Genomic DNA, 139,616 nt, shown 5'->3' on the forward strand with positions numbered 1-139,616 from the left:
CCCCCCAATAGCTTTTATATTTAGATTTCTGTATGACCTTTCCATCCTGCTTAGCTTTTTAAAATTTGGGACCCAGGAATATTCATTTACATATATAAGCACTGATCTAATTTTTAACAATTTGAATAGAGCTCCTTTAAGAATTTTTGTTTGTTAATTTGATATTACCATCCTGAGGTATGAAAATATACACTGAGCAAATAGGCAGATGCAAATAGAGAGTTAGACACAGAAGCACATAGCTCACTAGTGTTACTTACAATTTTCATTCTTTTACAAGATAAATGTAACTATAAAATAGCATTATATTCAAAAGATCTCTTTGAAGGCTATTTCTGATTAATTTGCACTGTGCCCATTCAGTTTTCTACAAGAATTTCCTTCTTTTTAGTTACTGGCTTATGAGCAAATTGCTACCAATGTTTTAAAATACAATCTACAGGGCAGACAAGTTCAGAAATTGGGCATCCTATCAGTGGGCCTAACTTTGGAATTTATGCTCCCCAGTGTATCAGACTTAGGCTCATTTCTAGTTTCCCTACGCATGGCTCTTCTGCGCCTTTTATTTGAACCTATAGTTAGCACTATACTTGTTAAATGTACGTCCCAGAGACTTAAATCTTTGGTCTATTCATGTGCTGGTTGGGCCCTGAATCTCAGCAGAGTTGCAACTCCCACTCTCCAGTTCATTGCACTCACCCAGGACAACTAACAAGGAGATAATGATGGACAATGACCATCCCAAGGAACAGAGAGTGTCACAATTGCAGTCAAGATAGTTCCATCCATCTGCCACATGAAATCTAAGCCCCGATCATTTAGAAACAGAGTGGGCATCACCATCCCTAAATCCTTAAGATTGGGGAATGAACAATGGACTAAAGTAGACTTACTATTATTCTAGCAATGGAAGAAATTTTATCATTGATATAAAGGCAGTGGCCCCCAGAGGCTCAGGGGAGGGAGAGGGAAGAATAAGTACAACATGGAGGCATTTTTGGGACATTGGAATTGCCCTGCATGACATTGCAATGGCGGATACAGGCCGTATTACATTTTGTCATAACCTATAAGATATGCAGGGCAGAGTGTAAACTATAAGGCTAGCTATTGTCCACAGATAGTGGCAATGCTTCAATACATGTTCATCAATTTTAACAAATGTACCACACTAATGAAGGGTATTGTTAATGTGGGAAAATGTGGGAGGGGAAGGGGGTGGACATATGGGAATCCCCTATATTTTATGTAGCATTTATGTAATCTAAAGCTTCTTTAAAAATTAAAAAAAAATTTAAAAATACAATCTACAACATTTTCTTTTACTTTAGAGTTTTGCTTACTTCCCATTTCGGCTCTAACAGACCTTAGATAAGCAACCCGAATTGCAGCATACACTTAACCGAGGTTTATTGAAGTTTCAGGAAAAACTGGTTTTCCCCATAACCTGCTGCTTTTAGAATTCTTTAGGCTCGAGATGGGAGGCCCCCCACTTTCCAGTCTTGGAGATAACACGACTCTGGCAGCTGCTGGACTGAGAAAGTGGATGTCCAAACCGGAGGGTCAAGGATTTCATTAGGCACTGATTTCTCTTATATATATATAAACACACATTAAATCCAGTTGCAAGATAGTATTGAAATTTAAGGACTCATTTTAGGTTACCTTTCAATGTTCAGTTTGTAACAGGCGAACTTCAAATTTGATTTACAAATTCGGAGGCTTGAGCAGACTGACAAAATAAACCCAGATTAGAGCAGAAGTGCTAACACACTTGGTTAGCATAGGGAAAGGCCCAAGTTTAGAATCACTTTCACAAAGCCCCCAGTGAAACCTCCAGCTAAATTCCTCCAGGAAAATCCCTGGGCTAGGCAGGGAGCCAAGGGAACCAGGGAATCCCAACCCCTAATGGGACAGACACTGGGGCTGCTCCAGGGCATCTCCATTAGCTACCTTTCATTTCTCCAGGCTTAAAAAACCCGCAGGGCTTTTTTGCTGGAAGAATTGGAATGCTGCAGGAGGCCTTTAACTGCTTTCCGTGAGATAAGGCTAGATTTCTAGGCTGTCGCAGGAATTTCCCCGAGTTTACTATAATTGGCAGGTTGGGTAGTGAATTTCCTCATCCCTTTGAGAAGACTTGCGGCTACTTGGTCTTTGACCCTCAGATCTGCCTGCCCCCTTTTTCCCTAACTCAGGTTTAACTGGAATTCAGGGTCCCATGCAGAGGTCCCTTTTGGCTGTACTGCGGGACTGTGGTATGGCAGGAAAAGGTTAGCCTTTTTCCTTTTTCTTTTTTCACCCCAAGGGGATACTGGGTCGAGGCCATACCCATTGTTTCAGGGAAAATTTGTCCCAGACTCCACCTGACAAAACTCTGCCATTCTGGTTCCCGGCGTCTTGGGAATCACAGAGGCTGTGCTGCCTTCAAACTGAAGCCGCCTTCGCCACGTAGGGCTTGGGAGACTGACTGCTCTGGTTCTGGGTGTCCCGGGAACACAGAGCCCACGCTGCTGGGCGCCCCCGGGACACCCTGAGACTTAGGGAACATCTGGCACCAGCTGCCAGACCGAGGCGTCCAAGCTGAGACTCCCCCAAAAGGAGGGCAGACTCCCCGGCAGCTTCACCTTATTTAAATGGCTAGAGATTGGAACCTGGCTTATAAGGGAGCACAGCTCTCCTATCGACCCTTTCCCATGCTGCACTAGATCTTTATTTTATTTTTTTTAATATTTTGCCACATTTCCTGTATCATTTTTTCTTACTTTCTTTTTTTATTGTCTTTTTCTCTAAAGATAAATAGATCACACAAAACGTTACATTAAAAAACATAAGGGAAGTGGATTTGGCTCAACTGATAGAGCGTCCGCCTACCATAAGGGAGGTCCAGAGTTCAAACCCAGGGCCTCCTGACCCGTGTGATGAACTGGTCCACGTGCAGGGCTGATGCACACAAAGAGTGCCGTGCCACTCAGGGGTGTTCCCGTGTAGGGGAGCCCCATGCGCAAGGAGTGCACCCCACAAGGAGAGCTGCCCTGCCCAAAAATGTGCGTCCTGCGCAGAGGTGGTGCCACACACATGGAGAGCTGACACAGCAAGATGACGCAACAAAAAGAGACACAGATTCCAGGTGCCGCTGATAAGAATGCAAGCAGACACAGAACACACAGAGAATGGACACAGAGATCAGACAATGGGGGGAGGAGGTGCGGGGGGGGGGGCGGCAAGGGGAGAGAAATAAATAAAAAATAAATCTTAAAAAAAAAACATAAGAGTTTCCTATATACCCCACTCCCCTCCCCCACCCACTCATCCCTTTGCATCTGGTGACTACACCCTGGAGCACTGCCACACCGCATGGACCATAGTTTACATTGTAGGTCACACTCTCCCCCAGCCCATCCAGAGGGTTATGGCAGGATAAACAATGTCCTGCATCAGTCTCTGTAATATCATTCAGGACAACTCCAAGTCCCGAAAATGCCCCATATCACACTCTTCCTCCCTCTCCCTGCCCTCAGCAACTCCCATGGACACTCTCTCCACATCAGTGATACAACTTCTTCAATTGCTAGAGTCACAACAGTTCTATAGTAGAATACCAGCAAGTCCACTCCAATCCATATTATATTCCCCCATCTTGTGGACCCTGGGATGGTGATGTCCACTCCACCTCTAAACCAAGAGGGGACTTAGATCTCACATGGCTGATGGATATGATTCTCCTGCTTGCAGTTGTAGACATGGTCAGTTCCCTGGTGTGGTGGTTGACCATTCTCACCTCCCCATCAGCTGACCTGGGTACATCCAACAAACCGAGAATAGGTGCTGCAACTCTGCTGAGGCTCAAGGCCCAGCTGGCACACGTACAATCCAGAGGTTCAAGTCCCCTGAGCATACACAAACCCCAGTGCCAATCACAGGTTCAGTGAAAGTGACAAAAAAGGCAGAGAGGTAGAGAGGTCCCATCTGAGTCCAACTCCATGACAATCAGGAGCACAAATTCCAAAGTAGGGCCCACTGGCAAGGCAATAAACTCCAGAGCTATCTGTCATGACCATAGAACCTATGTGTTTCCATAGCCCTCAGGAGCACCAGTACCTGGGGTTGTATCTACTTCGGCTTTCTCTGGGATCCTGCTGAAACATGAGTAAGCACGACACCTCTGATGACTCCTGACTCATTTTGAAATCTCTTAGGCATATAAACTCATTTGTTTTTACTATTTCCCCCTTTTATTCATGGCCTTTTTCTAGTTGCATCACCAGCTGGTGATGGTAGTAATCCCTCAGCAGCAAAGAGGCTCATCCCCAGGAGTCATGTCCCACACTGGGGGGAAAGTAATGCATTTACATGCTGAGTTTGACTTAGAGAGTGGCCACATTTGAGCAACATGGAGGCTCTCAGGAGGTAACTCTTAGGTACCCAGCAGCTCTAGGCCTTGTTGAAATTTCAAGCACACAGGCTCATAAGCATAGTCATCAGTACCAAGGGCCCATCACTGGACCATCCTTCTTCACTAGTATTTGTCCTTGCACTTGGGGGATTGTTGCTGTTCCACTGGGGAATGTGACAGAACTCCCCAGGATGGGAACTCGGCATTCCCTCAGTGTCATGTGTAACTCTAGCCACTATGACAATACCCTGCATTAGATCTTTAAGATAATCAGGACATGAGTTATACATAGAGAAACGGGACCCAAAGCCAGAGGGGCAGTTAGGGAAGTAGTTTAAGATTGATTGTATGACTTCTTGGGAGACGGGTGTGTGTGAGCAGAATTAGAAAGCTGTTTAGGATGCGACAGATCTTCTGGACTCCCGTGCTTCCGTTGGACTCCTACTCGGCTCAGGGAATGTCCCCACTCAGGTTCCAAGGGCAGTGTCACTCGTCACCCAGAGCCTCTTGGATCTGCACAGCATAGGGGCTAGCCCAACCATCTCCGGAGAGGGAGGCTTTGGTTAGACACCAAAAACTTACCCTTATTGCCTTAACTCCCTCCTGGCTAGCTCGCCATGATTATATGTTACCAGAATCGGTGTACAGGTTCTTGGCTATGTCACATAAAAGAATTTAAGGACACGCAATAGAGTAGGCAATTGGAGTAAAGAGTTTATTAAGAAATTAGCAAAAAGATAGTTACACACCCAAGACTTGGTTGTGAGACGCATGCCCCCTCTCTAGGGGTTTCTGGATTTATGGGCTATCATTGGGGGTTAGGGTTTACGCTGATTGGAGTACTTAGGACCAAGAGGGGAAATTCACTGGGTGATTTGGTTTCTAGGGGTTTCTGTCCGGTGGTATTGGCTTCTGGCTACTGTCCTTGAGCCCTGAGCTGGTGTGAGGTGTTTAGGAAAGTATGCGGGTGGTCATGGAGGGCTCTTTCTGATTTTCTTTCTTTCTGCCCTGTGAGAAAGTTGCAAGTTACATCCTGAAAATGCAGCTGCTGGGTGGGAGCTGCTAGCTGCTGTTTTACTTGTTGGTGTTAGCTAGTCTTTGTGAGTTAGCAGGCTGGAGGCTGCACCTCAGGATTTCTTTTCCGGTGGTGTTTGTGTAACTCATCGGGTTTTCTGCCCCTCCTCCTTAGGGCCCTAATCCATCCCGCCTCACAGGTGCTGATGATCTAAGCCTCAAATGATCACAGCAACACAGTGGCGCTTGCCCTGTCCCTTCCCCTCACCCAAACCTCTTCCCCATTTTTTTCATTCTCAGGAAAGGAGTGTCAAAGACCCCTACCAGCCTGGAAGATTCCTGAAGTATGACTTGGGCACTAGTGTCACTCACCAGCTCTGTGATCTTGGGTAAATAACTTAACCTCTCTGAGCTTCAGATTCCTCATCTGTAAAACAGGAATACTTCTCCAGGTCACTGTGTGGCATAAATAAGACACTTAGCCCAGAATCTGGCACAATTTAGGTGCTCAGTGAATATCTGTGGCCTGCGTGGTGGGTTAAATATCTGACTAATGGCCATTGTTCTTTTGTTGGCAGGAGGGGGCAAACCCCATGGGGTCAGTATATGTTAAATGAGCACTCACTAACACGCTCGACCTCTTGGTAAATGTTTTCTGAATCCCTTAAACCTCTGTGCGGGAGGTAAAATGTTTATTCCCATTTTGCAGATGAAGAAGCGACAGGGCAAGGAACTTAAGTAACCTGAGGTCACTGAGCAAAGACGAGGTGTGGGGATGGCCGAGCCCAGGGCTGACCTGTTTGTGTCCAGGGGCGCCTTCTACTCCCTTGTTCCCCAACGGAAAGGGAGGCCTAGAGAAGGCAGGTCACTTGCCCAAGGTCACGCAGGAGGCAGAGACGGAGACTCCCAGACCTCCGAGGTTTTCAGCCGAGCACCTCCCGCCCAGCCCCTCCAATCCGCAGCTCTGCGTGCGGAGGCGCGCGCATTCCTCCCGCTGTCGGTCCGGCCGCCGGTCTATCTGGGTATCTAATCGGGCGGCGGTGCACCCCTCCCCAGCCTCGGGCGTTGCGCAGCCTGAGGCGGGGTGTTCGGATGCGCGGGAGCTCGCCCCGGCAAAGGCGCGGCGGCAGGCGGGCGGCACGAGCTCCTGCTCCCTCCCCGGCTCCCTGCGCCCGCCCGGGTAAGCGCAGCCGGGAGGACCCCGCCACCGGCCCTCCAAGATGAAGAAGCTCCAGGGCGCTAGTCTCGGCACGGTAGGCACGAGGGCGGGCGCGCACCTGCGGGAGGGGTGGAGAGGCGCGCCCCCAGCAAGGCCCCTGCGGAGGTCGAAGAGGGCACCCGAACCCGGCTCAGGGGTCTCGGGGAGGCAGGGCTGAACGGGATTGCGGGGAGGGGCGGGGGCAAGGCGCGCGCAGAACCCCTCCCCCACCCGGGGGTCGGGGTGTAGCGGATGCGCGCCCGGCTTCAGTGGGCCAGGCCCGTGAACAGGTGTCTGCGTTCCCAGGAGGACACAGGGGCTGGCAGGCGCTAGCCGCTCCCCCCACCCCTTCCAGTCCCTGGCCCGTTTCCCTCAGGGGCAGCTGGGGGTGGGGTGGGTGTTAGAATAGCAGAGCGCCACCCCTGAGCTGGACTAATTTCGGGTGGTGGGGAGGTATGGGGGTGTCGACCTGGCCCCATCGGTGCACTCGGCATTGAAGCAGCCTCCGCAGGCTTGCAGGGGACCCCTGTTCCTAGGGCACTCTCCCCTGCGGGCTCACCACCTGCTCCTCCCCACCCGCTTCCTTCTCTTGGCAGCTGTAGCTTCCCCTGCTGGGACCCCAGGCTGTCCCTCAGCAGGGCTGGGGAGGAGGCACATGCAGGGAGGGGGACGTGGGAGACCCAAGGGATATGGGAGGTGGGGTGGGGGTGGAAGCTAGGGGGACAGAGGCAGCCAAACCTGTGTTCCTGGAGCCCTTGGCCCAGACCTCAACCTCTTGTCCTGAGGAGGTTGGACCTCAGTGACCAAGTTGTGTTCCTGCACGGAGAGGGGGTGGGATCAAGGGAAGTTTCCTAGCTTTTGGTTTGAGTAACAGTCCTAACCAGGGAGTCAGAACTCCTGGGTACTATTTCTGCACCTGCCACGTACCCGTGACTTTGGGCAAGTCCATTCTCTAATCTGAATCTTCTCTGGCCCCTCCCTAGAATGGGGGCACCAAAGCAGGCCCCACTCCCCTGAGGGGACAGCAGGTGTAAAAGAATGGTCCCCTGGGGCTGGAGTTATCCACTGCCCCCCTTCCCCCCACCACCCGCTCCTTGAAGCTCTCTGCCCTTGAGCAGCGGGGCAGGGACCCAGTGTGACGAGTGGACAGGAGAGACTTCTTGGGGCCGTTGGGGGCAAATCTCTTGTGTCCTGTTCTGATTTGTTTCCACTTTCCCTCTCTTTCCCCTTTGCTCTCCACCAGAGCCCCTGCCTCTCATTGTCACAGGGCCAAACATGATGTGAATAGCCGGTTGAGAAGCACTTGCTGGATGCCAGACTAGCAACTTGGCAAGCCTCACGTCATTGAATCCTGTAACGATTCTGGGGGCTAGGCAGTCTCATCCCCATGTTATAGACTCTGAGGTGCAGAGGGGTGCTTTCCTGAGCTGAGCATCTGAGGACCTAGGGCAGGGGTGGGACGACCTTCCCTCAGAGACCCCTCCTGTGACCTTCAAGGAAGGGAGGAAAGAATGAGAAAATGTTAGGTATCAGCAAAAGATGAGCATTGTTCAGAGATAAGCCCTGGCCTGAGAGTCAGGGAATTTGGGTCCTGGTCTTGCTCTGTCTCCAACTTGCTCATTGATCTTGGGCTCATCCCTTCCCCTGCCTGAAACATTTTCCCATCTGCACAACGATGCAGTTGTACTCCAGATTCCTATTGTCTCTCGTCCTGAAAAAGGTACAGGAGCCTTGCCTTGGGCAGCTCCACTTCTCTCAGCACCTGGCACTGTGGGAGACCTACATCTGCTGGTCCCTAAAAGAGGGAGTGCAAGTCTGCCAAACTTGGGTGTGTGTTCCCGTGTGACTCTGTGATAAGGGCTAGGGAGATCTGGAGCAGGAGCCTCACACCCAGGAGGAAGTGTGAAGCCACGCATTAAGCTTCCAACCCTGCCCCATTTATTTGGTTGCTTCCATTTGTCTCCCTTCCAGTGGTCCTCACTTCCTGGGCTTTACTCTGTGGTGGAATTGGGGGGTCCCCAGGTGGGTTCCTGGCTGACTCAGCTTTGGGGGACCCCATTACCTTGACCCTGGAGCAGGAGCTGTCCTCCCTTTGATTAGGGGAGAAAGGGGATGAGCTGCCAGCCTCCTGCTCTTAGAACTCTTGTCACTATGGAAACAGAGAGCCGCAACGGCTCTGTGAGCATGGAAAGGGCAGCTTCTCTGGAGGGATCAGAGGAGCCTCATTACCAGGCCCTCCTGCCAGCTCAGGGTGACATGCATGCCTTATCCCCCAATGCCATGGACCAATGTCCACTGGCTGCTACCCCAACCCTACTGGAGCTCACCTGGGAGGGTGTGGTTCCAGGGGGCTGATGCTCACCCAGCTGGAGAGGAAGCTTTGGGGAAAAGGGGAACTGGAAGGAGAGTGGACCAGGTTCAGATAAGTGTAGGAGCTGCTGCTACCCTCACCCCAGAATGTACGGGATCACAGCTACAGAACAGCCAGGGGCATATTTGTTTCAACCCTTGGAGCTCAGGTACTTTAGAAAGCAGCTTTTCATGCCCATAATCATGTCAGGCTGTCCCTGTCACCACTGCCTGCTTCAGGTAAGGTCCCCACCACAGTCATCACCATTATCCAGTTGTGTTACCTGAGTCCATTGCCCCAACCCTGCCACTGCAGCCAGACACCTCCTACCCCGTAACACCTGTAGCATCCCTCCTCTCATTTCACCATCACCTGCATTGCTCGCATGATAGATGCCCAGGTAACCTTCTCTGCCACCTGACTGGTGTGCAGACGCGGACTTGGTCTGGTGCCAGGAAGGGCAACATTAGGGGAAAGACAGATCTGGTCAGTAGGTAGGTGCTAGGTTCTTATCTGGTCCTCAGCCATCTCTTGTGTTTCCAGTGAAGTCTATTTGGTGACTCCTGACTCACAGATCATTAGAGCTAGAAGGCTTATTAGAGAGTGTGTAGACTCGTGTTTCCCCAAGTACATCCCAGGATGGTGACTCCTTGAGGTCCTTTTCTTAAATAGAATTTAGGAATACTGCCTATTGCAGTCCTGATTTGTAGAGACCCAGTGCATATTAGTCCATGAAAGGATCTGACAAGTCCTGTAGTAAAGAACCCTGCTCCCCCTCCCCCCAAAGAACCCTGCCTGACTTTTTTTTTCCCTTCAGCAGGACATATAGCAACAAGGGCATCTAGAAACTGTGCTGGTTTCCAAGAGAAGGGTGCAGGCGCAGTGGAATAGATTGAATAGTAAAATCAGAGGCTGAAGAGGCCAGAGTGACAGTCTCAGCATGGCAGCTGGACAGCAGGCTTAGGTGACCAGGCCTGGTGAGCAGGTGCACAGGTGACCAGGCTGGATCAGCAGGTTCAGCAGGGCAGCTGGACAGCAGGCTTAGGTGACCAGGCCAGGTTAGCAGGTGCAAAGGTCACCAGGCTGGATCAGCAGGTTCAGCAGGGCAGCTGGACAGCAGGCTTAGGTGACCAGGCCTGGTTAGCAGGTAAAAAGGTGACCAGATTAGACCAGCAGGCTCGGGGGTGTCTAGGCTGCTCTGTTCCTCGGGTCCCCTAACATCTGGGGCTTGATCTTCCGCTGCTTCCTGACAGCCACCTTCATGGCTTCGAGCAGAAGCCAGGGGACCCGGTGGGCTGAGCAGTTCCTGCTGGAAGTCGGCCAGCTCCTCCTTCAGCAGGAACACCTTGGCTTTGAGCTTGTTCCACCCCTGAGGGTTCGGCTCTCGCTCCTCTCCACTGGAGCCGCGCTGCCTTATCTCCGGGGGGCGCCCTGGCTGCTGCCCAGGCTCTGCCGGGCCCTCCGGGGCTCCTGCCTCTCGCTTTGGCTCTGGCTCCAGCTGGGGTGCTCCTTCGGGGCGGCTGCTCCTTCGGGGGCCTCCTTCGTGCTCCAGCTCCCGCTCCCGCTCCTCTCGCGGCGCGGGTGCACGCGCGGCGGCCAGCTCGTGCCTTAGCTGCGCCTTCAACAGCAGGAGGCGCTGCAGCTGATCCGTAATGCCGCCGCCTCCTGTGCGCTGCAGCAGGTCCCGGTTGTGCGCTGGGAGTTTGTCCCGCTCTCGGCCAGTCATCTACTTGAGCTGCTGCAGCAGAACATGTTCCTTCCTCCTGTGGCTTGGAGCGCAAATCCCGGCGGAGTTGCTCGTTCTCTTTCCGCAGCTGCGGCAGCTCCAGTTCCACGTGCTGTGCCGGGACCTGCAGCAGGAGAGGCCTGGGTGTCAGGGCTAGGCCCCTGCTGGCCCCCAGCATGGCAAGGGGAGGGGGCCCTGAGTCCCCGAGTCGGGTGTGGGCGCCACTGCAGCCTTTTCCAGGAGGGCAGCGGGGCTGACCCAAAGCTGCACGCCAGCTCTTGCAGCTCAGCGCCCAGGGCCCCTGCGAGGTGGTACCCGAGCTCAGCAGCTGTCCCCCGCCTCGAGCGAGGCCGCACACCCCCAGCTATGCCACTGGGTTCCTCCTTCCTGGCTGCATGACTTTGTTTTAACCCAGCTTTACCCAAACTTCTTTGACCTTAGGACCTTTTTTCTCCTGAACACCTAGGAACATCTCAGGGGATATGCTTTTGAAAACCCGGATCTATCCAATCCCTCACTGTCAGAAGGGGAAACTGGGGCTCAGAATTTCAGAGGAGAGCAGGAAAGGTGGCTGCCCCTTTCTCTTGACCCATCCTTGGGGCCGCGTGCTGGGAACTACTCTGAACTCTAGCCGTCCTGGTATCTTTGGACTTGCCCGCAGACCTAGGCTTGGGTATCTCGTGGACAGGCCCCCTGGCATCCCTTGGGGCCAGAGGAGGCCTCCATTGCCCAGCCCCAGGCAACAGTGTCAGTGCCCAATGGACCTACCCACCCTCCTCAACTCATGGAAAGGGACCTTGGGGACAGCTGACTTCTCTTTCCCTCTATGCATTTATCTCTTCTCCAGTGACAGGAAGATTACGACTTTCTGGGGCAGACTGGGTTTAAGTAGCTTCTTCCTGCTCATGAGCCAACACTTGCACAGTCCTGGGAAGGTCCCCTTGAGCCACAGGGCTGCAGCCTCTTCCCCCGTCCTCCTGTAACCTGTTTTCCTGAACACCCTCTAGTGTGGCCACCTGCCCTTCGCACATGCTCTGAACAGTCTGTGTCTTTCTTAAAATACCGTGCCCAGAACCAAGGAACAAAACTCCAACACTGGTGGGCAAGGACATAGGCTTTTGCATCAAGGATATCTGAGCTCAAGACCCAGTTCTCCCACTAGCCAACCTTGTAAAAAACCTTGGGTGTGCCATAATACCCCCTTTTTTAAAAAAAGATTTATTTATTTATTTATTTCTCTCCCCTTCCCCCTCCCCCACTCTGGTTGTTCTCTGTGTCTAGTTGCTACGTCTTCTTTGTCCACTTCTGTTGTTGTCAGTGGCACGGGAATCTGTGTTTCTTTTTGTTGCATCATCTTGTTGTGTCAACTCTCCATGTGGGCAGCACCACTCCTGGGCAGGCTGCACTTCCTTTTGTGCTCGGTGGCTCTCCTTACAAGGCGCACTCCTTGCGCGTGGGGCTCCCCTATGCGGGGGACATCCCTGCATGGCACGGCCCTCCTTTTGCACATCAACACTGCACATGGGCCAGCTCCACACGGGTCAAGGAGGCCCGGGGTTTGAACCGTGGACCTCCCATGTGGTAGACGGACGCCCTAACCACTGGGCCAAGTCCGCTGCCCCATAATACCCCTTGAACCTCAGTTTTCCTCATAATTAAAATGGAGCTGAGAAGAGCACTTGGCTCAGAGCATTGTTTTGAGACTGAAACCAGGTCATGTGAGCAAAATTTTTAGTGATGTGAGCACATACTTGGTGCCCAATATGTGGTAACTGTTATTAAGAATGTCCTCATCATGACTGTCATTGTGTCATCATCCAAATTGGGTCATCTCTCAATTTGACCTCTGCATTTGCCAAACGATGGTCAAGGTGGCTCTTGCAGCAGGAGAAGGTACTGCCTATGACCAGGTCAGCCTGGATGAGCACAGTTGATTGTCTGAACCAATGGGTGTTCTCACGTTAGCCCTGTTCAATCCTGTACTCGTGTTTTGAGGTTACAGTGCCAGCCTGGTCTCACCCTTCTCCCTTACCCCTCTGATCTCTTTAACCAGCAGCCCGTCACCCCAGACCTACTGATGACCCCCAGTGACCAAGGCGATGTGGACCTGGATGGGGACTTTGCTGCAGACCGGGGGAACTGGACGGGCAAGCTGGACTTCCTGCTGTCCTGCATTGGCTACTGCGTGGGCCTGGGCAACGTCTGGCGTTTCCCCTATCGAGCCTATACCAACGGGGGAGGTAGGGGCCAGAGGCGCTGCTTGGCGGGTGGTCAGGGTGAAGGGCCGAGGACCTGGGCAGAGCGAGGTGTGAAGCGGCCTCGGCTACCATCTCCTAGGGGGCCTTGGGCAGAATTAGTTGAAATGGTTTATAATAACCTGGGCTGGGAGGAGGGCGCTCCCCCTGCCTTGTCCCTCCAGCCCTCCGCCCTCCCTCTCCTCCCCAGCTTCCTGCTGCAAGGCTGGGCACTGCCTGGGCTTGGAGGGAGGGGCAGAGGGGCCGTCTCTGCTTTGTGGTAAGGAGCTGGGGAGCAGCCACACCGCCTCCAGAACCCGGCTCCCGCAGTCATTCAGGCCCTCTTCAGTCCTCAATCTTTACTCCTCTCCTGGTTCCTTCCAATCAAACTACAAAAAGAAAGGCTTTCCCATCTTAAAAATCTTCTCCTTTACCCCTGCTTCTCCATCAAGCGGCTGTGCGAAGGAGTCTCAACAAGGGCTAAGGGTGAGCTGACCAGGTGCCAGGCCCTGGGCGTGGGGCTTTCTGGGCCACGACTGATTTAACCCTGACGACACCTGTCCTGGGTGGGGCCGGCCACAGTGAGGCAGCAGGGGCTTGGAGAGGCCACATTCCTGGCCCAAGATCACATGTTCTGAAATTCCAACCCAATCCGCTCTCACCAGTCTTCTCTCTTCTCCTGTCTCTACCAAACTCCTTCAAGAACTGCATATTGATAAGGTGACAGAAATCCAAATAAAACTAGATGACACAAATTAAAAATGCATTTATGGGGAGCAGAATGTAGCTCAAGTGGTTGCATACCTGCTTCTCCTGTACGAGGTCCCAGGTTCACTCCCTGCCTGGTACCTCCTAAAAAGAAAAATCAAACAAACGCAAAACAGGGGAGCTGGTGTAACACAGTGATTGAGTGCCGGCTTCCCACATACGAGGTCCTGGGTTCAATCCCTGGCCCTGGTATGTCAAAAAAACAACAACAAACATTTATATGACTAGAAATATAGTTACCAGAGCTGGTCTCTGAAACCTTGGGAACTCAGTGTCTCCCTTTCCTGACTCTCTCTCTGTAGTTAGACCAGGCTTCCTCCCTGCAGTGGGGAAGGGATATGGCCTCAGACAACTGTGGGATGACTTCATCCTCAGCCAGGTTTAGTAACCCCAGAGGAAAGCCAGCATGTCTCTGAAGGATCTGGAGAGAATTGCAGGGAAGGGCTCTGAGTGGCCCGGCTAGGGCTAAGTGCCTGCTGGCTGCTCAGTGATTGGCTGGCTGGTGTGACTGGCAGCCCTTCGCGAGCCCTGTAGAGTGCATGGAGGGCAGTTCTAGGAGACAGGGGCCTGCAGGAGAGCAAACGGGGAAGGGGAGTCTGGCATGCGAAGCACCGGATGGTGGCCGCAGCAGCATAAGGAGGGAGGGGACAGGTGTTGATTTCTATACCGAGGCATGCGCACTTTCTCCAGTAGGGAATTTGCTCATTCATTCACTCATTTCTCTTGGCCTGAACCCAACTTGTTCTGGGCGCTGGGCCTACAGAGGTGAGCAAATCCCCAGCCTGTCCCCCAGCCCTCTGTGATCTCCCGGTGTAAAAGGGAGGACACAGCTGCAGAGTCACCATCCCAGTGCCCATGAGGCGCGCTCCACCAGGTCTGCAGGAGGGAGGGCTGAGCCACCCGAGACCACCCGCCACAGCCTCAGCCCTCCTCGCAGGTGCCTTCCTCGTGCCCTACTTCCTCATGCTGGCCATCTGCGGCATCCCCATCTTCTTCCTGGAGCTCTCCCTGGGCCAGTTCTCCAGCCTGGGACCCCTGGCTGTCTGGAAGATCAGCCCTCTCTTCAAAGGTGAGGCCTCTGGGGGCCAGGCCTGGGGGAGGTCGGGCGGGTGTCCCCAGCTGTCCCTCTGGACGGAGAGGAAAGTGAAGGCCAGGGAGGCGTTGGCGTCGTGGAGATGGCACAGCTCGGAGGCGGGCCTGGGCTGGCCGCCTAGCAGCCTCCTCCCCCGCAGGTGCCGGCGTGGGCATGCTGCTCATCGTGGGCCTCGTGGCCATCTACTACAACATGATCATCGCCTACGTCCTCTTCTACCTCTTCGCCTCCCTCACCAGCACCCTGCCTTGGGAGCATTGTGGCAACTGGTGGAACACGGACCTCTGCCTGGAGCACCGCGGGGGCCAGGGCGGCAACGGGGCCCTGCCCCTCAACCTCACCGGCACCGTCAGCCCCAGTGAGGAGTACTGGAGGTCAGGCAGCCGCCCTCCCCCCACGGCGGGCTGGAAGGAGCCCCCACCTGCCGCTGAGGGCGGGGGCGAGGGGACGGGCTGCCCTGGAGACCCCAGGGCCTCCGCGTGGACCTCCGAGGCCACGGGCAGGGGCAGTGTGAGGAGGACTCAGGGTTCTAATCCCGGCTCCTCACCTGACCTGCTATGGGGTCGTGAACAATTTGGCTTCTGTGGCTTCATATTCAAAATGGGATGATAATAGTAGCTATTTCAGAGGCCTGTCATGAGAATTAAAGGAAAGAAGCCACATAAATTGTCCTGGGGGGCAGTAAGTGCTCAATAATGCTAAATGGTGATGATGATGATGATAACAGTAACATAAGCTTTTGGAGCTTCAATTTCCTTTTCTGTTAAAGGGTATAGTAGTACCAACTTCATAAGATGTTTTTCAGTCACTCATTCATTCTTTCAGTAAGTGTTTATTGAGCACCTACTATTTGAATAGGTAAAGCACTTAGTATAGGGCCTGGACCATATTTGGGTAAGATTATCTCAGATTTGTCTAATAGAAGACATCAGACTATAATATCGGGAGGGATTACTGTGAGAATTAAACAAGGTCATGCAGATGAAACTTTATCGGAGTGTCAAGCACATTGCGAGCCCCCGTGAATGGTGGCGGTCAGGAGGGCATCACTGATCATCAGCTCATCCTGTCATGCACTTTATAGACAAGAAAACAGGCCCATAGTCTTGCTCAGTAGTTAGTGGTAGAGCCAGGGCTCCTGATTCTTAATCATGTTCTGGAACAATCCAGATTAGCCTCATTCTTGGGTGGGGACCATTGCCTGGCTAGGGGACACAGACTTCCAACATTACACCTGCAAAAAAAGGCCACTGCAAAAGGCCATTCTTAGGAATACCATCCCCAAAATGGGTTCCATATCTTGAAATGTTTTTATCTCCAACCTGCATTTATTGCTTGGTTCATTCATTATCCGTTTAAAATCCATCCAAAGTGTCTGTACCAGCAGAAGAGTATGACTGGCCAGTAGGAAAAGACAGGGGCTTCAACTTAGTGCCATAAAACCTGAGGTGGACACTGGTAGCGGCCAGGCGTCACCATGGAAACACCATGGCCCCCTGCGTCAACCAGGGTGCTGGAAGGAGGCAGATGGAACTCCCGAAGCGTTTAACTGCAGCGAGTTTAGTGAAGGGACTTTACAGAGGTTAAGGAATCAACGAGGAACTGTGAGGCACCAGGGACTAGCAATAGGGAGAACCGTTTCCACCCCTAGACCAAAGTGGCAAGGGTAAGGGAATAGTGTTACTGGAACCAGGGGATAATTGGAGCCTTGGAAAGGGAGCTGCCAACAAGAGCTGTGTCTATAGAAGAATGCACCGGCGACCAGAACCTTGGATGATAGGCATGCTTTTTGTGTGCGTGCTTGCATAAATACCCCAGCCTCTCCTTCTTCCCACCCTCTAATCTTCTGCTGATGCCTTCCATTGGCCAAACCCCAATGGAAGCCAAAGAAGGAGGGAGCTCGGGCCATTCAGTCTAGAGAGGCCACCACCTGGGTACAGAGTAGTCAGAGAAGGTCAAAGAGGAATGGTGTGTGTGTGTGAATGTGCATGTGTGTCGAATGGAGAATAACCTGCGTGGAGCATAACAGGGTGGCCAGAGGGCATTCACCTTCCTCTCCCACAGCCGCTACGTCCTCCACATCCAAGGCAGTCAGGGCATCGGGAGCCCCGGGGGGATCCGCTGGAACCTGTGCCTCTGCCTGCTGCTCGCCTGGGTCATCGTGTTCCTCTGTATCCTCAAGGGCGTGAAGTCTTCAGGCAAGGTGAAGCCTGGGAGCCCCCGGAGTCCAGAGGCCCTGGCTGGGGTGGGGACTTCTGGAGGAAGAGGCGTGTGAACTGAGCTTGAGAGGATGAAAAGACTTCAACTGGGAAGAGAGGAGGGGAGAGGGCATGGAGATTTGGGAGGGGGAGAGGTAATTTGGAGGGTGGGTATATGAGTCAGTGCTCCTTGACAGGCAAGTAACTGGAACCCAATTGTCAGACTCGGTTGGAAGGTCCAGAGGTTGTGCTTCCTGCCCACCTCGACCCTTCACAAGATGTTACCAGGACTAGGCTCTCTTGGTCTTCCAGCAGTGCTTTCCTCTGGTTGCCTTCCTCCTCAAGCTTAATTTCTCCACGTGGTTGCCACTAGTTGCTCTAGGCTTACATCTTAGTCAATTAGTGAGACATTCTCTCCTCCCCCATAGTTTGTAAAATCCCATAATGGAGTCGCATTGGGTAAGCTGGGTCATGTACCTGTCCCTGAACCAATCACTGTGGCCTGCATCATGTGCCTTCCCCTGACCCATCACTGTCCAGGAGCGTGGCGAGCACTGATTGGGTCTGGGTCCCGTGCCACCCCTGAGCTGGGGATGGAGTCCTCCCCACCCAGGGAAAGTCTGATACTTGAATCTGAGGAAGGTGAACTAGCCGCTGGGAAGGCAGAGCCACAGCATTCACTTTAGGTTATGGAGGGGCTAGAAGGGCAATAAAGCCATTTGGGGAGGACTTGGAAACTTTCTCAATAGTTTACTCAGGCATCACTCTGCAGAGTAACACAAGGAACAGAGTCATTAAAGGAAAGGCTAGAAAGAGTAGAAGCTGTTAGCAAGAGAGGAGAGGTACCCGTGGCGGGAGCCCCGGCAGTGCAGGTGCTGAGACTTGCCTGAGGTTGCGGAGGGGAGCGGCTGGAGCCTGGGGGAGTGGGGGAGCGGAGCAGAGCTTGGCGAGGTGCGTGTCTGGGGTCTGCCTAGGGGTTTGCAGTGGGCAATACGGGGAGGCCCTTATCCTCCAGGCAGGGGGCACAGGAGGGCTGGAGGGGGGCTGCATCTGGGGTGGCCTTTGGAAGCAGAGACAGGACTTTGCTGATGGCTTGGTTGTGTGGAGGGAGGCAGGGCAAGAGAGGCATCACGGGTGACGGGCAGGTTCCCTGCTCGGGCTCCGTGGAGGGCGGGGAGGCGAGGGACCCCGGGGGGAGTTGAGGAAGGTCACACCTGCCCTTGGCCCCGTGCCCATCGCCCCTCAGGTGGTGTACTTCACGGCCACATTCCCCTACCTCGTCCTGTGCCTGCTGCTGATCCGCGGAGTCACCCTCCCAGGGGCCTGGAAGGGCATCCAGTTCTATCTCACCCCCCAGTTCCACCATCTGCTGTCTTCCAAGGTGAGGCCCTGGGGGCAGGGCTGGAGGAGAGGGGTCAAGCTTGGGTGGAGAGTAGGAAGAGGACGCCCGGGGCAAGCAGGCGCCAGGGGCGAGGGGCGGGAATCCTTTAAGTCCTGAGCACCCAGAGCCTGCGTGTCTTTTTCCTTGTTATTCTTAACAATCGGTAGAGTAGGCATTATTCTTTCCATTTTAAGGTGAAGAAACTGAGGCTCAAAAGAGTTAGTGATGAACTTAAGGCCACACGGTAGAGAGTGGCAGAGCTAGGATTCCAACTTAGACCTATCAGCCTTCAAACCCCAAGGAGGGCTTAGCAGTAATAATGAAATAACAATGGTAACGACAGCCAACATTGGCTGATGACTGTGTGCCTGACCCTGCTCTATTGCTTTGCATACATGTAATCGTTTAAACCTTACTTCTACCCTGTGGATTCCTCATTGCCCATGAGGGACCTGAGGCCCAGAGAGGTGCTGGGCTTGTCCAGCCTGTACAGCGAGGAAGGGGTAAAGGTGGGGGATTAAATCCAGGTCCCTCTGACTCCAGGGAAGTCCGATGGTCAGTTTGAATTTACTAAAAAATGTTCATAGGCGTTACTTCCTTCAGAACTAGACTGAGCTCAGAGATCGTCCTCTTGGCCCTGGAGGGGTAAACTGAGGCCCAGAGAGGGGAAGGGACTTGCCCAAGTCCCACAGTGCCTGTGTGGGGCCAGGGCTTGCCCCCCGCCCACGCGACTCGTGAGCCTGGCTCCTCCACGCACCCCCCCCCCCGGAGCGGCCCGCCGCCTCGCTCCCCCCCCTTCCTTCGCTGCCCGTGGCCCACCGTGCGCCAGCCCTTCCCGCTGCCCTTTGTGCTCCTTCCCTGCCCCAGGTGTGGATCGAGGCTGCCCTTCAGATTTTCTACTCCCTGGGTGTGGGCTTCGGGGGTCTCCTCACCTTTGCCTCCTACAACACGTTTCACCAGAACATCTACAGGTCAGTGTCCTGCCGCCCGCCAGGCCTGGGGACTGCAGCGGGGAGGGACCGGCGACCGGGGCAGGGCCTCACCCTGGCTTGCGCCTGGGCTCTCCCGGCAGAGACACCATCATCGTCACCCTGGGCAATGCCCTCACCAGCATCCTGGCTGGCTTCGCCATCTTCTCCGTGCTGGGCTACATGTCTCAGGAGCTGGGGCTGCCTGTGGACCAAGTAGCCAAAGCAGGTGGGCAGGCCGCCAGGCCCGGGAGGGGCGAGGGCGCCGGGCAGGGCAGCGTGCGCGCGGCCCGGCAGGGCGTGGGGGAGCGTGCTGCGTGTGTGCAAGCGCGCGGGTGCAGGCAAGTGTGCCTTAGCCGGTCTCGGGGTGTCCACGTGCAAAGGGATGGGTCTGTGTGACCCTGCGTCGAGAGGTGAACGAGTTTGTCTGTGAAGACTGTCGTATGCCTTGTGCGGTGTTTGTCTAAGTGAGTCACGTCCTGTGCTGAGGTGTCCTTGTGCAGTTGAATCGAGGGTGCGAAGGGTCTTGTCATGGCGTCTTGGATGGGTGTGCTCGTGGGTGTGTATTAGCGTGTATGTTAGCAGAATCGTTTGTACAAATGATTGTGAAAGCGTATACGAGTGAGGATGTATATGTGGGTCTTATGTTCATCCACCCTTATCAGTTGATTCTACCAGCCTCTGTTGACCGAGCGCTTAGTGTGCCGGCCTGTGTCCTAGAGGTTGAGAGTGTAGGAAGTGCGCGCTGAGTGTCCACCTCTGGGTTGGCTTGAACAGGTGCGTCCATGTGTGTAAGCCACAGTTTGTGTATTTGGGTGTGCAGCCCCAGGCGGCTGACGCCGTGCGCCCTGGCGCAGGCCCGGGCCTGGCCTTTGTTGTCTACCCGCAGGCCATGACCTTGCTGCCTCTGTCGTCCTTCTGGTCGTTCCTCTTCTTCTTCATGCTGCTGACTCTGGGCTTGGACAGCCAGGTGGGCCAGGTCCACGCGGGGGGCGTCCCGTGGGGGGAGGGGCAGAGTGCGGCCCGGCCGGCCCCCTTACCACCCCCCAAACCCCCAGTTTGCCTTCCTGGAAACCATCGTGACGGCTGTGACGGACGAATTCCCCTACTACCTGCGGCCCAAGAAGGCCGTGTTCTCGGGGCTCATCTGTGTGGCCATGTACCTGATGGGGCTGATCCTCACCACGGACGTGAGTGGCGCTGCGGGGAGGGGGAGCGGCCGGGCCAGGCGGGGGCCCACGCCTGCGGCCCTGTCCCTGCCAGGCTGAGCAGACACGGAGCCACCCACATCTCCCTCTTTGGGAGAAACCCGCCCCTCCCAGCCCCCGTCTCCCTGGAGGGTGCAGCCTCAACTGGTGAAGAAGAGGCCTGGCGTTGGAGGTGGAAAGGCCTGGGCTGGACGCCTCACTCCTGCACCTGCTACTTGAGCGGTCTCAGGGCAGGTGATGTAACCTCTTTGAGACCGTGTTTCCCCTTCTGTGAAATGGGGATTCTACATCCAGGCTTGCTGTGAGAAGCAAGGAGGATGATGCCTGGGAGACGCTTAGCTCGAACGCGTGCCCACTATCATCATCTTCCCTCCCCGCTGGCCTGGCTGCTCCCCGCTCACCTCCTGCCCGGAGAAGGGACTGGGCCTGAGAGCGAGGCTGGGTGAGGGGCCCCCAGAGCTGTGACTTTGTTTCCAGGGAGGCATGTACTGGCTGGTCCTCCTGGATGACTACAGCGCCAGCTTCGGGCTTATGGTGGTGGTGATCACCACGTGCCTCGCGGTCTCCCAGGTGTACGGTGAGCAGGGCAGGGGTGAGGCGGTCGAGGCTCCCCGCGGCCCGCAAGCGGGGCGCCACCCTGGAGGCCCCCGCGACCGCGTCCCTGGTCCCAGTGGCCCGGGTTTCCAGTGGGGGCAGTGGGGGCCGGGGAGGGAGGCCGGGCGGCTGTGGGGGCTGCGGCGGAGCCAGCCCCCCTGCTCTCCCCTCTGCAGGCATCCAGAGGTTCTGCCGAGACATCCACATGATGCTGGGCTTCAAGCCCGGCCTCTACTTCCGGGCCTGCTGGCTCTTCCTGTCCCCGGCCACGCTCCTGGTAACTGGGGCGGGAGGGAGGCTTGCTGGCGGGCTGAGGGCGGGGGTCCCCTCTGGGCGTTTGGTCTGGTAGGGCTGCCCTGGCCCGGAGTAGAACCCGTCAGGGCTGGGCCTGGGATGGTACGGGGATCCTGGTCCTCTCTCCTCCCCTCGATGCCCCCGGCTTTGGGAGCTGTGCTGGGCTGAGCCCTGTGTTTGGCTGGCGGAATGGGTGGGGCCTTCTCAGGCCTCAAGGCCTCAGGGCTGGGGCCTTGGGGTTGGAGCAGCTCAAGGATAGGCCATTTCAGGCATTAGGGGCCTTTGGAGCTGGGCTGCCTCAGGCCTCGGGAGTGTGCAGCTTGGAGCTGGGCTAGCTCAGGCCTAGCAGAGGCGCCAGGGCTAGACCATCTCAGGTTCTGGTGCAGCTTGGGACTGGGCCATCTCAGACACTGGGTGGCCCTTGGCTGGGCTCTCTTAGGCCTTGGGATGGCCCTGCGATGGCCTTAAAGTAGCTCAGACCAGGCCTGCCTCAAGCGCTGGGCCTGGCTGAGGCCCACTGTGACGCTGGGACTCCCCCGCCCCAACCCCGCAGGCTCTGCTGGTGTATAGCATCGTCAAGTACCAGCCCTCAGGGTACGGCAGCTACCGCTTCCCGGCCTGGGCGGAGCTGCTGGGCATCTTGATGGGCCTGCTGTCCTGCCTCGCCATCCCAGCTGGAATGCTGGTGGCTGTGCTGCGAGAGGAGGGCTCGCTCTGGGAGGTGAGTCTGCCCCCTAGTCTACCCCCAGCCTTGCCCACCTGTGGCCCTGGGCTGGGCTGGCCGCCTAGAACAGAACACATCTGCACCCGCGCCTTATCCAGGGCTTCGCGAGGGCCTTTCGGCCTGCAGACTGCCTTTTCCTAGCTCAGCCTGTCAGCAGCCGGCTCAGACCTGCTGGGGGTGAGGCACGGGGGCTGGAGTCCTGCCCTGTAGCCCCTTATACTTCATGGGGCATCAGGGGGTGCACAGTTCAAAGACCTCTGATGTCAGCCAATCTCCATGGGCCTTGGGAGAGCCGGAGAGGACAAGGGGCTTGTCCAAAGTCCCACTGAGTGAGGACTCGAAGCTCCTTGGTACACTCAACTGCCAGCTCCGGGAGAGGGGAATAGTGACCCTCCGTGGGCCAGCTGACAGGCCGTGTGACCATCCTGAGACCCCGCCCCTCTCTGAGCGCCTGAAGGTGGGAGGGGGCACCCTTTGTAGCTGAGCCCGCCACTTCTGCAGTCGTAAGTGTGTCGCCGTCTGGTGGTGAGAAGCCATCCTGGGGAGCCAGCCGGGGCCTGGAGAGAGCCCGGACACCCACCCACCAGCAGTACTGGAGCCAACGTAGACTGGTTCACGAGAAATAACTGTTAAATGGTCAGGAATGCTGCGGGCCAGTTCTTAAACCATCGATACCTTGCAATTGACTGCAGTGGGGATCTTTACACCAGGGTCCTCGACTGCGCCCACCCCCCCCCAGCTCCACTGCCACTCAGCCGCCCCTTCACGGCTCCGCTTGGAGAGAGGCTCAGAGCTCTTCCCTGGCTCTGGCAGACGTGGGCTGTGCCCACACACCCCAGACCACAGTGGACCCAGAGAGCAGCCACCACTCTGCTTTCTGGGGCCAAGTGACTTGGGAGCAAAGCTCTTCCCTTCCCCGAGCTTCTGGAGCCTCAGCTGTGCTACCTAAGGTGGGACTTGTCTCCTTGCTTGGGGTGTTGCTCAGGTTGGAAGTTTCCAGCTCCTGGGAGACTAACCTCAAGCCTTGCTCGTGTGCTGCTGGGAACTCAGGGTTCCCCCAGCAGCCACGGCCACCCACAGCCAGATGAAGGGGCCAGGCCGATGCGGGTGGGTGGATGGGGGTAGCGCTCACTGCCTGGCTCGGGAGCTGCCTTCAGAGCCCAGGGCGTCCAGCACTGACATAATAAGATCTAAAACCTGGCTCTGACATTTGCCAGCTGTGTGACCCTAGCCAAGTTACTATGCCTCTCTGAACCTTAATTTCTCCATTTTAAAATGGTAACCATGATACCTACCCATAGAGTTGCTGTGAGAAGAAAATGAGCTCATCGTTATAGTCAGCATGGAGGGAGACAGAAAAACAAGTTTTACAAAAGTTTAGGATGAAGTCAGACTGATGGGGTTCAAATCTCAGCACCACCACTTGCCACCTATGTGACCTTGGCCAACTTGGTTATCCTTTCTGAGCTTTAATTCCGGATAATATCTAGAATCTGGGGGAGAATAAATAAGCCAGAACATGATTAGTGCTCAATTCTAGGCAGTCGTTCTCACAGGGGTGATTTTGCCCCCAGGGGCCGTTTGGCAATGCCCAGAAACATTTTTGGCATCTAGTGGGTAAAGGCCAGAAAGGTGTTAGGCCTCCTGCAGTGCACAGGACAGCCCCCCACAGCCCCCCTTAAAGTGTCAGCAGGACTCACTCAAGTTGACAAGCCTCAGTCTGGCACTACTGTCCAACTGGAAACAAATGCAAACCCTTGCTCTCAAAGAGCTTAATGCAGGACACAGGCAATTATCAAGAAAACACCTAAAAGTCATGGTAAGGGAGATTCTGTGTGTGTATATCTGTATATTTTAAAGAAGCAGAGTACAGGAATAGAAAGTGACAGAAGATGCTATTTCAGCCAAGGCAGTCAGGGAAGGCCTCTCTGAGGAGGTGACGGAGACCTGACTCAATCGGCTGGGCAATCCCTGTGGATATCTAGGGGACAGCATTCCAGGCAGAAGGGCCAACCAGTGCAAAGGCCCTGAGGCAGGAGGGGCTGGCAAAATGGAATCCAGCAAAGAGGCCAGTGTGATGGAATAGTGAGCGGAAGGAGAGAGGTGGGAGCTGGAGCCAGGGAAGTAGGCAGGGCCGTGTGAGCCCCTGCACATGCATGGTGAGCACTTTGGATTTTATTCCAAGTTGGGTTTCTGAGCAGTGGGGTAAAATATTCTTAATATTTTTAGTAAATATCACCAGGCTGGTAATATCACATATCCCTCCTGGATCCTGCATCCAGCAGGGCTCCACTGCCGTTGGTTGGTTGCCTCCCTTTCTTTAAGGGTCTGGGGACTCTTCTCCCTGCAGGGCAGGCAGAGGGCTTTGGAAATGTGACTTGAGGAAGAAATCCTAGCATGTCCAGGCTTAGTCATCCTCTTAGTCAGCTTCCTCCTTCCGCGGAAACGGGCTCAGAGATCTTGTCAGAGTCAGACGGAGCACCAGGGCTGGAAGAGACCTAGGCCAGCTGCTGTCCCTGTCACCGTTCTCCCCGTCCAGGGCCCTTCTTTCAAAGCCCCCAGCTCCTTAGGATTCAGCATTTCGGGCAAGGGGCCCAGAGTTGGCTCCTGGATGGGTCTTCTGGCCCCAGAAGAGGAGCTTGCCTTGTAATCATAACAAAAGCCACCATTTCTTGGCTTCTTACCCTGTTCTTGGCACCAGGCTAAGCTGTCCTCACAACAACCCTAAGAGAGGGAACATTATTTCCAAGTTACAGACCATGAAGCAGACCCCAGAGGGCTTCTATGGCATGCCCAAGGGCCGCCCAGCACCAGGTGGCACCGCTGGACGCAAACCAGGCCTGGGCTCTAATTCCTCCCTTGAGAAGGGGTGGGGCCCCCCCCGGGGTAGTTGCAAGGTGAGGCCTTCGCCGGCTGCCTGGCCACAGCGAGCCCTCACGAGTGCCACCTGTTTTCACTGCTGCCGTTGCCCTGCCCGCAGCGGCTCCAGCAGGCCAGCCGGCCGGCCATGGACTGGGGCCCGTCGCTGGAGGAGAACCGGACGGGCATGTACGTGGCCACGCTGGTCGGGAGCCAGTCGCCCAAGCTGCTGATGGTGCACATGCGCAAGTACGGGGCCATCACCAGCTTCGAGAACGCGGCCATCGAGGTGGACCGGGAGATGGCGGAAGAGGAGGAGTCCAGGATGTGAGGCCGCAGGCGCGCTCCTCCAGGGGACAGGAGGGCCCGCCCGAGCCCGGCAGGCCTTTCCCGGGACCCGTGAGGGGCAGCCGCACCCTCTGAGGTTCTGAGAGGTGGGAAGCTGCGGGAGGCTGTGCTGTGATGTGGGTCCCCCCAGTGCACACCCCTCCTTGCGGCCTCGGCCTCTCCTGAAACCTCTGTCTACCCCTTACACACAAACACACTCAGACCCATTCAAAGCCGGGAGCTATCCAGCCCAAAGCTCACTTTGCAAGTGGACAAACTGAGGCCGGGAAGGGGGCTTCACCCGGGCCCCCCAAGCGGCTGGCTCTCTTCCCCGCGGCACCACCTCCCACCTCTGCCCAGGGCAGGGGCTCTGCTATTTTCTCTGGGGCTCCCCACACCCTCTAACACAAGCAGAATCTTGAGCCGGGGCAGGGGGTGTCAGGGCAGCAGAGGTGCCGGCATCAAGGGCTAATCAGTGGGGATGACGATCCTCGTGGGTCCCTGAGCACAGGCCAGGTGTCCTGAAGGAGGTGGGCCTGGCAGCGCCCTGGAGGATGGGAAAGGTTGGGAGAGGAGGGGGCGGGGAGGGAGGGCCCCAGCATCAGAACCATGGCCCAGCAAAGAAACCTGGGAGGGTAGCCTCCTCCTCAGGTCGGGAAGAGGCCTGGGGCGGAGAGCCGGGAGGGGGAGAATGGCTGGAGAAGTTGGGGTCAGCAGGTTCCTAGAGGCCCTTCAGCTGGAAGGAAGAATGGACGGGGGTGGGGGGTGGGGAGGAGGGAATTTGCATGGTCTGGTTGTGTTTTAGATAAAATATATCTCTGAAGTCGGTGGGCACAGGGCGCAGGCGGAGGCTCGGGGGTGGGGGGCTGACGGGGTGCTGGTGGCCTGAGCTGGGCAGTGTGGGGAGGGAGGGAGAGACCAAGGCCCTGCCGAGGCACTGCCGAGAAGGCCCCCAGCCGGCCTCTCTGGATCTGGAACCTGCGAAAGTGCAGGTGGCTGCAGCCGGGGCGTGGTTAGGAGAGGGGAAGGCGGCCTGCCCTGCCCTTGGAGATGGGAGCGAGGGGCTCACGCTCAGGACGCAAGGCCCCTCCCGCCCTTCTCCCTTACCCCGGGCCCTGGAGCTGGGAAGTGGCCTTGGCTGTGGATGACAAGGTGTGGGGCCCCCCCGGCTGGGTACGGGGGCGGGGACGGGGAAGACAGCTGACCTCCAAGCCTTGACCTTCAATCCCTGGACGTGCTTCTTGAGAGCTGAGGGTGCAGAAGCCTCGAGGCGCTCTCCTGTGGGGTGGGGCCCTCATTCTGCACCTGCCTTGGCGCCCTGCCCCTCCCGGTGTCCCCTCCCACCCGTGTGCTGGTGGTTCATTGTTAATAAACACCAAATGGCGTCGCCTCCCTCACCCTGTCTCCAGCACCTCACTGCCCAGACCCTGACCGATGAGGAAACTGGGGCCCTGCTACCCCTGCTCCCAGCTCTCCTGGCTTCTGCTGCTTGCCCTGCCATTTCTCAGGGGCAGCTGGAAGCAGCTGGATTATCCCTGTGGGTAAACCGAGGCCCAGCAAGGGGAAGAGGCGTAGCCCAGGGGGGCAGAGCCGGGGCAAACCCGGGCACGCCAGCGTTTCCCCATCCCCTGCCTGGCCCGCGGCTTTCCCTCCGGCCCTTCCCCAGCTCTTCCTGCAGGTGAAGCCTGGAGCTGGAAGACGGGATGGGAGGAGCCTCGAGTTTCCCAGGTCAAAGAATTTCCAGGTGCCACCCACCCCCTCCAGGCAGGGCCCTGTCATATAAAAGAGCCCAGGGCCTTTCAAATGCGAGGCCCAGGTGTTTGCAAAGGCTTTGATTGTGGTGGAAAGGAAGGGCCGCTGCATATCGGATATTAATAAATTTCCCCTAACAAAGGGCCAGACCACTCCTCCGGCCCCTCTTTGATTTGGATTTGCTAATTTGCAGAGGATGCGAGAATAGCCTTCACAATCAGGGTGCTTCTTCCCACGCCCCCAGGGCCAGCTCCAGCGCTGCCAAGCCCTCTCGGTGCCCTGCGAGGGGAGGAGGCCCCGGGGGCCCCCTGGCTCTCTGGGGCAGGCCCAGGCATCAGGCTGTGCTTCTCCAGCGCCCCTCACCCAGGCTTGCGGCTGCAGCCGGGCGTCCTGAGACTCAGGAATGGAGGCTCCCAGGAGGCCGAGGGTCTCCCCAGATTCCGAGTCTGAGATGGGAGGGTTCTAGGTGTCTGGATCCAGCTTCTCCACCCCCCGCCTCACCTCCCATCCTCTCCCCTTACCTACCCTGCCTTCTGGCTCCTGCCTCACCTCCCTGCCCGTCCCCACGCTTGCCTACCCCTGAGCCTGTAGTTCCTGGCCTCCTGGCCATCCTCCACTCTGTCATGCTCTTCCCATTTTCTCTGCTCCCAGGCAGTCCTTCCTGTCACACGGGCACACACATCCCCCCACCCCACCCCCACCCCGTTGTCACCTGCGCCATCTATCAGCTGCTCCCGTCCCGCTTCCTGGCTCAGAACAGACCCAGCCCGGGCCCAACGGCACTGGGAACTGCACAGGGACACCCGGCGAGGGGAACCCATGGCGGGGTGGTAGGCACCTCAGAAGAAACATCAACCCTGTCAGACCACGACCCCAGCCTGGAGTCCCAGACTGTGCTAAGGGGGTGGCAAAACCAAGTGCCTCAGGGCCAGGCAGGGACCTGGGTGAGCAAAGCCGGTGGTGTGAGTGGGAGAACAAGTGGCAACTGACCCATAGTGGGTGTTGGAGAGGCAAGAGGGAGTGCTGGAGACTGTGGTGAACTAGAGAAGAAGGCATACCTATCAAAAAGGAGCAGCTACCAGATCTCCCAGCTTTTTAGAAGAAGCTGGAAGCCTGGATTTTTATAAGAAGTTTCCCAGTTTTGAATGTAGGGAGATAGAGAACAGCATGGGGGTCAAACAGGGCCTCCTCCACCTCCTTGCAGCAAGTCTCCTAGGCCTGGTGAATGTGGCGGCCGAGGTCCCGGCATCAAGGGCTAATTAAGAGTTAGGGCTGGGCAGCGCCCTAACTGCTGTCGGTGTGCATGGACCCCTGAACTTGGGAGGCTGGTGGGGCTCCCTGGGGGTTAGCATATGTGCCAGCTGGGAGGCAGGGGGTCCTGGGGGTACCCTGGTGCCATCCATCCCAGTTCTTGGGCACCAAGAAGTGCTGAGATGGGATACTGGGCCACCTGCAGCTCTAGCCCATCATCTGTGACTTTGAGAACAGATTTTGGGGTGGGGGCTCCTCATCACACCATGAGCATCAGCTGTTTTCCTAAGGTCAAGCGAGAGCGAGCAGACCCCTCCGGGGGTCCCCGGTGCCTTGGCAGGCTGTCCTCAGTAGGCCCTGCCCGTCTTCCCCTCCACCACCTTGCCAAGGGCATCTCATACTACGCGGGAGCAGGTCCAGGCTGGCCTCGACCCCTGGTCAGGCCGTGCCCTCGCTGCTCAAGCGTCCCCCACCATCTGTTGCACTCCCGTCCCTCCGTGTCCGCCCCTCTCAACACCCACTCCTCCTGAACCCTGACTCCTCTCCACCCGGATGAGGAGTCCGAGGCTCTCACGGGTGGAAGGGCCCTCCTGGGGTCAGTCTCAGCCTGCCACTGGTGTGTGTCCTGACGCCCCAGCTCTGTCTGCATGGCCTTTTACTTCTGTACAGTTATAACGTCCTCCTCGGACTCCAGAGCGCTCCGGGGCAGCAGCGGGGCCTTGCAGAGGCCTCTCCTGCTCAGTCACTCACACTGAGCGCGATTCCCAGCTCTGTCCCTCCCTTGGGTGACTTGGGGAAGACATCTCTTTTAGTTTCTTTACCTGCAAAATGTGGATAAGGACATCTCCTACTTCATAGCACAGTCCCTGCTTCTTGGCAGCACGTGAGGAGCGTTTGTGGGCTAAAGGAATACTTTTGTGACCACGACCTCTCCCCCATCGCCGGCTCCTCAAGGGCAGAGACTGCACTAGCTCATCTGTGGGTCGCCCCTGCCCCCCTGGCCCCACAGCGCCAGCCCACAGCTTTGCACAAGCTGGGTGGTGGCTTTGGGGACAGCCAGCAAAGGGTTAAGACGGTCCCGAGCCCCTCCGCATTCCACGTGACCCTTGGTTGCTGAACCTCTGATTCTGCGGTGGATGCCTCTCCAGACTCATTTTTTGCTGGTGGCTCATGGAAAGTTTGGCTCCTGGAGCTGCAGACTGCTCCCTCGGGGGCCTGAGGCCTTGCTGACGCTGGTCGTGCTCTGGAAGGGCATCCAGGGCCGCCTGCCTGGGATCCTTGGCCTGCGTCCCCTACCGCTCCATCGCCCCCTGACTTCCCGTATCTGGGCCCCAGTCCCCCTGCCGGCCTCCTCCCGCCAAGACAGAGCCGCTGCTGCCCGCTCTGGCCACACAGAGGCCCCCTCAGCGCCTCCATCCAGGATCGTTTTTGTTTGGGGGAGAAAAAGGCCTTCTCCTTCTAACGCCCACAGCACTTGTGACCTGCAGCCCCTCGGGGACTGCAGCTAGTAGGAACCAAGGTGGGGCTGGCCTTGTGCTGGTCAGGACCCCGTGGCCGTGGTTTGAATCCTGGCTTCGCTGCTTACAGCTATGACCCAGCTGCATCTGCTGCTTCACCTCCCACGTTCCTCAAATACAAAATGGGGATCATAGTTTTTCCCTTGCAGGGTATTAAATGAGATATAGATGACCAAGGCATGTTTAAAAAATGGGTCAAAGTGCTTAGCACAAAACGTGGCATATAGATGCGCTCTACATGGGATGGTTACCATTAGCCAATTGTCCCTTGCACAGATGAAGAAACTGAGGCCCAGCTACCACCTCCAACCAGCCTAGGGAGAAGGAGGTCAGGGGCTGGCACGCTGGAGCAAGGCATGAGCCAAGACTGAGGCCAGGCTTGTCCGTGCCACCCAGTTCCATGGCAGGGGGCTCTGGAGGCTGGCGTCAGTGTCCCCATCTGTAAAGGGCATGGGCTGAACAGGCCAGGTTGCTGCTCAGGTAGAGAGCACCCCCACCTTCCCCATTCAGCTTCTCCTTGGTGCCATAACACGGACAACTGCAATCCTTCCTCTCAGATGGATCCGGGGATTCAGGAAAAAGCTCTGCCTGGTGGGAAGGAAGTTTTCACTCCTTCTGCAGGATGAAGTTAATGATTAGGAGACCTGATGATTTCTCCCGAGCTGGGATATCCTGCTGAAAATGCAGAGTGGGAGTGGGCATAGCCTTGAAATTCTACGGGCTGCAAGCCTGGCTCTGACCTTGACTCTGCTGGGTTGGGGTCTCAGGGAGAGTCAGGCAAGGGTGGCAGGAGTTACAGGAGAGGAGGGGCCGATGGTCAATATTGACCGAGCTGAGTCAGAGGAGGATGGGGAAGCGGGAAGGCTGGGTGAGGCTGGGCGATAACTCTATCTTTGGGTTTCCAGCCTGACTGTGGGAACTGAGGAAGGAGGGAGTTGCTTAATGCAGGATTCCCAAACTTGGGTGCTTATTAAAATCACAGCTGCTAAGTCTCTGAGGGTGGGACCTGGAACATTTGTATTTTTAGGCAACCCCCAGAGTGAGTCTATACCAGTTCGTAGTGTTTGGGGACCACAGATTTAACCCCATTGTTGTGATAATGACAAAACTGAGGCCCAGAGAGGGGAAGCACTGGGAGAGAAAGGTGATGACCTCCCTCTTCCTTGGGTAAGGGACGGGCCACCTCTAGGTGACTCCATTCACCCCCGGCCGTGGCCCTGGGCCGGGCTGCCCCAAGGGAAGTGGCCTCTGAAACTTGGCAGGCCCGGGTAGAAAAGAAGGAAGGTGGGGCTCATCTCAGCAGGAAGAGGGGGCCATTCCCACAGGACGGGACCCGCCCCACCTTGCCCTGTGCAAACACTCCCAGCACCTGCTGGGGGATGTTTCCTAAAAGCTTTTCAACAGCCAGGTCTGGGGAAGGCCATTTCCCACTGCTGGGGCAGCCACCTGTGGCAGACAGGGCCCACTGTTCCCTGCCACTTCATGGCAGGTCCACGGCACACCCAGCCTTCCGACTTTTCTGGCAACTTCCTCCTCTCCAGGCCCCCCACCCCCGGCCCCTGCGCGGGGTCCACAGCCTGCCTGCTTGCCTCCCTGTCAGCGCCTCCTCAGGGCCTCCCCAGCCACATTTCCTGCTCCGCCTCCTCCTTCTGCTCCTCCAGGTCTGACCCCTCCTGGCCTGCCCTGAGCTCAGGTTCTCTGCCTGTCCCTCCCTCCCTGGGATGCAGCCAGGAATTCCTGGTGGGAAAGGAGACAGGGGTTCCTGGGCAGAGCCCTTCACCCTTCTGCACCGCGGTCTCCCCAGTCACGGAGTGAAGAGAGTAATAGCGCCTCCCCGAGGGCTGTCGCGAGGACTCCGAGAGCACAAGCATGGGGTGGGCGGCGTGCCGGGTGCTTGGTCCACGCCGTGGTGGAGAGAGGTGCCCGCGCTCACGCCACACAGCGGCCTTTCCTCCTCCCCGCCGGCCACACACGCTCGCCCGGGGTGTGCTCTGTGAGAACACCTACACCCTCAAGAAGACGCCGACCTGCCTGCAGGGAGCGCTCGGTCTGGCAGATGCCCCAGACCAGAGCGGATGGTGTGGAAGCCCCGGGAAGGGGGCTCACCGGGTCGGAGGGGTGGGAGGGGGTCTCCTGGAGGGGGAGGTGCCGGGTCTAGGTCGTGAAGAGGCAGCTCTGCTGTGTACTGGTAAGAGAACGACGGGAGCCTGCAGCCGGTGGATGGTCAGTGAGGGGTGGGGACCGCAGGCGGAGACCCCGGGAGAGGAGGGGACAGGAGGACAAACGTACTCTTGGCTGGTCCTGCAGAGACAGGGACGGAGGGCCAGCCTTGCGACACCCCCCTCCCACCCAGACCGTGTTCCTAGGAGGGAACAGAGCACTGTGCTCCGCGTGGGAAGGCTCTGAGTCTCTCAAGAAGCCTCTTTGACTAAGTCCCAGTGTCCCCTGAATCAGGGCTCTTGAAAGGAGGAACAGGGACAAGGGGTGTGAAAACACTCTGGGAACTACAACGGGTCATGTGCCTGTGAGAAAACAGTGTTTTAAGTGCAATGATAGGTCCTGAGCGTTAGAGGACACCTGTTGAGGTCCGCTAGGCTCGCCCCGAGCTTGGTGGCCTCACCGGACCCAAGGGCTCCTGTAACTTGCTCCCGCGCTGCCACCTGCTGGCAGGTGTCTGCTATGGCAGCGGGCGGCCGGGTCGGGGAACCAATCCCAGTGAAGGCAGAACTGCAAGGAGCCTGGCGCCGACGCTTGTGGCACCAGGGCAAGGGTGAGATAGAAGCTCCCCAGGCCTCTCTGCAGCCCAGCCCCTTGCTCTGCCCAGCCTTGGCCCCTGCTCTCACTGCGGAGGTCCTCACGTGTGTGTGCTGGGGGCACTCCCCCCATCGACAACCCCCCCGGCCCTCATAACGGCAGCGAGGAGAGACTGGGGGAGTGGCTGGTGCAGGCCCCGGGCGAGCAGTCCTGGGGTCCTGGACAGGCAGAGCATGGTCCAGTGGGGTGTGGGCTCCAGCGGGCCCATCCTCTCGGCCCTGGGGAGGCCGGACCTCCTAGGCCCTGTTGTGGCCCAAGGAGCTCATTGCCCAGCACATCACCCTGGCTCGGCCTGGGCCCCCACGGGCCTCTAAAGCCACCTGGGCCCCCTCTCTCTGCCACCCTTCTCTCCACCCCAAGGCCCCTGGGCATTTGGGTCACACAAACTCTTTTGGGTAGAGATACTTCTGCCCTTTACCGCATGTTCAAAACCACCCTCCAGGGGCCCTGAGGCCTGGGGCCTTCTCTGCGGGGTTCAGTGGTGGAGGGAAGAGAATGGGGCAGGGCTCCTTGTATATGGGAACCAGAGACCTCGAGGAGAGCCTTGTTCCGAGACCCCTGAGGGAGACTGCAGCTGTTGACTGTTGGCAGCGACCAGAATCCATCCCCTCCTTCTTGTTGAGGGCGCCCCCGTGCCTAGGGGAGAGGCAGACCCCATTCCTGGCTCTAAGGGGGGGTGGTATCCAGGCGTCATCCCACGTGACTGGCTCAGCCTTGAGACGTGACCTAAGTGCTCACACACCACGACTTTCCATTGACAACTGGGAGATCCAAGCAGGGGAAAACCCTTCCGGTGCCCGAGCTCGACCCAGAGAGACACAGAAGTTTGCAGCTATTTATTGCACTGAAAACACCAAGAATAAAACAGACGCCCCCTTCTTCCCTCCCCCCCCTCCCCCCCATAGCAGAAAGTTTGAGCAGTGGTCATTCATATTCACAGCCACGTATTTTTAAAAAAAGAAAAAAAGAACTGAAACAAAACCCCAAACAAACAGTAACAAAGAAACCAGCACGGGGAGTCTGGCACACACATCCCCACAAAGGATCTCCCTTGAAGGGAGACAGGAGGCTACGGGTCAGGATGTGCCCTGCAGTGGGCACAAACCTGGCAGACTACCTTCCTGTAGACACTTTGCATGCTCGAACCTAGGTTTTTGCTTGGGTTTGGATTTTTTTTTTTGCATCTGAAGGGTGTTTTGGAGGAGCACGGAGTTTGTCTGTCTGGTAGGCTGGCCTCTGGTCAGCATTTTCTGCCAGTGTCACTTGCCTGCTGCCTCAGGCTCACCCCTGGTGCCCTGTGGTCTAAGCAGGTGGCTGCCCACCCCAGAAGTGGCCTTTGCAGGGGGGTCATCTCAGCCTGGAGTGACACCTGCCTCCACTTCTCTGGCACTTGGAGGTAAATGAGGAAGAGAAGAACAGAGTGGACAGGAAGTGTGCCAGCAAATGAAAGGCTTCTTGAGGCCCTCCAGCTCAATTTCCTCTGGTGGGGAAACTGAGGCCCAGACGGAGAAAAGGACTTGCCCAAGGTCACACAGTAAGTCTGGGTCAGAGCTGGAAATCGAAGCCTATTACTGCCCAAACCACTGCTTTTTCCTCTGCAGTCCACTGCCAAGAAGCAGTTGACAGGCACCAAAGAGGAGAATGAGGGGCTGCAGGGCGGGTGGGACTGGCCAGGTCCCGAGTTAAACAGGCGTCCAGCCAGCAGCTAAGCTGGGAGTTAGTGCTGCTCGGGCTGCACACCCGGGCTGCACACCCGCACGCCGCTTGAGCCCCCTCAGCCCTACAAGGTAGGCTGGTGGGAATTTTTAACCCTTTCAACCCATGGGAAAACTAAGGCTGAAGAAGGGGGCCCAGGCCTTGCCGTGGTCATTGCAGCATGCCCTGGCGAGGAGCACACCTCCCCTTCGGCGTGGGATGGCTGTGGGAGCTGGGTGCTCACGGGTGAGGCAGGTGGTTTTGTTGCTGGGATGCTGAGATTGCTGGGCCTTAGTGGGAAGCCCTCTGGGCCCAGGGCAGGCCAAGTGCCTAAACCCTGGGCCTGGGCAGCAGAGCCTCTGGCAGGCCAGAGGCCAGAGGCCGGTGATGGTCCAGCCTGGAAACCAGGAGGCCTGGGCAGCCTCCCTCCTGGTCTTCAGCCCCCACCAACCTGCCTGACCCGCCCCCTCGTCTCCTCAGCCGGGCAGCAGGAGTTGAGAAAGAACCCAGCAGACAGCTCATGCTCAGGGAAAACTCCAGAAGTCCAAGATCAAACATCCCCATCAGTCCTGCTCCAACCAACACCCAGGACTTCCCAGAGGGTTGGGGAGACCAGAGCCTCCTCCAAATCCCTGGGGATGTGGCTCTTTCTCCCCTAAAATCCTCCAGAGGGGATAGTATCTCATGCTGGCAAAACACGGCCACACAGAGGCCAAAAGCACAGAGAGGCAGCAACATAATTCCAAGTTGGACACTGAGAATACAACCTCTATCATTATTATTATTATATTATTATTATTTTGTCCAAAACATGTAGATTGGTTTTGTTGAGTGTTTTTTCTTCTTTTCATTTTTTTCCCCAACATACTGCATACAAAGTCATGCAAAGAAAACAGTGCAGACAGTAGATTGCAGTGGATGTGCTAAGGCATTCCACATCAGAGTCAGTCCCGGGGGGAAGAGGGAAAGAGAAAGCAAAAGAGAGAGAGAGAGAGCAGAGAGAGAGAGAGAGCGAGAGAGCGAGAGAGCGAGTGAGAGAGAGAGAGAGAGAGAGAGAGAGAGCGCGCGAGAGAGAGCGAGAGCGAGCACGAATGCTAAGCCAGGGCTGCAGAAGGAGGCATGAAGAGGGAGATTCCCAGCGCTCTGCGTTGGCCGTCAGTGCCGAGGGGAGAGAGGCAGTGAGGACTCCTGCTTCAGGGTCCCCCGAGGTGGGGGAATGGGAGGCAGACAGGTGTGGTGATGGGATGAAGCCCTGGGAAGCTTGGCAGTGAGGACCCTAGTGGGAAGCGAAGTCCAGATATTTCCAGCCTGACCTTGCTCTGTCCTGACTGGCTGTGAATCAGCACTGACATCGGGCACGTCCACAGGGCGCCTAGGAGTCCCCATGCCAGCTCACCTGGGAACCGACATGTCAGAGAGGCTCTTCCCCCCAGGATGAGCCCACCTCAGCCCCAGATATCCACAGGGGACAAAGTCCACCTCAGAGATGACAAAACAAAAACCAAAACAGATATCTAGAACAGAAAAAGAAAACTACCCCTCACCCCTCTTCCCACCCCCCTTCCCATCCCAACCCAACCCTCCTCACAATAATTTGAGAGGTCTAGATATTACATAAATATCCATTAACGCGAAATCCATTTACGAAATACACTGGAAGTTTGGCTATAAAAAGGCATGCGGTCCAAGTAGAAGTGATACCTAAACGTTGCTTTCTTTTGTCCCCCGAAAAACAGATTCCCCCACTCAGATATTAAGAAGCTGGAATTCTCCACGGATGATGGAAGGACGGGACCGGCGGGCTGAATGCTGGAGGTAAACATCGGCAGAAGGAAGGACGGAAACGGGGGCACCCTGAGAGGATCGCGCCCCCCTGCTAAGCGGGAAGGGTCAGGAAGGAAAAAGTTCCGGGGGGGAGGGGGGCAGGAGGCAGAAGACTTGGGGGGACATTTTGAGGCACGAAGCTCCTGGGCTCGGGCACGCTCTGCCCTCTCCGGCGGGGGGTCGGCTCGGGCCCGGGGGGTCGGCTCGGGCCCGGGGGTTCCCTTGCTGGCTCGGGGGCCGGGGGCCGGCAGATGCCCCAGGCCTCAAGACTGTGTCTCCTGCTCCCAGCCCGGCTGAGGCTGCTGCGGGGCAGCCCGGGCTGCAGCTCCAGGCCGGACCAGGCAAACGATCGATCGCGGGGGTAGGGGTCCCAGGCCTGAGGAAGCGGTGCCCGGGCAGGGGGAGGCGCAAGGAAATGTCCTGGAGGCGAGAGCGAGAGCGAGAGGCGGGGGCGGGCCAGCTGGGATGCTGCTGTGAACAGGTGGTGTTCTGGACGCAGGTGCGCAGGTGATGGTGGTCGTGAGGCCACGTGACGGGGGGACTTCCAGCAAAATCCAAGTGGGAGAACCAGCAGCCGCATTCCACCGAGAGTGTGGGTCTCCGTGCTTCGGCAACGCGGTGACCCCGGCCGGGCCCTTCAACTGTAAGAAGATGGGGGGCGGTGTGGGTGGTCCTGGGGGCCCCGTTGACCCGCTAGGGTGACCAGCGCACCCCACCTCTTTAGACGGAGTCCAAGCTGCGGCCCGCGAGTCCTGCCCAGCTCTCCCCCCGGCCGGGTTCCCCGACACGTGCCCGCCCCCCGCCCGGGCCGGCACCCCCACCCGGTTCCCTTCTGTCACCCCGTGGTGGAGGGAGGCAGGAGGAGGAGACAGAGGTGCTCACTGCGGCAGGACAGAGGGCGCCCCGGATCTGTGGAAGTGGACGATCTGCCATTTGCCGTCCCGGCGGTGCCAGATGCGGGTCTCCTCCGACTGGGCGGTGCGGGGGACGCCGCCCGCGTCCAGGTACTGCGTGATGCGGATGTAGGCGATGCAGGCCGCCTCGTCGCCCATCAGGTGGATGTGGGGGTTCAGGATGGTGGTGTGCACGGGCTTGCTGTTCCGAGACCACACTGGAGGCCGGGCGGGCAGGGCGGGCAAGAGGGCAGAGCAGATGCAGCCTGGGCCTCCCGCCTCGTGCCCCGGACGCTCCCCATCACCCAGCGAGCCCCTCGGCGGAGGCCCCTCTGCCCCCCTCATTTCCAGAGGAGGGCTCTCGGTGGCAGGGCCCAGCTGTCTGCACGTCAAGGCAGAGCTCCAGATGAGCTGGGTATCCCATCCCAGGTTAGCTACAGTGATTTCCAGATCCCCACAGGGGCCACATAAACAAGGGAGGTAGGCTGGGTGTAAGATGCTAAAGGACAACTGACCCCTTCTGTCTGGGTCGGGGGAGACATTTGGGAGTGGTGGGGGCTGTGGTAAACAGGGGACCCATGGTACAGAGTTTCCCTAACGGTTGCTAGGCAAATTAGGCCAGTGGGATCAGACTTTCTGATTTTCTAGAGAACCTGAAAATCTGGATTTTTATGTGAAATCTCAGGTCACATGAAATGAGTCTTTAGTACAGATATTGCCCCTGGGCACCCACTTGCCACCTCTACTGTAGACATTTAGAATCATGACACCTGAAGAATATCAGAATTGTCGAATCTTAGAACCTTGAAATTATAAGGATGATATTGGTGGCCATGGGCCAGGTCATGGAGCTTTCTAGAGTCAGGGGAAAATGCAATGCTCTTGCAGTGGGTGACAGAACTGACAAAAGTACCTGAGCCAGCTTCCTCCATGTGAAATAAGAGTCACCATTTTGTTGTTGCTGTTGCCCCTCTAGGAACTCTCAGTGTTTTCATCAAGATGGAGAACACAAACACTGAGACTAGGACCCAGCCCTCCCTGCGACACAGCGCTCACCAGGATCTCGGGCCTAAGGGCAACCCCCGTGCCTTCCTTTCATGTAGCCCAGACACAGGTCCAGGTCGCAGGGAGAACTGTATAGGTACAGATTCCCCAGCCCCACCGGAGAGATTCCAGTCCAGGAATCTACACCATTCAAAAGCTCCCTTCCCTGCCCTGCCCCCTGAGTCTAAGGCATGTTCAGGTTTGTGAGCCTCTGACTTCCTGAAAAATTTTAAATGTCTTTTTTTCAGGACTGCAGAAAGGATCAAGTAGCATCTGTCCCCTAATATTGTAATCATGCTGCACTCAGGGTTTGGATAAAGGACTCAAAACCACTGAGTCTTAGATATAAGGGAATAATAAACTCAGAATTGGGCTTTCAGACACACGGAATGTAGAGCTTTTGCATCATCGGTTTGGGTGTGACCTCAGAGGTCACCCAGAGGTCCTCCTAAAAATTGCAGGGAGGCATTCAGAAGCATTCCTGAGAGCATCTAGGGCTGCAGGTACTCAAGACCATCTATTTCAAGGCATCTACTTAGGTCCAGAGAAGTAATCTGACTTGTTCCAGACCAGACATAAAATCTGTACCCAAGAGGGGCCAGTTCCTGAAAGAAAAACATTTGGACTTAAAAGAAGTCAGTCTCCAAGTGGGACTGAATTAGGGCAATCTAAGGACCATACCAGAAGGGACCACCAGAGCCCAGCATTGTTGAGGAGACTGGGGGACCTGGGGAGTATTTGTAAAGAAACCACCACCCTAATGTCACTGTCCCTTGAGCAGATTGGCCAGGCTTCTGCCAGGTTCTCGTGGGTAGGGTGGCAGAAGGGGCCAGACCCTTAAGCAGGAAAACCTAGGAAGCTGGAGGATGGGACTTGAGTTACTCCGGCCCTTGCTCCCGTGGGTCCTGCCTTGGACGTGACCGGAGTCCAGGGGGCTGGTGCCAAGACGGGACCCAGTGCGTGGAAGCCGGCCGAGGGCTAGCCTGGCCTTCCCGCCTTATTTCTCTGCTCTCAACCCTGAGCCTGTCTCTGCTCTGCTCCGTGAGGATTGGTGAGTCCACAGAAGGCCACGGTATGAAAAGGGAGCCAGCGCCCCTAGAGGGCAAACCAGTATAACGGTGGCTGCCGTGATGGGTGGGGAGGCTCCAGTGTGACCCTTGGGGTCCAGTCACCTCTCCTTTGAAAACTTAATCCCCACTGCCAACCTTGAAGAATCAAAATCAGAGTTTGATTTACTAAAGGAAGTTGCCTCTTCCTTGCAGCTTTTTTTTGAGGTGTGCTTGAGTCCCTGTACTCTGGAAAAAATTCATCAGCGAGGGTGTAGGAGGGAGTCAGGTGCAACTTCTTCCACCAACTGCCCAGGAGCCTCTGGGCTAGTCCATCCCCCTCCCTGGGCCTCTGTTTCCCCTTCTGTGTGATGAAGAGCTGTACTAGATCAACTTGCCCCACTTCAGGCATTTTCATACCACGTTTATTATTTTTACCATATATAAATGCCACCTGTACCTATGTCATTAAATTATTTCCTTAAATTGACTCTACTGATTTATAGAAATTTATTTGAAAAGATAACTTCCTAGCACAATCATTAATGAACAACCAGTATCACAATAAAATTTTAATAAGTTCAGTTATGTAATCCCAGCTCCATGCTCTTGCCTGCAAGGGATGTGAGCCTGACACCTGTTCTCTTTGATAAACAGAGATTAGGAAGTATCTGAGAAGGGTTAAAGATGAACTAGTACCCAATTAAGCTTTTCCCTTGACATAGTCGAAAGTACTGAAGAAGGATTTCAAAGGGTACCACTTTCTGTCTGGGGAGCCTAAATACATCTGAAACATCTTGTGTGGCCTCAGTGATGGCCCGGCCTTCACTTTGGGGGCCCTTGGATCACTTGGGGGCCCTGGATAGACCACCCCGAAGGCCCGTCCGCCCAGCCCGGAGCATGATTCTAAGCTGCGTGGGCTTTGGCTCGTGCAGGCCTGACTCCCCGCCAAGGTGAGTCACAGCCAAAGGCAGACGGCACCCCAGCCCAGGCCCTGCCCAGCCCGACAGCCCCTGCTCGCCAAGCGGCCGAGGTCTGTCCTGCAGAAGAGAGCCCCAGGAGGTACAGACATACAGGACAGAGACCTAGACGAACAGGCAGGGGCACAGCAGCGTGAGCTCAGGGGCCTCTCCTTCTCCCCAAACCTCGCCTGCAGAGGGGACTGTGGCCTAGCAGCCCACCAGCCAGCTGGTGAGCAGCGCAGCTGAGATGGCCCAGGGTCAAGAGTGCCTGTCCCTGGGGAGCACGAGCCTGATGGGCAGGCCCCTTATCTGTAAAATGGAATGCCCCGGGTCATGGGCCGGAGAGGGCTCGGGGCCTTGGCGCACTGCTCCAGGCCCTGGGAGCCCCTTGGCCCCTCCTCAGCCGCAGGGAGGGGGCAGCTGGCGGTCTGACAGGCCTGGCTTCGGAGAGGGACCCAAGGTGGTACCGACCCCTGTCCACATGGGATCTTCTGCTTCGCCGGCTCCCCAGCCACCCCAGGGGCCCTGCCTGTCACTCTGCTGTGCCATCCGGCAGGACACGGAACGAGAGGAGACAACAGGCACCCCAGAGAGAAGGGATTGCTCACAGTTCTCAAAATAGAATCGATGGAAGTCCAGGCCCTCAACCAAGTTCCCCAGAGCCTCGGGTTCGAAAGCTGTCATCCCCGGGTCGCACATCTTCCTGGGGGAAGGAAGCCAGAGGAGAGAGGGGCTGAGGTTGCTTCTTGGGGCCGCCCTCTAATTCCAGGGGCCTGGATTGGAGCAGAGCTGGGCCATCCTGTGGGGAGCCTGTGAAGCAGGGGATAAAACCTACCTCACCGTGCCTGTAAGGCTGGAGGATGGGAAGGGGCTTGCAAACGGTAAAGTGCAGAGCATTGCTGACTGGAGGGTGCCGTTTAGTACCAGAAGGCCTGGGCTCAGGTCCTGGCTCTGTTACTTTCTGTTATGAGACCTCAGGCAAGGGGTTTAGCTACCCTAAAAGCCAGTGCATGACACAAGGGTGGGGGCGAAATCCAGCCCACATTCCACTTTCCAAATTGCAATCCCTGGCCCAGGGCTGCTGGATCCAGAGGGAGTTTTCCTAGTTTGTCTTCCCACACATAGAAGTGACTTCTGCTCACCAAGCCAGGTGTATGCCCAGAAGGGCCACCTTTTGCTAATTTGCACAAAGGTGCCCTGTGGTTAGCAGCAACCCTGAATGTGAGCCTCAGTTTCCTCTTCCGCAAGATGAGGAACATATGTTAAATTATGCAGGGGAGGGGCGAGCATAGGGTGTGGCAGGAGGAGGCATCAGTGAGTGGAGGCTGCGAATGGCCAGCTCTCTGGTCCCTGCCAAGGCTCAGTCTTCCGGGAGACCGTGACGGCCAGGCAGGGAAAGAGCACAAGCTGCCCCTCCCATCCTGAAGGGCACAAGATGGGCCTCTGCGACAATGGCAATGATGCCGGGGACGGGAAGGACCCCAGGGCAAGCAAAGATCCCAACCAGGTAGAGCTGGAGAGCCCAGAAGAGGGTGTCAGGCCCAGCATGGCCTGAGCCGGACATCGTGGCAGGTGCAGGACGAAGCCCCTTGCAGGGTGTGCTTAGAGGCTGTGAGCCCAGACAACTCGCTTCTCCACTCAGGACCTCACGTTCTCCAGATGGACTAAGCCAGGGGTGGGGGCTGTGGTCAGATGGTGGGAGTCTTGGGGCCCTGTTCTTGGGGGATCTGAGGCAGCCTGAGAGGCCTGAGTGCCTCGGAGACTGAGCACCCCCGCTGGAGAAGCCCACTTCCGGGGCTGTCTGGGTGTTCCTGCCTTCTAGGGTGAGCAGACTCAGACACCTTCTGCTCCAACTCCATTGTCCAGGTAGGGAAACTGAGGCCCGGAGAGACAGAGGGTTTTTTTCTAGGCTTACACAGGGCCAGACTTGGAGGTCTAGGCTTACACAGGCCCAGGGGTCATGCAAGAGGTCAGAAACCAGAGTAGATGGCAGATCCCAGAAGTAGTGACATCACAGAGGTGGGAGTGGTTTCCCAGGGCCCCCAGAAATGGCACTGGGAAGCTTGGGGTCCACAGGGGCCACCTCTCCCTGTCCCTCCCTCCCTGGTTTTCCCTCCTTGCAGAGCCTCTGGCACAATATGTCCCAACTTGACTCCAGGCTTGACTGCAAGACCCTTCTAATAGCCTGTTTCTGTGCTTTATGCCAGGCACACACATGCACACACAGCTGAGCATGCTCCTTGTGCACAGTCACAAACGTGCACACATGTGTACAAGCACATGCACACGTATGTACATGCAGGCCTCAGTTTCACACATGCATATTCCAAAGTCCTTGCTCCTTGGGACATAATCAGTGAGTTTCTGGGGTCTTTGCCCCCCACTGCTGCGGAACACCCTCCCCCTGATTAGACTGTGCCTGCCCTGCCAAGCTTTGGGGAAACACGTCAGCTCTGGGCACGGTGGCAACCAGAATCAGGCTACCCAAGGAGCAAACCCCAGCCAGGGTATTCCCACCTCGCTTTAACCCAACAGGCTAGAGTCACTTTGCCGTAGCCTGCTCCATCTCCAGACCCGGGTCTTGTCACCCAGTGAGAAGGGGAGCCTGGAATACTCCTCTCCCTGGGGCCAGCAGAGACCGGCTTCCTGGTCAGACCAGGAGGGTGTCGGTGACCGCCAGGGGACGCTCGCGCCCAGCCTTTGCACACCGCTGCTCCTCCACGGCTGCGCCTGGCCTAGGGGACCTCTCACACTACCCGTTTCAGCATCGTTATTTTCCTGCACTCTGCCTTATTCCCCCGAGGAGTTACGGCTCAGTTTTGAGGTGCTTTCGTTCACCCCTGCTCACCTCAAGAACACACCTTAGGGATTCTTGCCCACTTCCAGAGGGCCTGCCCTTCTGAGGGCAGAGGTCTGAGGAGGTCCAGGGCACCCCGGGCCCATGAGACAGACTGAGGAGGGGGCTGCCCCCCCGCCCCCCAGCTCGTCCCCTGCGGAGACCACACTGTCGTGGAGGCCACCCTCTCCTGGGGGAAAAGGAGTTTTGTTTGGAGTTCCTCCTGCTGAGCAGGACATGAGAAGAGGAGGGAGACGACGAAGAGAAGGAAAGGGCGAAGAGGAGGAGTTGCGGACAGAAAACTTTGAAAAAGCATAAAGGCCAAAGGCAGAAGAGAAACACGAGATGAGTCAGATTACGGCACAGTGCAGCGCGAGAACGAGTCAGGGTCACAGACGAGGGTCTCCAAGGAAACCTCAGCCCCCCTCGAGCCAAGGCCCAAGCAGGGGGACATGCAGAAAGAGCCCAGCAAACTCACGTGTAGGACTCGAAATCTCCATTGCTTATGGCTTCAATCAGCTGCTCTGTCACTTTTATAATCTCCTGTTTCCGCACTGCAAGGCAGGAGGGGACACGGGGAAATCGCAGTGACAGTGATAGAAGTGAAGCTCCAGCTACCGCCTCCTGAGTCCTCAGCACGTGCCGGGCCTGTGCTGGGCCCTGGGGACATCCCCTGGAGGGTCTCATTTATCTTTGCATAGTCCCTGGGAGCAGACAGCACTACCTTATTCCACAAAGGGAGAAACTGAGGCCCAGAAAGGTGAAAAGGTATGAAAGTTCCCTCAACTAGAAAGGGCGGACCCAGGGTCACTTGGCAGGCTTTGCCACCGAAAAGCAGACACGATGGACATTCTGACTCTCGGCCTCATTTGAACCCAGGTCTTGACTCTAAAATAGGTGCCTCCCATCTTGCTTTGCCCCGAGTAGGCTCAGCTGTGGCACTTGTCACTGACAGTCATGAGTCAGGGGCTCCCCGTGGCTAGGGGGTCCTTTCAGTCCAGGTGAGCACATTTGGGTGCCTGGAGGCATCAGGCACTGAGATATCTGGAACTTTCTAGGCATAATGGATCCCAATTTCCTGAGACCCGGCCTTCCCGTTTGCTACTGAAATGCCACAGGCAACAGGTCTTTTCTTTGGCAGGTAGACCTGGGCTCCTGTCTTCTTACAGTGTGTGACATTCTAAGCCCCAGTTTTCCTTCTGTGAAATGGGAACACCACCGCCTCTCCTTTGTTCGTGGTGAACATGTAGTGGAAAGAACCTGGGTACCGGAAGATCTTCAACTAAATTTCATTCCAGGGGCTTACAAGCCGGGCAGTGTCCCTCTCCCAGGGTGGCGGTGAGGCGAGGGTGAGACAGTGTGCATGAAGCATTTGGCCCAAAGACTGGCACATAGTAGGTGCCCGGTGAAAGCACCAAATCCCCTGCACCCTCCCACATAACTGCCTCGTCTGATCCTCACGAGCACCCTGGGAGGTGGGCAGGGCCAGTTTCCTCCCATTTTACACAGGAGGAGACTGAGTCTCAATGAGAAAGGAATTTGAAGGCGGGCCTCCTGACCCCCAGCCTTGCAGAAGCCTCACCTGGTCTCACAGGACAGGCCCCCTTCCCTCTAACCCAGCCTCGAGCCTGGATTTAAACCTGGTCAAGTACCTGGCCTGCTGCAGCAGCCTGAGGGGAGCTGGGGCCTACGCTGCGCAGCGGCGAGCGCGGCCTGGGCCCGGGCGGGAGACCCGGCCGGGCTGCGGTCCTGTACTTGCCCCTACAAGCTGCCCATGGCCACTCCCCACCCCGGGGGGCTCACCAGGGTCACAGAGCATTCAGGCTGGAAGACCCTTGGAGATCAGAGACCCCAGCCCCCTTGTGAGGCGGTGGGGAAACTGAGGCCCACTGAAGGGTTGTGACTTGCCCAAGGACACAGAACATACCAGGTGCTGAGCTTGCTACCCACTGGAGAGCCTTTTCCACGGGACCGTGGCACCCCCACACGCTGCCTGTCATTGCGCTTACCCAGCCGTTGTGTGGGCCCACACATGTTCTCTTTCTGTAACTTAAATATCGGCTCAAAGAGGCTGAGCGGGGTCTGCCCTTGACCCCCTCTATCCCTGGAGCCTAGCACAGGCCTGAATGGATGAGAGTACCAGGCATCGCGCTGGGTGCTGGAACCGACGTGCTCTTGAAGCCGCGCAGCAAAACTTCATTATGGTTTATCTCTTCCACATCACAGACCGCCAAACTGAGAGTTAAATCACTGGCTCAGGGGAGCTGGGACTCCAGCCAGCCCGTCACACTCTTCAACACACCATGTGACTCTCAGGGCGGGACCCCCACACTGGGCCCTTGTTTCTTAGTGGATGCAACAATTACCACCTGCAACGTTAGTCGCCTCAATGAATGACTAATTGCTTTCTTTCAGGGCTCCAATCAGCATCACGTGAGCTGGGAATGTCTGTCTAGCCCAGGAGTTCTTTCTTAACAAGGGGTCTTGGAGGTGGGAGCTTGAATTGAAATTCAAAAAAGCATTATTCTTGTGGGGACGATTGGTGTGGGTGTGATGTATTTATTAAATAACACACAATATAGTTTGGACTTAGTAAGGGGTCTGTGGTTTTCGCCTGACTGGCAAAGGGGTCCATGGAGCAAAAAAGGTTAAAAACCCCTGGGCTAGACCAGGAGCTCCAGCAGGTCACTAGTTCCTCTTCTACCTCTAGGGCTTTGCCTGGGGCAGGGGCAGAGGCGAAACTCCATCCACAAGTGTGCGGTGAATGAATAAATGAGCAGGTGGAGGGCTCATATCTGTTCCCCAGAACTGCCCAAGCGGCCTGGTAACTGCTGCCTCTAGGAGCTGCAGAAAACCTGGCCTTCTGGTCAACTACCTTCCTTCATGGGAACTGGACCCTGAGGAAGGGAACAAACCCATAAAAATAGTCTAGGGGCCACCTCTCCTCCCCATCCCCACCAGAAGCCACCGCATTCCAGCCATTTCCACACAGAGTCAGGGGTGCCGACCCAGAGCGAATCCAAGTGCCGGACTGGCCCTGGGACCTGTGCCACCTCCCTCGCCTTCTCTGAATGAACTTGAAGGACCTCGCTGCTTGGCATTCCTTGAGCCTGCGCTTCTTGTCCTCTCCCCTGAGAGCTGCCGGCTCTGAGAGGCTATGAAGGGATCGAGGGCATGAAGCTGCAGCGACACTCCCTGGTTTGGATCCTGGCTCTGCCACTTAATAGCTGTGTGGTCTTGGGCAAGGTAGTTCCTGTACCTCAGTTTCCCCTTATGTATAACGGAGATACTGATAGTACTTACCTCGTAGGGCTCTTCTGAGGATTAAGCGTGCTATGAGTATATCAATGGAAATAGCTAAAACATATCTGGTCCTCGCTGACTCATTTAGGTAAATGAAGATGCATCATGTAAAGTATTTAGAGCTACTCCATGAATGAGAGCTCTGATCCTTATCATTTGGAGATCTCCAAATTGGAAGTTCCTGCAGAGGGCTCCTGTGCAGCCTCTAGCCAGGGAAGGGCGCTTCCTAACAGCCTGACCTGGTGGTTTGGTCTTGGCCAGAACTCTGGGGCTTGCGGCCAGCCGGGCAGCCCGCTGCATTGTTGGGCAGCTCTTGCCTTTTGAGCCTCCCTTTTCCTTCAGGTTGAAATCTGTCCCCCTGAAAGTCCCAGTTCCAGTTCTGGTCCTCATTGTGCCATCTGGGGCCCGGAGGGGAGAGCCTGTTCCCCTAGGCAGCCGCCATGCCCTCCCCCCATTAGTCTTCTCTTCTCGAGGCTGAGGGCCCCGACTGGCTCCTCCAGAGGTTATTTCCAGACCCTGATCCAGGCCAGCCATCTACCCCTGGAAGGCCCTTGAGCTGTCTGGATGCGTCTGCCTGTGTGAGTGTGGGCGCACAATACCAGGTGTGGCCTGCATATTGCAGACTATCAGGGCAGGGGTGGCACGCAATCCCCTCCTCGACTCCAGACACTGTACCTCTATTGATGCAGCCTGAGACAGTGCCTGACTTGGCTCTGCCTCCAGCCACTCAGGAAACCAACTTTTCCAACACTTATAGCCTAATAGGCAGGAATCTCCTTAGCGCCATCCTTTAGAACAGAAGATCTGGGGGCCCGAGCTCCTCAGATCTAGAGGAAGCTGCTCTGGTCCCAGGGCCCTCCCCTGCCCTCAGCAGGCCCCTCACTGTATGAGGGTTTCTTCCAGCAGCTGCTCAGTACTGACCCCTGGCATTTCTCATCTGCCATGTACACTCCCCTACAGATAGGAAAGATGAAGCCCCAGAGAGGTTAAGGCACTCTCTCAAGGTCACACAGCATGCGGAGGCTGTGATGGGATCAGCATTCCTGGCTGATACTTTCCAGAATGTCTCTGCCCAGAATCTGAGGTAGCTGTTTGGTTTGGAGAGGAGATTAATTTTTCATGAGCTAACTAGGAGGAGGCACAGGCACTAGGAGGAAGTCAGCAGAGCCCTGTGCAGCTCAGAGGGTGAGCGCCCTGCGCGTTGAGCCTGAGGTGCTCTGAAATATTAATGTGCCTTTCTTTGCTGGAGGGAAAGTGTTCCCTGAAGGATGACATTTCTAATTAACTTTAATGTTAGGTCAGAGTCCATCCCAGCAGCTGCTACGCTCACTTAGTAAGAAGACTTAACAAATTAACACCAGAAAATGATTCTCTGGAAACTTTCTCTGAGGCCTGTAGAGCCTGGGAAGGTAAAGGGCTGCTCCCTCCTGCCAAATCCGGGGAGAAGGTCGCAGCTGAGTCAGCATCTCCTCTTCAGAGGTGGCTTCTGCGCCTTTGTCACTGGCAGGGCACCTGAGGCAGGGGACAGGGTCCTAGCTCTGTATCAATAGCCCGGACTCTCCCTTTCTGTCTCTCTGGGCCTCAGTTTCCTCTGTAGAAGGGGCATAGGGGAACAAAAATGCGAAACTTCACCAATTTTCCCATGCACGCTCTAAAGCAGAGGTTAACGATTACAAACGCTGGCTCTCGGGGAGACAGCCCCACACCATTCCCTAGAGGGGAAACGTCTTTGATGGCTCGTATTTTAAGCCAGTAACTCATATACAAATTTTGCATTCCATTTCCTAATATTTTCCTGCCTGTTTAACATTTAAATATTTGGCTTAAAATAACCTTCGAACAAAACGGCTGCTCTAAGAGGATATCGTAGACCTTCCTGTCATTCTACCACAACTCTGGTTTAAAAAAAGCAATTGACGCATTAAACAATTACCATGTGCCAGCACTGGGTGAGCACCATGTATACATCCTCTCGTTTCATCTGCACAGCAAACCTCCAAGGTTGGTGCAGTTACTACCACCTCTTTCCTGCTGAGGAAACAGGCTCAGAGAGGTTGAGCACCTTATCCAAGATCACCCAGCGAAAGGACTCAGCAGAGAAGCACAGTTCCAGATCATCTCCACAGTCCCTGTCTACTCAAAGATCAAGGTTCTTAGGCCATGCTGGGTCTCCTTAGAAGCCCAGCACCCAACTCCTACCACTGGGGCAGCGAACCTCAAATATGGGGGAGTATTTTCAAAACACACATCTCAGCCCACTGCAGATATATGAAATTGGACTTTGGGGAGTCAGGAATGAGGCTAGGACTTGGAATGCTGGCATGGCCCTAATGGGCCTGTGGGTAGCCCCTTATGCCATAATAAAAGAAGGGATGCTCTGGAGCCAGGCTGTGGTGGAGCTGGGAATGATCAGTGAAGTCAGGGCTGACCCACGCAAGGGACACACAGAGGAGGGGGCGTCCTGGGTGTGCCAGAACACCTTTAAAACCTGAACTGCAATTGTGTGAAACTATTGGTTACATAACAAAATGCTCTTTTTCCAATCATTGTATTCTTTTTGAGGTAAAAGATCTAAACTCCTGAAAATTGTCTAAACAGAAGCAGCTGAGCTCCCCAGATGGCCTTTGGCTGTCCTTCTAATGAGCTCCTGCATATCTCTGACACAGCTCAGGTGTGAGGACCCCCATGTCGGCTTGTCTCCCGTGCAGGAAGGTCCAGCAGGACGGTGCTCACTGAGCGGAGGACTCGGGCTCCCCTGAGAGAGGAAGACAGCGCTCCCCGCTCCCTGCGCATGCCCCACGCACACACCGCACACCGAGGCCGTCCAAAGGGGCGATTAAGAGCCAGGCATCACCATCCCAGGGTCCACAGGATGGAGGAATAAAATATGGGTTAGAGTGGACTTACTTTTATCCTACTATAGAACTGTTGTGACTAGGAATGGAGGAAACTACAGCACTGATCTGGAGAAAGTGGCCACGGTGTTGCTGAGGGCAGGGAGAGGGAAGAAGAGGTGTGATGTGGGGGCATTTTTGGGACTTGGAGTTGTCCTGAATGATATTGCAGGGACAGATGCTGGACATTATATATCCCACCATAACCCACTGAATGTGCTGGGGGAGAGTGTAAACTACAATGTAAACTATAATCCATGCGGTGCAGCAGTGCTCTAAATGTATTCATCAAACGCAATGAATGTGGCACAATGATGAAAGAGGTTGTCGATGTGGGAGGAGTGGGGTGGGGGATGTGTGGGGTATATGGGAACCTCCTATATTTTTTAATGTAACACTTTTTGTGATCTATGTTTCTTAAAAAAAATACAGTAAAAAATAAATAAATAAATGCTCAAAAAAAAAAAAAAAAAAAAAGAGTCAGGCACTGGGTTCAACTCCTGACGCCACCACCAGCTATGGGACCTTGGGACGGGTTGACCCGGCCGCTCTTGTTTTCTGTTTCCTCGGCTGTAGGGTGAGGTTGAGAATAGGGCCCGCCTCATAGGGCTGTTCTGAAGATTAAGTAAATCAATACGCATAAAGCACGTGGAGCAGTGCTGGTATACAGCAAGTGACCCATAAATGGCGGCCAGCTCTTCCTCCTGTCGTTGTTACCCCTCTCTTACCATTCGACGACAGGTATCTGGGTTCTTATCCCCCCACCCACCTGAGCCCTTGTGAGGGCTGCGGGCCACGGGCTGCATTTTCCCATGGGCCTTAGCAGTGTTTCCCACACTTCAGTCAATTCACCTTTCTGAATTTTTACTTTCCCATCACCTGCTATTATTACATCATTTAAAAAAAAATCAATTCATTTTAAAAAACTTCAAAAACATTTATTTTAAAAAGTAAAATGTATCCCATTATATAAATTGATGGCTTGGACACGTTAAATGTTTTCTAACGCATATGAAAACAAGCACATAACCTCTAAAGTAAGAAAGGCCCAGTGGTGTGCCAGCCCAAGGACCGCGTGCTGGGGAGCAGTGCCCCGCAGTGGCCCCCGTCTGGAGGAGTCAAAGCCACGGCTCTTGGCGGAGGAGCAGGAAACGCGGTTGGCACTGGGGCCCTTTCAAGGCCCCTCCCTACCTTTGGTGTCTTCATCCTCGATGGTGGTATTGGTGCTTTCTGAAGATTCCTGCCAAAAAAGAACACGGGCGGGGTGAGGCCTGCCTGGCATGGGGACGAGGCACGGCCGGCTGAGGGCTGCCCCGGAGGCCCCGTTCCCGCCAGCCCCGCGGGCTCTGCCGTCCAGGCGCTGTGCTGACACCCTGTGGTCCTTTCCAGCCTAGGGAGGCGGAGGCCAGCTGAGCAGGTGGCTGGTGGTGGGGACGGGGATGGAGGGATGGATGCAAGGAGAACCCTGGCCTCTCTGGAAGGAGCAGGAAAGGGTTCCTGGCCCCGTCTGCTCGAGGAAGCAAAGAGGGCGATGCGGGGGGCGGGCAGAAGGACATCATGGCGGCCGTAGAATGGGGCAGGAGAGCACACACTGGCGGGAGAGGAAGAGAGAGAGGAAGGACCAGCGGGAGAGGGCACAGGCTTTCCGGGGGGAAGAGAGACCACACAAAGGAGTGAGACAGCAATGGAATCAGAAGAAGGGGGACCTGGGCCACCGTGCCACCACTGGGGCCCCAGACAGAGGCAAGCTCCTCTGCCCCGGCGGGCCCTGGGTAGCCTTGCAGAAGCTCCAGAAGGGCCTCCGTGTCGCCCACCTCTGTAGCCAAACCAAGCCCCACCCTCACCAAACTGGCAAAAACCAAGCCTCGAGATGAGTTCTAGAGCAGAGGGGTGAGGAGAAGCAAGAAGCCAAGGGCTGGATGTGGGATCGGGCTCAGATCGACCTTCGTCCCAGAGGAAGCTCTCAGTTCTAGCGTCAGGCTGTTGGTGCGGGCCATGGAGTTGGAGGTGTTAACAGAAACACGCAAACAACACACACACGACACACACAGTGTCACACAACGCACACGTACCAAGCACGCCCTGAGCACCCTGTGCCCGCCCAGGTCCCCAGGGCAGCCTGCAGGAGGGAGGCAGGAGCGAGGGTTCGAGGCCCAGCATTTACCGGCGATTGGGAGACGGCAGACACTCACCATTAACTGAACGCTGGAACTGGACTTTCTTTTCTGGAAAAACAAGGAGAAGAGATGGGACAGGAAGAGACACAGCGTGAAAACGGCAGGGAGCAGTGGAACGACAGAGGAGGTTTGGAAGGAGGGTGGGCTCAGGGTCATCTTCCGTGGTCCTTGGCTGACTTAGCACCGGAGCAAGGAGTCAGGGCCAGCGGGAGCAGCTGCCCTGGAGGACCGGTCCTCCCTCAGCCTGAGGTTCTGGGCCTCGGGGATACCTGCCTGAGGCTCAGCGATCTGACCACCAAGCGCCAGGCCAAGGCTGCCTTGGCCCAGAGCCGCCTGCTCTCCAGCCTCTGATGGGGAAAGTAAATCCTGGGTCTTGGACGCCAATTGTCTAAGGCCTCCAGAATCCAATGCTTGTGAAGGACAAAAGGTCTCTCAGGTCTGGCGATGAGGCCCCTGGTATCCTCCTAGACTCCCCAAACTTCTCTGTCGAGAGGACCCCACTCCTGGTTGAGTGTGAGAGTCACTTAGGAAACTTGTCAAAAATATACAGAAACCAGGTCCCCGCTGAGAAGTTTGATTGAATAGGTCTGGGGTGCGGCCTGGGCTTCTCCATTCTGAACAATATCTCCAGGTGATCCTAAAGCAGGGTCTTGTGTAGGAACCAATCTTCCAAACGGCCTTGGACTCCTGCTTGCACTCACAACTTCCCAGAGACTAGCCTATTCAGCTCCGTGATGCTGATAGAGAAACTGAGGCACGGCCAGACATGAGGCTGAGCCTAGATCTTGGATTTATTTGCCTTGCCATTTAACCTGTTTTAGCTTTTTGGGCATTTGTATCTTCCCCTGGATTGGCTGTGGAACTAAGAGAATGAGAGAAGGAGAGAGAAGAGATGTAACTATCGTTTCCCTCTCGCAGCAATCTGTGCCAGGAGCCTTTAAGATTCATACTCATAGACTGTTGCAAGTAAAGACTGATACTTCCATCGCACAGATGAGAAACTGAGGCCCAGAGAGGGGAAGTGACCTGCCCAAGGTCTCTCAGCAAGCCACCAGCAGAGCCAAGGCTGGAACCCAGGCCCTGAGGACAGGGCTCTTCCCTCTGCCCAGGTCTCCAGGCACCTGCAACCTGATCCTTTCCAACGGCTGGTCCATGCTGGATGCACTCTCAACTCAGCGGCCGGGGGCCTCTCCCTGCTGCAGTCGGGAGAGCAGACTTGAGGTGCCCTCAAGGGTAGGCCTTTGCCAGGGTATTCCTGGATGGTCCTTGGGTCTAAATTCTGGGCTTCCTGACTTCAAGATCAGGGGCCTCTGTGTGCTAGGAGCCTAATATCCTACGCTCTCCACCCCGGGACTCCACGCATGTGGAAGGGGTGGTGCAATGGGTATGTCCAGCATACATGCTCATGGCCCCTGCACCTTCTCCAGCTGGGTCAGACAGTGTGACTTCCACAACCGGCAGCCTGCAGTCGGCTTTTTTTCTCCTCTCCTCTCCTAGCGTCGGCCTCCCTCCCTGGTGTAGCTCAGCCAGGCTCTCTGTGTGCGGGGAAGCGGGCAGGCCCACACAGCTCCGCTGTCAGCAGAAACCTGAGTTGCCGCTCGGGGCCAGGAGTTTCCAGGTGGGACACGAGGAGGGAACACAGAGCAGAGACCGCATCAGATCTGGACGCACAGTGACAGGATGGGACATGGGGGAGGGTCACGATGGCACGGATGGGACACCAACAAGGGGCAGTGAGTGGGCTGAGGGGGGCGGCAGCCCTTCATGGAAGGAGGGGCGTCAGGGGGCGTGAGGGGCGTTTCTTCCTGGAGACAGAAAGACTCAGTTTCTCTGAGTCACAAATGATGACACTGAAACAGTCTCACACTGACCAGCGCTCTAGAATTTACTTTACAAGGGACTTTCACAAAAAGAGTCACGTCTCTCAGAGCCATGCGAAGAAGTAGAGTTCCAAGTTAGCAAGGAGGGTAGAAATTGCTGGTCAACGTTTGCCCTGAGAAGCCCTTAAAAGCCCATAAATTACAGAGTAGCTCCCACTGGGCCAGCTTTCCTCCAGGGTGGGAACCAGTCATTAGTTCCTCATTTAAGCCCCAGATGAAATCGTGGTTTGTCTCCAGGGACCAAGGTGCAGGAAGAACATGCGTCCTCCACCGTGCTCACCCCCTCGGCCGCACTGGCGGGTAAAGGAGCAGACGCTGTGGCGTTCCCCAGGCCCACTCTGCGGCCAGCCTCTCACCCCCGCAAGCAGCTTCTGTTCCCCTTCCCCAGACGACGGAACCAGCTCCAGGTCTCCACGTCTCCACAGGAGGCAACCGTGGGGCTCCCACTCAAACCTACGGCTCCTTGGCTGGAGGTCCAGCTTCCCTCACCGTGAGAAGGCAGGGGGGCCTCGCCTGGCGGCTCTCCCCTCCGCTCCAGGGGAGTGGCATATGGCAGGCTGGGCTGCCCAGAGCCTGGGCAAGGGCACCCGGGTTACTCTCGGCTCTCAGCTGGGCTTCCTCCTTCCTCTAGCTCTAGGAAGGGAGGGAGGCTGAGCCAAAGAGATGAATGGGACACAGCCAGCTTTGAGTTTCTCCTCAACCACCCTGAGAAGTCACTCACGCGGGGCCCACTTGGGCGCCCCACAGAAACCAGCCACAGGCCCACCCTGCCCTCTGACCACCTCTGCCTCCTGGTCTCACTCCGAGAGGAGCTAAGCCAGAGCTTCCTTCCAAGTCCCAGCCAGGGAGAGGCCCCTCCTGACCTTGTGCCCGGTGCCTCTTCAGTTGGCCTTTGCCAGGGCCACATCCAAAATCCAGCAGACCAGGGGCAGCCTCTCCCTCTTCTGGTCCCTCTCCCCTTCTGCCCCCACTGATGCCTGTGGCCTCTGCCCACATACTCTCCAAACTGGGGCCAGGGAGGAAGCTTTCCCAGGGCGCCCAGCCCAGCATCTGCACACCAGGGGTCAGAGAGCTCCCCAGCCACCCCCATGGGGCACTTAGTGCTATGCAGCCTGCCTTCCTTCATTGTTTCAAATTGGGAGTGCAAGAGGGGTGACTCAAGTGTAATCCAAAATAGTACGTAAGCTAAAACTCAATTCTGGATTCCATTACAAGATTTGGGATGGGCACATGTTAACTTTATTAACTGAGTTGGCTCTATATCAGAGTTCCCAAATATTTTCTTAAACTGTTTTCAAGAGAATTCTCACCCAAAAGTCTAATATCCCCAAGAGAGAGAAGATAAATCTAATATGTAATGAGCACGTGTCACATGCCAGCACGCAGCTAAGCCCTGGGCATATACATCATCTTGGTTAATTATCTGGAGAAAAGACCCCCTTCTTGCACAAATGAGGAAACCAGAGGAAACTCCGGTGCCGCCGCTGGAAAGCCCCCCTGGCTCCCCTAAGCATCTTGTGCCGGCTGTGAATGCGGAGCAGTCCTATTTGAAGGGGGCGTGAGACGCTTACGACCGTTTCCTCTCAGCCTCCCCTTTCTCATCCCACCCCACCTCATCTGCTAATGGCAGGTGTCCCCCCCCCCCCCAAACGTTGGGCTGCTCTGAGTTCTCTGAGAAAGCCACTGACTTCAGCAAATAACCAAATAATTAGGTGTACTCCTCAAGATGAGAGAGGAGAGTGACTAGATCTGGTTTTGTTGCTTTTTGTTGGTCTGTTGTTAGAGCCAAAATCTTGAAAACCATTGAGTCTACACACCTCCTACCACCCCCCCCACCTTACAACTGTGGGGACACAGAGAGAGGGCTGCAAGCAGAGTGGAAATCCCGTGTCTGACCTCCAGCCAGACCCCCTCCCCTCGCCCCCCGCCCCCCCAGAGCGAAGCCAGCAGCCCGAGGCTGTGAACACCTGATGAATGTAGCCTGGGTGCCACCGGCACACGGGGAGCCTGTGTGCAGACTGCGCCCCACAGTGCCCCAGGCACAGCCCAGCCCCCGGACCCTGAGGCAGGGCTGCGAGCCCAAAAAAGGCAGGGTCTCAAGAGAGGAGAACCCGCAAGGCGATCCAGCGGCCGGGAGGGGCGGGGAGCTGCCAAGAGCGAGGGACCAGGTCCCAGAGAGCAGAGGGGGGAGAGAGAAAGACGGAGGAGAGGTCAGCAGAGGGTGGGAGGGAAGGAGCTCGGGCCTCGGGTGGAGACAGAGGGCAGGCCGGGGTCTCCCGCAACCACTGGGCTTGGCAGGGAGGTGGGGGCAGGCTTTGGATCCCATGGCCGAGGGCAGTGGCTGTCCATCTCCACAGCTCTGTGGGTGGACCCGGGTGTCGGGCAGGCCGGGGGCTCCTTCCTGCCCGCCTGCTCTTGGGAAGAAGGAGGCCATCCCTCACCACCACCTTTGCCCCCTCTGGCACCCTCTTGCTCGCCATTTCTCCAGCTCCCTCTGGCCTGCCCCTTTCCGGGAGCCCACCCAGCCCACCTTCCTTCGGTGCCCCCGCCCGCTCGGCTCAGGGGTCATGGGGAGCGAGGGCCCGGCCTCTGGGTCTGGCGACGACTCAGCCGCAGGTGTGGCCCCGTCTGCCCAGAACGCCGGGGCCTGCGGGGGGACGGCCAGGGCAGGCCCTGCCGGGCTCGCGGGGGCTTACCTTCACACCATCGTTCTTCTTGTTTCCTCCGCTCTTCCCTCCTGTGGAGGAGAGAAAGTAGAGGCTTAGCAACACCAGGCAGGGCACCAGGGCCCACAGAGCCAGGAAGAGCAACATCCGGGGTGGCCGGCGGGGCGGGAACTGGCCGGGCAGCGGTCAGGGACAGACTTCCTGCTCCTCAGCGGCCGGGGGACTCCAGGGGCCCGGGGTGGGGGGCCCGGGCTCCCCGGATTCTCAGCAAAACCCAAGCGTGCCCCTCGGGCCCCACGGGCTGAGGGAGGTGCCCGGCGCGTCCTAGGGCTGCAGGGTGGCTGCTTCAGCCTGGGGATTCCCTCTGGATCCTGGTCACCACCCAGCTGGGGGGGGGGGGCAGGCGGAGGCCCGACTGCCGGCCTGAGGCTGGATGCTCTCCCGCCCCGGCCTCTCTAATTTTAGCCCCACGCTGCTGCGGAGGAGGTCATGCTTTAGCCCTGCCCACTCACTCCGGACAGCTGCAGGCCGCGTTTTGCTGGTGACAAGAAGCAGATGCCCCCCTCGGGGGGCCCACCCCTGCCAGAGTGCCCACCCCCTGCCTTTGTCCTCAGGCTCTGGAGCCCCTCACTGGGGCTGGCTATTGTCCGTGGGGCAGCACAAAGGGAGGTCTCCACCTCTGTCATTTTCCTTTCCCTCCCTCCTCACCTCCTGGCCAGAGCCCAGGAAATGGCACGGAATGCCCAGCCCTGCCGAGCCTGGCATCCGGGTTTGCTTCCAACCTTAAGCAAATGTCTTAAGTGGAACGAGTCAGGGTATATATAAAGTGCTTAGCACAGCACTTGACCTCGACGCAGTAGATGCTCAGTAAATGGTGGCCATTATAGGTCCTTCTCTTGGTGGCCTGGGGAGGGTGAGCGGGGGAGCTGGGGTGGGGCGCAGGGCCCCGACGCGCCAGGGGCTCTGAGGAATGGTGCTCACGGCTGGACCAGCTTCCAGAGACCCTCACACTTCCACCTTTGACCCTTCTTCCCCGGCTTCAATCCAAAGTTCTCCTCCAGCAAAGCAAGGAGGGGGTTCTGCCTTTGGGCCTTTCCGCGCTCAAGGCGTTCTCCCCCCTGCCCGTCCGAGCCCACTTTGAATCTGCCCTCCCCATGTGCCCCCTCCGGCCTATGAAAGCTCCCAGTTCTGAGCTGCTGTTGAGGCTGAGCCTCTCCAGGGAACCCTCTCCACCCCCCCCACACCCCTCATAGCAGTGGTTCTTATCCAGGGGTCCGTGAGCTTGAATTGAAATTCAAAAAACATTATTCTTGTGGGGACATGTTGATACAGGTGTGATAATACACAGTACAGTGTGGACTTAGTGAGGGGTCCATGGTTCTCACCTGACTGGCAAAGGGGTTCCTGGAACAAAAAAGGTTAAGAACCCCCAGCTTAGAGCCGCAGCATGAAAAACACAAAAAGTGGGCTGACCTCAGAGCGGCCCCATACATCACAGCCGACAAAGTCCTGCCCCCAGCCAAAGTCTCAATGGGGCTTCGCTGGGATGAACAAGCCTCAGCAGCCCAGTTTGTCAGATAAAGAAACTGAGGCTCCAGGAGGGAACAGGTGCCAACCCCAGGCCAGGCGGGAGTCAGCATCTGTCTCCTGAGGCCCCACCCGGGGCTCTTCCCGTATTTCAAGGCTTACGGCACACAGCTCCTTGCTTTTCTAACTTGGTCCTTTCTGGGTCACACACGGCGGAGGGACTTCCAGGACCCTGCCCCTTAAGTCGGGGTGTAACTTATGGGGTGAGGGGCTCGACCACCAGGGCCAAGGCTGGAGGAGAAAGGCTGGCTCAGGCCATGGCTCTGTCAATACTTGGGCTGCTTCCTTCTCTGGGACTCAGTTCCCTCATCTGTAAAATGGGAAATTCGGAGGGATGAGAGGGGGGCGGACTAGAATGGGGATCTCAAACGTCAATCCTCGCAGTGGTCAGGTAGCTAATGTAAGTGAGAGAAGAGGGCCAGCCAAGGACAAGAACTTTATTTTTTCAAAAACAAAAACAAAAAAAACCACAAGTGACTACTAAGAGGTAGGGTTTTGTTTTTGTTTTTTGGAGTAAGGAAAATGCCCTGATATTGATCGCAGTGAGGGATGCAGAACTCTGTGATTATACCAAAAGCTATTGATTGTACACTTTAGATAGGCTGTGTGGTTTGTGAATATGTTTCACTAAATTGACAAAACACACACTCACAAAACATTGTTTTCCCCTTTTTCTTAAAGCACACAGTCCTCTTGGACTTTCATTTTCCCACTTGTGACAGACATGAATAAAAGAAATACGCCCATTCTCTCTTACCTGTGTTGACTATGCCAAGGTCAAGGGGAGCTAATACACCTTAGCATCCCAGGGACAGAGGGAGGTGTGGCCTGGGGGAAGGGCCCTGCTCCACCTCCCACCGCTGGCAGGATGCCTGTCTAGGAATGCCACGGATTCTGATTTTCAAGAGAAATCAGAATCTGGGTTCTTATATGAAATCTTCTGATTTTTAAATGCTGGAAACAAATTTAAAACATTTTAAAATGCCCTCGGGCCCCACAAAACACTTGTAGAGATGAGATCTGACCCACTGACAGGCATTTTGCGAGTTCCGGGCTAGAGCTCTTTTGGGGCCCTTCAGTAGTTAAAAAAAGACTGCGACTGGGTAGCTCATCTTTCACTTTAAGGAACCACAGGATCCCGGGCTAGGGAGAGGGTAGAGAGCAGTCCAATGTGCTGGGAAAGCCCAAGCCCCAAGTTCCGGCAGCTTCCCCACCCTGGGTCTCATCCTGCGCAGCTGGGTGAAGGTGGGCCCTCTCAGAGGACCCCGGGCTGTGGGTGCCTCAGGGCTGACCCCGTGCTGTGGGGCCGGCACATGCCCACTGCAGCCTTCTCCGCTGGCCCCGGTCAGAGGGTCCCTTAGGGGAGCTTTGCCATATCCACTTAGCCGCCCTGACAGCCCTCCCGGGCTCCCCAGAGCACAGCCGTTGGCGGGCGCTGGCCCCCACCGCTCTCCAGTGTGCCAAGGAGGGTTTCTAGCCAAGTCCTGACCTCTTCCCCTCTCTCTCCGGGCACTTCCTGCCTTCACCAGCCCGGCTTTGCCCAAGCGCCTGGGGGTCTCCTAGCCCCGCTCCCCGTCGAGCAGGGCCCTTGCTCTGGGACGGTCAAGCCTGCGCGGCCTGCAGGCTCTTTCTCTCTCTAGCGGTATGACCCGGGCAAGTCACAGCTCATTTCCTGAGCTTCATTTTCGCATCTGGAAACAGGGCTGGCACTTGCCCCTCGCTGCCTTGTCATCAAGGCCACCTGGGCGAGTGCGTGGGGACAGCTTAGCACAGGGCTCTGGTAATGGGGGAAACATTGTCACTTCCCAGTCCTGGTTCCATCCAGCCAGGCCTTGCCCCCAGCATTCAGGGAGCCACCCCTCTGGCTTGAAGTGCTGTGAAGTGGGGGAGCTAGATTAAACTTCTAACTTTTCCTGGTGGGTCCCTCGCTCGCTGACCTGTGACCTCTAGGTACAAGTGTGGGGCGACTGAGATAAGTCCTAAGCCATGGGGTCTTCTGCAGCCCCCATTCTCCCCAGGCCCCCTGGCCCGAGGTCACCCAAATATTCAACAGGGCAATGCCCCCCGGCAGACCAGTGCAGGGCATCTTGGGGACCTCGAGGTCCTACCACCTACCAGAGAAGTTCCTGGTGGCCAGCATAGTGGTGAGGATGGCTCCCTGCAACAGAGAAGGGGAGGGGGGAGGGAGGGCAGACGTGAGGGGGCAGGAGGTCAGGGGTCAGGGGAGAGAGAAAAGGGAGGGGCAGCGGAGAAGGAGAGGCAGGCACTTCATTCAGAGACAAAACCTTGTCCCCTGCCCCCTCCACTTGTCCCCACCCCTGCCCCCCAGCCGGCAGCCAGCTAGACCGTGGTGGGCACAGCTTCCAGCGCAGGGCTGTTCTAGCAGCAGATATTAATAGACCCTGCCGGCCACTGCAGGCTGATGGGTGGACTCCAGGGACATCTGCAGGGGGGACCCCAAAAGGCCGAGGAAGTGTCCTGCCTGAGCAAGGATGGTCGAGCCTATGCCCTCGGCAGGCCCTCCAACCCTCGTCCCTGGACTCAGAGCCCTGAAGAGTTCTTTCTTTTTTTTTTGAAATTTTTAACCTTTTAAATTAAAGTGCAACATACACACAGAGACATGCATAAATCATAAGCAAGCAGCTCAATAAATTTCGTAAACTAAGCACATCTTTGTAACAGCACGCAGATCAAGAAGCAACACTTAACAGGCCCCCCAGAGCCCCCTCTTGTGCCCCTTCAGGTCAGCCCCAGACCTGGCGCTGCACTCACCTGACTCCTAACAGCACAGACTTGGGAGTTTTAAAAAGTCTTAATCCACCACTTTTGTCTCTGCAGCCCAGTGACTACAGCAATATTTGGCAAATACTAGATGTCCAGTTAATGCTTGCATAAACTGATAAATTAATTATTATTTCCCTCCAATAATTTTTTAAGCACATCCTTTCTCTACTTTCAGGGCTCATTCTAAGTTTCGCTACTGGAGGGTTCCTCACGTGGAGAGCCCACTTCTGTCAAGTGGGGGGCTGGGCTCATGACCTTCTTTCTGGTCAGGCCTTCCAAGGTCCTGACACGGTCTGACTCTGACCTGATTTGGACGCTCTCCGACAGTCTATGGTTTTGAGAAGCCCTGGTTCCGACATTGTGAGCCCCTCTGGGATGCCGACGCTCCTCCCATCGGGGGGGTGGGGGTAGGCCTTGGTTCTCCTGCATCGTGCTAGCCCCCCACACCCACTGCAGGCCTGGGAGCAGTAGGCGAAGGAGCCAGGGCCTCAGCACCCACCACTCATCATTTCCCGTCATCCTGGTGGCGTCTCGCCCCGGCCGGCTGGGCCCCAAGTTTCTTCTCCCAGCTCGTGGGGTCCCTGGTGAGGCCTAGGCCAGGAGCTGTCATGGCCCTGAGAGCCCACAGGACCCGCTGAGAGGCCCGCCTGGTGGCTGCCTCGGGGTCCCGGCCCCTGCCCGACCTCTCGTGCCCACCCGAGCTCTCCTGCCAGGCACCTCACCCCCATGCCTCTCTGCAGCCACACTGACCCACCTGCAGGTGACACCTAAGGGGCTCACTCGTGCTTCCACACTTCTGCTGTCCCCTGCGTCTGGAGCACTCCCTCCACTCTGACCCCGCTTTGGGCCTAATACCTGCTTGTCGTCCAGGTGTCAGCTTAAGCCCTCCTTGCTCCGGTGGCTTCCCTGGATCCTGCCCAGTCCTGGAGCCCTGGTTCCTTGCCCAGCCCCGAGGTGTGCCCAGTCCCAGCAGTCACCACCGCCCTGTCCTCTCCCCTGGACTGAGACCTCAGGTGGGGCAGGATGGGGTCTCAGTCACCGCTCGCTCCCCGAGCCCAGCCTGCAGCCGGCAGCTAGCACGAGGTCAACAGACGCTTGTTGAGTGGATGAGCTAGTGCGGGAGTCTCTTGGTCTCTGGGGAGATGCAGGCTGAGCAACTCGCACCTCCAGGGCTACGTAAGTGAGGACCCGTTACCTTCAGTTTTCTCCTGGCGTTGAACTTCTTCAGGCAGTCCACGGTCTCCTGTCTGTGCATGCAGGAGGCCACGGTGGACCGGTGCTGGGGGCGGGGAGAGAGGCCTGTGAGCGAGAGGCGGGCTGGGAAGGGGCCCTCGCGGCACCTTAAGAGAGGGCTGGCCGGCACCAGGGGGGAGCGGTCCTGTGTTCTAGGGGTCGTAAATAAGCAGGAAGCTTCGCACCCCGACACCAGACACCGTGTGGCAACGGCATCCCCGGGCATCATGCCTACCCAGGACACACCCCATTTCCAGACCCCCCCGAGAACCACAGCAGAGTCATTGGAATAAGCCCCCCCTTGGCCCCGCAGCCCCTGGGGTCCCCGGGGGCTCCTGGGGGTGCCCTGCGGAGGATGGCTCACCGAGATCCAGGGGTGCTTGAGGGCCTCGGCGGCCGTGATGCGCTTGGACGGGTTGATGGTCAGCATCTTATTGATCAGGTCCTTGGCTTCTGGGGTGACGGTGTCCCATTCTGGTGACGGGAACTGGAAGGGGCAGAGAGGCCAGGTTTGCCCAGCCTGCCCCAGGCCACCCCTGCGATCCCCCAGCCCCTGACTGGCAGGGGAGCAGGCAGGGGTTCCGCTGCCGGCCCACTCGGGCGTCGGCCACCAAGGGGAGTCAGGGGTCGACGCAGGCCCTTGGGTCAGGGGGAGGGGGAGGGTCCCCTGACCCCAGCACCAATTGGAGCACGGGCAGAAGGGAAGGAGACCCCTCCGTTATTCTGAGATTGTGCCAGGCCGGTGGGTAGAGCCCAGGCTCCAGACCCAGAAGGCTGGGTTCAAGTCCCGGCTCTGCCTCTTCCTGGCTGTGTGACCTTGGGTGAGTCAGGTGACCCCTTGAGCTGCCCCTAGAGATATCATGAGGATTAAATACAGTATCAGACACACGGCACATATAGCTAGGTAGATGTCAACTACCCGGAACAGCAGTATGGCTTGGTAGTTAAAACATGGACTCTAGAGCCAGACTGCCTTGGTTCAAATCCAAGCTCTGCCATTTCTTAGCTGTGTGGTTTAGGCAATTACCCAATCTCTCTGTGCCTCAGGTTCCCTATCTGTAAAATGGGGGCAATAACAGTTCCTTTGTCACAAATTGCCATGAGGACTAACTATAATAGGATATGTAAAACATTTAGATGGGTGCTGAATAAGTGTTAGCTAGTATTATTATTTATATATATATATGTATAAAGAGAAATAAAAACTTGGTTCTGGGACTGCTCCCCAACTCCTCACTCCACTTTGGGGTTCTTTTTGCCTTCTGGGGCCTGCTGGGATAGATCCCATCACTTGGCACTCCCAATCATTAGGCATGCCATGTCCCTGTAGAGCGTGGGAGGGGGCTTGCGTGGGGGTGGGTGGGAGGGAGGTGTCCTCAGGTCTCTGATCTCAGGAGCACTGACTTTCATCGGGAGGGGACCGGGGTGAGACGGAAGGGGAGGGGGAGAGAGGGGCAACACTCACATCATAGGCACCAGCTTTGATCTGCTGGTACAGGCGGTGCTGGTCCTCATCCCAGAAAGGGGGGTACCCAACCAGCAGGATGTACAGGATGACCCCTGGGGAGAGGACCAGAGACCCTTCAGCCCCCTGCGGGAAGGAAAGACGAAGGGGATGGGGGGAGCAATAGAGAACCAGAGGTGGGGGCGGCCAGGGATAAAGGGGCCTCTGGCTCCCAGGATGGACTCACCACAGGCCCACAGGTCCACAGGCTTTCCATACGGGTCCTTCCGCAGCACCTCTGGGGAGAGGTATCCGGGCGTCCCTGCAAACCCTGCTCTCCAGACACACAGACAGGCAGACACACACACAGAGGGTGGCCCATAAGTAACCCAGAGCAAGATCCTGCTGGAATTGGGGGTGAAAGTTGCCTGGAGATGGGGGAGACACCCTCCAAAGTTTGGGGTTGCATTGTACAACCCCAGCAGACCAAGGTCAGGGAGGCCTGACCTGGGGAGACAGCAAAGCCTCTGGACCAGGGTCAATAAATACACATCACATGCCACCTCTCCCCACCTAGCTTCTATGGCAGACATCATTAATCAATTCAGAGCTCCTGCCCACTGGGCCCTGACTTAGCATCACCAGCTTCTCCTCACAACCCTCCCAGCAGTCCCTACCAATCAACTGAGAGGAAGTCAATCTGTTGTGGTAGCTCCAGGCTGGGAGCTGGGTCCTTGACCACTCCCCATTCCCTTCTAAGAGCTTGTCGTGGGGTGTCAGGATTCTTGTACCTGACTCTGGTTATGCCCCTGAGTCCCTTGGGTAGCCCTTTTTACTTTCTGGGCCACAGTTCCCTCATCTGTCAAATGGAGAATTAGGGAGTCCTAGCTTAAGTACCTCCCAGCATTGGTGGGAGGATTCACAGAAATAATGGACACTCTGAGTACTGTAACAATGATAAAAATAGCGACTACTAATTGAGCGTGTGGGCTAAGCATCGGGCTGAGCACTTGGCATTCATGACCTCATTTAATCCTCGCAACAGCTTTGAGGATCATATTATCTCCATTCGACAGATGAGGAAACAAAGGCTCAGAGAGGTGAAATTATTCACCCAAAGTCACTCACCTTGTAGGTGGCAGAGTTGGTATCTGAGCCCAGAGCTCTGGCTCTTTCCCAGTGATCCATATTGCCCACTAAATAGTTCCCCCAGAAAGCAGAAAGCAACCACATTCATTCCGAAATCTCCAAAAGCCCTGCATCATCCAAACTCAAATGCTGGCTCTACCCCTTTGGAGTTCCCTTGGCCTTTTTCAGGCTTCTTAGCCTCTGTGTCCTCGTCTGTAAACCCGGATAATAATTACCAGCACTCAGACAATTAGGGGAGCCCCATGCCAACAACGAAGTTGTGTGCCCATGTGGTGAAGCCGTGCTGCTGTTTTCATGATAACCATGGCCCCAAGCCTGGCCCTCAGGGAGACAAGCTCGGCCAAGGGGTGGGGAGTCCCTGCTGCGGAGGAGGTCCAGCAGCCACCTTCCACCCACCCTGCCCTGGCAGAGGGGTCCTAGAGGCAACGTGTCAAAGCAAAGACTGGTCCCAGCATCCCCACCCCCACTCACCAAACCACGCCTGCTGCTCCCCCTCCACCTCTATGGCCAGGCCAAAGTCTGCCAGCTTCACTGCAGCGCCCTTGAGCTTGGAGGCCAGCAACAGATTCTCCGGCTTCACAGGACCAGAGAGAAGAGGGAGAGAGGGGAGGAAGGGCCAAGAGGACAGTTGGCAGGTTGAGAATGTCGCCTCTGGGGGCTCCAGGCTTACAGGAAGAGCAGCTGGACAGTCCGGGGACTCCCTGCCACCACTTTCAGCCACAGGGCCCCAAGCATCAGTCCCCAGATGAGGGGCCACCAACAGCAAGGCCTCCATCTTCTGCAGCAGGATGACCCCTCCTTCACCAGCCAGCCCCTCCCTGCATTCCCCTCAAGTTCTGGAGCTGGGGCCGAGGGAGGGGAAAACAGCCTCCACCGCCACATGGGTTTTAGTACCTCCACGTGCCACAGCAGCCTTCTTACAGTCCCTGAAACGGTCACAGTCTTTCCCACCTCAGGGCCTTTGCACATCCTGTGCCCCCACCTGGATTGCTCTCCTTCCAAGCTTCAAAAGGCTGGCCCCTTCTCTTTATCCAGCTTTCACCCTCACAGCACCACCTCCAAGAGGCTCTCCTTGACTATGCTGTTGCAGTGAGGCCCCTCCAGCTGTCCTTTGTCTTAGCTATTTGTTGTTACCTTCATAGATCTCCATGTGATTTGTAACGACTTTCCCATCTGTCATGTGCTGGCTCATTATCTGTCACCCCCAGTAAAATGTGAGTTTCTTATCAGCACCATCCACCGCTGTATCACTGACATCTAGGACAGCACGGTGGCACATCAGTATTAGTCGTATATATAAGGATGATAAACTGAGGTTCAGAGAGGTTAAGTGACTTGACCAAAATCACCCAACTGTTAAGTGATAAAGCAGGAATGGAGGTAAAGGCTGATGCCAGAGCTATGCTCTGAACCTTTCTAGGCTGGGAGATGGTGGGGCTTGTGATGGGACCAGCAGCTGACCTGGAGAAGGGCCCACACCTGGCCTTTTGGTGTTGAGGCCACCACCCTTCTTCTGCAGGCTCAGGCCCCCAGAATTCCCCCACCCCCTGCTGGGTCTGGAGGACCCAAATTCCCCCTGCCTTGGGACCCCGGTCAGGGGGCAGCTAAGAATGTGGGCTCTGCAGTTGGATAGGCCCTACTTCTAATCCCAATACTGCCGCGTCTACGCTGTGAGCCTTGGGCAGATTATTTCAGAGCTCATGTTTCCTCCTCAGAAAAAATGGGGATAATGCCTGTCTCATGGGGTGGTGTCAGGACCCCCCAAGATAACCCACGTTCAGCATTCAGCAGTGGCCAGTGCTGGGCGCTGGGTGAACACGAGTAGTCGCATATTCTGCTTTGGGGAGGGGCTCAGCATCTCTGGAGATTGCAGTTTGCAGGCCTCTCTGACCCCTTTTCCCCTCTGAGGGGTCCCATGTCCAAGCTTTCACTGCCCAAACCTAGGAGGGACCCAGACAAATAGAGCTCCCGTCTGCCCGGCTCGTTAAGGCCTCTGTTGTCCTCTGGGGACTGCGTTCCCAATGTGACCTGGGTCTCGGTAGCCATCCTGCCCTGATTTGATGAATGTTCCACTAATTAATCTAACCAGAGTGGCCTAAATTTGGGCTGCCTCTCCTTCCTCCTTCCGGGCAGGGCTGTAGCTATAATGGGAACAGGCCCTCCGGGAGAGTGGCCCGTGCCAGGCCAGAGACCCTCCTGGAGCCACCCTTGCCTGTGGGGCTGTGCACAAGGAGCTCACTAAGGGCTCCAGTGACAAGCCATGGACTGCCCAGGATGGCCAGAGGTGGGCAGGGCTTCTATGCAGAGCACTGTGCCCCGAAGAGAGGCCCGGGCGACTGAGCATGCCCAGGGCAGGAGCCTGGGATGAGGAGCACCTGGAAGCCGTGTCCTGGCTGGGAACGGGGCGATGCAGCCCGTGGAGACACAGCAAAGCTGCCCCGAGTCCCTCAAGGGCTGCTCCGAGCTGGAGGCTTGAGCTCCGAGGCCCCAGAGGGTGGAACTGGAGCCCACTGGTGAAACCCCCCCAGGCGGAGCTGGAAGGAGCACTCCCCAGGGGTGCAGGGGCTGCCCCAAGGGAAATAAGTGCCTCATCACTGAAGGTAGAAAAGCAGAGGCTCCAAGGACAGCTGGTGGGGTCGCCCCAGAAGGGACTAGTGCAGAAGGGGGAGCTGGGTTTTTGAGCGGGTTTTTGGCGCAGCTCACGGAGGGCACAGGATCTGGGGTCAGAAGTCCAGGGCTGCGTCCTAGCTCAGGCACGAATGAACTGCACGCCCTTGGGCAAATCCCCCGCGCTCCTGAGGTCTTACTCTGCCACACGGGTGCAGTTGGTATAGGCTGCCAGCTGCTATGCCATGAGGCCCAGTGGAGGTAACCCAGGAAGCCTGTGCAGACGGGCCAGGCTGTGCGGCTGGTGCCAGCCCTGGACCCCACCCCTGCTGCGTCTCCTCCTTCGGGGAGAAAGGGGGGACTCTGAGAGCCCCAACTCCTGTTTCTCTCCCCCTCCCACCTGCCAGAGACCCCAGGCACAAGGGTGACAACGTGTCTGTGTACCAGACACTGTGCTATCTCACTTGACATCTTCACCAGCCTCCTGCAGAGGTTGCTTGGGCAACCCCCGTGTAAAGAAGCTGAGGCTCAGAGAGGTTAAGTCCCAGAAGGCATGTGGCTAGAAAGCAGCCTAGCTGCGATTCGAGCCCAGTCTCCCCCCACAACCCGCCTCGGCAGTCCACCTGCGTGCCCCCTGGCCTGGCACCCAGCATGTGGGCTCGGAGTCAGAAGACTCGGGTCCTGAGCCCAGATGCTCTGTGCCCCTGAGCTCAGTTTTCTCATCTGAACAGAGGGGAAAATATTCCCCACCCAGCCTAACTCCAGGAAATTAAAGGGTGCTGCAAATACCCCCATCTCCGCAGGAAGGGCAGGTGGGGGGCGGCTCTGGCTCACCTTCAAGTCGCGGTGCACCACGCCCATCTGGTGGCAGTGCAGCACAGCCTCCAGGATCTGCTGGATACAGTGGCTGGGGAGAGAGGCAGAGGGTCGCCGCATGCAGGCGGCCTCCTCGGAAGCCTGCAGGCAAGGGTGCCCCTGATCTGGGTGCCACTTGCCAGGCCGCACCTGGCACTCACCTGGCATCGGCCTCACTGTAATACTCCCGGGCCACAATGTCTTCAAACAGCTCCCCGCCAGTGACCCTGGGGAGACAGGCAAGGAATCATCCCTCCCAGCGAAGCCGCAGGTGCAGGAGTCTAAGGATTGGCCCCAGGGACCGCAGAGCCTCAGACCTGAAGGGAGGAGGCTAGGGCCAAAGCACCTGGGGAGGCGGCACTGGGGACGCCCCTGCTGCAACCCGCTTCCTAGCTCCAGCTCACCTTCCCTGACACCCCTCCGCCCCGTCCTTCCCCCACCAGGCTCTGTGCCCCAGCACAGTCAGGGCTGCATGGGACACTTGGAACTCATCCCTCTGGATCATAGCTCCCGGGAGGCTCCAGGCTGTTTTCCACAGAAGAGACCAGCGTCCTGAGTTGTGCTGCCGGTCCAGGAGCTGTGGAGGCCTAGCATTTCATTATTGCTGGCCTTAAAAGCTTAAACATATTCCAAAAGGAAACTTTATCTCGCCACTGCAAAAGGAAAACCAGATCACTGGCCATAAATAGAAAAGGAACAAAAATAAATACACAACCACGGAAGTTAAAAGTGTGTGCCGGGGTATCGTGAAGGCCAGCGTGCACTGCGTGGGCAGGCCCACCACGTCGTGGGACCCTCTAGGCCAGAAGAGGGAATTCAGTCCACCCTGGGGGCGTTGGGGATCCCTCAGCCCAACAGCTCTGGAGAGGTCATGCCCGCTCGGGCTGCCCCTGATGTCCCCGGCACATCCCAGGAGGGGCCAGACTCACAGGTCGAAGATCAGGTAGTGGTGTCCCTCCTCAGAGATGCTGTCGTGGAGCCGGACTGTGGGAGGGCCGAGGCGGTCAGCGACACCAGGGCAGAGCACTCCCACCCCGCGCCAGCTACTCAGACAGCCACAAAGCACAAGCGGGGTCCCAGACACATGGGCAAGCACGGGGAATGAGGGGTCACTGCACCAAGGCTCACCGGCCTGGGTTAAAGGCAAAAGGCCCCTGTCTGGGTCAGACCCTGGTCCCCTCTCCTCTCCAAGGCCCCAGCTTCCTTGCTGGGAAGGTTGGCATCATGGAAAGAGCCTGCAGCTCCATCAGAAAAGTAAAAAGACAACCTATTCAATGGGAGAAAATATTTGGAAACCACATGTTTTCATATCCAGAATATATAAAGAAATCCTACAATTCAAACACTAAAGGACAAAGAAGCCAAAAATGGGCAAAGGACTTGAATAGACATTTCTCCAAAGAAAATAAACAAATGGCCAAAAGGCACATGAAAACATGCTCACCATCATTAGCCATTAGGGAAACATAAATCAAAACCAAAATGAGATACTATTTCATACCTACTAGAGAGGCTACTATTTAAAAAAAAATAGAAACTTGCAAGTGTTGGAAAGGAGATGAAAAAAAATAGGAACACTGCTTCATTGTTGATGGCATTGTAAAACTCTAAAAGGTAAGTATAGAATTACCATATGACCCAGCAATCCCACTTCTGGATATATACACCAAAGAATTTTTTTTTACACTTTTTAAATTAAAGTTAATAGATCACAAAGAATGTTACATTAAGAAACATAAAAAAAATAAATAAATAAAAGGTTCCCATATACCCCGCTCCCCACCCCCTACCCCATCATTTTTGTAAATTGTATTTTTTGAAGTTATATACATCACACAAAAAATGTTACATTAAAAAATATAAGAGGTTCCCTTATATCCCCCGTCCCCACAACCCATTCCTGCCACACCAACAACCTCCCCATCATTGTGGCACACTCATTGCACTCAGTGAACACATTTTTGAGCACTGCTGCACCACATAGATAATAGTTTACCCTGTAGTTCGCACTCTCCCCCCGTACATTTAGTGGGTTATGGCAGGATATAAAAAGTCCAGCATCTGACGCTGCAATATCATTTAGGACAACTCAAGGCCCCAAAAATGCCCCCACATCACATCTCTTCTTCCCTCTCCCTTCCCTCAGCAACTACTGTGGTCATTTTCTCCACCTCAATGCTGTAATTTCTTCTATTACTGGTCACAATAGTTTTATCGTAGTATATCAGTAAGTCTACTCTAATCCATATTTTTTTCCTCCTTCTGTGGACCCTGGGATGGTGATGTCCTCTCCACCTCTAGATCAAGAGGGGGCTTAGATTCCACATGGATGATGCATGCAATTCCTCTGCTTGCAGTTGTAGGCACTCTTGATTCTCTGGTGTGGTGTTTGACCATCTTCACCTCCCTGCTAGCTGACCTGGGTAAGTCCAATGAACCAGAGAGGAGGAGTCGCAACTCTGCTGAGGCTCAGGACCCAGCTGGCATACGGACAGTCCAGAAATTCAAGTCCCCTTAGAATGCACCATCCCTAGCACCAACCACAGGTTCAGTAAAAGTGACAGAAGAGGCATGTGCAGAAAAGTCTCATCTGAGTCCAGCTCCATCACACTTAGGAGCACAAATTCCAAAGTAGGGCCCTCTGCCATGGCACAGAACTCCAAGTCCATCTGCCATGACCACATACCCTGTGGATCTCCATAGCCTTCAGGAGAACCAGCACCTAGGGCTATATCTACTTGGGCTCTCTCTGGGGTCCTACTGAGGTGTGCATAAGCGTGGCCCTTCTGATGACCTCCCGACTGTTTTTGGAGTTTGTGTTTGCCATTTCCCCCTTTTACTGAAGATCAAAAAGCAGTTTTTAACACTTGATCCAATATGTAGGCTGAGATATTCTGCTGGTTTGATATACCCCAAAGAATGGAAAGCAGGAATTCAAACAGATATTTACACACTGATGTTCATAATGGTATTAATCACAATTACCAAAAGAAGGAAGCAACCTAAGTGTTCTTTGGCCAATGACAGATTATGATATATACACACAATGGAATCTCATGCAGCCATGGAAATGAATGAAGTTCTGATGCATGCAACAATATGGATGAACTTTGAAGACATCATGTCGAGTGAAAAGCCAGACACAAAATGACAAATCCTATACAATCTCACCAGTATGAAATAATTAGAATAAGCAAATTCATAGGGTCAGAAATAGAATACAGCAAACCAGGGGCAGGGAAGGTGGTAGGGGATAGGAAGTTAATGCTTAATTGGTACAGAATTTCTATTTGGGGTGATATAAAAGTGTTGGTAGTGGATGGTGGTGATGGTCACACAACACTGTGAACATAATTAACAACACCAAATTATATATTTGAATGTGGTTAAAAGGAGAAATTTTAGGTTGCATATATATTGCCAGAAAAAAACTAAAACAAAAACAACAACATAGGATTGTACAATACAAAATAGTTAATAGTATAATAATAATAACATTCTTCCACCAGTTGTAACAAAGGTACCACACTAATGCAAGGTGTTAATAATGGGTATACGGGAATCCTGTATTTCCTGCATGATTTTTCTGAAAACCTGAAACTTCTCTAATTAAAAATTTTTTTAAAGTGTATTCTATAAAAAAGAGCTCCCGGCTCAGATCTCTGCCACCTACTAGCCCTGTGGCTCGGAGCAAGCTTCTCCGCCTTTCTGGGCCTCCATTTCCTTGCCTGGACTATGAGAATGAAGCTTCTGGACTGGCAGGGTTGATGTGAAAGTCCCAGGAGGTCATCGTTGGTGCCCGGCACACAGTAGGTGCTCAATCAGTGCCGGCCCTGAGCTAGCATCCCTGCTCTGCTTCCAGCTCTGAAGAGATACCAGAGCCGGGTGGAAGCGGGAGTGACAGCGGTCCCTGAGTTCTGGCGTGCTGAGAAACTGTCATCTCTTCACACCCCATTTCCCAGGAACAGAGGCAGGGCTTCAGGAGCCCAGAGCTCCCAAAGTTACCCCAGTGCCTCTGAAAGGAAGGGCCTGAGGCCCGGGCCTGACCCCGGGGGCTCTGCACACTGTCGGCCAAGGGCAAGCTCTGAGGACAGGGTGCACGTCCTTCCCTAAAAGTGACCCGGGGTGGAGGGGAGGCGGCTGGCTGGTGAGTGATGATGCAGCCGCACGACGGAAAATTGCACAGCTGCTAATATCCTGCAGCAGTTACATAGCCACTGGTTTGAAATCCTCTCTAAACTATGTTGTCTGGTGAAAAAGGAAAGTGCAAAACAGTGCGCGTGGTACTTTTTAAAAAAAGATGCATTTAAGCTTAGATATAGCCTAAGTCTCTCTGGGAGGATACAGAGAAGCTGGCACTGGGGGTGCCTCTGGGAAGGGGAATTGGAGGGGGTGGGTGAGACGTTTTTCACTATAAACCATAGTGCCATCTGAATTTTTGCCACGTGCATGTGTGATTCAACATCGAATTCCATGAATCGTTTATGGGCTTTCAAAACTGCACATAAAGTTTGGAGGGGGAACTAAGGGGCAGGTATCAGGTACCCCACAGCGGGTGCCTGCTGGGGAGGGAGATGAAGAGGATGAACAGGACACTCACCGAAATACATTTTTTAAAAATTCTTAAATGATGATGCACATTTATAAATAATGACCGAAATTTTCAAACCTACTTTAAAGCAAAAAAAGCAGGTTGCATAACATCACATATAATATAATCCTGCTTTAATTTTTAACTAACATTTTACTATAAAACTTTTTAAACACGCCCCCGTATATCCCCACCTAGATCCCATAATTACTATTTCCTATACTTGCATTACTGCATTTCTATCCATTTCTCTGTCTACCCATTAATCCATTTTAATCTTTTAAAGTATTTTGAAGTAAATTGCCTGCTTAATTTTGAAAATGTATATATGTTTATGTGTAGTAGATGCTATTGATATAGCATTTATTTAATACAGTTAACTTTGAATTCCAGATTAAAAATTTTTTAGTAGAACTATGCCCCAAATATTGCAGGCATGGCACATACTAAGATGATTTTTTGTTCATCTGAAATTCCCTTTTACCTGGACATCCCTTATATTTTTTGGTGCTCAATCGGGCAATCTTTTATCAGTGCCCTGCACAGATCCCTTTACCAGACCGGTGCATCCATCTCCCAGCTGCCGGGAGCTGCTGCCAGCTCACACTCGCCCCCTTTGCTGGAGAATCGCCCTTGGCTGATGGAGCCGCCTGGCCTATGGGGTTACCTGCAGCCCTCAGCCACCGGCTGACTAACGGTGGATGCGGTGGATGCGTGTGTCCAGGTGGGGGTTAAAGGGCTGGTCCTCCGGCCTCGGGTGAGGACATCACTGCCATGTGATTTACACTCTAGAGGCCTCCCTGCTCCCCCACCCGGGACCAGGTCAAAGTTAGTCTTCCCCTGAGACCACGTTTCCTCGGCTCCTCCCTTTTCTCCAGCCACCTTTACCCCATCCCTGACAGGTCTTCCCTGGGAGTCCACTCTCAATAAACCCTGAGCCCCTGATCCCTGAGATCGTCCAACTGATGTACCTTAGAATAATCTGAAGCATAGAGCATAAAATGGTGGCTTTCGATGGTGGGGTTAGAGGAGATATTTTTAAATGATCAATCTTCTTATACACTTGCGTTATTTGTGTATTGAGATGAAGTTTTGAAAAAGAACCTTTCCTTTCCCCACTTCTTCCAAGTGGGCTCTTGGACGGTGGACCCTTTTGTGCCTACTCTGCCCCAGGCAGGCGTGGGAGCCTTCAGTGTCCCTTCTCGAGGGGGAGCCACCCTGAGAAGCCAGCTGCGACCAGGAGCATCTCAGAAGGGACTTTTAGAAGCTGGCCAGAGGCCCTTTGGGAGGAGCCCCAGAAGACTGGGATCCCAGGTCCACCTTCTGATCAGGAGTATCAACCCTTTTGAGGGTTGGGATGGGGGTTCTCTCAAGGCTGTCACTAGCTCAGACGGTGCCTTTGTACTGATTATAAAAGGCTGCCCCACTGAGAAGGTGCAGCCCAGCTGGGTGAGGAGGACATGGCTGGATTTCAGCCCCCACACGAGCAGTGCACAACCTGTACAACTGTACAGGAGGCATGCTTCTGTCCCCAAGAAAAGTGTGTGGGGGTGATGACGAAGGGCTCATCTCCTAAGCCCGAGGAAGGACACCTCTGCAATGAAAAAGACCTTGGAGTCCAGGAACCAGGACTCGTTTCAATGCTGTTTTCACCTACAAAGCTTCCCCTCCCATCAATGGAAGCCACTTGGAGGAAGAGCTCCGCCCAGAGCCCCGGAGGAGAGGCAGGCTTGAAGGCCATCGGCTGGGGTACAGTAGCCCCACCTCCTGGTAGAGGGATTGGCACGTCCGTGTCCACTGAATTATGCTGCCTCTTTTTCGGCTTTCAAACTATCATGACAGAACAAACCAAACTGCAATATAGTTTTCACTTATGTAGATGGTTCCATGAATTCCTGGCATTCCTGCCGTATCTCCAGTTATGATTTTTGCCTTGGAAATTGAATGGCAGTGCTTGTTCCCCTAACAACACGAGCCCCTGTCTCCACACTCCCAAGGTCCACTTGGGAAGCCAAATAGAATGACCGAGAGTATGGACTCTGGAGTCAGACTTGCTGGGTTCACATCCCAGCTCCACCTTTTGCAAGCTGTGTGACTTTGGGCAAATGACTTCACCTCTCTAAGCCTCCATTCCTAACAATAGTATCCCACTGGACTGCCGAGACGATGCTAGCAAAGCCCTTAGCATAGTACCCGGCGCTAGGAAGAATTTAATCAATGAAGTCATCATCCTCTTCATCGTCAGCCACCCACACTTCCCTTCCCCACCCAAACCACCCACTAGACTCTCAGGCTGTCCCCAGCACAGGCCGAGTTTCCTGCTCCCTGGGGTGGCCTTCTGGGGTCAGCATCATCTGCAGGGGCTAGTGGTCCAGAGAGCAGCGTGCTGCTCACCCCCAAAGCAGGACAGGGGAGAGAGAGGTGCTTTGTTCATGGCATGTTGGACTGACCCGGGACTCGCTGACCTGGCCTCGTTGGGAGCGTCGCCCAGTGGTCCGGGCTGGCCTCGCTAAGCAGGTTGGATAGGACCCGGCCTGGGTTCTCCAGGAACAGACTCACCTCTCAGGGTCTGCGCTCCAGCTGCATCCCTTTGCACTTCCACAGGCAAAACAGAGCCTACGCTGCAGTGAGAGGCTGGGAAGCCCAGGAAGGGGCACCCTCTGGGGATCCTTCCAGCCCTCACAAAAGCTCATGATTCTTCCGAGAGTTTTCCCGTTCTGGGATGCTCAGCTCTGCTCCCCAGCTGCCTGTCCATCAGACACCCCTACCTCACTAGGCAACCCTTCCACACATCCTCCGTGATAAGCAGAAGCCTTGGCACATGGTGTGCTCTTGGAGGTACTTGATATCAGGTGAATGAATGAATGAATGACTTGGTGATGAAGAGGATAGCTACTATTTCTGAGCATTTACCATATGTCAGGCTTTTTCTGAGTGCTTTGCTGGCAATATCTCATTTAACCCTCCCAAAGATCCTGGAACATGGGTACCATGCTTATCCCCACATCAGGTGCAGAGAGGTCCACGGCCAGCCCAAGCTCAAACACCCAGGAAACGGCAGAGCTGGGATTTGAACCCGGGTATGGCTGACTCCAAAACCTATTCCCTTAAGCACCATGGGAGTGCCTCCACTGATAACCAAAGATCTTGAGGACGTCGGGGAATGATAACCTTATGGTGGAGCCTCAGGCAAGAGCAGAAGCCTGCAGGTAAGGCTCTTCTCTCGGAAGGTGCAGATTGGGGGATAGGGGGTCAGCGTAATGATAATGAAACACCTGGGAAATGGGGATGACACCCACCTCAAAGAACGATAATGCTTAAAGAAAGCACAAGCCACCATGTCATGCTTTCTTTGACCATTACAATCATTTGAGGAGGGTATCATTCCCATTTTCCAGATTAGAAAACTGAGCCTCAGAGTGGTTGAGAAACATGCCCAACGTCACACAAGCAATTAAGCTGCCAACCCAGCATGTGAGCTATGATTTGCCAGCCCCAGAACTGATAACGTAGTGCTCCTGTTAGAGCTGGGAAGGAGATGGGGAGAGGGTAGCGTTGACCTGTGACTGCTGCAGTTACGCCGCCACCCCCCCACACCTCTTCCTCCAGAGCCAGCAGCCCTTATAAGAACCACGGGTGGGTTTTATACTCAGAGAGCGCTCTCGCAAGCCCGCCATCAGACAGTGGGGGGGGGGGGGGGGGCTGGAGACCCGAGAGGGAAGGCACAGCCAAGGCCACCCAGGGAGGCGTCGGCAGGTCAGGGGTGGGGGCCGAGGCGGCCCTCCCTGCGAGCCCCCTCCTGCCTCCCCTCCGCTTCTGGCCCTGGCGCCTTTGGCTGCTGTTTGTGCGGCTCTGCTCCCCTACCCAGGCGCAGGGAAGGGGAGGTGCCTTCTGGGTATAAATAGCAGATGGAGATGCTTCTCTCCAGCAGGAGAGTTAACCCTTAGGGTCCTGGGCACAAAGGGATGCTTCTCTTCCTAGGCAGAGGGCGTGGTAGCCGTCAGAGTTGGAATAGCCCTTAGAGGGCACGTAGACCTTGAAAGTGAGGTCTATGAACCAGCCGCCTCCGCATCACCTGAGAGCGCATTAGAAAGGCCAAAATCTTGGGCGCCATCCCAGACCCCCTGAATCAGAATCTACCTTTTGACAAAATGCCCAAAAATGATTGAACAAGGAGGAGCAGTGGTCCAGACAGTCCTCTCGTAAAGATGGGCAAAGTGGCTCAGAGAGGGTAGCACTCCTGTCCAAGGTCACACAGCCATGTCCTGGCAGAACTAGATCTAAAATCTGTACTTCCTTCCCTGGTGACTCAGTATCCTGATGGGCAGGGGTGCAGGGCCCCCCCTCCCCCCTCCAGCCATATATTGCTGGGGTTGGGAGGGGAGGTTAGGCAGTGAAGTGTGGTTTCAGGGCCTGCCTCTCCCTGCACCCTCACTCGGCCCCCGGGGCAGGAGCGGCTCGGCTCTGAGAGGCCAGGGCCACCAGGCCAGGCTGACTCAGCATGGGGGTGATTCTGGGGGGTGGGCCCAGGCCAACCTTTCCCCTGCTGGCCTATTTTCGTCTCAGAGCTTCGGGAATCTTCCCGAAACAGCTTTTCTGAAGGAGGCTGCCGGCAGTGTGGGCTGAGAGGAAGGGCCCCTTTTCACCTTCCCCCCAACCAAGCTGGTGTCTGCAGAGTAGGGAAACCGTGAAAGAACCCGCTCCCCCTTCTCCACCTCCGCCATCCCCGGAGAAGGGCGCTGTGGCCCCTCGCCCCCAGCACCCGCAGCCCAGTCCCGCCGCGGCCCCCCAGCGCTCACCGATGTTGGGGTGCTTCAGCAGGCGGCAGATGCGGGCTTCGCGCTCCAGCTTCTGATGGTCTGAAACACAGAGGCCCGGGTGAGGGCGGGCAGGGGAGGGACGCCGCCCACCCACGGCTCCCTCCTCCAGCCTCTTCCGCTCTCACCTCCCGGGGGGCTGGGGCTGGACGGGCCGGGACGAGCACCACACAGGGGAGGCGGAGGCCGGTGCTGCCTCGGGCGCGTCCCCTCCCTCTGGGTCCAGTTTCTAGGGCTGCTCCCCTATGCGGTCCGAGCTCCTTCTGCAGCCTGTAGGACCCTCCAACGTCTGGCTCCCGCTGCCTCCTCCTCCGGCCCTGGCCCTCACGCCCTATACCCCAGCCAGCCTCGAAGCTGCAAAATTCATTTCTCCAAGCACACCCTGCTCAGCCTCTCACTTTGGGGCCTTCACACGCGTGGTTCTCTCCATCTGGAACATTTCCAGTCAACCTCTGCCTATTATCCCTGGCCACCTTGCCTTCTACCCATCCTTAGATGTCACCACCTCCTGGAAGCCTGCCCTGACGGCTGCGCAGGTAGGGGGCCCTTTCTCTGGGTGTTCACGCACCCCCAACAACCACATTCTACTCTGTCTCATGGAATCTGTACCCTTGAGGGTAGGGATTGGTCTCCGTTGAGCCCCTGGCTTCTCACTGAATGCCTGGCAGAACACAGGTACTTAAGAAATAGTGGAATGAAAGAACAAACGCTTGAACGATTGAATGAATGAAGATGTTTTTAAAGGAGAGGTTGTTCTCTCCAGAAGAAGAGCTCTGTCATAAGCAGCCACTTTCCTTTCAGAGGACTCAGGGACCAAGAATACAGCGCCCCAGAGAATTTCCAGGAAGGCCTCAGGGCGGCCCAGGGCTCCCACACCTGCCTTCCAGGGCTTCTGTTAAACCTCCTGGGCCTCCCTGCCCACCCCCGAGAGAGGCCTTGCTCAGGATTTGCCCTCTGGGCCTTGGACTCACAGGCTGCTGGGAACAGTAATATCCATGGCCCCATTTAGTCCCCGCAACAAACCTGGGCTGCAGATACCACTGACCCCATTTCACAGATGAGGAAACTGCCAGCTAAGCAAGCCGAGGCCTCAGTGGTGGTAAAGGTGGGACTCCCTCGCCACGGTTACAGCATTAATCGTGCTCTTCCCAGTAGTTAATGCCATAATTTAAAAAACAAAACAATAAAATAGGAATCATTAACAAATGTTGAATATTTACTGTGAGCCAGTCATTCCACAGAGCTCTTTACTTGCTTTTCTAGGCCTCACAACAACATTTTGAGGAGGTTCTACCATTATTCTGGCTCTACAGAAGAGGAACCAGAGGTTCAGAGTGGTTAAGTGATCCAGTCACACCTGTGGTGAGTGCAGCAGTTGTACTCAGGCAGTCAGGCTTCAGAAAGGGACTATAAAGCCCTTCTCTCTGCTCCTCGTCCCGACTCAGAACCACCATCTGCCCCTGTGCCCTTACTTCCCCAATGCGGGAATCAAGGCCCACAAAAGGGACAAGACTTACTCAAGCTCACACAGACACTCAGAGGGCTAACCACAGTCTCCTGGTGGCCCCTCCGGAGCAGGCAGGCCCCAAGGAGGGGGGAGGACAGTGGAGAAAGGGCCCCACCCCAGACCAGCCCCGGTCCCTGGGCAGCCAGCTTCCCTTTCCCTGCCGCCTCCATTACAGCAATCGCTGGCTGTCCTCCAAGGACTGCAGGAGCCAAGATCAATGCTGAAATGTGGCTTTTCCATCAGCAAAGCAATTAAGTCCCGTTCTGTTTCCATAGGCTCAATTCTCCAGCCAGGAGGCTGGGGAAGGGAAGGTGGGGCCAGCCTGTGGGGAGGCGTCCTGCCCTCTCCCCCTCTCTCCCTGGCCTCTTTCCACATGCCCCAGAGCAGGGGATGCCAAGTCCTGGGCAGGGGAGGGGGAGCCCCACCCAGGGCTGGCTGGAGGCCCTCCTGGGGCTGAGGGAGGCTACAACCCTGTCTCCCACCCCCCCAACCCAGCAGAACCAGAAATCAGGCAGGACAGGGCTAGGCCTACGAGATGGGGCGGGGGGCCCTCTAGCCAGGCTGCACCTTCAGGGGTCCCGATCTGGAATTCTGGTGCTTTCTCCGTGTGAGGTTATCCTCCCAGGAGTAGAGTTACAAGACAGGATCGAAAGAAGAAAACGTCGGACACGCAACTTTAATCTTGGGTTTGGTTCCCAGATCTCACTGCTGGAAATGCTAGGGATTGTTTTTATAAATCCTGTACTCATTTTGTGAATAGAACAATTATAATGTGTTTTATTTGAACTTCCAGCATTAAAAGGATTAACTGTTGAATGTAAGCATACGCATTATACAGCAGTTTTTGGAATGCTATGGAAAGGTCTTCATTTGCTAACATACGGAGAACCTCAAGCCATGATAAGGACTGTATTTCTCTTGACCTCTGAGGCCTTGCTCTGTAATACAGATGGGGAAACTGAGGCCCAGGGAGGAGCAGTGCTTTGACCAAAACCACTAATCAGGTGGTCAAGCCCTGATTAGAACCCAGAGCTCTGAGGACCCTCTCCTAGGTTCTCTCCCACATCTCCACAGTCAGTTGTCCACGGCAGCCAGGGAGCTCTTTTAAAAATATAAATTAGGTCATGCCACTACCTGGCTTCAAGCTCTCCAACGGTTTCCCAATATACTTACAATACAAGCCAAACTCCTCACTGTGGCTAACAAGGCCCTACAGCCTGGATCCTGCCACCCTCCTCTCAGCCGTGGTGCTCCAGCCTCACTGGCTGCCTTTTCTGGCACATGGAGCGCCCTCCTACCCCAGGGCCCTTGCACTTGCTCTGCCCTCTACCGGGAATGCCCTTGCCCTGGGACTTCTCAGGGCCGTCCTCTTCTCATCGGCTGGGTCTCAGCACAACAGCACCTCCTCAGACAGTCCTTCTCTGGCTGCATTACCTAAAAATGTCCCTCCAGCCCCTTCATTTTCCTATTGCCCTGTCTTATCTTCTCTTATTTTCTTTCTCGCAATCATCATCAGCTGAGATCACCCAGCTTATTTGTGTGTCTAATGTCCTTTTCTGTTTCGCTCTCTAGAAAACAGGCTCCGTACGAGCAAGCTCCTGTGTGCTGGTCTCTGCCCTGTTCCCAGGGCCTCGCACAGAGCTGCTAAGTAGCTTGTCCAGGGTCCCGTAGCTAATAAGTGGCACAACTTGGACTTGAATCCATGTTCATAATCACTGTGCTAGGCGGCCTCCCCTTCTAATAATCAACATATTGGTAAATCCATCCGCCCAGCCGGGTCGAGTCCCACGGGGGTGAGTGGGCTGAGGGAGCCAGGGGTCTCCAGCCTCCTCCTGGGCCCTAGCAGGCTGACCTCAGAGCTCACTGGAAGCCCTGTGAATCTGGAGGCAGCCTCAGGGCACGGGCAGGGAGGCCTGCGTGCCCAGGGCTCAGCAAGCGGGGGTGGTGGGGACTCTGCAGTCCCAGCAGATTGGGTGCGCTGAAGCAAGGAAGAGGCTGGCAGGGCTCTCTCTGCCTCCAGACAGGGTGGGCTCCAGCAGGCGGTGGGCAGCGGATCCCGGCAGGAGGTGCGGGAGCCGGGGAGAAAAGAGGGAACAGGGAATGCGCCCCTATTGCATGGGGCCTCAACAGGGCTCCTGGTCCTGGGAAGTCGCATAAATCATCCTAAGGGAGCCAGCAATGGGGGGGGGGGCGGGTCCCAGGATCCAGTGATATCCAGTGACGGTGCGTCTTACGGCCTGCTTAGAGGCGACCTGGCACGGAGCTCCTGAGGTCCAGGTGTGGCCCGAATGGGCTCATGCCCCCTTCCTCCCGGCTCTGGACCATGGGGCTGTGGAGGTCACAGCCAGGCCAGGTGGCCCCAGCTGCAGCAGCCTCGCCCTTGCACCCAGCATGCCCCAAAACGAACGCTTTCTGGGTTTGCCACGGCGAGGGAAAGACTCGGAGGCACCCAGCAACGCTGGCAGAGTCAACACTCCGTGTATGTTAGGTGTCTGGACCGATAGTGGGGTTTTAAAAATGCAGGCGCTGGAGCCCCACCTACTGAATCCATCCTGTGGGGCTGCAACGCTGGCGGGCTGCATTTTCTTAAGAGGCTCCCGAGGGGATTTGGAGGACTTCATTTCCTTATGATTTCTTTGAATTGTCTATACTTGTGAACCTTTTTTAAGAAGCAAGTTTTAAAAATGCTTAAAAACGATCTTCTGGGTTTGGGAACCACTTGCTAGAAGAGGCCGTGTAGGAAAGGGGCAGCCACAGCTCCCTGAGAGGGTGGATGGGTGCCTGGGGGCCCACAGCCCCAGCTGAGAGCTGCAGAAAGCCACCCAGGAGAGCCAGCAGGAGGAGCTTCGAGTGTGTTGCCAACTATTCAGCATCAAAACCGCCCTAGAGGCACCTTGAGTGGCAAACAAAGAAATCTGCTAAAAGAAGCTCCGCTCCTCCTCTCCCGCTGGGGAGAAAAGCGTCTGGCAGTTGGCAGACTTCGGGAAGGTTCCCCTGATAACCCCCACCCTCCACGCCCACCGAGGCGGGGCCGCCTTCCACCCAGGACGTCAAAGACTCAACCAATCACCAAAGAGAGGGGACTTGGAGGCTACTGCCCTGCAGAACCCAGAGTCTACACTGGCCCAGGAATGCCCCGGCAGGGTCCCGCAAAGGGCGACGGCCTCCCGCTCTCCCCCACGCTCCTCGGCCTCATTCTATGAACCGTGTGGAAGGAGCAGGGCACAGTGTGTGTGTGTGCCCTGAAAGTGTGGGGAACTGGTCCAAGATCCCCAGCACACAGGGAGGACCTCGGTTCCCGAACCCCTCGTCTAGGGGCGACATCCACCTGTCACCCCAGGTCGTGGCTCTAGTTCTTTCCCCATGGGGGTATCTCCCTTGATCACTAGACAGGAAGCCAGCCTGCCACTGTCACAGCACCTGGACAGCTGGGTGTGAGGCAGCACCCCTGCTGGACCCCCTGCTGCTCTTGGCTCCCTGTCCCTGGCCAGGGCTCTGGTCCCTCCACAAGTCTCACCCTTCGCTGCAGCCTTTCACTCACCCTCAGATGCTGACTGTGCTCCAGGCATGGTGCTGGGCCTTCAGAGATGCCCCTCCCCTCGCCGCTCCCCTCCCTCCCCTCTGCTGAGCCACTGGCTGTCGGGGGCGGCTCATTACCTAGGAGAAAGTGCTGGGCTCCCAGCAAGACCGAGCAGGGAGATGAAAAGCAGCAACAGGCCAGCCAGGGAGGGGCCTGCCGGGCGCCTTCGGGGACAGCGGGAACCCCCACGAGCCAGCGGCAGCACAGCCTCTGCAAGCCCCGCACCTGCTGGGCACCGGCCCAGGCACGGCCGCGGCTGCTGCCAGGAGGGCTCGGCACCGGGTGTCAGCCAGCCGGGCACTGTGCCAGCTCCTCACACGGCTCTCCTTCCTGTCCCCTCCTCATCCGACAGTTTCTTCCACCACCAGGTGGTCCCCAAAGACCACTTATCCACTCTTCGGAGTGGGGATTGGCATCTTTAAAGATGATCCTCTGCAGCATGCCACCGCCACCATTACCATCCTCACCACGTGAACGGCAGGAAGCACGTCTCCTGGGGAGGCTTCCCGAGCTTTAATACACGCACGAATCATCTGGGGAGCTTGTTAGAATGTAGATTCTGAGGCTTCAGTCTGAAGTAGGGCTCAAGAATTTGCATTTCTGACACATGCCCAATGGTTGCTGATGCTGCTGAGCCAGGAGCACGCTTTCAAGGCCCTAAGCAGTGATCCCACCCCAGGCCAATTAAATCTCAGTTTCTGGGGGAAGGGACCGAGGCATCCGTTTTCTAAGCTCCCCATAATTCCACTGTGCAAATAAGTTTGGAAACCATGGTTTCAGGGAGACGAGAGAGTGAACTGAGGTGGTTGAAGCAGAGCACGCCTGGAATCCTGGAGCCCTTGCCGAGCACTGGTATGTGTGCACAGCCCAGCATGCTGGGGACAGAGCAATGAGCGAGGCACGCCCCTACCCACCAGGAGCTCACAGTCAAGGTGGGAGGTGGATGTTAAACAGGCAACCAAACCGTTGAATGGGATAAGACTAGGCTGGGGGCAAGTCATAAAGGAAACAAACAGAAATGAGAGACAGTAAAGGGAAGGCCTCTGAGAGGGCGTTCCTGGGAGGCTGGAAGGTTGAGAAAGAGCCAGCCAGGTAAGAGACAGGTAAGGGCATTCCGGTAGAGGGGACAGCAAGGGCAGAGGTCTGGAGGTGAGAGGTGAAGACGCAGAAGATCAAGGACAGGAGGTCCCGCCTGGCGCCTGGGGCGGGGGAGAGCTGGGCCTGTCTGGGAGGAGCTGTGGCTCCAGCCTAGATCCCGTGAGAAAGGAAAGGGAGGGGCCTGTTCTCATACCACCCACAAGTTAAGACACCCTCCCCCCCCCACCCCCCCCAACCCCCCACCCCCCCCCCCTGCACCCTCCAGCCAGGTGCCGGTTCCCAGCCAGGGCCTAGAGGGCGGTGAGCAGACAGGGTGGGCGGGCCACCTACCTCTGGCCGAGAGCTTCTTGGTGTTGATGATCTTGGCAGCATACTCCTGGCCCGCCAGCACCTTCACACACCTGCGCACCACCGAGAAGGCGCCCCTAGGAGTCAGAGAAGGTGGAGAAGGTGAGGGAGGGCCCGAGGGCCGCACCTCTGGGGGAGTCGGGGTTCACGCAGCTGCACTCTGCCCCTTCTTCAGGGCTGCTCGTGCTCCTGGGGGCAGGAGAGCCCCTGGTCGTGGAATACTAGAAGCCTGGCCCCGTGTGAGATGAGCCTTGCAGAGTGATTTAAAGTTAGGCTCACCAAGTAGAGCATTACAATCATGCAGTGTTAGAACCACAGTCTAGGTTACTGAAAGCTTCTAGATTTTTACTCTTTGATTAAATAGCGCATCGATGTGGTTCAAAATTCAAAAGAGACGGAACTGCAACCCCAGCCTCCTGGTTCCCCTCTTCAGAGACAACCACTGTTACCAGGTCCTTGAGAAGATTTCTGCAGATATTCTCCCCTCCACACACACAAGGGGCACTGAACCTTGCATGCTGTTCTGCATCCTCTTTTCTTCCAGTGAACAATATATTCTGGAAATCCTCCTTCCATATCCTAACATAAAGATCTCCTCATTATAGAGTATTCAATGGCTGCCCCATAATTTACCTAGCCAGTCCCCTACTGATGGGTAATTAGGTTAGTTCTAATAACTATTCTATAATAGTTCTATGACTATTACAAACAGCACTGCAATGACGGACCTGACCCTCTACAAGAGTTATTTCCCATGCGTTCAAGGGTCTGTGGCGTTAATTTCTAGAACTTGGTTTATTTGGTCAATGGGTAGGTATTTGGTAATTTTGATAGATAATTAGAGATTGTCTATCTTAGAGTCTGTACCACCTTACTTTCCCACTAGTGTGTGAAAGGACTTATTTCTTCCACCCTTGTCAACACAGTGTGTTGTCAAACTTCTTATCTTTGCCATGAGACAGGGACAATGGCAAGTCAGTGTAGACTTAATTTGTAACACTCACTGTGATAGTTAACTTCATGTGTCACCTTGGATAGGTTATGGTGTCCAATATTTGGTCATGGAAGCACTAGCCTGATTGTTACTGTGAAGGTAATTCATAGATTAGAACCTATAGTCGTGTGACTGCATCTATAAACTGATTGCATCTACAATCAACAAAGGAGATATTGCCCTCAGCAATGAGAGGAGTCTCCCAGTCCAATTAGTGGGAGATCTTAAAAACCAGAACTGAGGATTTCAGAGGTCAGAAAGATGCTCTGCCTCTGCTGCAGCAAGCCAGCTTCTCTTGGGGATTTCAACTTCACCTTCCTCTGAGTTTCCTATTTGTGACCTGCCCTATGGATCTTGGACTTGCCAATCCCCATGGTCTCATGAGCCAATCCTATAATAAATCTATTTATATATGTGTCTGGTCAGTTCTGTTTCTCTGACTAATATGCTCATTTTAAGAGTGAGGCTCAGCATCTTTCTTTTTTAAAGATTTATTTTATTTATTTTTCCACCCCTCCCCACCCAGTTCCCCCCATTGTCTGCTCTCTGTGTCCATTCACTGTGTGTTCTTCTCTGTCTGCTTGTATTCATAGTAGGTGGCTCTGGGAACCGGTCCTGGGACCTTCTGCAGTGGGAAAGAGGCAATTACTCTCTTGCGCCACCTCAGCTCCCTGTTCTGCTACGTCTTCTTATTTCTCTCCTCTATGTCTCTTGTGTCATCTTGCTGCGCCAGCTCTTAGTGTCGGCCGGCACTCCTGTGCAGGATGGCTTTCCTGTGCTGGACAGCACCCCCACACAGAGGGGCACTCCTGTGCAGGGCGGCATTCCAGCATAGGCCAGCTCTCTGCATGGACCAGCTCATCACGTGCGCCAACTCGCCGTGTGGGCCAGCTTGCCCTCACCAGGAGGCCCTGGGCATCAACCCTGGACCTCCTATATGGTAGACGGGAACCCAATTGGTTGAGCCACATCCGTTTCCCTCAGCATCTTTTCATATGTATAAAAGGCTCCTGGAATTTTATCTTCGAAGTACTAGTGGTTGTAGAGGGAGGCCCCTGAGTTTCAATGCTCACAGGGAGAAACTGGTTGTTGCCGTGTGGAACATGGGCCCATTTGTCAGATCTCTTGGTTTTTCAAAAGAGACTAGAAGTCTGGATATTTTTTGCAAAATTTCCCAACTTTTAAACACTGACACTTAATTTTTTAAAAAAGTTTGAACATGGTATTGGGCCAAACAAAACAGGTCTGCAGGCCGATATGGTGTCTACGCACCACTTTGTACCCTTTACCGCTAAGGTCATCCGGTACAACCCCTTCCTGTCACAGACGAGGCCCCTGCAGGGTTGACTTGCACTGACCATTGCTGCTCTGACCACATGCCAATGACAAGAAGCAATCTCCAGGTGGGCCTCAAACTCTCATGTACATATGAGAAACCTAAGGGTCCCGTTCAATGCAGATTCTGATTCATTAAGTGTGGCCTGGGGCTCAAGCATTGGGGCACAGATTGCTCAAAGTTGCACCACAAGCTAAAACTAGGGTATTTCCACTCCCCAGTTTATGACTTTCCACACCAAGGAGCCGCTGTGTCCCCAGTCTCCCTGAGGAAGAAAGAGCTGGCATGGAGATCGGGAAACAGGGAAGGTGGAGGAGGCCAGACTTCTCCAGGCCGGAAGGGCCAACTACGGCCTCGAACAGAAACGGATCCTCCCCTGGGTGCACAGCCCCCAGCTGTTCTCCACCTGGGGGAGAACATCCAGCTCAGAGTCACCTTTCCTGGGCAGCCCCCGCCCCTGCGATGGGGGCCCTCTTCTGTGCTCCCAGAGCACCCGGTAGCGTTCCAGCCAGCCAGGTTTGTGGCTGCTTGCCCACCTGTTTTTCTCTCCCAATCTGACCGTGAACTCCTGAGGGCCAGGATTTAACCTTCTTCTCGGGCCCCCATTGCCCAGCACAATGCACAGTCCCAACAGGGCCTGATGGGCCTGTGGGAGCAGGAGGTAGAGTTAAGCTAGGTGGGAGAGGCTGAAGGGAGACAGGAGCAAGGAAGGGAGGGACCACTGGTCTCCCCAGGCAGGTGATGGACCTGAAGACCTCAGGTCCCTGCCCAGCTGGAGGCCTTGGTTCCAAAAAGCCCCAGGGGAGAAAACATTTAAAAGGGCCACTTCTGGGAAAGGATTTGAGAGCCCCATTGAGGGGAAAGGAGGGGAGGGGCGGGGCGGGGAGGGGAGGGCAGGAGGAAGGGTACAAGCCCCTGGGCACAGGGGCTGGGTCTTGTCCTGCTCACTAGTGTCTGGCCTCTGTGCAGTTCATACGTGTGGATGGGTGGTTGGAAGGAAGCATGGATGGATGCATGGATATAATTTCTCAAAGAGAAAAACAAAATCCCATTCCAGGTAAAGCCTGTAGGTCAGTGGTTATCAAACTGGTGCTTCACAAAACCTCTCCAAAAATAAAGTTTATTATATAAAAAAAGAGATCAAGAATACTTTGTTATTTTAACAGAAAGAAAGCAAATACTAGTATTGCATGAAGGCAGCCAACACCTACTCTTCCAGATCATCAGACTCACCCAGGACAACTAACAAAATGATGATGATGGACATTCCCCATCCCAAAAAACAGAGAGTATCTACAACTGCAAGCAAAACAGTTCCTTCCCTCTGTCCAAAAAGATCTAATCCCCTCTCAATCTGAGGCAGAGCAGGCATCACCATCCCCAAATCCTCAAGGCTGAGGAATGAACAAACATAAGGGGACAATGCAACCATGGGCAAAGTAAACTTATTAATATCGTAGTAATGGAAGAACATGTAACATTGGTATAAAGAGAGCGGTCACCAGAGGTCCTGAGGGGAGAGGGAGGGAATAATAGGTGGAACATAGGGCATTTTTAGGGCATTGGAATGAAATGTAAACCACAGTATAAACTATAGACCTTGGTTAGTAGCAATGCTTCAGTATTTATGCATCCACTGTAACAAATGTACACACAAATGTAATATGTTATTAATAGGGGAAGATGTGGGACGGGGAGGAGGTGGGTGTGTGGGAATCCCTTATACTTTTTTTTTTTAAAGATTTATTTATTTATTATTTCTCTCCCCTTCCCCTCCACCCGACCCCGGTTGTCTGTTCTCTGTGTCTATTTGCTGCGTCTTCTTTGTCCGCTTCTGTTGTTGTCAGCGGCAAGGGAATCTGTGTTTCTTTTGGTTACGTCATCTCGTTGTGTCAGCTCTCCGTGTGTGCGGCGCCATTCCTGGGCAGGCTGCACTTTCTTTCGCACTGGGCGGCTCTCCTTACGGGGGTGCACTCCTTGCGCGTGGGGGCTCCCCTACGCAGGGGACACCCCTGCGTGGCACAGCACTCTTTGCGCGCATCAGCAGTGCGCATGGGCCAGCTCCATAGGGGTCAAGGAGGCCCAGGATTTGAATCGCGGACCTCCCATGTGGTAGACGGACGCCCTAACCACTGGGCCAAGTCCACCGCCCCCTTTATACTTTTGATGTAGCTTTTTTCTGTAATCTAAAGCCTCTTTAAAAATAAAATTTATTGTATTAAAACAAACAAAAACTGGCTGCTTCATGATCCTCTGGGGATCTTCTAAGAATATAGATCCCCAGGCCCCACCCAGGCCTACTGAATCAAAACCTCTAGGTGTAGACCCAGGGAATCTGTATTTTCATGTTAACATCCTCCCCACCTCAGCTCTGTCCTATGTGCCTTCTGGGGAAGTCTTGCCAGCCTTCCTCCTCCCCTGGGAATCAGCACCGACGGAGGCCAGGGCACGGGGCTCTGTGCTGGGGAGGCTGGTCAAGCCCCAGAGACATGCGCCCTGTTTCCAGGGAGCTCAGAGCCTAAACAGGAGAAGTCACATTTGCAGCATTCCTCCTTTTTTTGTGTCAATCAGGGGCTGCAGGCCCCTGAACCACCCGCATGACATCCTGGACTTCTGAATGTAGGCACGTGCTCTCTTTTCTGGGGTGAGGATGCATAATGTCAGAGTCTCAGAGAGGGACGTTTATCAAAACCGCTTCAGAACCGCTGGTCCCAGAGGGCAACCCACGCCTCACATCCCCAGAACAGTCTCCTCCAAATACCTGTTCACCACAAGGTTCCTCCTTGACCCTCATATCAGCCCTGAGAAGCTGGAATTATCAGCTCCCATTTAACAGATTAGGAAACAGAGGCCTCAAGTGAGCAGGCAAGTAACTAGGGAGGCTGAGAAGAGAATCCAGGTCACCTGCATCCTTTTTTCTGACTCTTCCAGAGGCAGGGGAGTGTGGCCCTTCAAGAGCAGGGGGCTCTGGTGTCACTGCGAGCCTGAGGTCTAACCCTGGCTCAGCCCCTAACTAGCTGTGTGACACTGAACCAGGCACTCCACCGCTCTGAGCTTGTTTCCTCCCATGCTTAATGAGGGCAATAATTGCTTCTGCCTCTGAGTTTGCTGGGGAGATTAAATGAGATGACATGTGCAAACCCCTTGGCACAGGACCCGGCACATAGTTGAAGCGTCACGGGACCCAGTGGGGCTGGGTCAGCTGGGTCCAGGGAGCCCCTCCATCCACTGTTGCTGCAGCCCAGGTTAGCCCACTTCCCTCACTGGGCCACGCGTCTCCACCCATAAGTGGGAAGGCTCATCCCTGCCTGCCACGGTGGGAAAGCAGGGGAGATGAGGGGCAGAGGTGCCTGCAGCTCTGACTCCCTCTCTATTTTTATCTTTTGCTTTAAGAAGTCATATTACAGGAAGCAGATGTGGCTCAACAGAGAGAGCATCCACCTACCAAGGGTTCAATACCCAGGGCCTCCTGGCTTGTGTGATGAGCTGGGCCACGTGCAGTGCTGCTGCGTGCAAGGAGGTGAGGACCCGCATGGGGATGCCCCCGTGTAAGGTGCCCCCGCGCAAGGAGTGGCCCCCTGCGCAAGGAAAGCCGCCCTGTGTGAAACCGCAGCCCACCCGGGAGTGGTGCAACACATGCAGAGCTGATGCAGCAAGATGACACAAATCCCCAGTGCCACCTGATGAGAATACAAGCAGACACAGAAGAACACACAGAGAATGACTCTCAGAGAGCAGACAACCGGGGGGGGGCGGCGCGGAATAAATAAATCTAAAAAAAAAAAAAAAGACGGAGTCATATTTCTGTGTTCTCATCCTGCAGGAGTGAGCGGCCACTGGCCAAGGCGGAAGAGCCAGCCCACTCCTCCTGTGACCCTGAGCCAAGCAGGTGGCAGCAGGTGGGTGGGCGAGTGGAGCTGGGGAACGGGACAGGATGGAGGAGGTGAGGGGCCAAGGTGGGGGAAGGAGGCAGCAGCTGGGTGGGAGAGCCCTGTATGAGTCCTGGGACGGCCTCTGAAAGTGTCCCTGGGTGCCAGAGTGGGGCCGGGCAGTGGCTGGTGGTGGGGGCTGTTTCCTGCCATAGATGCAGCCCAGCAGCCAGCCAGCGCCCTGGAGGGTGGGTTGCTGTGTGATGGAGCTTGTTTGTACCAAGGGCGTGAAGTTTGTATCCACGAGAGCCGGAGGGGTCACAGACTGTGAACGTGTGTGAGAGGGGACAGAGTTGGAGGGCCCAAATCTGGGCTCTCGGCCCTCGTGGGAGGCCTTGGGCAGGGACATGCCCCAACGTGTGCCTCAGTTTCTTCATCTGCAACATGGAAGGTCGGGGATGTTGAGGCTAAATAGGATAGAGGCCTGTCCAGCTTTAATGTTTTACATCAGCACCATCCAATAGAACTTTCTATGGTGACGGAAATTATCTCTGTGTTGTCTGCTATGGGAGTCACTAATGGCAACAGAGCCTTGGAATGGGGCTGGTGCAGTGGAAGGATTGAATTTTTAATTTAATTTAATTTTAATTTTAATAGCTCTCTTTGGCTAGTGACTCCCATCCTGGACAGTGCATTTCTCTGAGAGCAGGTGCTTATCCTCAGGGAGCTTGTTTCCTCACTGGGAAGAGTGGATAATAATCGCACCTACTCTGTGCAGTGGTTTCAAGGATTCCGGGAGATCAGAAGGTATGCAGTAGGTTCAGCACAGTCCCTGGAGTACAGTAGATGCTCAAGAAACAGTGCCTTTTATAGGCATCACTATCTACAAAGCAACACATGCAGCTGGCCTTATCAGATGCAAAATGGACCTTGTTTGCCAAGCTCAGGAAAGAAGGCAGCCAAGGAGGACGGGGGTAGGGGCAGGTAAGGAGGGGAAGGGGCTGCTCCTTCAGGTTCAGCAGCCTGGCCCTGGGGTGAGGCGGGCGTGCATGTGTGCAAGCAGGCGGCACCTGCCCAGGACTCCTACAGCAGGAGAGGCCCGGAGAGAGCAGGCCCAGCATGGCTGAGGATGTGGGAACGTGCTAATGGGCCGTGAAAAGCAAGATTCACACTGGGAAATTGCTTTCTGCCTGCCTGGCAGTCTCGGTGTCTTGGCCTGGCATCCCCCCCCCCCCCCCCCAATGCTGATGTGACAGTTTAGTGCAGCACTAGGAACACTAGAAGGGGTTTCAGAAGACCTGGGTCCTCACCCTGCTTGCTTGTCCTTCTGAGCCTCAGTTTCTACATTTGAAAAATGGGGATGAGGAGCCCCAGCCCTCCTTCCTCCTGGGGCCGTCTGTGAAAGTCGCTGCTACCGGGATGGTTATCGCCTCCTGCCCTCCTTCCTCTAGAGGAAACCTCTCTACCCTCAGTGCCAGCCTCCAGGAGCCCGGGCGCACCTGTGAGGCACAGCAGGTAGGCACGCTGGGCTCTCTGGGGGTCAGATTCTCTCGGGTCCGCAATCTTTAGGGTCTGCCTGTCACCAGTTGCTTCCTCAAACACACTCAGTTCTCCCTCATTCTGGAAAAATACCCCCTCCCCCCCAAAAAACAAAACAAAACAAAAAACTCACAACAACTAAGAACTCTTCCCTCCACCCAGCAGCCTGGGCCACTTCCTTCCTCCCTCCTTCTCGGCTGCCAAACTTCCAGAACAAGTGTCCAACATCCGCTGCCTCCTCTTCCCACCTCCCACGCTCCATGAACCCACCACAATCTGGCTCCCGCCCTCAGGGGCTCCATGGAAATACTTGTGCCAGATCCGCCCATCCACCTCCGTGGGGCCCGATCCGCCTTGCTTGCCCCACACCGGGTGCTCTCCCCGTCTGAGGTCACGGCACTCTGCCTGGCACCCGCCTGGCTGGGGCCTCATGTTCCTCCCTGAGCTCCTACCAACCCTGTTCTCTCTGCAGCCAGTCTCTTGCCCCTTCCCTCCTCCTCCCTTCTCCCAGGGACCATTAACTGGGGTCTCAAGCAAGGCTCTGGGCATTCAGGAACCCAACGAAAAATGTATTAAAATTATTCTGTGTCTGGGCATTTTTCTGGGCCAAGAGTACATAGCTTTCATCGGTTTCACAAAGGAATCCATGACTCCCAAATAGTGAAAAGCCATGGACCAACACCCAACCGCACTGAAATCTGCATCTCTAGCCCCTCCTCTCTTCAGAACTCTAGACCCATACTTCTAACTACTCACTGACCATCTTGCCTGGATGCTATGTAGAGCATGTCTGCCCCTCATAACCAAAGCCCAGTCTCGTCTCCAATGCTATCCTCTCGGTTAGGATAGCAAAGCTTTTACCATTATCACCTCCAGGATGAGCCAGAGTGCTTTCGGAAAGCTTTCAGGTCAAATGCAGCATGTGTTACCTGCAAGAGGATTTGCAAAGCTTTTGGTGATCAATACTTCTTTAGCCCAGGCTAGCTGATCACATCACTGGGGGCTTGAGTTTGGACCATGTGTGGCTGCATCAGAAGCTGGTTTACCTAGTAATATCTCATGGTTGAGGTCCACTGCCCTCCCCATTCCAGAGATGGGAAAACTGAGGCCAAGAGAAGGAGATTGGTTCAAGACCTTAAACACAGGACTCCTGATTCACAGTCCATTGCTCTTTCCAATAGCCCACACTCTCAGATCAGACTGGGCCCTAACTTAGGTTTCCACAGATGGACTTCAAGGGAGGGGATTGGTGGGAAATAACACACAACGTTCTGTGTGTCTGCGTGGGTGTGCATTTTTTCTGAGGAGAGGGCCATAGCTTTCACGAGCTTCTCTGAGGGCTCCTAGATTCCCAAAACAGAATCTTAAACCAGAAGATTCTCTTTGGAAAGCTGGGCTCAGATTCATTCAGAAACAAAAGGAAAATCCCGCACAGGGTGTTTCTACTACACCCACTTCCAGGAACTTTAGGAAGTCCTTCTACCTTTTTGGGCCTGAGCTTTAACCATTTCTGAAATCAACTCTTGGACTAGATCGGTCATTTTTAAGCTCTTTCTCTCTTTTTATTCATGTTCTTTTAAAAGCAGTATTATAAAACAACAACAACAACAAAAACAAACAAACAAAACCCAGCGATGCAGATCTCCAAATGGCAAATGGATTATAAGAGACAGGGTTTGGGGTTTGGGAACCTCCTTTGCTTGGCTTTCCCCCCAGCCTCCAGGCTCACCAGAGCAGCTCGGCCAGGACTCCACAAACCATAAGGTTTTTGAGCCAGAAAATCCTAGGACCTATTCCTAAGACCACACCTCTCCCCTCTTCCCTTCCCTGGCTGCAGCCACCCACGCCCAGACTCCAGAAGATGCTGCGGGGACACCGTGTCTTCGCGCCGCCCTCCCCACCCCCCAGCAGGCCTGCCCCATGCCAACCCAGCAGAAGTCTCGTGGGGGACACAGAAGGCCCGGGAACCAGAAGATTCTGTTAGCTGCAGGGAACACTGAACCAACAGAAGTCCCAACATATTCCTTATTTTAGCTGCACGTGGATTTTCTTGACTTGGTTACAAAAAGAAAAAAAAGGAAAATATTCACGGCACTCGGAGGTGGGGCCAGAGCATGGCAAACAGGGAAGATGCCGCAGGGCTACACTTTCCCCAGCCTCTGGCGGCCCCTGGCCTGGCTCTGTCCACGGTGCCGGCCACAAAAGCTTTAAGAGGTCCCTGTGTCAGGGACAGAGGCTCCAAGGGGGAAAGGCAGGCAAGCGTCAGCTTGGAAAGAGGCTGGACAGCCCCGGCCTGGGTGTGCCACTGATCTGAGTGGGCCCCTGGCCTTAGCGCCCATCTGTAGAACAGTGGGGCAAATATTTTGAATGGAGCGAGGACGGCGGGGCCCTGAGACCGCCCCTGCCGCTTCGTTCTGGCAGCTCTGCATCTCCCTGGGCGAGGGCAGGGAGGCGGAGGGGGCAAGCCAGGAAGGCAAACGGGCGGGCCCTGTGGGGTGGCTCTCACAGCTCTGCTGCCTCAGAGCTCACGCTTTCCCCAGGCCAGGTCCACCGCTGCGGCAGGGCAGGAGTTCTCATATTTAGAAAGTTCTTCCTTGTGTTGAACTGAAATCTGCCTGCTGTACTCCATGTATTGGGGCCAGCCCTGTCTGCCAAGGCCACAAGAAAAGTCTGCTCTCTGCCCTCCAGCCCCACGAGTTCTCCCTGCTAAAGCCCCCCACTTCCTCAGCCTTCTCTCCATTGGTTGGCTTCCAGACTTCCCCCGCTCAGGCAGGCCCCTCTCCTCTAGACAAGCTACAGGTTTCCAGTGTTCCTTCTAGGCCCCAGGCATCTGGAAGTCAGGGTCAGCTGAGCAGGGCTGAAAAGAGTGGGACCCCAGAGCTCCTGGGGCTGACATGCTCCATCTGAACACACCTCTGAGCCTTTGCCTGTGCAGTTCCCACTCGGAGGAACACTCTTCCACACTCTTATTCAGGCTTCAGCTTCCTGAGTCACCTCTTGCTCCAATAAGTGAGGTCTCTTTGCAGTCCCTTCTCCATGTTTGTGGTCATAGCCCTTACCAGTTGCATTTAAATAATTTCTGAAGTTATTTAATTATTATCTGCTTTGCACCAGACCCTGAGCCCCATGAGCGCAGAGACCAACAAGACTTGCCTATGGCACCTGCTGGGCCCAGCCCAGAACTGGGAACAGAGCAAGTGCTCAGGAAATACTCAGCAAACAGATGCAAGAATCACAGACAAGCGTCTTCTATGTGACCCCAAGACACCGAGGCCCTCAACCTTCTCCAGCACAGAGAGCAGTTCTACAGTTTCACGAGCTCGAAAGAGTAGGTACCACAGGCAGAGGGCGTGCAGGAGGGCGTGGACTGTGGCAAAGGGCCTGCACGAGGAGAGAGAAGACGAGAGAGACAGAGACACAGAGAGCAGAGAGACACTGAGAGAGGAAAAGAGGGACGGGCACAGGGAGCCACATGACCCAGAGAGCAAGCCCTCAAGGCCAACCAGCCCCACGTGGCTGTCCCCGCACGGGAGGGTGGACTCGGGCCTCTGTGCTCCGTTGGAGGCAGTGTGTGTGGGTCTACTGCACGCGTGTGCCCTGGGAGCTGGGAGGAAGGCGCCCGGTGTGCGTGCACGTGTGTACATGTGCTTACGTGTGCGCAAGGACAGCAGCAGGACTCACACGTTGCATTCACAGGCTCTGTCCCCACCCCACTGAGAGGGCCGTGGGGGTGCTGGCCCAGGCTGCGGGGGGTGCTGGCAGCGGTGTCGGTGTCACCGTGTGCTTGTGGAGGGAGGCGGGGAAGGAGGGAGGCTCGGCAGAGTGTCAGCGCGTTTCAGCCCGCGTGGGGGCGGCTGGGTGGGGGCGGAGGGCTGCGGCATGCACCAGAACATGTGCGCGCCCGCAGTGGGAGGGAGGAAAGGCTGTCCCCTCTCCTGTCCTGCCACCCCCTCCCGGGGGACCTGCTCCGCTGACTTGCCACCCATTGGCCTCTGGCCCCTGCATGGCATCTGGTCCCCTAGCCCCGGCTTTGCGACTGACTGGCCCTGTGACCCCGAGCAAACTGTGTCTCTCTGGGTTTGGGCTCCAGCACCTGTGCAGTGGGTAGGCAGTCCCAGTGGTCCTTCTAGGGTGACCCACTGGGATCTGTAATTTCCCAAGTATGACTTCCACAGAGGGGGGCTGGAGACAGTGCCAACAGGAAGGGAAACATTTCAGGCCCATTTTACAGACGTTAAAGTTGAGGTATGCAAAGGACAAGTGACCCACCCAGGGTGGCCCAGTGAGGCAGAATCAGGACTGGAAAATAAGCTCCCGCTTAGCGTTCCCCCACCCACAAGGCCCCTGCCCCTCTCCCCTTGCTAGCGGGCAAGAGAAAGAAAGTTCCCCAGATACAGGGCCAGAAGCGTTCCCTCTCAGCAATGCCGCCCCCTCCCGCTGCGTGCCCAGATGCAAGTCTAAGTGCGGCCACGTCCCCCCGGGCCTCCCCAGCCTCCATCTCCTCATCCGTGAGGCGGATGAATCAGCCCCACCCGCCTCCCTCGGCGACACGCTGATGGGTGAAAGTGCCCTGCGGGCCCCAGGGTGCTACCCGGGTGTGCGAGGCCATCAGAAGGGGAAGACAAGCTCACCGCCCTGCCTTTGGGGGGTGCATTTATGCACAGGTGTCCTCCCCAGGATGTCACTGTCCTTGCCAGGGAGGGGTGGGACTGCTAAGCCCATTTAATGGATGTGAACGCTCAGGTCCCAGGAGGGTCCATGGACCTCCAGCTCAGGGAGCTGCTCTGGGCCCCCCAGCTCCAGCCTGCTTATGTACTGCAGAGGTGATGTGGGATGGAGGCTCAGGTCACCCTGATGAGAGTCAGCCCTCCTCCCTCCCCCTGCCAGCCGACCTCTGGCCCTGCACCCCTCCCCCCCCCCCCCCCCCCCCCCCCCCCCCCCCCGCCCCCAGCCCCTCACCGCCTGCGAGTCCATTTCAGATCCTGCTTCTGGAGAGAAAAGAGTGGGCTGCACTCTCTCCCCAGTCTCTCTTCCTCTCCCTCCCTCCCTCTCTCAAGTAAAATCTCCTTCTGAGGCTCTTCTGCACAGCGCCAGCAATTACACAGGCTGCAGGGTAATTCTCCGCTCCCTAACCTCTCCTGGGGGTGGATCAAAGCCCAGAGAAAGGCCGGAGAAGGCCTCCACCCTCTCCACTCCCTCGCCCCGACCCCCTCCCTGGGCTCTGGCGCTCCCCCCGCCCCCACCAGCAGGCCTTTTGCCTTTCTCTGAGATGCTGGTCTGCAGAGCGGGTGGGCTGTGGCCTGGGAGTGCTGGCCTCGATGCCCAAGCCCACCCTGACCCTGGGAGCTGGCGTCACTGCAGCCTGCCACTGCGCAAGGCTCTGCGCAGCCGGGGCCTGGCTTTCTTTTCTCTCCTTCCTGGGAGGAAGGAGGATTTGGGTCAAGGGAGGAGGCGTGAGCTAGTCTCTGGGTTCCAAGAGACAGCCCCGTCCTAACCCTCTAGGGGCCTGGAATCAAGTTCCCGGAGTAAGGGCATCATGTGCCTCGGTGGGGCCAGTAGTTCTTTCACCTTCAGTCCAGCAGCTTCAAGAGGTCCAGAAGCCCCCTTCCCCGGGGCCCCGACTCCAAGCCGGCTGCCCACCATGGGCAGAGAGGAATGCTCTCCTATGTCCACGGCCCGAACCCGGGCCAGGCCTCACTGGGCAGGATGCCAGGAAGGTCTCGAGAGTCAGTTCCCCTCCTCTCCGGCTGGGCAGCCCAGAGCCCTGCAGAAGGAGGCCCCAGGTTCCCCACGTCCCCGTAAGGGCCGGTCCCGCTGCCTCTGCCAGCCACCCTGGCAGTGATCTGAAGTGTGCTCCTGAAAGGGGGCTCGGCCTCTGGGTGGGCTCAGCAAGTGCAGTGTCCCTGTGGGCAGGGACTGGGATCGCTGATGGAAGGCTGGGGCCCTGCAGGCATCTTTGTCACAGCCCCCTATAGTGGAGGAGCCAGGGAGGCCGGGGATGGTCTGCCCGCTCCCCAAGTGGGGCAAACTCTAGACAAAAAGTACACACCTGGCAGCCCCACCCCCCACCCTCAGCCCTGCCCAGCAGGGACCCCTTACTGAAGGCCCTCTGTGCACCAGGCTGGAGGCGACGGCCTCTCACAACCATCTCATTTAATCCTTACGGCCCTCTGTAGGTGCACGTCACAGGTGCGGGGACACTGTGCTGGTCCAAGAGGTCCATAGCCTCCAGCATCACAGAGCTCATGGGTGGTGAAGACAACACAAAGCCTGGCTCCAGAGCCCGTGCCCCCAGCGGCCACGGGGGCCCTGACCCTAACTGCCCACCCTGACACTGCTGGACAGGGGGCACGGCCTCATCGGTGATGTGCCCGGCCATTGTAACCCAGGCATCAGCAGTGTGAGCCTGGCCAGTCGCCTCGCCCTTTCTCCGCACAGACGCCCTTAACCGCACATCCAGACGCAGCTGCCCAGCGTCCTGCAAGCTGCTGGCATTGCCCGCAGTGTTCTGTAGGCTCGTGCATTTTGCTGGGGAATGTGGACTTAGACTTCCATCCGATTCCTGGAGGAATATGTGACCTAAAAAAGGTGAAGAGCACTGATTGTTCCGGAAGGGAGAGTCTGAAATGGATTCGATGAGGCCTGGTCATGCCCGCCAGCCTTGGGTTTTCTGCCGTGGCCCACGTCAGGGCTCCCTCTCTCCTGAAACTCTGCACCAGGGAGGCAGTGGGGCAGAGAAGGCTCTGTCAGGTCGCCCCCACAGAACCCAGGCTCCAGTGATATCCATCTCCCATCGGGGTCAAACATCATTTTTATTTTCACTTGGGGCACCTGAGTCACATCTCAACTCCGTTTCACTGTACTCTGTGACGCAGTCCTGCCAGAACCAAGCCTTGGCTGCACCCTGAAAGGCAGCTCCTGCTTCCCAGGGACTTCCTGGGGTCCACGTGGGCATTGAACTTAGCTGGAGAGGGGTCCCTGGGCCACCCACATTCAGTCGCCCAAAACCATTGGTTCCTGCCCCCAACAAAGAAACACACCCAGAAAGCCAGGGAGTCTGAAGACCCGAGTGAACGCACATCGGCACATGGGAGAGTGTCCGTGTGAGGGAGCTGGCATGTAGGTGTCAGGATAGCACGGACATGTGTGTGTGTGTGAGTGTGTGTGCAGGCAGCCGACTCGTACACAGCTACAGGCCCACCTCCCACACATCTGCAGACACCCAGCATGAGCTCGCATATGCCCACAACACCCACACGAGCTCGTGTGCCCAGGCCTCACCCATGGACATGTTCACACACACACACACCTTGCTGTGTGCATGCACCCAGCCCTCACACACACGTACATACGGCCAGACCTGATGGAACACAGTTTTGCTCATCTCACATGTGCACAGACATGTACATCCTTGCACAGACATATGATTGCATTCTCATGAGCTTTACACTGATTTACCTACTGATGGGCACACAGCTCTGACCTGCACACACAGTGACACATATTCACACCCTTACTCCCATGCAGACTATTTAACGGCACCCTGTGACACTCACACTCATACACCTTGCAGGGCACACTTGGAATCCCAGGCCTCACTTGTGAAACATAGCCCAGCCCCTCCTCCCAGTGTATACATGTGAACACTTGCACGCCCTGCCAGTGCACACAGTGCACCCTCACACTCAGTCCTTATACAACAACACACATCAACCCCCACACACAAAACACACTCATGTGCACACATCCAGACCTACACCAGCACACACCCGCTCACAGGACACTGCTCCCTGCATTGCTACCGCTACACGGGAACCAAGCTTTGGTGCTCCCTGGTCCACAGGGCAAACTCTACCTCCAAACTGCACCCAACCCTTGATCCATCGCCGGATCCTCCGCAAACCTAATTGGGACAACCAGAAACACTTCCCCGCTTGCTCGATGCTCCACATCCTACTGGGCTACCCCAAGGGGTTCCCCTTTCGACTCATCCTCCCACCCTTATCTCCACTTGCCATTATCAGAGGCAGAAAATGAGCTCTGGGGCTAGGCAACTTTCCAAGGGCCCGGGGCTGTGTGCTCCCGTACTGCCAGTACTGCCGGACTCACAATAGTGGTAGCCCCCCCCCCCAACTGGCCTGATCGCCCCCTCCCTCCTCCCAGCACCAAGGAAGCCTCACCAGTCTCTCAGATATTAACCCTTGCTGTACCCACATCTTCACTCCTGACTGGAGCTGGCGGGGGAAGGCGGGGAAGGGGCGTGCTTACAGGGAGAAGCTGGCCAGTCTGCACAGTCAGCACAAGGGGCTCAAGTCCAGAAGCAAGGGCTGGGAGGTGGGAAACTCCCTGTCACCAAGGGCAGCCAAGCTGAGGCCAGATGGCCACCTCAAGTGAAACTGAGGACAGGATTCCAGCTCTGGACCCTGTTGACCGGCAAGAGCCCTTCTCAACCCCGAGTTTCTAAGAATCTGCCTGTGTCCAAGTCAAGTGTACTTGTGTGTGTGCACGCATGTCAACCCTTCATCCCTACATGCACACAACCCCCCAGCTGGCCTCGGCACATTTGTGCACCCCCAAACCTGCCTACGCCCGACTCTGGGCACCAGTAAGTGCCCCCGATCGCAGGTAGGCTGCCTGCATGCACGTGCGCAGGGATGCACGTGTGCGCCCCTCGCACCACAGGCAAACGCACCACCGTGACGCTGACCCCCCTGCGCCCTCCAGGACTCCCGGAGGCGCAACTCACTTTCCCAGTTCCTCAAAGAGCTGGTACTCTTCCGTGAAGCGGGTGCAGGTGATGGTCGCCATCCTGGCGCTGGGCGGGCAGGCGAGGCTTGGGGCTGGGGCACCGGCACTGGGGCGCTGCTGCTCTGCTCCCGGCACTAGGAGCCACTCGCCTGCCCGTGCCGCCCAGTGCCGACCGAGAGCTGGCTTGAGTGACGAGCCCGGGGCTTCTGAGCAGGGCACTGTGGCTGCTCGCAGCCTCGCGAGCCTTCGTCAGCATCCAGGTCCCCATGGCAACCACCTCCGAAACGCCCTGTTCTGGTTGCCCCGGTAACTGCCTCCCCAACACCTGCCTGCCTTCCCCTGCGAAACCTGCTCCCGGACGCCCTGGCCCTACCGCGCACAACACTGCAGGCCTGTGTGGGTCCGGGGGTGGCTGGACCCAGCGTCCCGGGGTAATTGGCCAGGGGAAGGGGGAGGGAGGGGGAGGAGAAAAAACTTAGTCCACAAGGAAGCGCCCCTCTTCCCATCTCCCTCACCCCAGACCGTGGGGCCCTTGCAGCAGCCTGGATGGGATGAAGGGGGGCAATAAAAATAAAAGCAGTTGCCATGGTATCGGCCAGTGGGTGCCACATTCCAGGATGGTCCTCGGGAAAGACAGGATGCAGTTACCCTGGCAACTTCATCTCCTCTGGAGAGACAGGTATTGCCCCGTTACCCTGGCAACAGCCGGGTTCTAAGATTTACAGGGAAATGATGGCTAATTCACTAGGATGTTCTCTCCCTCTGTGGATGACTGGAGCCTCCGCAGCCAGGAAGGCTGTTGCCTCTGTTTTGTTGCTTGGTGGTTTGTTTGTTTGCCTCTGTCGTTCTTATTTTGCTCTCCCTCTGCCCTCTCGCCACCTCGTCCATCTCACGGGCACGGGGCTGCTTGAGGAGAAGGGGTGAGGAGACTCAGGGATTCCGGGGAGGCTGCCCTGGATGCGGCTGCCCTGCCACCCGCAGCTGTGACGGCTGGTCCCCTCCTGAGATCTCTTCCTAACCTCTCCCCCACCCCTTGCCCCAGAGAACCATAGAAATCTGGCCTCCTGGGGCTCGTGTCCCAGTTTCTGCGTGTGCTTCAAGTCAAGGTAAAAGAGGTGGGAGGTTGTGGTGGGGAAGGGAGTCTGGCCTGGCTTAGCAGGGCTGGGCCAGCAGCCTTGGGCTTGTCCTGAAATCCTCATTCCCAGATTTTGTGGGAACCTTCCGTGCCGACTTCAACTCTTTGGGGCAGCAGCTGTACCTACGGCTGGGGGTTAAGACCTAGGGCATTAAGAAGGAAAAAACTTGATTTTAAGACCAAGACTCTGAATTCAGCTCTCCCATTTATTAGCTGTGTGACCCTGGGCAAGTCACTGGCCCTCTCTGAGCCTCCAGCTCCTTCCCTACAAAACAGGGGAACAAAGCTGTCCCTGCAGAGAAAGACTGTAAAAACAGAGTGGGCCAAGGGCTACAAATGCTCTTGGGAAGTATGTAAACATGAGGACTCTTTTTAGTTGCTGGAGGAGAAAAGGGAAGAGTGAAAGGGGGCCGTGACCACTCCCATCACACCAGCTTAGATTTAGAATCTCAGAGCCTTCAAACCCACCCCACTCCACTCGGGGAAAAGGGAGCCTCGGCTCATCTCGCAGCTGGCTGCCTGAAGCATCACGCCAGCATTAGCCCCGAGAGCGCAGGGCAGACGGAGGACTCGGGGATCACGGCTCTGGGTTTCCAGCCCACCTTTTCTGGACCTCCAACCCCCTTCCTGGCCATCTCCCTTGCTGGCCATCTGCTCGTTGGTATTTCCAGGCAGTAGCAGGTCTCTGGCTCACTACCCTCGGCCCTGGGGTCCCAGGAGACTTCTGGGTACCCCTGTTCTGCCCCTCTTCTTGGGAGGCAGGTGCAGGACGAGGTGGGCTTCTGAATTCGGCCACTTCTTCACAGGACAGAAAGGGGGAGGAGGGGAGGCAAGCAAAGGAGATGAGTGCGGAGGGAGGGGTAATGGTTCAGCCACTAATTGCACCATTACCACCTTCGGAAAAAGGAAAAACCACTCGGTTTTGTTTCTGCGCACAATGTGCATCCCGCTTCTGCCGCCAACGTGGCAATTCAGAGGCAGAGAGGAGAGGCCTGCGCCCGGGGGCCGCACAGCCGGGGCCCGCAGGCAGGCCAGGAACGCAGCGGGGCTTGAGCCACGTGCGGGCAGCGGGGACCCTGGCCTGAGCCCCTCGGCCTCAAGCCCGTCCCAAGAGGGAACGCCTTCCAAAGAGGAAAGCGCTTAAACACCTTCGGTGACCACCGAGGCCACCCCTGCCGTGGCCCAGGGGAGAGGCAGAGTAGTTCAGTGGCCAGAGCTCGGGTTTCAGGCCAGGGTGGGAACCTCAGCTCCACGACTTACAGGCTGTGTGATTTCAGAGGCATAGCCTAACTTCTCTGTGTCTCAGTTTTCCCATCTGCAAACGAGGGTGAGTAATACTCCCTACTCCAGGGCTCTTCCGTGGCTTAAATGAGATGAGCGCAGCAGCTGACACTGCAAATGCTCCAAATGGGAAGCTATGATTATTGAGGGACTCAAAAGTCCCTCCCCCTTCACACCCCTCCCTCTGCCTCCCGGAAGCGCACACCACGGGCACCAAGTCCTGGGACTTCAGAGCCCTGTTCCGTGGCCCGCCCGGGGATGGTCTGGATATCACCCTGCCTGGGCCTGGTTTGCAGCGATTCCTATAGAACAAAGAACTGGGCTGCAGAAAGAGGAGGGCACAAGGACCTCCAGCTCATCCGGTGCCGACAAAACAATAAGCCTGCTTAAAAAACAAAGGCGGGAAAGGCAAATGTGCTGCAAGGCTATCATAATGGAGGTACAGGGTTCAGAACAGCGGAGGTGATAGCCCTGCTTGGCTTGGCACTGGCCTGCCACCCGCACCGTGCCCCAGCGCCCACATGGGAGGGACACTCATAGAGTGGAGTCTGTTCAGAGAGAGCAGGGAACATAGCAGGTCGCTGAAGGAGCCAGCAGAGACTCGAGGGAATGGGAAGCGATGAGATGCCAATGGGCCAGTTCTCTTCCACGGCGGGGGCCTAGGTGGCAGAAGGGGACAGGGCCACCCCAGCCTCGCTCCACCTGTCACCTCTCTCCATCTGTCCTTCCCTCCCTCTACCTCTCTTCTCTTCCAACTCTCCTTTCTTTTCTCTCCTTTTTGGTCTGTTTTTTTCCTTTTCCTTCCCTCCCTCTATTGCATTCCTCCTTCACAGTTCTCCTATCCTGCCCATTCCTTTTCCCTTCATCCTGGTTTCTGTCTCTCTTCCTTTTCATCTCTCCACCTCTGCCACTCCCTCCCCATGGTGGCCGGGATCCTGTGCACACGTCGCTGGGGGCGGGTGGGCAGGACCCAGGCTGCAGGATCCCGACAGTGAGAAAAGGCTGGAGAGGCGGGGGAGGGAGGGGGCCTGGGGAGAAGCGGAAGAGCCTCCTTTTCAGCTCTCTCACATGCACGCAGGCACGCAGCCCTCGGGTCCTTCGAGGGCCGAGCTCCGGGGTGCAGGACCTGCTGGGGCTGTCGTGTGTCCATCACACCTCTGCTGCACCCGCCCACCCCGGGTGCCACTGCCTCTCTGCCAAGGAGGCCGTGCTGCTAATACCCTGCCTCCCCGGTGCCTCGGGGCTGGCAGTGGGGCCGGCAGTGGTGGGCAGCGAGGAGTCAGCCGCGTCTCCACGGTGCTGGGAGAACGAGCAGATGACAGCAACAGGGAGACTGTTTCTGCTAGGGTCCCCAATCCCCAGGGCCACGGCAAGCACGCGAGCCAACACGTGTGCCCCATCTAGAGCACGCATGTGGTACTCGCGTGCAGGCCTGCATGCCACTGGCCGGTGGCCAGGGGCAGGAGGCCTGGAGACTGCTGAGCACGGCTCTGACACGGCTCTGAGGACAGAGAAGGGCATGTGGGCACAACCTATACTCCATGGAGATGAACCAGAAGGCACCAGGACCGGGTCCCTGGGCCACAGCAGGGGTGGGCTGCTGATTGGAGCCCCAGTGCTGTTGGGACTGCGGGCACAAAGGCCACCTGGCCCAACTTGCAAACTTGCTCACATGCACATGCCCGAGTGCCTCGGGGTCCTTCAGGGCTGGGGCAGACACCCAGAAAATGTGCAATCCAAAGGGTGCCCGCAGGGCCCATCCCACTAAGGGCAGAAGGTACAGGGGGCAGAATTGGTGGAAAGTGGGCCAAGAGAGAACTGATGTGCAGAAGGTCCGGTGGAGGGGGTCTTGATAAATTAATTCCCGTAAGTACCACCAGGCTTGCACCCCCAAGGGAGGGAGGGAAGGCGGGGGTCAGGAGCAGCACTGTCCACGAGGTGCCCACGTTGGAGGCACACCTTTGCAGGGGAGGAGGAAGCAGGAGCCACGGGATAGAGACAGCGGCTCCTGGAGGCCAAGGCCTACACAGCATGACCTGGAGTGAGAAGACCCGAGTTCAAGACCCTGTCATTGACTGTGAAGCTTCTGGCAGGTCTTTTTTTTTTTTCCAAAAGACCACATATTATATGATTTAATTTACATGAAATGTCCAGATTAGGCAAATCTAGACAGATGGAAAGTAACTTAGTTGTTGCCTATTCTGGCAGGTCTTTTCCCATTAGAGCTTCCACGTCCTCCCGAGAAAGATGGGGACAAAATGTTGGGGCACTGACTCCAAACACATGAAAAATAGTCATGCCCCTTGTAGAGGCAGGCGCTGTGCTAAGCACTTACACCTGACAACTATTTAAACCCCACAGCAAACATCTGTTGAGATAGGTACAAGCATTGCTCACACCCGGCCAAGGCCCTCCAGCCGGGCTCACACGCAGGGCTCTGTACGTCAGCACCTCGGCCCTGTGGCCTCCGAGGGGGCTGGGAGGGCCTGCGCATGCCCACACCCCTTACGGACAGGGTGCCCGAGCCTGGTTGGGGAAGCTGTCTGGAACCTGACTCCTCTCCTCCCCCATCCTGCTCTGCCCTCCCTCTCCCTTGCCAGGCTCCTCACCCCTCCCCTGGGAGCCAGCAGCCCCCAAGAAAGAGGAGGGGACAGTGGCAAGGCCTAGGGTGGGGCTCAGAGCCCTGCCCCTCCAGACAAGTCGGGGGGCTCTCCTGGCTCCTGGGGGGCTGACCATCAGAGCCCAGGACTCCATGGGCAGGGTCCCACTTGGACCAGCAGCCCCTGTTCCAGCCCCTCTGTCTGGAAGATCTGCTGCCACCCGGGTCTGGTCCTACCATGGGGGTACGGGGGGCCTCACCAGCCATCCCCGGGCTCCGCTCCTCCTGGTCCGTGACCCGGGGGGCTGGGGCTGCCTCAGGCCTGCCCTCCCACCCCTCCCCACCACAGGGCCTCGAGGGGTAAAAGCATCTGCCGGAAAGTGCCCATCAGGGGCCTGGCATAGGGTGCAGACTGAGATGTCCTGGCCAAGGGATCTCAGGGAGCCCCAGGAGGCAGGAGGGAGGGATGGGAGCCACGTGGTTGCTCCGCGGAGCAGAAGCCACCACATGCTCAGCCTCATGTCACAGTGTCCCGAGTCTCGGTCTCTCCTCCTCCCAGACACCCGGCCACCCCAGGGCCCTCCTGGATGCCAGACTTGGCACTGCTGGGCTCTGGGCTGGGCCCCAGGCTGAGGCGTAAATGGGGCTCCTGGGCTAGTGCTGGGGTCTAGGTTAGGGAGGACTATGAACTGGGCAGGCACTGGGCTGGGCTTGAGATTGGCCTGAGACCTGGGCCCAGCCTCCTTCGCAGACACTAGGGACAGGTGACCTCATCCCCAGCTGGACTCACGGCCTGGGGCAAGGGTGGCTGCAGGCGGTGAGCTGGGGTGCCTGGGAGAGAGCACAAAGGGCCTCTTTACGGCCCTGCACTTATGCCCCGAAGAGCAGGGGTCCCAGGAAGGGCAGCTGGAGGCTGGGCCAGGGCCCCTTGACACAGCAGCCTCTGAGCAGGCACAGAAGAGGCCTCCACACAACTCAGGCCAGCCTGGAGCCACAGAGACCCTGGCCTGGTGCCCCCGCAGGAGGCCCAGCCCTCGGGACTGGGACAAGCATCCAGTAGGACTGGAGATCCTAGATAATGGGCAGACTGGGGACAACCTGGGAACAAGCCCCCCTGGGGTCGCCGGGCCCGGGGCATTGTCCCAATGGGCGCCTTCCTTGGAACTTTCCTCCTGAGCAGGGCAAGGGGCACCTTGGAGACTGAAGGCCTCAGCCCAGCCTGGCCGCGGCCGGGCACAGCCTGGGCATCAACATTCTGCAGGCAGAGAAAAGTTCCAGTTGGGGGAGGTGATGAGAGGTAAAGATCAGGGCCAGGGGGAAAGGGGGCAGGGCAAGGGCAATCACGGCCTGCAGCCCCAGCTAGACCAGCCCTCCGGGGCTGGGCCACCTGGGCCAAGGGGCTGCAGCTCAGTAACCCACAGGCGAACCCTTCCCCCCACAGCACCGCACCCAGCCCACCCCACCCATCCCGCTCATCCACAAGCTGACGAGTCCTAACAGGCCTCCTTTGCCAACGACAAAAATAACTATTTTCAAAATTCACAGCAGGGCCTTCGCCTACACACGCTGCACCGACTGGAACCTGAAGGGAGATATGCAGAACGCATTGTGCGGAGCGGAGGCACGCGCTGCCGCGAGCAGGATTCCAGCCCCCATGGCCCTCCTCCCCACGCTCAGTCGTGCCCCCACACATGCACACGCGTGCACACACATGCATGTGCATGCACACGCACATATGCACACGCACACATGCACAGCACCTACAGAAGGGCACCCAGAATGGCCTAGTAGGAAAGACTGTTAGATCATTCACTGGGCACAGGGGACACCGAGGCCCAGGGACGGTCCAGGATTAGCCTGAGGGCGCACAGTGGGCCCGTGGCAGGTCTCGACCGCACGTGCACGTCCTGCCTCCTGGCCAGGCTGCCCATCTGCGCTCGCATTCACACGGCCAAGTGGTGAGCTCACAGCTGCCCCGAGGATGCTCATGCACACACCCACGTGTGCGCAGACTGCACGCCCTTGCTTCTGCATTACAGCACTTTAATCGAGTCCACAGGCTTCTCTGCAACTATTATTACCCCACCGGTCCTCGCAGTCCTGTGAGGTAGGCAGGGCCAGGGCTGGCATCCCCTTTGCAGATGGGGAAATTGGGGCCCAAGGTCAAGGGAGAACGCAGGTTGACTGATGGATAGCTCTGGGGCTCTTTCCGTGGCGGCCGATTCCACCACCTTTGGTCCCACAGTGGCTAATGGCTGAGCCAATTCCTCTGGGTGATGGGGGGTTGGAAGGAAAGCTTTCTGCTACACCCCTCAAAGTCAGTCCGGCCCCTGGACTGGCCTCAGCCATGTGGAAACCCAAGAAGATCAACCCCAACCCCTGCACCTGCACCCTCAGCACGTAGGGGATGCCTTCAGAGAGTGGCCAGCCAGCCCACTCCTCTGCTGGGGTGTGTTCACGTCACCCCAGGCCTGGAGTTGGCAGCACCCGAGCAGCACCACAGAGACCTGGGGTTCAAGGGCAAGGCCTTAAATGAGCTGGGGGGTGGTGAGTACCTCACCACCCTGTTCAGCACTACAGAGTCCCAGCCATTACAGTTCATTCTGCAGAAGAGGAAAGTGAGGCCCAGAGAGCTCCCGCAGGCCACCCACGGTCCTGGCCAAGTTCCCCATTCTCTTCAACGGAGGGGCTCGACCTCCTCCATTTCCCTGGGCCAACGGGAACTGGCCTGCTGGCTCCTTCCTCCCTGGGGAGGAGCCGAGCCAGGCTTGGGTGGGGAAGTACAGCTGGGGGGAACAGAGAAACCCACCATCTTCTCCCCGTCAGATCCGGTGGGACATTAGCCTGGTGTTGAGTTTCCGGAAAAAGGAGCGCAGCTTGCAAATCTTGCATTTTTTCTTGAGGCGACCCCGGGAGAAGCCCCGAGGCCTGCCTTCCTCCTCCTCCTCTTCCTCCTCCTCGTCACTGGCCCAGGGCCCCCAAGCACCCCCGTTAAAGTCGGGATGGGCCCGGGGATTCTCCGCCGGGTAGCGCACCGGGATGGCTGTGCGGTTATAGTCGGCCAGGCGGGCCAGCAGGGCGCGGACCACGTCAGGCCGCTGCTCCGCCAGGTCCTCGCGCTCGTAGGGGTCAGCGCTGATGTTGAAGAGCCACACGGCCTGGCGCACGCTGGCCATCCGCTCCAGGTTCCACCAGCTGCCGGGGAAGGCCGCCAGCGTCTGCGGGGGGATCCAGTCGCCGTAGCCGGGGTCCCCCGTCAGCAGCTTCCACTCACCCACGCGGATGGCGGCCTGCACGGCCGTGTTCCAGATGCCGAAGCCGCCCTCCAGGGAGCCGTGCCGGGCATGGTTGTAGAGCGGGTCGATGTTGTGCAGGATCTCCGTGCGCGGCGAGGCCCGGCCCTCGCTGATAGCCGCCCACACGTCATGGCCGTCGAGCCCGTCGGCCGCCGAGGCAACGCCACCGGCCAGACCCACCAGGGTCGGGTACCAGTCCGTGATGTGCACCAGCGCGCGGCTGGTCCGTCGCTTCCGCCTGAGCAGGGGGCTGTGGACGAAGCCCAGGCCCCGCACGCCACCCTCCCAGTAAGTGCCCTTGCGGCCTCGGAGCGGCCAGTTGCTGCCCCCCGAGAAAGTCTGGCCGCCGTTGTCACTGGAGAAGATGATGACGCTGTTGTTGTAGAAACCGTAGCGCTTGAGGGCCCAGGTGATGTTGCGCACAGCCTCGTCCATGCAGGTCACCATGGCGGCGTACTTCCGCCGGGCCACGTTGCCCATCGTGCGGTAGCGGTACAGGTACTCACGGGGGGACTGCAGGGGCGTGTGGACTGCCTGGAAGGCCACGTAGAGGAAGAGGGGCTTCTGGGGACTGTGGCTGGCCAGGATGTGGGTGGCGCGCTGGGCATAGAGCATCGTGGAATACTGGCCGCTGAGCCCCCAGGCCACGCTCTCGCCCTCGTGCAGGTCGAAGCCACACACGCCCGGGCCGTCGCAGTTGTCATAGGTGTAGTAGTCCACGTTGCCCGTGAGCGAGCCGAGAAAGGTGTCGAAGCCCCTGCGGGTGGGAAGGCACTCCTTCCGGTAGAAGCCCAGGTGCCACTTGCCCACCATGTGGGTGGAGTAACCAGCCTCCTGCAGCTTCTGGGGCAGTGTCACCTGGTCCAGGGGCAGGCAGTTGGGCTGCCGGGGACGGATGATGGAGTGCTGGAGTCCTGTGTGGATCTGGTACCTGGCGGGTGGAGAGAAGGGCAGAGAAGCACAGGTGAGCTGCAGGCCACTGCTCCAGGCACCTCTCCATCCTCCAACATCTGCCCTGAAGGTGGGTTCTGGTGTGTCCCCGTGCTACTAGCAAAGACCGCAACAGTGACCACCATGTACAATCTAACATGCTAAGCACTTCACAGGTACTAGCTCACTGACTCCTCAAAAGCAGCTGAAGGAGACTGGGAGCAGATGTAGCTCAAGTGGTTGAGCATCTGCTTCCCATGGACAGGATTCCGGGTTCAATCCCCAGTACCTCCTAAAAACGAACAAACAAAAGAACCAGCTCTCATTGGGGAGCAATGTCACTCAGTGGTGGACTGTCCGTTTCCCATGTATGAGGTCCTGGGTTCAATCTCCAGCACCGCCTTTAAAAAAAAAACAAAAATAACAAAAGTGGAGATTATGATCATTTTTCAGATAAGGAGCCTGAACCTCAGCTACTTCCCCGGATCACTGGGGAGCATAAAGCTGAGCCCAGTAAACAATAGCAGCAAAAACAACAGCTACCACCAAGCACTTACTGTGTGCTGGGCATCATGCTAAGCCCCTTGTCTGAATCAGCTCACTAAATCTTCACCATGGCCTAGGAGTGTATACCACTATTCCCCAAATAAGGAAACTGAGGCTTGATAAGTTAAATCACTTGCTCAGTGACTTACATAGGTCATAGTTAGAGTTGGGATTTGTATCCCAGACAGTCTGGCTCCAGAACTTGGGGTTCCCAAACACTACACCACTAACTTGTTATGGGGCCTAGAGCAAACCCTCCTCTCCCATGCAAGCTCCTCATTCCTCTAAGTCCATCCCAAATGTTACCCCCACTGTAAATTCTCTCACAACTCTCCCAAGGAATGAACCACTTTTGCTCCTAGGTTCCCCCAGCATTTAGTATACACCATCATTGTGCTACTTGGCCGTAGGATTATACTCAGTTGTATATGATCCTGGGCCCAGTGATATGTAATGGGCACCCAACCCATGTTTAAAGGGCACTCAAGTCCTTATAGAAGAAATGAATGAATGAAGAATAACACTCAGAGGGTTGTAGAGCCTGAAGGAACCCAACTCATCTCCCATTTTTTTCCCTCATTCTATGAAAACTGAGGTCAGAGGAGGAGAAGAACTTTGCCCAAGGTCACTCAGTGGTCAGGGGCAGAGGCAGGCCTTGAACAGCAATCCAAGTGGAGTCCAACCAGAGACCTTCCAGCAAACTCGGCCCCTGCTCTCTCCTGTGGGGCCTTCAGCTGGCTCATCTGTGGACGTGAACTGGTTGGGAAGAGAAATCTCCAAAACCCTTCCAGTTCCCAAACAGTCTGAGCCCAACTTCCACGGGCCAGGGGGTGGGTTCATGCCCCTCAGTCCAGGAACAAATGGTTAAGAGAATCCTGCATTCCTCTTTTTTTTTCATTCATACCCATTCACCCTCCTGTGGTCAAGACTCCCAGGTGATTGGCTCAGGGTGCCTGGCCCTTCCTCAAGCCTTAGACATCTCAGAGTAAATAAGAAGCCTGGAACGGCACAAGCGTGCTCGAATCCCACACCTTTCATCTCACTCCCAAGCACCCAGTGAAGTGCAGACCTGATGCCTGACACCTTTAATGGGGGCACTGGGATGGGTTTCTCTGTTTTGGTTTCCTTATCTTAAAGCTTTGTTTATTAACTATTATTAGCTACTACTGCCATTTTTAACACTGTATGCCACACATACATTGCCTTATTTAATCCACATAAAACTCCTACAGAGAAGACTATTATTATCTCGTGAGGATGAAACTGAGGCTCCCCAAAATGCAGCGTTAGTCCAAGCAGTGGAGCTGAGACTTGACGGCAGGGCCACCCAGCTCTGCTCACAATCTGTGAACGATATGGCCTCTCCGGGCCTCCAGCAGGCTCATAAACAACTGGACTTGATGCAGTCGAGGGTCCTGAGCCCCAGCCGTGCCTCTCTTTGCAGGGCCTGGGTCCTGTGGAACACTGATCTGTAAGATTTGTAGAGCGAGGTGGGCCAGCTAACAGTCACAACGGTCTGCCTGCACGTGAGGCACATGAGAGACTTTGGCTCTCTCGGCTTCACCAAACCCCTCTGGATGCGTTAACAACCCTTATGGAGAGCAGTCAGCCTCCGTCAGTTGGAGCCGGCTGCAGGGAGCGGAGGGCAGAAGGCATGCTGCCCCACCACTCAGCTAACTTGCAGATCAGGGCGCTGGAGCGCTGCCCCGCTGGCTGCCGCTCCTTCCACTGCTGAAACCCAGTCACCTCTCTGGAGAGAAACGCGAACTTGTGCACAACTCTCCGGAAGGCAGATTCCTCCTCCCGCTTCTGGAGGTCAGCCAGCGCCCAGTCTTCCCCAGGGCCCTCTTCCCCACCCCATCCCGTCTCCTGCTTTCCCCTGTTCTCCCTGTTCCTGGATCTACACGCCCTGTGCCAGGTTGCAGGAAGGAAAGGCACCGTTTCACTCCCAGCTCCAGGACTGCTGCCAAGCACCTGGCCTCTCGGCCCCCTCTCCCAGAGACCCTGAAATGGGCACAGGCACCAGCCTGGGTCCTCCCTGATTCTATGCCTCAGTTTCCCTCACCCAGGAAGCTGGGAGAATAAGGCTCTGGTTTCTGAGATCATACTAGTGGCTGTTGAGTGGAACTTGGCAGAAAGCCTGCCTTGGACCCCACCTAAGGAGGATTAGTTTCAGCCCTGCCAAAAGATTTTCTCCTAAGTGGCCAGAGTTTGCCTTCCACACCCCCACCTCCTGTTTCCCTGCTCTTTTAATCCGTTATACTGCCGCCTCGCCCGCCCGTGGACAACTCCTTACAGAGAAAGCAGCACGTCTCCTTAGAGCTCCCAGCCAATTTGGGAGGACTGTACAGATGAAAAAACAGCTCAGAGAAGTGAGGGAATCAGCTCAAGGCTACACAGGCCACGGCATCCTGTGTGTGTATGTTTCTCCTTCACCTCTCAGTTCTCTGGTTTCCTTCCAAAGAATCCTCAAACATTTTGGCACCCTTCTTCCCTCCAAAGGCATGGAGGCTGTCGAGTGTTGACAATCAAGCAAGCTACACATAACTCATCCATTCTCACCACTCCCCTTCCAGACAAAAACTGTTCTTCATCCCATTTTATAGACAAGAAAACTGAGGCTTCAAGTTAAGGGGCTTGCTCAGGGCCTCAGGGTCTGTAAACAAAAGTAGGAGCATTCAAAACCAAGGGTAGGACCTCAGCTATGTTCCTCTAACAAAGCGATGACCAAATGACTCATCCACACTGGGTGGAGTGTGTGTGTCCTAAACCATCAGAGCTAGAAGTCCTCAAAAATGACCCAGTCTAGTTGGTGTGCAAGGAGGAAAACTGAGGCCCAGGAAGGGCAAGGAACTTAACGAATGATCACCCAGCCAGTCGAACACTGTCCAGGTCCCAGCAACCAGGTTGTAGGTGCTGGGAAATCTATGGACTGAGTGTACTTGGTGCTTGGACACCCAGGTGCAGGACTCTGGGCCATGCCTACCTGCCGGTGAGGAGTTGGCTCCGAGAAGGCGTACAGATGGGCTGGATATAATAATTCTCCAATTTGACGCCCTCAGCGGCCAGCCGGTCCAATGTAGGGGTCTCGATATCGGAGCCATGGTAGCCCACATCGTGGTACCCCTGATCGTCGGTAAGAATGAAGATGATGTGGGGTGGCTGGGGTGGAGCTGCCGAGGGCTGCTCGCTGGCTTCCCGGGGTGCGTCGGCCACCAGGCTCGGCTTGGCCCAGTCCCAGGACAGGTAGCTGAAGCTGAGCAGGCTGACCAGGGAGAAGCCGGTGAGGGCGTGCAGAGCCATGCTGGCCCGCGCGTCAGGGCGCACAGGGCTCCCCGGGCCTCCCCGCCTCGCGCGCCCAGGGCGCACCGCCCGCCAGTTCGCGGGCTGGCGGGCCCGGACGCGGCGAGAGCACTCAGAGCCCCCGGGGACCAGCCAGTGGCTGATTCCGGACGCACGGTCGGATGGCGGGACCTGCGCGGCCGCTGCGGGGCGCTCTGGGGAAGTTAAGCCGGCACCAAGCTGCCTCCTGCCGCCTGAGCACCCGTCTTGGGTTACCCTGCGCCGCCCTCGCTCCTGCTGCCCCAGCTCAGCCCGGCCAGCCTGAGACGCGGCTTGGTGGCTTCCAAAAAGTGCTCTCCACCATCCTCTGACCCTCGTCTTCCTCCGCCCCGGATTTCTTCCGCCTCCTAATTTCTCTCGCCTCTGCTTTCCCTTTCTCCTCCCTCCACCTCGCCTCCACCCCTCTCCCCCACCTTCCAGCCCCCGGCCCAGCCTCCCGCCCCGCCCCGCCCGAAGTCCTCAGAACCGTCGGGCTCCCAGGAGGGTGGACAGGATCCCAGCGGGGAGGGGAAGGAGGCACGGGTTGGGCGGGCCTGGAGGGACACCGCGGGAGAGAATGCGAAAAAGTTGTAACATCTGCCGGGCGGAGCCCCAGGTGGAGGGCGGGACGCAGAGTGGCGGCTCCTCCTCCGGGCGCAAAGCCCGGGCGCGCTGGCTCCAGCCACCCCCCACCTCGCCCTGGCCGGGACCGAAGAAAGGAGAGAGGGGGCGTGCCGGAATTCCGTGATGGCCCGGGCCAGACATTCCTCGATCTTGGAGTCTTAGCATCTTCGAGTGCCAGCCCTGGAAGGGACCAGCAGGTAATTTTCTTGTCCAACAGGGTCATTCTATTGATGGAGAAACTGAGGCCTGAGGTGGGTGAGAACTTGTGCAAGTTACAAAGCAAGGCGGTGACTGATACATCTTGTATCCACAGGGTCCAGCACACAGGAGGCTCTCAATCAGTATTTGTTGCATGAATGAATGAATGGGTGAGTGGCCTGGGGAGTCATCCAGACCAACTCCCACACAAGGAAATTCCAGGCCAGAGAAGGCAATCTTGGGGGCCCCCCAGGCCAAGCAGATATCACAGATGAGTAAAGCAGGGGGCAGCTGCATTGCTTTAGGGAGGCACAGGGCCTTGTTTCCAACTAATCGTTACTGTGCAAGAACATGGGCCAGTGTTTCCAGATCTGATTTTTCAAGAAGAACCTCCCAATCCAGATTGTTATGAGAAACAGTCCAAACTCTGTATAAATCAGTAACTAATTTAAAATGAAGTTTCAACTCTGTGCAGGCCAAATCAAGCCCATCTGAGAAATATATTAGGCTCTTGGATGCTAGTTTGCAATCTCTACCTCTGCATCATTGTTTTTCAAAATTTTACTAGGCTACATTTTCAAATGAGAAAAACAACACTGCGTTCAACAAAATCAGTTAGGCTTCTTTACAACCTAGGACTTCTTTGGATGTTTAACATGCACACTGCTGATCCCCAGGAAGGGGGTTGGTGATGCTGTATTTTTCAAGTTTAGGTGGCTGAGGAGCCCCTTTTTCCCTGAGCTTCTGAAGGGGCCAGTGTTTGGGAACCTCTGGCAAACCTTTCTGCATCTATCACGCTACCAGGTGCGTCTTCTCTCCTAGCACCTTTCTCCTGCCAGGGTTCTGTCCTGATCCCATACCTCGGACTTAAAGCCACTGCGTGGGGAAAGGAAACAGACCTCTAAAATAGCAGCTCCCACGAGACTGCATTTCAAAACGAGGGCTGTGTGGGGCCTGCCACGCTTGTTTGCTCAAAGCCCCATATTTAGGGTGACCAGATTTATCATAAGGGAAAACTGAGCCTGTGTTTCTGGCAAAAGACATGTCGAGGAAGGACAGGAAAAATACTGCCTCCTGAGGGGAATGCTGCTGAAAAGGTGCTTTCCAGAGGCTTCGGTCCGAGGCTGTCCTGGTGGTCAAAGTGGGACAAGTCACTCAGAGATCAGGTGGACTTGGGCTTTGGTCAGGAGGCACTGGGCAGGGCTGCCTTCCCCAGCTCCACGCCCAAGAGCCCGTATCACGGGGAGAAAGCAGGAGGAATGGGGTGGAGATTCAGCCTGGAAAGAAAAAAGGCCCATGGAGGCAGAAACTTAGGCTGCAGGTCTCCGGGGGGCTGTCATGGGAACAAGACAAGAAGGATTTCTGAGAGGTCAAGATTGTGGGCTCTACTGTCCGGCTGCTTGTGTTCAAATCCTGCCACTTATCTATGGTCTGGCCTTGGTCAGGTATTTCACTTCTCTCAGCCTCAATATCTTCATCTGTAAAATGGGATAATAATGTAAATGAGGCACAATACTGTGCTTGGCATATTATGAGCACCCAGTGAATGGGAACTGTTATTATGACTATTCTCTGTGGTTCTGAGAGAAAGAACTAAAATTTGTGGGTGAAAGTTGCTGCAAGACAGATTTCAGGCCAGTTTAAGGGATTACTTTTGTAGGAAATCTGGCAGCTTGCTTAATGAGACGATGTCAGTGATGGGTGAATCACCAGATGGAGAGGAGTGGGTGGATCTCTTAGGTCCAACTTTTGTTCCCCAATATTCACATTTCTTTTAAGAGCCTTTTTAATCACCAAAACCATGCCCATAGGGGTCTCGGGGAATACCATTCCCCTGCTAATGTTCTTGGGAAATAAGCACTGACCCTTGGGTCTCCTTTTGATACCATTACACAACTGGGCCAGGCTGGAATATTTAAACCAGACATTTCCAGAGGATTGCAGGATGACAAAGGGGAAATAAACTCAAAGAGTAATGTGAACCGGGTCATATAGCGTTCAAGATGTGGCTTACTCATCTTGCCTTGTGATCGCTACAAGACGCTTGCCTGCTTGCTTCTCTGTGACAATGTCCATTGAACGTATCCCCTCCCAGATAGGCTCTCGAGAACTAGATATCTCAAATTCAGCCCCAAGAATAAGGTTCCAAGAAGCAGAAGATCCCCCTCCAGGCAAGCTAAACCAGTCTGCAATTTCTATCTCAGGACCCACCTGTTTCCACGATGGTTGACATCAGGGGTGGCCACCCCAAACAGGGGAGATCTGATCCCCCAAAGGAGGTGTGCTCTTGCCATCGCCAACAAAGGCCAGCCATACTAAAACACTACAAGAACTCTCGCGGCTGCACATGAAATCCAAGCCAGATTTGACAAGGGTGATGGTTACTTCCTAACAGTCAAAGATTTCCATTGACGAATTTAGACTTCAAAAAGTTCTGAGCTCCCCATTACTGAAACTATGCAAGAAGGTGATAAAGTGTCCATCTGTCCAGGAGGTAATGGGAGAGATTCCTGACTAAAATGGGAAGAACTAAGGGACTTTGGGAAGGTTCCTACCACTGAAAAATATTATGTCCTCATTATGTATCCCCAAGATGCTTTTTAAGATGTGGACTTATAAAAAGTGAAAAACTGGGTGAGTCTGTTTTGTGGCTTTGTTTTTCCCTGCTACGCTTGTATGTGTGGAGGCATATGAGTGAGTAGATAGGTATGTACATTTGGCCATCTTTGAACTAAACTTACCTTGGTACAGATGTTATTTCCTTCTGACTTGTTGCCCTTGGCAAATTACTTGTGCACAAACTATGCCTGCTGTCATCCTCTCTCTGGAGGGCAATTTGTCTAAGTCGGGCCAAATCAAGGACCCAAAAGAAAACATATAAGGCCTCTGAACAGTCAAAAAATGTCACAAAGTTCAGGCTATTAACTCAATAGAGAACTCCTCAGGACTTCCTCACTCTAAGCCTACTGACTCTTACTTCACACGTAATTCTTACAAAGCTTGTGGTTTGGCTCTTGGTTCACAACCCAAGAATATTAGAAGCGACCCAGGAAAAAGGGGGGGAGCTCAAGTCAATCCTGTTTTATAGTAATACAGTTTCACAGTGAAACACTGGGGAGATACAAAAGAATAAACATAAAAATCAGACTGATCAATTCCAAAAGCCTGGGGTCTGGGGGCCATTCAGTGCAGGAGCAAAGAGCCATATCCACCTGAACAGAGCCGAGGACACCACCAAACCACAGCCCAGCACAGGAGTGAGTGGAGAGTTTAAATTCTGTTTAGGACCTCTTTTTAAGAGAGCAGGGAAAGGCATCCTTTACTTTTAAAGCTTTCCAACCGAAGTTCATATGAAAAGTCTTCATGGAAGCTTAGCTTCGGCTGAGGAGCATCTCCCCTGTGGAATGAGGGCTGAAGGACACGCTGACGTGTGCAGTGGGCTCTGGCGGTGGTGGTGGGACCCTGCAGGACTGCAAGCAGCAGTGGGCCCATCTCACAACCCAGCAAGAGCATGCCCCAGGGACAGGCCTGTCCTAGTCTCCTCCTGCCTCCTCTTCCAGCCCACAGGTGCCAACATTGTGCAGCCTACGCCTCGAGCCCCGTACGTCCTCTGTGGCTGGAGAGGGCCATGTGGCTCTCAGGAAAGAAGCTCTCTGAGTGGGAGCACAGAGTTCCAGTTCCGGCTCCTCTTGGAACAGTTAGGCTGTATCCTCCTAATAAGCAGGACTTCTACTTGAAAAGAAACCTCCACACGAGAAAATGTCACAGGTTCCCTTGGTCATCTGGTCTCATGGTCACTCGTTCTCACTCTGCCACGCTCTCCGCTCATGCCCCATGAATTATTGTCAGTTCACGGGTCATGGAAAGGTCAGAGGTGTTTAAGAAAGTCATGTGTGGAGGCAGGAGTACAGGGGCCTGGGTTAAGGGGCTGCGAGGGAAGTCCAGGTAGAATCATGTCTGCCCAGATGAATTCTTCCCGTGGGCAGGATGAGGGGACGTCTGAGCCCCAGATCCTGCTGGGTAGTACCTGGGAAAAATGGTTCTGAGGAGAAAGGGGCTTTCCTTCTCGGTGCTGTGACATGCCATTTCTATCATTTCCAGGGGAGCCCCACGGCCCCCTCTGACCCTTGCTTCCGGCCCTCTCGGTGGTCTCGCTGAGTGCCCTGGCCTTAGTTGTCAGAATCCCATATCAGGCATCTGAGCCGGGAGCGGGGAGAGCCTGGGCAACGCACCCCCTTGCCTTTAACCCTTCGTGGGGCCCCGCCCTGGGCATTTCAATGGCTCCTTTCTCTGGCGCTCAATGAAACATTCTTCCGCGCAGATTATTGAAAGCAGAGCTCCGGGTGCACAATGGATGCTCTGTGCTCACAGCCGCGGCTCAATCTGTTTGCCCAGGCCGACGGCAGCCTTGCCTCTCCACACGCTCCCCACCCTCCACCCACCCGACCCCGGCACCACCCGGAGGCCAGCTCAAAGGGAGGCCGTATGAAAGGACTTGTTCTCGCCGGTCTCAGAAGTTCCCGCTGTGGCCTCGGCCAGCCCGGGGAGGAATGAGCGTAACAGATCACAGGCCGGCTTCCAGCCCATCCATCCGGGGCTCTGCTGTTGCCTGCTCTGACGGCCGGAGGCTTCCGTCCTCACTGGTCACACCATCACAAATCCCTTTTAAAGAAAGAGGCGAAGTCCCAGGGAATGATAAAGAGAGTGGGGCAGCTGAGATCTAGACAAACGGAGGGGCTCCCAAAAATAAGGATGGCAGGGAAGTGGACTTGGCCCAGTGGTTAGGGCGTCCGTCTACCACATGGGAGGTCCACGGTTCAAACCCCGGGCCTCCTTGACCCGTGTGGAGCTGGCCCATGCACAGTGCTGATGCGCGCAAGGAGTGCCCTGCCACGCAGGGTGTCCCCCACGTAGGGGAGCCCCACATTCAAGGAGTGCGCCCGTGAGGAGAGCCGCCCAGCGCGAAAGCAAGTGCAGCCTGCCCAGGAATGGTGCGGCACACACGGAGAGCTGACACAACAAGATGACACAAGAAAAAGAAACACAGATTCCCGTGCCACTGATGAGGATAGAAACAGTCACAAAAGAACACACAGCAGATGGACACAGAGAGCAGACAACTGGGGGGCGGGGGAAGGGGAGAGAAATAAATAAAAAATAAATTTAAAAATAAATAAATAAATAAGGATGGCAGACTGAGAGTCCCAAGTGCCTTCCTGGGCCAGGGCAGGCAGACAAAAGTCCTGGTTAATTGTGAGACCCCAGGAGCCAGACTGTCTGGGTTCCAGCCCAACTCTGCCACTTGCTAGCTGTGTGACTTAGCTATGTGAGTTAAAACCTCTGTGCCTCAGTTTTCTTCTTTGTAAAATGGGAATAAGAATAGCACTCAACTCATGAAGTCGTCATGAAGATTCTAACAGGCAAGGCATGTGAAGCTCTTAGCTTAGTGCTGGTGCCTAATAAGCTCTCCCAGAATGATAGCAATTGTTGTCCTTGTTACTAAACTTAAATTCTATTCCTACAAGTGGATAGCCTCAGGGACAAAACTCTGCATTCTCCTGATTAAGTCATTTTCCATCTAAAACTTTCAATGGCTACCAGATGCCTGCAGTAAAAAGCTCCTTGGCATGGCACTCAAGGACAAAATTCTGCCTTCCCTGCCTCATGATAATAGTCACTGGAAACAGGGAAGGAAGATGGGTCCCCTCACCGCTGTTGCTGTTGTCATTATCATCATCTACTGTATCTGGAGAAAGTGGCTTTTAGCACAAACACTAAGGAGAAATTGCCTGGTGAAAAAAAATGTGAATCAATATCAAATGAAATTTGGAGGTAATACTCATAATAATTAATAATGATAGTATAATAGCTTGCATTCATTGAACATCTACTATGTGCCACGTACCAGGCTTGACTGTTTATATACATTATTTCACTTAATAGTCCTACAAAGCAGGTAAAATTATCATCCACATCTTACAGTTGGAGAAATCAAGACACACAGAAGGCTTAGAGATTTGCCCAAGGCCACACTGCCAGAAAGCCTCCAAGGCAGGATTTGAACCCAGGTCATGAATCCAATACCACCACTCACTCTCCTGTTAGAGATGCCCAGCCTGTCAGGGGGTCTTCATTTACACTTTCTCCCTCTCCACTTGAGCGATTAGATGCCAACTCTCCTGGTGCATTGGAGTGCCCCGGCAGCCCCAGGAGCCTGGGGAGGTCCGAGCGGACCTGGGGGTGACACTGATACCTGTGGCGGATGCTTCCCCCATAGCGCAGATGTCCCAGATGACGCTGCCTCCTCCCTGTCCCTCACATTCCCTCCCTGACGCCCCTCCCTGCCTGCTCTAGTAGCTCCTGGATACATCAAAGCTCTTTGAGCCAGAGGCTTCCCCCTGCCTTGCTGTCTCCTCAAACACAGGAGTCACCTGTCAGCTCTGCCAAGCTGTGACACGAGTCAGTCTCCCAGGCCAGCAATCTTGCAGGGCTTTTCTTCTAAGGGACAGCACTACCCAGCCCCCGCTGCCTCCTGGCCTTGGCTAGACAACTCCAAGCCAGCGATGCTCACTAATGACAGGGATGAGGCTTGCCTCTGTTTCCATGGCAACTTCTGTGCTCCACTTAGTCAATCACTTTTGAAGCTCCTGCTGGTGTGAAAGTTATTTTGCATAGAAGTGCTTAACTCTTATCCAGGAACTCTGCTCTGGAGCTCTTGATCCTTCCCTGTGCCTTATAAAACTGATTTCCTCTTTCCTCCCTTTTTTTAAAGTCCTTTAGTTCTTTAAAGCCCAGCTCAAACCCTACCCCTTCCAAGAGACCTTCCTGGATTCCCTCTCCCCTCCCCTCCCCACTGGGGTTAATCTCTTGGCCCTCCCCCTCCCCTGGGACGCATTTATGGTTCTACTAGATCACAGTCACCCTGTTTCACAGCTCTTTATGTGTCTGCTTCTGAGCCCCTGGTGAATGAGCGGCCCATAGGAGGTGCTAAACAAACATTTGTTAGAATTTATTTGAATTTCCCTTTTAGGGTTTTAAAAATTACTCTTTTTAACAGTACAGGCCATTACTAATGATCCCTTGCACTTGTAAAATTATTTACAGTTCATATATAGCTTCATGCTTGAGGGCACAGCTTTAAACCCCAGCTCCACCCTTCCTAGCTGTGACAGTGTTCAAGCCTTGTAACCTCTTGCCACCTGCTTCTCATCAGTAAATTGGATTGCTGTAAATATTAAAATAAATGTGTAAAGGGTTTTCGTAGCACAGGGCCAGATGCCTAGGGATACCTCCAGAAATGTGAGCTTTTTGTTATAACTCATTTGGGCCTCACGAAAGCTTTGTGATGTAAAGAAGGACGGGAATTTTGTTAGTGTTGTCATTGTCATCAATGATTTACAAAGATCTGGAGACTCCGAGAGGGGACAAAGATATCAATTTGTTCAGACTTTAGTCTGTGGCTGGCACCTCTTGTCTGCCTTGTAGCCATTTCCCCCTTTCCTGGGGGCAGAGCCTGGATTTTCTTTGCAGAACTGCCCCTCCCCACAGGAGCAGGCTCACACAATCAGCACGTCAACTGTCCCTGGTCCGGTCACGGTGATTAGTTCCTGGATGAGCACACCATCCACATCTACCCAATGAGATTCGATTCTAAGATGTTGGTTTGAATTTTTGAGAACAAGATGCTGTCTTTTCTGGTGGACTTAGAGCAAGAAGATTATAACCCTGAGTCTGCCTGGAACTAACTCTAATGGAGAGGAAAGCCAAGTGCTGAGGTGAAGACAGAGATTCCTAATGGTATCATTTGAGTGCCTAAATCCTTTCCAGTCATACCTGAAGCTAAAACTACCCCTGGACTTTAGTTATATAAACCAATGCATTCTTTCCTTGTTTTGCCAGTCTGTGTTGGTATCTGTCACTAGCAATGGAAAAAGCACCAACAACTGCAAATGTGCCGTGTCTTTCCCACAACAGCCCAGGGTCTCTTGATTTCATCCATTCCCTTAAAAAATACTTATTGAACACCTGCTATATGTCATCCACTCAATTGGGCTGAGGCTGCAAGGGTGGGCCAGAAAAACCGCTTGCCCTCTTGGAGTTTGTCCATTGTCATCCCACCTGACCTACCAAGAGACTGAGGTTCAGAAAAGAACACCCCAGAATGCATGGCCTTTTTAGGGCTGCAAGTGTCAATGACCTGAATGAGGGTAGGCAGGAGCTGAGGCAGGTACCTGGGATTGGCCGGTCACTGGCAGGCAGGACTGGCTTAGGGATTAGTGAGCTTCTGCTCGTCCCATGTTATAACAGGAAGGTTCCTGGCCAACGCCAGAGGTTGAACCTGGAGTCTGAAGCTCTGTTCCCTTGGATCAGAGGACTCCAGGCAATGGGTAGTTTCCCGGGAGCAGTGTGGCTCTGAGCTCTGATTTGGGGTGCTTACTCCTGAGCTCCTGGCTTATTTGAGGGACTCTCCCTGTGTGCTGGAACTCTGGTTGTTAAATTATCCTGGGAGTAACCTTCTTCCCACAAGAGCTTTCAATATACTTACCAAGGGGAAAGATCTCTGTTTCCAGCTTACTCCGAGGCTAGCTCTTTTCCCTTCATCCAATGACTCATCCTTGGGAGAGCCCAGGCTCACAGAGACGGCGATGTGTAGAGGCGGTTTCTGTACTCAGCTTCTTTGTCTCAACTTCTTTGGGACCTAGCATAAGGTCTGACATCCAGTAGGTGCCAGATACATTTTTCTCAAAGGAATCCTGTAGGATCTTTTGATAAGAGGCAAGACACCCATGCTGAGGCAGATTTACCATTGAACCAATAAGCTTCAGGACCCCTCACTAGCCCAGGCCCCTCTCTAAGCCCGGCAAGGGCCCTAGCCATGTGTTCCCATGGTGGTGAAATTTGTACAAGTCACTCCAGTCCCCGTCAGTTGAGATCACTGACTCTTTCCACTCTGACTTCTTCACTGTCCTATCTTCCCTCATGTAGGTTGACTTTAGAATGTCACAGCATTTCTGGGGTCTAAGGGGAAGTGAAATTGGGGATACGTTTAGTGTGGGTTTGGTGGAATTCCAGGTTCCACATATAGTTGACTGTCTTGGCACAGAGTCATCTTCCCAGATTCCCTTGCCACCCCTTGAACCAAGCCCCCGGCATAGTGACACAAAGGCGCAGTCCCAGAGCTGTGTGGTGATGTGAATGGTTCCTCCCCTACCTGGCAGCAGAAGTGCGTGGGCTGGAGGAGAGACGGTTTGAAATCTAGGGAGCCTGATGCAAAGCCATGGAAAATTCTTCCAGTTAGTAGTTCTGTGCTCAGGGTTGCTTAAACAAAATGGAATATAATACGGTGCATGCAATTATGAATGCAACACAACATTTTTATCCTTTTTTCATGGGAACCGTGTCGAGTAGAATTTATCAGAATGCCTGCGTCTGTAGAGCACACACCTGTAGCAGTACTACAAACAATGAGTAAGTCTTGTGTGAAGTCACATGTTTGATGCATCCCAACTATAAAAAATTAAAAGGAAAAATTTGATTAAGCATGCATGAAGGAAGCCTGGGTTATCGTTCTATTCCTTCTATAGAAAGTGATTACAAAATCATTTTCCTGTGAAGAAATGATCAAAGAACATAGCCAAGAACACAGCTGTGGCCAGCCCTTATCCTCCGAATGCCGCCAGCCCGGAGCTCTGCTCTTGCTTGCAGCCAGGACTCCCCTGCCTCCTCCTCATCTCGGCCCCTGGGTCTGCCCTCCAGATGCTATTATAAATAGACAACCAGTTGGTATATGATTCCATAGATGCAGATCTCCAATTTAGGATTCTAGGGAATGAAGGGCCTCAGCGCTGCCTGGACCTTATCTCCAAAACTACCCTTTCCCCACTCAGAGGATGAAACCGGAGTTATTTCTGCTCTGAACCTGAAGGAATGCCGCCTTCATGCTTGGCCATGGACAAGCTGTCGTAATTACCTTCCAAATTTGCCTCGACGAAAGGCCATCTAAACATTGGCAATTCAACTGGGTTTTTCTTTCCACCTCTTCCTCCTTTCCTGCCCCCTCCCAGGCCTGGCCTCTAGCCTCTCTTCCATTTCCCTTATTCCACAGCGTCCTCAGGGGAACCCCAGCCCTCTTCTCCCCCTAAACCCCACCTCCTGCCAGCCTTACCACCAACCTTCTTGCTGACTCTCTAATCAGATGACCAGCAGGGTGTCAAGATTTTTTGGGCTTCTGGGGCTCTTGGCCTCAGGACCTGGGGAGAAGCACAGGGTCCTGCTGGGATGTGGTGGCTGACAGTGTGGAGGGATCTCTCTAGAGCACACTTAAACTCAGCTTGAGCCAGAAAGATTCTGAGCTCAGCACTGAGAGGAAGAGATAGGTCAGGGCCTTGGGATGCAAGCAACAGAAACCCAATTTACCAGCTCAAGCAAGAAGGGGAATTTCCCTGACTCATGTAACCATAAGGAAAAAGACCACATAGCACCAACTTCAGGGGTGGCTTGATTTCTTTCCATATTTTTCCTTTATCTCTCTCTGGATGCCATTTTCATTCTTCCTGACAGGTAACCTTCAGGGTCACCAGAGGAGGATTAAAACCTATTCAATCCAGGTCCAAATCAAAAAGTCTCAGAGGGAAGTGGCTGTGGCTCAATTGATTGGGCTCCCATCTACCACATGGGAGACCCTGGGTTCACGTCCCAGGGCCTTCTTGTGAAGGAAGGCTGGCCCACGCCCACAGAGAGGTGACAGCCCATGCATCCGTGGAGAACTGGCACAGCAAGATGGCACAACAAAGACAAAGGAGACAAGCAAACACAGAAGAACATGCAGGGAACGGACATAGCAGACAGCAAAAAACAAGCTGCAAGACGGGGGGGAATAAATTTTTTTAAAAAGTCTCAGACGAGGGTACATAAAAATGTTTGGATATTTTCATAGTGGATACAATTAAAAACAACAACTGACAGAGTGCTGAGTTCCTAGCCAGGGGAGCTCTATCACAGTCCCTAACGGAACAGCAACAATCCCCAAGTGCAACGGCAAAGACCAAAAAAGAAGGAAGGTTCAACAATGAGCCCTTGATACTCATGACTATGCTTGTGAGCCTGTGCACCTGAAATAAGAACAAGGCCTAGAGCTGCAGGGTGCCTAAGAGTTACCTCCTGAGAGCTTCTGTGTTGCTCAAATGTGGCCAGTCTTGAAGCCAAACTCAGCATGTAAATGCGTTGCCTTCCCCCCGAGCGTGGGACATGACTCCCGGGGATGAACCTCCCTGGTGCCGAGGGATTACTACCAAGTACCAGCTGATGATGTCACTAGAAAATGACCTTGAATAAAAGGGTCAACTCGAACCAGGAGAATATTTCAGTCTACATATAATACCAGGAGTTTAAAATGCTTTTTGACCTGAATAAAAGACAGAAATGGAAAGGACAAATGAGTTTATATGGCTATGAGTCTCCAAAAAGAGCTGGGAGGTTATCAGAGGGATTGCCCTTATGCACACCTGAGCAGAGTTCCAGAGACAGATAAAGTAGATACCACCCCAGGTATTGGTTCTTCTGAGGGATACAGAGACCCACAGTTTCTATGGTCATGGCAGTTGGAGTTCAGTGCCATGTCAGTTGGCCCTACTTTGGAGTTTGTGTTTCTGTGTGATGGAGCTGGACTCAGATGTGATCTTTGTTCACAAGCCTCTCCTGTTACCTTTACCAGAACTGTAGTTGGTGCTGGGGTTTAATGTATACCCAGGGGACCTGAATCTCTGGACTGACCATGTGATAGCCAGGCCCTGAGTCTCAACAGACTTGTAGCTACTACACTCTGGTTTATTGGACTTACCCCACTCAGCTAACATGGAGGTGAAGAATGTCAACCACCACACCAGGAAGCCAAGAGTGCCTATAACTGAAAGCAGGAGGATTGCATCCAGCATCCATGTGGAATCTAAGCCCCCTCTTGATATAGATGTGGAGTGGACACAACCATTCTAAGGTCCACAGGATGGAGGAATAGAGTATGGATTAGAGTGGACTTACTGACATTCTATTCATGAACTATTGTGATTAGTAATTGAAGAAAATGTGGCATTGGTGTGGAGAAAGTGGCCTTGGTAGCTGCTGGGGGTAGGGAGGGGGAGGAAGAGATGAGATGTGGGGGCATTTTCAGGACTTGGAGTTGTCCTGGGTGGTGCTGCAGGGACAATTACCGGACATTGTATGTCCTCCCATGGCCCACTGGGTGGACTGTGGGAGAGTGTGGGCTATGGTGTGAACCACTGACCATGAGGTGCAGCGGTGCTCAGAGATATATTCACCAAATGCAATGAATGTCTCAGGATGATGGAAGAAATTGTTGTTATGCGGGGAGGAGTGGGGTGAGGTGGGTGGGGGGTATATGGGGACCTCATATTTTTTGAATGTAACATTAAAAAAATAAATAAAGACGAAAAAAAAAGTCTCAGAGAAGAGCTCTGATTGGCCTAGTGTGGGTCAGGGGCTCATCATGGCCAATCAGCAGAGTCACATTATTGCTGTCGGGGAAGTTACATTTCTAGAAGTGGGAGATGACTCTCTTCTGGGAAAATGAAATTTTGTTTACAAAGTTTATAAATAAATATTATAAATAAGATGTTTGTATTTAGATTTTAAAGTATGTATTTATAAATATAAAGCCATATTCATACTTATAAATAGAATTATAAATATTTATAAGTTTATAAATAACATGTGACCCAATCAGAGGACCATTAAACCTCAGCTCTAGGAGAGAATTTAGAACTATACCACCAATATAATGGCCACCAGCTACATGTAGCTATTTAGATTTAAATTAATTACATTCCTAAACTGGTCTAGCCACCCGTGAAGTGCTATTGGCTACCATACTGGATAACAAAAATATAGAACTTACCCATTATTGTAGAAAGTTCTAATGGAAAGAGCTATTTAGAGAGTGAAGAATCTGACCTCTTCATTTTATAAATAAAGAGAATGAGGCCTAGAGAGAGGAAATACCCAAAACAGTTTAGCATCAGAACCTACATCCAGGCCTCCCTCCTGCTTCCTACGCTACTGCTCTTTTCTCTATATTAGCATATTCTAAAAGATATTCTCTGTGCCACTGATTTAGCAAGATTTTCCATGAGGAAAGGACTCTGTGCTTTAAATAAGTCTGTGAAACAATGCCTACTCTATTCCCTACTTGGAGATGTTAGTGCCTGGTAAGCATATCAAAGATCCTGATAAGTCATGCATTACAGAAATCTGTTTACTTGGATTATCCCAATATCCAAAATCTGTTTGACCACAGAGTTTCCCCTTTTTTGTCTGTACATCATCTATTTTTTTTTAAATGTTACATTCAAAAAATATGAGGTCCCCATATACCCCCCCCACCCCCTCACCCTACTCTTCCCACATCAACAACCTCTTTCATCATCATGGCACATTTGTTGCATTTGGTGAATACATTTTGGAGCACTGCTGCACCACATGGGTAGGGTTTACATTGTAGTTTACATTCTCCCCCAGTCCACCCAGTGGGATTAATGATTTATTTATTTATTTCTCCCCATCCTCTCATTATTTGCACTGTGTGCTGTGTGTTTGGGAGGCGTCAGGAACTGAACCCAGGACCTCTGATGTGGGAGGGAGGTGCCTAATCACTTGAGCGACCTCCATTCCCTGCTTTGTTGTGTCTCTCATTATGTTTTTCTTCTTGTGTCTCTTGTTGCATCAGCTTGTCGTGCCTGCCCATCAAGCAAGCTCACTGTCTTCTTATAGAAGGCACCAGGAACTGAACCACAGGTGTCCCATGTGGTAGACAGGAGCTCAGTCTCCAGAGCCACATCCACTTCCCCTGTACACTGTCTACTGATATTGGTAGAACTGGGGTTCTAATGAATGTGGATTAGGAAATACAGCACCCTACACGGCCACCTTTCTTCAGAAAGTTTTCAGTCTCATGGGAGAAGAGACATGCCCACTAGCAGTGAAAGGGCAGCCCCTGAAATTCCATTCACACATATTATCCAGAGCCTGCCAGGCAAAGTGCTGTATGATATAGAAAGAGTGACTGAAAAAAGATTATAGAAGTTTAGGAGAAGTTGAGATTAAGTTTTTAATTGGGAAGAAGCTTTATTCTCTATCTGTTTATAAAAGCAGTGTGCCCATTATATACCTTTTAGAAAATCCAAAAAAAATTAAGAAAAAATAAGTTCACTATAGTTTTCATGACCCAGAGATTATCACAGTTAAGATTTTTGTATATATGTAGTAGGCCTTTTGCAATTTATACATCTATGCAAACATGCATGGATGAAAGTGCATTTTATGCATTTTTTTTCTGTCTCCTTTTTTTTTCTCTTCATCTAATATATTTGGGACATTTTCATGTCATCAAACATCATGTCACCATTTTAATATCCATGAGAGATTAATTTTCTATGGAAAATTCCAGAAAGCTCCTATAGTGAAGTGGCATTTGAACAGGGCCTTGAGTTAGGAGGCAGAGATCGTGCCAGGGCATTTTCAGGGAAGGGAGCAAGGTGACGAAAAGCCAGGTTGTGACAGTCCGCTCTGCGCATTAGAAGTTGACCTCTGATAGCTGAAGGAACGGTGCCCAGCAACGGTAGGTGATTTGATCAAGGTTGCAGAGGGAGTTTGGTGTAGAGGGTGGCACTTAAACCCAGGACTCCTAAGCCCCGGTCCAGGTCTTCGGCCACTGCAAAGCCCAGGCCAGATTCTTCACACTGGCATGCGAGGCCCTGCATCACCTGGTCCCCAGCCACTTTCATTATCTTAATCACAGGTGACAGCCCATCGGGATCATCCCCTGCATTTGCTTCACGGACAGACAGGGAAACTGAGGCCCGTTGCAGGACGGGCTGCCCACGGTCATTGAGCTAGACGAATCGCTGGCCTGGAGAGAGCCCCCGCGGCCTGTCAGGCCAGGTACTGAGGCCTGGCTGGCCTTCCTCCCTGAACCCCGCTCCTCCCCTCCCCAGGGCCATGTGCAGCCCCTGAGTCACCGTCTGCCCGCCGCCTGCTGTGAGTCAGCAGCATTCCTGGTGGCTGACAGCATGCAGCTCAGCCTCACGGCCCTTTCCATGAACCTTGGTGAACCTGGCGCATCCTCCCGCTAGGCTGGACAGAGGAGCGTCAGCCAGATGAGTGGCCGTGATCACAGGCAGCCTGGGAGCTGACCCGTGGGGGCCTTGGGGACCTGGGCGACTCAGAGAGCCCCCAGCTGCTTCTGTGCTATCCAGAAGCTGGATGCTGACCCCACGTGCTCTCTGTGAAGGAGCAAGGACAGAAGGCTCTAGCAACCGTCTGGGCTGGGAGAGGATGGTAGGGATCCATGAGAAAGTTCTCAAGTACTCCCTCTACTCCTCTTTGGGCAAGTCATTCCCCAGCTTTAGGAAGCAGAGAGTATGTTAAGTTGAATTAGGTATCCCAGAAAAAAAACCACAATATTAATCTTTTTTATACTATTATAAATATATATATTTGTGTGTGTGTGTATTTCTTTTAGGAGGTACTGGGGGTTGAACCTGGGACCCCTCATACATGGGAAGCTGGCACTCAACCACTGAGCAACATCTGCACCCCACAATCTTAATCTTAGTCCCATTCCTGTGAGTGTGAACCCATTGTAAATAGGACCTTTGAAGATGTGATTTTCAGTTTAGGCATGTTCGACTGAATCAGGATGGGTCTCAGTCCTCTTACTGGAAGCCTCATGAAAGAGAAAGCCATGGGGAGTTGCCCGAAGCCAGAAGGCGGCAGGAATCCAGAAGAGAAAGGAGAAGCCATCTCCGGGTGGCAGGAAAGCCAAGGAACCCCAAGCATTGCCAGCCTGCTGGAATGCTGCTGCCCCAGGGCCACAAGCCTTCCAGCCTCCTAGTCCCACTGTGTAAGCCAACCCCCTGTGCAGTGTTTGTCCTGGGAGCCAGGAAACTAAGACCCCCAGGACAGAGTTTGAGTCCCAGCCTTGCCGCTTACTCAGCGTGACTTTGGCAAGTTACGTAAACTCTCTGGACCTCTAAAAGTGGAAAACAAGCACCTCCCTCGCAGGGCTATTCCAGGACCAAACGAGGCAATGAATTGAATGCCCTTAGCCCAGTGGAGGGCACAGAGGAGTCGGTCAAAAATTAGTAGCTGTAATTATATAATTAAGGTAACAGTAAATATTACTCAGGGTCTCTGCTGACATTCTCCTTTCACTCCCTCAACCAGTCACTCATCCACTCATTTTACAAATCGTTATTGAGCGCCTGCTAGAGGGGCGAGAGCTTGAAACAAGCAGGCGTGGTCTCTGCCACCGTGGAACTTACGTTCTAGTGAGGAAAATGAGACAATCAAGGGGCAAACAAGTAAGAAGCAAGGAGAAGTCAGAGTCGGCTGAGAGTGAAAGGGGGCACGTAGATGGAACAGCCAGGGCTGGCTTCTCTTGGGAGGTGTTTACGCTGAGACACGGACCAGGACAGGAAGCCAAGCCTGCAAAGGGCCAGGAGGAAGGGTGCTTCAGGCCAGGGGAAGAGCGAGTGTGAGGCCCTGTGCCTGGAGAGGAACAGAAGGGGGGTGGAGGACTAGAGCAGGCTGGTGACTGCAGTTCAGAGGGCGCCAGAGGGGCGAGGGCAGGACTGGAGGGGAGGGGAGGGCAGGGCCTCCTGGGCCGTGTTTGAAGGTGTTTGTTTCTCTCTACATGCCATTCCACGCCTCTGTGGCTGGGATTCCAGAGCAAGACCTCCAAAGGTCCGACTCGAAACTCCACCGGCAAGGGCTGGTCCCGTGGGGGCTGCCGGGACCCTCGGGGCTCCCCGTGCCAGTGGGACCCTGGGCAGAGAGCCCCTTCCCAAGCAGGGAGGCCACAGCAACGCGGCCCTGCACGGGCTATTTCTGGAGGAGGGCCTGGCCCTGCAGCTGCATTCCAGGACCAGATCTGCCAGAATGGTTAACCCTAAGGCATGCAGAGCCCTCCCCTACCCCAGGCACAAGGAGCCTTTCTCGCCCAGGCCCCTGGGGTGGGGCTTTCTGGAAGCAGGCGTCACCCAATTTCTGCTGTTTATGGGTAAGGGCTTTGCCAAGAAGAGAAAGCACAGCTGTCAGCCCTACACCCAGCACAACACCTGCCAGGAGGACCCAGAAGCGGGGGAGCGGAGGGGGCTGATCAGGCCCACTGGGGTCCTTTCTCTGCCCCTGAAGTTCCTTCTAGATTCTCCACTCTGTTCATGCTGCCATTTGAGGAAGCTGCCTTTACTTTGACAATCCTAAGCAGGAATGACAGCTTGCCATAGCTGTGTGATTTTGGGCTAGTCACTAAACCTCTCTGGGCCTCAGTTTCCTCATCTATGAAAAGGAGCTAGCAATAGGATTACCTCATAGAGCTGTTGTGAGAATTCAGCATGTTAATGTACAACACTTAGAACAATCCAGGCACATGTAAGATACATATATATACAGGCATCATCAGTATTATCCCTGCTTGTTGAAATCCTGCCTACATTTTGCAACCCCACTTACGCGCCACCGTTTCCACGCAGCCTTCCGTGGTGCCCCAAATGGAAGCACACTGCCCAGGCCTGCGGCAGCCCTGCAGGGCACTGCCGTGCTCCACAGCCTGGAAGCTGCTGGTACATAGTGCCTCTCAGTCATCCGGATCTCCCCGCCTCCCACCAAGTCCCAGCAGCGGACAAGTACGACCAAGGAACGGTGGCTGGACTGAGTTAGCGCAGGCCAGCGTGGGGAGGGGCATCTTGGGCACCAGCGGGTCATGTGGGACGAGAAGGCTCAGGGCCTTGACCTTGCCTCTGTGGGGTCTCATCCCACCTGGGCATCGAGGGCCGGGGGCCTCCCCTTACTCCTGGGCGGTCCCCCTAGGAGCTAGAGTGGAAAGGTTGGATACCAGGGCTCAGAAGACCCCTTGCCTGCTGGCTTCCTCGTGGGGCGCTAGAGGCTGGGGGAGAGGGTAAGCAGGGCAGCTCTGGCCTGGGAACCAGGAGGGCTGCACTCTGCCCCCAGCGCCCAGCGTGACCGCGGGCACTCCCCTTCTCCTGGGCCTCCTTCTCCGTGGTAAGATGGGGAAAGCATTGCAGGACCAGGTTCTTGTGAGCGTCAGCGAGGCCGGGGGTGTGGAGGGACCGGTGTGCAGGGGAGAAGGTTTGCTCTGAGACTCACTGCTCCCCCACGTCTGTCCCCTGAGTTTGGGCAGAGTAACGGAAAGAGTAGTCTTCCACTTACTAGTAATCAGACCTGCCGCGCGGCTGTGCCCTCTGCCCTCCCGCCTTCCCCGGCACTCCAGGGCTCCTGTGAACTCACCGCCTCTGATTGCCCTCAGTGTGGTTACCGGGCTCCCCAAGTCTGGGTTTTCTTGTCTGTAAAGCAGGATGGAGTTGTCGTAAGGATGGAATTTGGAGGCGATGCAGTTAGACCGTGCAGCACCGGGCCCGAGCCATGGTGGGTGGGACCCACAAGCGGGCCTCATCTCCCTGGGGAAGCAGCCCACAGGCACAGGGGCAGGCGGGCATCGTGGCCCTCACGTCGCCCCGCCCGTGGGCCTGCGCTGGTGCACTCATCCTGCAGCCTTGCCCTCAGCCCCTCTCATGGCTTGCCCGGCTCCAGAGCAGACGCTCGGCTTGTTTGGAGAGCCCTCTGGTGCCGCTCGCAGCGGGGCTAGGGAGGCGGCCCTTCTCGCCCGTTCCTAGTCTTCTCAATTGCACAGCCAGGGCTTTCAGCCGGACGCTCTCCGAGAGGCCCCACCAGCCTTCTGGCTGCATGGTTCTAACCTGGGCTGGTCCTTTGGGCACCTCCGCCCTGTCCAAGGACAGATGGCGACCAGGAGGGATGGGGATGGCACAGCGGCAGGGGCTCTGGTTGGAGTGCTGGACTCTTGGTTCTCCTTCGCCGCTGAAGTGCAGTGCCTCCCCTCTTTGGGGCTTCTTCCTCCTTCCTCACAGGAGACGCTGGCCTGGATGAAAGCCCTGTCACTTTGCTTTTCTCTAGTTCCACAACCAGCCCTGCTTTGGAACGTCCTGGTGCTGCCCTTCCCACTCAGCCTTGTGTCCCCACCGGGATCGCCGTCCCCCGTGCCCACACGGTGCATTTCTCCGCTTCATTCATACCTTCAACAGTCAGCAACGCCCTCCTTTGCACCCTACCTAAATTAGCCTCATGCGTATATGCAGCCCTAAGGCCTCTTTTCTTTTACCCTAAAACATGTATCACTACCAGGTGTCATGCTACATGTTCATTTATAACTTACATTTTGCCAGGCTCTCCCTCTGGGCCCCTCTCTGTCTTGTTCAGCATGGCATCCCCAGAGCCTAATAAATGTTCTTGATATGTTCTGGAAGGAACAGAAGGAAAGAGAGAGGAAGAAAAGAAGGAAGGAAGGGAGTGAGAGAAAGAAAGAAACTTTGTATCTATGAATTTGGCCTAAGTTTACCTAAAATGCCTCTTCTTTCTCACCATTTTACCATCGCTATTCTATGGCCCTTTCGCTCGTATTTATCTGTTCAGCCACTCTTTACAGCCAGCCTGCCCATCCCCTGGCCCACATGGAGGTGAGCACACACCCAGGCCCTCTCCTCCCAGATCTGACGTCTTCTGAGAAAGAGGTGGTGCGATGGTTAGGCTGTGTCCCCTCGGCCAGGTGATGGTGCCCAGTTGTCTGGTCAAGCAAGCGCTGGGCTAACTGTAATACAAGGGCATTTCAGGGACTTCAGTCATCAGTGAGGTGACTGCAGAGAGGGCTGATTACAACTACAGCTAACCAAGGAAATTGCCATCAGCAATTGTGTCTTATCCAATCAGTTGAAGGCCTTCAAAGGGGAAGTGATGTCAACATTCAGAGAGAGAACTCCCACCTCTCCTACAGACAGCCAACCTCTCCTGGGAACTCATCAAGGACCTTCCTGGGAGCCCTGGCTTGCCGACTGTCCTGTGGAATTTGGCCTTGTGCACCCCCACGGTTGCATGAGAGGTTTTATAAAATCTCGTACTATTTACAGATATCTCCTGTCACTTCTGCTTCCCTAGAGAACCCTGACTAATACAGAGGGTAAGCCAATTAACTTTTTTTTTTTAAAGATTTATTTTTTATTTATTTCTCTCCCCCCACCCCCACCCCTCCAGCCCCATCTGCTGTCTGGGTCCATTTGCTGTGTGTTCCTCTGTGTCCACTTGCATTCTTGGCAGTGGCACCGGGAATCTGTGTCTCATTTTGTTGCGTCATCTTGCTGCATCAGCTCTCCGTGCGTGTGGCATCACTTGAGGGCAGGCTATGCTTTTTCTGCGTGGGGCGGCTCTCCTGGCAGGCGCACTCCTTGCACATGGGGCTTTCCTACGCGGGGGACACCCATGCGTGGCACGGCACTCCTTGCATACATCAGCATGGTGCACAGCTCACCACACGTGTCAGGAGGCCCTGGGTTTGAACCCTGGACCTCCCATGTGGTAGGCGGATGCTCTGTCAGTTGAGCCAAATCCAGTTCCCCCAGTTAACATTGAACCCAAATAGGAAACAAGGAGGGTTGTGCAGTGGAGGAGAAGGACAGGGCACTATGTGACGACAAGACCAAAGAAAGACTGCCACAGGGGAATCACGGGAGGGCTTCTCGGAGGAAGTGGCAGGGGACTTGAGTGGCAGTGGGGGAACTGGGGAGGTGGATGGGCTGGTACTGGAGGGGCTGGCTCCCACACGTGGACCTGCTTCCCTGCAAGCCTTTCTCCCTTGCTCTGCCCCTCAGAAGCCCTGCCAAGCCAGGGCCCCTTGCCATTCTCCTAGACACTGAGGGTGCCAGGTCCTGTCTCTCTGAGCTGTGACTCCCCGTGGCCTTCCGGCTGCCTCACCCCTCCGTACACCCGGGGCCGGGCCCTGGGGGACCCTCTCTGAACCCTGCTCAGCTCCCGCTTCCAGACCGGGCTCCTTCCTCCCCAGCCTTACCTCTGGTGTGAGTCTCTGACTTTCTCCACTCTTTTCCCTCCTCGCTCCTATGTTCTCTTGAGGCTGGGACACAGCCCCAGGCTTCTGCCCCTAGTCAGGCCCTGGCCGATTCCGAGGTGGTGGTTTTCAGCCTCCGCGGCGCCAGGCCCTGTGCGAGCCCCACGGCATCTCACGGCAACTCCATCGTCAGTCCCAGCTAACAGGTGAGGGCCTCTAATGCTTGCCTGAGTAATGGTTCAGCAGGGGCTGCAGCCAGGGCAGCCGCGGCCAGAGCCTTGTGTGCCACCTCTCCACTCCAGCCTCGCCCCAAAGAGCAGAAGCCTCAGAGCCCACGCAAGAGCACGTGCAGGCCGAGCCCCGACGGCGGGCTGACGGAGGCCCCCCAGAGCGCGAGGGCCTGCTCCCTTCCAGGGATTCCTGCTGTTTTCCCCAGTGAGGGAGTGGGGAAGGGCTGGGAGGAGATCAGAATCCTAGGACTTCTCCAGCTTGGAGTAGGGAATCAGATCAGGATTCTGGCCTCTGGTGTGGCTAATCATAATTACAACAGCGAACAGGACGTGGTCCTTACTATGTGCGAGGCCCACATGCCTTACCTGGCTTGATCTTCACGGTCACTGTTATCCCCACTTTACAGATGAGGAAACCGAGGCATGAAATGGGTGTGTTCACCCAGCTACGAAGGGACTGGGCTGGGAATGAACCCAGGCGGGCTCCGGCGTCAGGGCCCTGGGCGCCGATGAAGCATTTCTCAGGCAAGCACAAAAGTGGCCCTTGTCTACAGACTCCTCCAGGCTGGCCCCCGCCCTCACGTGGAGCACACGAGGACAACGGGACGCGTCCTCACCTCCCACACGCCCCCAGCCCTGGGTCCCGACCTTCCGACCTTCCCAACGTTTGTCCTGCAGACCAGAGGCCATTTCCACAGAGATGTGTCTGGATCCCTTTTAGAAGAAAAATACAATTTTCTTTTCCACTCAACAAGCCCATGTTTCTCTCCCCTACCTCCAGCCCCAGTGTTTATTTCGGCAAGGAAATGGCCTTTGAAGGTTCTCACTTCTTGAAAGCCGCGAGGGAGTGGGAGGCACTAAAAACATTTAAACGCATGTCCGCGTTTGGGTTGGAACATGGAAATTTTTAAGGATTAATAACAGTCTTTGGAACCCATGGACCCCACTGCCCTTTCAAGGTGAAATATAACCCCTTGAACACCACAGCCGTTGGGGCTCAGGGCTAAACCCCCCACCGGGCAGGAGAGGGCCAAGGGTCTCCTCAGGCAGAAGCAGGCAGGCTCTGATGAGGGGCCGCGCCAAGTGCTGGCCCCTTGGTGGGGGGGGGAATTTTCGTAGGGCTAGAGGGAAATGGGAGGGAGAGCGATGTCATTTTCCCCAAGGCTCTGTTCCCTCAGTATAAAGGATTCTTTTTTTATTGTTTTGAGGGGTGGTTGTGTTTTTGTTTTTTTTTAAGGTCAAAGCGTCCTTTCTTTAAGAAAATCTTTGCTATATTAAATGATAGCTTTTTAAAAATGCCTTTAGCAGGAAATTTTGCTGGCAATCTTATCTGTCTCCCAGTTTTGTTTTGATTTTTCATGTTTTGAAATACGGCTCATCTGTGAAATCTGAGGTCTGAGATCACAGTTGAGGAGGGAAAAAGAGATGGAGCCAAATTACCAGAACCCCAGGTAGGTACAGGGGCCTCTAAGAGAACGCTGAAGTCTGGGGAGGGTTGGGGGTGGGTGGGGCTCTCAGCTGACATCCTGGGCAGATCTCAGAGGAGGAGGCGCTCCCCTAAGTCGTGAAGGGCAGGTCCCATCTCACAGTCAGGGCAGGGGGAAGCTCCAGGGAGAGGGATGGAAACAGCAAAGTTGCAGAGAGGGCCACAGAACTGTTCTTAAAAGGACATCTGCTTTTCCAAGAGCTTCCATAGAAGTTGATCTCATTTACTCTCAGAGTACCTGCAAAGAAAGGACTCCAATTATCCCCATCTGACAGACAAGGAAACTGAAGCATGCAAGGTTCAAGGGCAGGCACAAGGTCACACCACGAGCAGAGGCAGAGCTGGTAGTCTCAGGCCACGCACAGGACCAGCTGTATTTGTGGGCCCAGTGGGAAATGACAAGGAGGGGCTCCTGTAAATTACTAAGAATTTCAAAGAGCAGAGCATTAAACCAAGTATGGGACACTTCTCAGGGCTGGGGCCCTGCCACCTGGCCCTGAAGTCTAGCTTTTTCCTTTATACATTACTGCTTTTCATTACATAGGAAAATTACACAGAGAAAGCAGAACTTAAAATTATCTATTAAAAAAATCATCTATCCAGTATAATCAACACCACATCTAATCATCCTAGTATGATATATAACATACCAAATGTTCATCAATAGCTATATTTGGAGAGTGAGCTCATAGGAAAACCTTTTCTACTTTTCTGTATAGCAAATTTTTAATGTAAGTACGAATTGCTTTAAAATGGAAGTGAAGCGGGTCTTTGCTTTGTTTTTCTTTGCTTTGTTTTTCTTTGCTTTGTTTTAGTGGTTTTACCTGTGGTATAGGGAAGAGTTATGGGATTTCCTGGCCCTTCCCCTGCTTCCTTTCCAGGGTCGCTTGGTTCTGCTGTGTGTGTCATCCCATCTGACCCTGGACCCTTGCCTTTTCCAGCTGGAGCTCTGGCCTGGCCCTGGCCTGGGGTTAACTGTCAGGCCCAGAATATATAGTGATAAACCAGAATATGTGGTCCAGGAGTGAGACCAGGGACCTAGGAAATGGAGAAAACTGGGGCTAGTCCCTGCTCTGCCACAAATGTGCTGTGTGGCCTTAGGCAAACCCCTTTCCCTCTCTGGGCCTAAGAAGGTGAGCCTCCATGTTGCAGTAGCGTCCTTTCACATCCCTCCACGATCCTTTCTAGAATTTCCTCTTTTTCCTCAAAAAGCAGAGAAGTCTCAACAAAGGAGGCTGGGTCAGGGAGAGGCAAAGTGGTATAGTGGCAAGAGCACTGGGCCTGGCCCTGGGAATCTTGAGTTGATTCCAGGTAAAGAGTATTGCACCTCTCAGGACCTCTGTCCTCCCTGCTCCAAACCCCCCATGGATTCCAGCTGCCCCCAGAACAAATCCCAAACTTCTTCCCATGATCCTTTCCATCATTCTCACCAGCCTCACCTGCTCCTATCCCTGCTCCCTGCTCGCTCCCCACCTGCCACAATTGCCCCTTCCCTCCAAGCTCATTCCCACTTTGGCCTTTGCACTGGCTCTTCCTTCTGCCTGGAAGAGCTTCCCATGGCTTCCTCTTCCTTGAGTTTTGTTTGTTTGCTAAGATTTATTTATTTATTTATTTCCCCCTTCCCCTCTTCCTGCCCTGCTATGTTTTTTTTTTTGTTTTTTTTTGTTTTTTTTTGCTGTGTTGTCTTCTCATTTTCTCTCCTTTAGGATTCATCAGGATTCAATCCTGGGGACCTCTGATGTGGAGGGAGGTTCCTGTCAGTTATGCCACCTCAGTTGCTGGTCTCTGCTGCACTTCACCTTGACTCTCCCCTTGTCTCTCTTTTTTGATGCGTCATCATCTTGCTCCATGACTCACTTGTGCGGGGCACTGGCTCACTGCGCAGGCAATTGTGCGGGCCCTGGCTCACCACACAGGCACTCACACAGGTACTGGCTTGCTGTGTGGGCTTGCTTTCTCTTCTTTTTTTTCACCAGGAGGCCCCAGATATTGAACCCAGGTCCTCCCATATGGTAGGCGGAAGCTCTATCGCTTGAGCCACATCTGCTTCCCTTCCTTGAGTTTTGGGCCCAGTTGAAACGTCACTTCCTTAGAGAGGTTTCCCCAAGCCCCTCCTCCCCACCCCTGAGCCCATGTCAGTGTCTTCACAGCCCTTAGCAGCGCTTCCCGTTTATTTGTTCACCTACGTATGGTCTGTGTGCCCCTCTCTGTCCCCAACCTCACAACAGTGAGTGCCCTGCCAGCGGGGGCCTTTCTGTCTGGGTCCCCACTGTGCGCTCAGCACTGGGACATTTACTACATCTTTAATGAATGAATGGGCATCAGCATGACCATTAATTTAATGAGAAGGTAAGTTACCTCAGTAGTTCTGGTCACAGACACCTTTCAAAATATGAAGTTTAGTGATCTCCTTTCCCCAAGGAAACACAGACACACACTAGTCTGCATCCAGTTTGGAGAGGTGCTCCCCAGCTCCCTTAGTGCCTGTCCCTGGTCTTGCCCCGAAGCTCTCAGATTGGGGGACAGAAAACGAGGACCAAATGGGTGTTCCTTTGGTTGCACAAGTTGCTCCGGATTTGTGGCCCTGAATTCCCTTGGTAGGGTTCTTATTTCCTTATTTGGAGCCAAAAGTGCCCCTTGGTGCCTCTTCCCCCTTCTCATCCCCAGGTGAGCAGACCCTTCAGCCAGGTGAGGTCTGCCACTCTCACTCCTTGGTCGGCCTCCGTGTTTTCCTTCTGGCCCTCTCCCATCCTCTGCCTGCTAAGAACTCAAGGCAGCCGACTCGGCCCCCCCCCCCCAAAAAACGGCCTCCCTCCCACCAGCACCGTCCCCCATCCATAAAACCTTTCAACTTCATAAACTCGTAACTACAGAAATCTCTCCAAACATTCCGGGGCGGTTGTAACTATTGGTGTTGGCTTGCAGACCTGAGCCGAGCCGCCAGGGCTTTAATGAGGAAATACTTAACAGCTCCAGCCCCGGGTAACCGGCAGGGAGGGCGGGGAGCCCCCAGCCAGTGCCAGGGAGCCGGGAGCTGGCCTCTGCCTGGCCTCAGTGGAC

At 55.1% G+C, this 139,616-nt stretch overlaps 3 protein-coding genes across 6 annotated transcripts; 1 reads left to right on the forward strand and 2 right to left on the reverse strand.

Moving 5' to 3' along the window:
- Positions 1 to 6,143: 6,143 nt before the first annotated feature.
- On the forward strand, positions 6,144 to 27,233 carry SLC6A7 (solute carrier family 6 member 7). Of its 2 annotated transcripts, none has more exons than XM_058280956.2 (14): positions 6,144 to 6,660; positions 12,735 to 12,921; positions 14,621 to 14,752; positions 14,916 to 15,150; positions 16,841 to 16,979; positions 18,221 to 18,355; positions 19,223 to 19,326; positions 19,428 to 19,552; positions 20,181 to 20,293; positions 20,382 to 20,513; positions 21,009 to 21,108; positions 21,302 to 21,402; positions 21,973 to 22,140; positions 25,124 to 27,233. In XM_058280956.2, exons 1-14 carry the CDS (start codon positions 6,628 to 6,630, stop codon positions 25,331 to 25,333), a joined length of 1,914 nt encoding a protein of 637 aa, XP_058136939.1. In that variant the 5' UTR covers positions 6,144 to 6,627; the 3' UTR covers positions 25,334 to 27,233. The 2 variants fall into 2 exon arrangements, with proteins under 2 accessions (XP_058136939.1, XP_058136940.1); XM_058280957.2 differs by having other exon boundaries at positions 6,300 to 6,660; positions 12,738 to 12,921.
- Positions 27,234 to 33,484: 6,251 nt separating this feature from the next.
- CAMK2A (calcium/calmodulin dependent protein kinase II alpha) lies at positions 33,485 to 100,508 on the reverse strand. Of its 3 annotated transcripts, XM_058280958.2 has the most exons (19): positions 99,968 to 100,235; positions 83,466 to 83,560; positions 76,933 to 76,992; positions 68,472 to 68,526; positions 67,704 to 67,769; positions 67,522 to 67,594; positions 64,552 to 64,654; positions 63,179 to 63,262; positions 62,953 to 63,047; positions 61,852 to 61,974; positions 61,450 to 61,533; positions 59,586 to 59,628; positions 55,914 to 55,954; positions 51,353 to 51,385; positions 50,352 to 50,400; positions 43,442 to 43,517; positions 40,736 to 40,830; positions 37,065 to 37,293; positions 33,485 to 36,823 (listed from the first exon to the last, which is right to left on the reverse strand). In XM_058280958.2, the coding sequence occupies exons 1-19, from the start codon at positions 100,027 to 100,029 to the stop codon at positions 36,820 to 36,822; spliced, it is 1,470 nt and encodes a 489-aa protein (XP_058136941.1). In that variant the 5' UTR covers positions 100,030 to 100,235; the 3' UTR covers positions 33,485 to 36,819. The 3 variants fall into 3 exon arrangements, with proteins under 3 accessions (XP_058136941.1, XP_058136943.1, XP_058136944.1); XM_058280960.1 differs by lacking the exon at positions 51,353 to 51,385 and having other exon boundaries at positions 99,968 to 100,508; XM_058280961.2 differs by lacking the exons at positions 33,485 to 36,823; positions 51,353 to 51,385 and having other exon boundaries at positions 37,061 to 37,293.
- Positions 100,509 to 106,487: 5,979 nt separating this feature from the next.
- On the reverse strand, positions 106,488 to 113,507 carry ARSI (arylsulfatase family member I). Its single transcript, XM_004471983.4, has 2 exons — positions 112,743 to 113,507; positions 106,488 to 109,211 (listed from the first exon to the last, which is right to left on the reverse strand). The coding sequence occupies exons 1-2, from the start codon at positions 113,057 to 113,059 to the stop codon at positions 107,807 to 107,809; spliced, it is 1,722 nt and encodes a 573-aa protein (XP_004472040.1). The 5' UTR covers positions 113,060 to 113,507; the 3' UTR covers positions 106,488 to 107,806.
- Positions 113,508 to 139,616: the final 26,109 nt, after the last annotated feature.

This window comes from Dasypus novemcinctus, chromosome 2 (genome assembly GCF_030445035.2).
Source record: "Dasypus novemcinctus isolate mDasNov1 chromosome 2, mDasNov1.1.hap2, whole genome shotgun sequence".
In the NCBI taxonomy this organism is placed as follows: Eukaryota; Metazoa; Chordata; class Mammalia; order Cingulata; family Dasypodidae; genus Dasypus; species Dasypus novemcinctus.

Excerpts from the sequence above, each read along its gene's own strand:
- SLC6A7 (XM_058280956.2), top strand. The coding sequence starts at position 6,628 with ATGAAGAAGCTCCAGGGCGCTAGTCTCGGCACG. Across the intron at positions 19,327-19,427 it reads TTTCACCAGAACATCTACAG|AGACACCATCATCGTCACCC; the intron begins GTCAGTGTCCTG and ends CTCTCCCGGCAG. Across the intron at positions 20,294-20,381 it reads CTCTGGGCTTGGACAGCCAG|TTTGCCTTCCTGGAAACCAT; the intron begins GTGGGCCAGGTC and ends CCAAACCCCCAG.
- CAMK2A (XM_058280958.2), bottom strand. The coding sequence starts at position 100,029 with ATGGCGACCATCACCTGCACCCGCTTCACGGAAGAGTACCAGCTCTTT. Across the intron at positions 64,655-67,521 it reads TGGTGCACCGCGACTTGAAG|CCGGAGAATCTGTTGCTGGC; the intron begins GTGAGCCAGAGC and ends GGTCCTGTGAAG. Across the intron at positions 63,048-63,178 it reads TGTGGACCTGTGGGCCTGTG|GGGTCATCCTGTACATCCTG; the intron begins GTGAGTCCATCC and ends TCCTCTCCCCAG.
- ARSI (XM_004471983.4), bottom strand. The coding sequence starts at position 113,059 with ATGGCTCTGCACGCCCTCACCGGCTTCTCCCTGGTCAGCCTGCTCAGC. Across the intron at positions 109,212-112,742 it reads AGCCAACTCCTCACCGGCAG|GTACCAGATCCACACAGGAC; the intron begins GTAGGCATGGCC and ends TCCACCCGCCAG.